This window comes from Patiria miniata, unplaced genomic scaffold, assembly GCF_015706575.1.
Source record: "Patiria miniata isolate m_02_andy unplaced genomic scaffold, ASM1570657v1 HiC_scaffold_21, whole genome shotgun sequence".
Lineage (NCBI taxonomy): Eukaryota > Metazoa > Echinodermata > Asteroidea > Valvatida > Asterinidae > Patiria > Patiria miniata.
The window spans coordinates 3,402,295-3,544,425 of record NW_024037060.1 but is presented as its reverse complement, the minus strand read 5'-3'; the positions used below and the strand labels follow the sequence as shown (position 1 = coordinate 3,544,425).

General features: G+C 40.0%; 10 protein-coding genes, 1 long non-coding RNA gene, 1 other non-coding gene and 1 pseudogene across 26 annotated transcripts; 8 read left to right on the top strand and 5 right to left on the bottom strand.

Annotated features, from left to right (window-relative positions):
* Positions 1 to 25,586: 25,586 nt before the first annotated feature.
* LOC119729779 lies at positions 25,587 to 35,847 on the bottom strand. Its single transcript, XR_005271269.1, has 3 exons — positions 35,696 to 35,847; positions 27,903 to 28,354; positions 25,587 to 26,152 (listed from the first exon to the last, which is right to left on the bottom strand). It is a non-coding gene; the product is annotated as an uncharacterized LOC119729779 (long non-coding RNA).
* A 2,964-nt stretch (positions 35,848 to 38,811) lies between these two features.
* LOC119729599 (phosphopantothenate--cysteine ligase-like) lies at positions 38,812 to 49,955 on the bottom strand. 4 transcript variants are annotated; one of them, XM_038202223.1, is made up of 7 exons: positions 49,853 to 49,955; positions 46,548 to 46,778; positions 45,807 to 45,895; positions 43,651 to 43,793; positions 41,012 to 41,226; positions 40,211 to 40,396; positions 38,812 to 39,513 (listed from the first exon to the last, which is right to left on the bottom strand). In XM_038202223.1, exons 2-7 carry the CDS (start codon positions 46,776 to 46,778, stop codon positions 39,340 to 39,342), a joined length of 1,038 nt encoding a protein of 345 aa, XP_038058151.1. In that variant the 5' UTR covers positions 49,853 to 49,955; the 3' UTR covers positions 38,812 to 39,339. The 4 variants fall into 4 exon arrangements, with proteins under 4 accessions (XP_038058151.1, XP_038058149.1, XP_038058150.1 ...); XM_038202221.1 differs by having other exon boundaries at positions 46,548 to 46,822; positions 49,853 to 49,949; XM_038202222.1 differs by having other exon boundaries at positions 46,548 to 46,789; positions 49,853 to 49,949.
* Trnav-gac lies at positions 41,329 to 41,402 on the bottom strand. Its single transcript has one exon. It is a non-coding gene; the product is annotated as a tRNA-Val (tRNA).
* Positions 49,956 to 50,393: 438 nt separating the features above from the next.
* Positions 50,394 to 57,195, top strand: LOC119729598 (carbohydrate sulfotransferase 15-like). Its single transcript, XM_038202220.1, has 8 exons — positions 50,394 to 50,628; positions 52,381 to 52,686; positions 53,924 to 54,140; positions 54,360 to 54,446; positions 54,814 to 54,964; positions 55,485 to 55,671; positions 56,273 to 56,417; positions 56,796 to 57,195. Exons 1-8 carry the CDS (start codon positions 50,614 to 50,616, stop codon positions 56,969 to 56,971), a joined length of 1,284 nt encoding a protein of 427 aa, XP_038058148.1. The 5' UTR covers positions 50,394 to 50,613; the 3' UTR covers positions 56,972 to 57,195.
* Positions 57,196 to 59,364: 2,169 nt separating this feature from the next.
* LOC119729510 (homeobox protein SEBOX-like) lies at positions 59,365 to 61,915 on the top strand. Its single transcript, XM_038202100.1, has 3 exons — positions 59,365 to 59,650; positions 60,060 to 60,274; positions 60,604 to 61,915. The coding sequence occupies exons 1-3, from the start codon at positions 59,575 to 59,577 to the stop codon at positions 61,048 to 61,050; spliced, it is 738 nt and encodes a 245-aa protein (XP_038058028.1). The 5' UTR covers positions 59,365 to 59,574; the 3' UTR covers positions 61,051 to 61,915.
* Positions 61,916 to 62,209: 294 nt separating this feature from the next.
* Positions 62,210 to 79,170, top strand: LOC119729676 (alkyldihydroxyacetonephosphate synthase, peroxisomal-like). Its single transcript, XM_038202349.1, has 22 exons — positions 62,210 to 62,741; positions 63,909 to 63,991; positions 64,832 to 64,921; positions 65,457 to 65,544; positions 69,538 to 69,658; positions 69,844 to 69,918; positions 70,602 to 70,673; positions 70,825 to 70,904; positions 71,511 to 71,591; positions 72,271 to 72,396; positions 72,628 to 72,681; positions 72,859 to 73,041; positions 73,349 to 73,400; positions 73,719 to 73,795; positions 74,048 to 74,110; positions 74,437 to 74,486; positions 75,053 to 75,122; positions 75,449 to 75,510; positions 75,655 to 75,744; positions 76,091 to 76,190; positions 76,801 to 76,858; positions 77,451 to 79,170. Exons 1-22 carry the CDS (start codon positions 62,583 to 62,585, stop codon positions 77,570 to 77,572), a joined length of 1,956 nt encoding a protein of 651 aa, XP_038058277.1. The 5' UTR covers positions 62,210 to 62,582; the 3' UTR covers positions 77,573 to 79,170.
* Positions 79,171 to 81,053: 1,883 nt separating this feature from the next.
* On the top strand, positions 81,054 to 88,889 carry LOC119729600 (solute carrier family 46 member 3-like). 3 transcript variants are annotated; one of them, XM_038202228.1, is made up of 7 exons: positions 81,054 to 81,099; positions 82,622 to 83,807; positions 84,219 to 84,350; positions 84,840 to 84,923; positions 85,847 to 86,003; positions 86,492 to 86,559; positions 87,515 to 87,588. In XM_038202228.1, the coding sequence occupies exons 2-7, from the start codon at positions 82,826 to 82,828 to the stop codon at positions 87,586 to 87,588; spliced, it is 1,497 nt and encodes a 498-aa protein (XP_038058156.1). In that variant the 5' UTR covers positions 81,054 to 81,099; positions 82,622 to 82,825. The 3 variants fall into 3 exon arrangements, with proteins under 3 accessions (XP_038058156.1, XP_038058155.1, XP_038058154.1); XM_038202227.1 differs by lacking the exon at positions 81,054 to 81,099 and adding an exon at positions 81,245 to 81,618; XM_038202226.1 differs by lacking the exon at positions 81,054 to 81,099 and having other exon boundaries at positions 82,826 to 83,807; positions 87,515 to 88,889.
* Positions 88,890 to 90,760: 1,871 nt separating this feature from the next.
* On the bottom strand, positions 90,761 to 94,791 carry LOC119729601 (phosphatidylcholine transfer protein-like). Of its 2 annotated transcripts, XM_038202229.1 has the most exons (6): positions 94,567 to 94,791; positions 93,658 to 93,775; positions 93,397 to 93,476; positions 92,548 to 92,719; positions 91,671 to 91,738; positions 90,761 to 91,230 (listed from the first exon to the last, which is right to left on the bottom strand). In XM_038202229.1, exons 1-6 carry the CDS (start codon positions 94,684 to 94,686, stop codon positions 91,120 to 91,122), a joined length of 669 nt encoding a protein of 222 aa, XP_038058157.1. In that variant the 5' UTR covers positions 94,687 to 94,791; the 3' UTR covers positions 90,761 to 91,119. The 2 variants fall into 2 exon arrangements, with proteins under 2 accessions (XP_038058157.1, XP_038058158.1); XM_038202230.1 differs by lacking the exon at positions 91,671 to 91,738 and having other exon boundaries at positions 91,099 to 91,230.
* A 10,180-nt stretch (positions 94,792 to 104,971) lies between these two features.
* LOC119729692 (RNA guanine-N7 methyltransferase activating subunit-like) lies at positions 104,972 to 113,725 on the top strand. Of its 4 annotated transcripts, none has more exons than XM_038202373.1 (3): positions 104,972 to 105,044; positions 111,389 to 111,672; positions 112,072 to 113,725. In XM_038202373.1, exons 2-3 carry the CDS (start codon positions 111,440 to 111,442, stop codon positions 112,403 to 112,405), a joined length of 567 nt encoding a protein of 188 aa, XP_038058301.1. In that variant the 5' UTR covers positions 104,972 to 105,044; positions 111,389 to 111,439; the 3' UTR covers positions 112,406 to 113,725. The 4 variants fall into 4 exon arrangements, with proteins under 4 accessions (XP_038058301.1, XP_038058302.1, XP_038058299.1 ...); XM_038202374.1 differs by lacking the exon at positions 104,972 to 105,044 and adding an exon at positions 108,808 to 108,826; XM_038202371.1 differs by lacking the exon at positions 104,972 to 105,044 and adding an exon at positions 108,827 to 108,960.
* A 1,298-nt stretch (positions 113,726 to 115,023) lies between these two features.
* On the top strand, positions 115,024 to 120,876 carry LOC119729557 (monoacylglycerol lipase ABHD2-like). 2 transcript variants are annotated; one of them, XM_038202163.1, is made up of 8 exons: positions 115,024 to 115,133; positions 116,015 to 116,216; positions 116,567 to 116,742; positions 117,064 to 117,231; positions 117,863 to 118,046; positions 118,377 to 118,595; positions 119,086 to 119,155; positions 119,639 to 120,876. In XM_038202163.1, the coding sequence occupies exons 2-8, from the start codon at positions 116,059 to 116,061 to the stop codon at positions 119,891 to 119,893; spliced, it is 1,230 nt and encodes a 409-aa protein (XP_038058091.1). In that variant the 5' UTR covers positions 115,024 to 115,133; positions 116,015 to 116,058; the 3' UTR covers positions 119,894 to 120,876. The 2 variants fall into 2 exon arrangements, with proteins under 2 accessions (XP_038058091.1, XP_038058092.1); XM_038202164.1 differs by lacking the exon at positions 115,024 to 115,133 and adding an exon at positions 115,694 to 115,733.
* A 3,282-nt stretch (positions 120,877 to 124,158) lies between these two features.
* Positions 124,159 to 132,104, bottom strand: LOC119729559 (protein lifeguard 1-like). Of its 4 annotated transcripts, none has more exons than XM_038202167.1 (10): positions 132,026 to 132,104; positions 129,464 to 129,547; positions 128,648 to 128,726; positions 128,117 to 128,170; positions 127,506 to 127,596; positions 126,812 to 126,895; positions 126,205 to 126,246; positions 125,563 to 125,652; positions 125,166 to 125,213; positions 124,159 to 124,731 (listed from the first exon to the last, which is right to left on the bottom strand). In XM_038202167.1, exons 1-10 carry the CDS (start codon positions 132,042 to 132,044, stop codon positions 124,582 to 124,584), a joined length of 741 nt encoding a protein of 246 aa, XP_038058095.1. In that variant the 5' UTR covers positions 132,045 to 132,104; the 3' UTR covers positions 124,159 to 124,581. The 4 variants fall into 4 exon arrangements, with proteins under 4 accessions (XP_038058095.1, XP_038058098.1, XP_038058097.1 ...); XM_038202170.1 differs by lacking the exon at positions 132,026 to 132,104 and adding an exon at positions 130,895 to 131,012 and having other exon boundaries at positions 124,160 to 124,731; XM_038202169.1 differs by lacking the exon at positions 132,026 to 132,104 and adding an exon at positions 130,671 to 130,791 and having other exon boundaries at positions 124,160 to 124,731.
* On the top strand, positions 131,518 to 136,323 carry LOC119729558 (dnaJ homolog subfamily C member 9-like). 2 transcript variants are annotated; one of them, XM_038202166.1, is made up of 5 exons: positions 131,518 to 131,566; positions 133,525 to 133,677; positions 134,142 to 134,258; positions 134,826 to 135,037; positions 135,394 to 136,323. In XM_038202166.1, exons 1-5 carry the CDS (start codon positions 131,533 to 131,535, stop codon positions 135,601 to 135,603), a joined length of 726 nt encoding a protein of 241 aa, XP_038058094.1. In that variant the 5' UTR covers positions 131,518 to 131,532; the 3' UTR covers positions 135,604 to 136,323. The 2 variants fall into 2 exon arrangements, with proteins under 2 accessions (XP_038058094.1, XP_038058093.1); XM_038202165.1 differs by lacking the exon at positions 131,518 to 131,566 and adding an exon at positions 132,059 to 132,269.
* A 1,180-nt stretch (positions 136,324 to 137,503) lies between these two features.
* The window catches only part of LOC119729556, a 7,662-nt pseudogene continuing 3,034 nt past the window's right edge, over positions 137,504 to 142,131 (top strand).

Sequence of the window (142,131 nt, the reverse complement as noted above, 5' to 3'; positions counted from 1 at the left end):
TCCATTCTACCTTTAACTCAGTGGATGGCCCTTATAAGCTGTAGAGTAACCAGGTGTTTAGATATTTATCAGAGCTGAAGATGGACAAATATAGGACATACATTTTTTACCACATAAATGTACCTGTGTCTGTGATTTTTAAAATGTGGATGTATGTTTTATTATAGAGTAAACACAGCAAAGTGAGTTTGATTTTACCTTTTGGATCCAAAAAGGAAAGTTTTTCAACCAAATTTACAAATCCATGCATGTAAGATGGTAAGAAAATGACGGCCAAACATATTTTTGATAGAAGGCCATCTCTTAGTTGGTCAAAATTCAGCACTACACATTCTCTGACTTTTTTTTGTAAAAATTAAAGTTCTTTTCACTGTGCTTTTCAAACAGTTTGATTTTTTTTTTCTTAAAATACATTTCAACTTTATTTTAACTTTTTAACTTTATTTTAACTAATTTTTCAACTTTATATTTTATCATCAAAAAAAAATTCCTTGGGGGGGGGGGGACCTGCAAACCTCTGAAAATAAAGTGGGCACAAAAAAACAGAGCCAATAACTAAATGTTGGCCAATTTTTTTTCAGTCGATGTCTTATTCAAAAGTGAATAACTTACTAGAAAAACAGAAATTTTGCAAATAAATTTATTATTCGGAAGGAAACTTCAAAAATTGCACAGGAATGCCACTTTCAACAAAATTGGTGCATGAAATAGTGTCAAGGCCGTCAATCTGACGTCAAATCTTGGTGGGAATTGTACTGATATACGTTAATTTTAAAAACTATTTTCTTGGGGGAGGACTTGAAGGAGTTGAGTAAGAATACAAAAAACAGGGATGTTACATCCTGCAGTTTGCCACGCCCCGAACTGAAACACCCCCCCCCCCCATGACGCTAAAAACCTGACACGGACATATGTAATGATTGATGGTAATGAATTCAGCAATTTGATTGAATTGGCTGGTGGCTAGGATTACGCGTCCGGCGTGTCCACTCTCCGACGACGGGGAAAAAAAAAAAAAAGCATCAGGGGAGGGGGATTTGAGGCAAAGTCACAAGCAGGTGAGATTACCACCTGCGTGCGCTACGCTTGGACGTCACGTCCGGAAAACATAACAACCACATCATTACAAATTTTCGGCTCAGAAACAAAAACGTCAACCTCAATCACGCTGAGCTAGTTTTGTCAGACTCCGGTAACAATTTTTAACTTTTCTTTTTATATTTACAAATCCTTTTTTTCTCTCTTTTTTTTTCTTAAAGCTTCCCCCCCCCCCTTTCTTAAAAATGGCACTGAGTGATTGTAGACAAACAAACAGATTGTAATATTGCAAGGACTCTAGTGACTCTAAAGTCACAAATTCTTTACAAATCAATCAAATGAAGAAGATATTTTTGGTAACTCTGAAGGAGTTACATATTTTTGTTAACTGACTATGTATTGCACATGTACAAGTATGTGTGGCAGTTGAAGTGAGGAAACAAAAGAATATTAACCCAAAAAATGTGTTGGTACCTCTAACTAAAATTAAAAACGCAAACTATGTTCAACATACCATAACTGAATTCAAAATACAAGCTGTGAAATCATTTTTTAATGGCGTCACTCGAAAAGGTAGAAAGATGTCAATGATTGATCCAATTCAGCAGTCAATATCCTCCTTGTCACTTCAAGCCTGATTATTCTAGTACATGTAAAACAAATGAGTGAGCAAGGCACCATTTATATTGCCTCAACACGTCTGAGTTGACAGAGGCCATGCAGTTTGCACACACACCTGCGAAAGGTGAGCGTTTTGCGGGGGCAAGACAATAACGCAACGCTTTCAAATATGTGTTAAGTTGGACGTGTAAAGTTTGCTTTGTCGGATGGGAGTGAGCAACCACATGTATGTTTAACGTAGGAAGCGTAAATGTAGATGTACAACACGTACCATTAGTGTACACACGTCTGAATATTTTGCAATTAAGAAAACTCGTATACACATGTACGCATTTCCATTAAAAGTATATTGAAGTTCTTTAATATATGAATTTAAAAATCTACTATTGGTATGTACCGTACCTTTACCCTTATGCTTCATGTGACTTCTGAAAGTCACTGTACTGAAATGTAAAACGTAATGGATTAAATTGTGACCTCAATTTGATTGCATGCACCAAAAAAAATTGATGCATTGTAACGTTAATGCATGATTTCCCCTCGTTGAATGTATTTCAATTACTTTCAGACGATGTCAAAATTTATTCCAATGTAGCCCGTGTACAACATCCACGTACTTGTACATGTTCATCTCCGGGGTGCTTGTAGCCCTTAATTATGTCTTCTGGCCCCAGAGGAGAAGAGGACTTTTAGAAAATAAGGCTTTAATTACAAGTCGGAATTGAAGCGGAGAATGGATTTCAGATGCGCTCGGCTACTCGTAATTTACTGTGCGTATGGCTGGCAATCAACGTTACGGTAAAGTCAGCTTGCAAAAGAGATGGAAATCTGATCAAACAGACCGCAATACAATCAGAACGGATAACAATAAAGTGGAAGTCAAGTCAACAAGCCGCAAGATCTTTCATTTCTTATTTAGAAGTTATATTTAGCCTTCAATCCAGATCTTCGTCCCTATTCTCTTCATGAGCATTCTCTGAGAACAAATTTGAAACTCGCTGACATTTAAACAAACAAGGTTGTCGGGATGGATATGTATTGAAGCGCAAGAATCTGGAGAATTGCGATTACAGTAAAGTCAATGTGCATCAGACTAGTCGCAATACGGTAAAGTATATCGCATCCTCTTTCTTAGTCACATTCAATCCAGTGTGAAGAAATAACCACCTCTTAATAAAAAAAAGCAGGCCTTGGCTTCCACAAACAAGGAGCATTTGTACAGATCCACTTTGCGGACCCCAATTTGCCAATTCCGACATCTGCGGAAAGTCTTTCCCCGGCCACTGCGCCACACATCATTAGTCAATGACTACAAATTTACGCGGCGGACTCGGTAACATTTCTCACAGCTGTAGAGACACAATGTGACAATATCGCCGTCGGTCTGCGCGACTGCGTCAAGCACCGCCGTGCTTCAGTGTGTGCTGGCATGCTGTGAGATCTGTGACAGTGCGACACCACTCCCCCCCCCCCCTTCTTTCCATGCTTGCTGCACCGCCCGACCCACTCAGATGTGCAATATTAACAGCTCAGTCATAATATCAGCCGGGGGGTGGGGGGGGGGGTGGTGGTTTCTCACTGAGCTGACTTCTCAGAAGTTAATCATGTGGATGTCCAGGCGTAATCATGAAATCATCGAAGCTTGTTGAGAACTAGTCATGGATCATGTGCTTGCCCTTCATAAATGTGTTTACCATCTTCATAACGGTGATTACCCGCCATAAATATCCTACCGGTAGCTATGAGCGACGACCAAAATATCAATCTCAACTGAGAAATCCCCACAGCTTCGTTAAGACACGATACACACGCGTATCATCACAATGGATACTCCGGTGTGGGAATATTGTTCGGCGTTTTGAACATATGACATTTCACCCCTCGGCTACATGTAGTTGTAATCGCAGCATCAGTTTAATCACGGTACGGGGACGTGGTTTGTGAAACTGCTGTACACGAATGTAGTCTGTGCCTCTAAACATATGGGTACCGGTATACGTAAACAAGCAAGTGAGAGGCTGTGGCATCATGTTCCTGCATGTAAATGCAACTTTGGTCAAGAAATAACACAAGAAACGGTTTAAAATATTTCCCAACATATCATGGCAGACGAGTAAATTTTTGTGCCAAAAGCAAAAACTTGCTATTAATTTAAAAGTAACATTGTCCCAAGTGAAAGATTTTATTTATAAAGATAGATTTGACATTAAAGTAATCCAATCAGAAAGCTTTTTGTCTTAACACAGGATTAGACGCCAAATTTAAACCCTGCACTAAATATAAAAAAAAAAATCCTGATGGAAATACAGCCATCAACAGGCCTCTCAGTTCAGCAACATCACCCAGGAGATTGTTAACGGGACGGAACAGCGAGGTCACTCTTGGCTTCATCCACGCCAAAGAAGAAAAAATAAAGAGAACGAGGGGGGAAAAAAACAGATGAGGTACACAACCTCCGATAAGATGTAAAGACCGAGGCAAAGTATCTCAAGGGACGCAGCCAACGAAAGAAAAAAACAGCCATGTTAGTTAGGAGAATTGGATACATATCTTCATCAGCGCTGGAAAAGACGCAAGGAAAAAATGGGGAAGGAGGCTTGGGAGAATAGGGGGGGAAAGAGTAAAAAAAAAAAAAAAGGCATGTCAGATGCGAAAGCCATCAGCAAATTACTAGGGCAGGCGAGCTGGGGTCAGAATGGAGGCTGTGTGTACGTGAACGCAGATGACTGCAGACATGGCACGCAATGCGAATTACGCTCGACCGCCCCTAAGCAGGCTCCCAGGAAAGCAGTTTGTACGCATGCACGCAACAAATTCCATATTTCTGGATTTCCACTTCTACTTCGTCTTTCTTTCCTTTTGATCCGTTTGCCAACTGGTTTTAGGAGTTTAGTGACGAATGCCAATGCAATGATGATTATCACTACTGAACATTTTGAACTTTCGACATTTCAAAAATGAACGTATAAAATGGAAACAGTTTGTGGTGCATAAAATATACATGAAATTGTGTGTTTTTAATCAATTTTTTGTTTGTTTTTGTTTGTTTGCGGGGATTCAAGGACGGATGTCAATGTAATGATGATTGTGATTGCAGTCTCACTGTGAACTTGTGACATTTAATTAAAAAGTAATATAAAAATGTATAAATACATAAAACGTGAGAAGGGAACAGATAGCTCTTGATGCTATTGATAATGTTGATGTCATATGTATGTTTGTGAAGTCTGATGCTGCCAAATTTATTTCCAAAAAATACTGATTTTTTTCTAAACTTGATCTACTGGTTTACATCTGCATGCTCATTGTGTTACGAAAAAGCAATCAGTGGTGCACCCAGGATTTGGTTTGGGGGAGGGGCTCACAAATTTTTTTTCACATTTTTTAGAAGTTAGGCTCAAATTTGGCCCCTGAACCACCCCCGCCCCTATGGTGCACCACTGTAAGCTATAATTTTCAAGAAGAAAATAAATGCTGGGTAGTTCCAAGGTAACTTACATTTAGAGGGTCTTCTGTCAACTCGGTCAAAGCATTGAGAGTGTATAAATTCTCACAGAAAATCCCTTGAAATTAATTGATTAAACTACAAACAAAAAAAGGACCAACATACGTGAGTTACCGATAAAAAAGTTATTGCCCAATAAGTTTTGGGCAATACGTTTTTATCGATCATCAAATTACACAAAAGGATGTATGGAAAAAATTAAATGCCTTGTACATGTATATGAATGTTTTCCTCAAACTGTGAAATGACGGTAAAATCTTGTTTGTGTCTACACGTCATTAGGGTATATCATATATTCTACCGTTAGTCCGTTACAATTATTACAAAATAATCAATCATAAAATCTCTCGAGGGATTTATCTCGGTAACTCACGTATAGTTAACTCACATTACAGTTTGTCCGCTCATCTTTGGTTCAAGTTGAAACATTTAAGAAAATAATAATCAAACAAAAAACCTCTTTTGGCAAAGAATATGAAACTCTTTTTTCTGTTCCCTAAAAACAAAAACTTACAATTACACTTGCATTTTGCATGTAAAAACAAGGTTTAATTAATGACTACCTAAAATCCAAAACTTTATGCAAAACCCAGGGTTTTTTTTAACAAAAAAAATTCACTTAAACCTTATATTCATCTCACTGGCACAACATTCAAATGAAAGGTATTGTTTCCCCTTTAATTTGATACCACATTGAGGTTGTGATGCTTGCAATTTTTAAGATTTCACAGACTAAATTTTCCATTTTTCAGCAATATCCACATTCTCAAGGAATTGCCCTGCTGCTTTATTGCCATGTCTAATTACCGATGCAAACTAGGAGCTACATCAAAACTGCTTCCGAAATTAGAAACATAATTCTTCTATTTTAATGGCAGCTTTGAAACATAAAATGCTGTTGAACAAAGAAGAACAAAATTTTGTTTGCGTTCACAAGCTGTTTTTTTTTTTTTTTGTCCAGCATGAATATTTACCCAATGGAGGCCAACTTTCTGGCACCTGTTGCCTTCTGGAAACAAGTTTTTCTACCCCTATGGCCTAATTGACGCCTATTGGGTTTTGACTATTCAGGACTGTACTCGCTATCCAAATAGGCAGTCCCACAACTTGGCACGTTTTTTTTTTTTTTCCAGCCGAAAGAGACAACGGCACAATTTTGGGCCAGACAGACATACGAAAACGCATGATGAAATGCGAGTGACTTTACGAATCTTAGCACGGCGGAATGAACACATCCTCAGGCTAGCCAAATAAAAAAAAGGAAAATTCATTTCATCTGCTGTATGATATTTTCATAGGCAGTCGCGCTGTAACAGCAATACAGCCCTGAGTGACGTGGCAATGTACATGTATGCACAGGGTACATGCACATGTACATGTATGAAGGAATTTTCCTGTCTGTAGGCCTACTGTACTACCGGAAACTTCAAAACCTTTCCACAAATTATCTTTATTTCTGCAAGGGTGCTTAAGAATTTTATTGTCTAATGTCATTTTCTGTGAAAATTTCTTGTATTTTGCAAAAATTTATATTTTGCAAAAAAATTCCAAGAAGTTCCCTAAATTACGGAACGCCATTATTAAAAAAAATAATATAAACACAAATGGCTGACATTATGCTCATTTTGCTCCAATACATCAATTTCCCCCCTTTTTTGTTATATCGTTTTTCTTGATTTTCAATTTACTGACACACTTCATTGATTAACTCAGCGGTCCCTGTTTCCGGAAAAAGTCAAATTCAGGTTAAGGTTTCCTCTTTTTTGGAACTGTCGGCCGTTGGCGCGGGGCGCCCGGGCACCCTGGATAAAAGAGGTCTAGCTGATGACAAGACACTTGATCTGACATGCAAGGACGTGACCAAACTAAAGATGGGACAATTTGCCGCCCATTGCTCACGCTTTACCAGAAGGTGATGTGCTCTTTGAAGCGCTAATTTGCACCTTTTTTTTCGAAGGAAACTTCAAGCATGCTGTAAATGGGTACGTGTGAGCACACCTGAATTCACAAATTCAGGTGACGCTCTCCGATGTTTCACGTCTGGTGTGATTAGCGTGACCGTGGTAATGTCTAATGCCAAAAATACCATGGCGACGATGAGGAAGCAGATGGGTAAATTGTAAGATCACCTTGTTTCTGGGTCAAAACACAAGAAAAAATCCATTATCACAGCAGTTTAGTACCTTTACCTAAAAATCAAAAAATTATAAAAATATTACTTTCGTAGGGACATGTAAACTTCCGTCCATAACCTTGGATACAAGTTTCTGTTTATACCCCCATATTGCGCTTATTTAAGGATAAGGCCAATTGATTCGGTATATCCTTGATAAACTGGTACTGGACTCTTTGCAGGGGCAGGACACTGTGTGATCACTCATGGGTACCAGTGTGCTTGCGTGCACAGTGGCTCGCTCAAGTATGTTGTCAAGTAGGAATGACCCTCCCCCCCCCCAAAAAAAAAATAAAGGGAAGAAAAAGAAGGGAAGAAAGGGGGAAAGGAGGGGGAAGAAAGGAGGGGTATCTAAGCCATGCATCTAGTCAATGCGCTGAATACGCACTGCACATGGCCCGCTTACGCGTGGCACACTATGTGGACGTGGTTAAAACCATCAACACAGCCACCTGGCCACAGGATTTCTCGCTACGCTACAGGGTACTTATGTACATTTCATCTGAACTTGCACAAACATAGAATGCGACAAGTGAAACCTGGCCTTAGGGGCAGGCACCCCCCCCCCCCCCCACCCACCCACCCACCCACCCACCATCCGCCATTGTACATGTATCTGGTTGTGGGCACAATACAGAAATGGCATAAAGTGTCTGTCACTTTTTAATTTTTAAAATTTTTTTACTTCTTATAAATTTATTAATGCTTAATTTCCACAACTTACATGTATGTCCAAAAAACGTAACAACTGAGGGAAATGTTAATTCCATATCATTAACAATACTCAGGATTTCTTTTACTCCAAGTATTTCGTGTGCTAATGTTTCCTCTCAAGAACATGTAGTGCACATACATGTATGTACAATACAAGATATGTACATGTACATAGCACATGAATGATAATGGTTCCCAGCAAACGTCCATGCCTGACTCCTTTTGACACACCACCAATGGTAACCGATCATCTCATTTGAATTTCCAGGAAACACATGTCCAGGGGTTTGGGATTTGATTTCCCGTCCGTATTGGCAAATCCGTGCTTTGCCGGACCCTGGATATAGAACGGTGGTCAAACAACACGAAACCTGATCGGCGCGGTACACGTGACGATTTTGTACCGCAAGTACAGTGACGTCTCAACTTTGCCGCACTGTCACGTCTTCGCTGTGCATATTGGAGTGTGCAATCTGGTTAAGGAGGAAAGAGGATCTCCCACAACCTTTTACCCAGGGAAAGGTTGTATTAAGTGCGTGTACCCCGGGAAAGGGCTAACCAAAAGCTCAATTCATACTTTGTGTAAATTTGAAAGCCAAGAGAATTTGTTGAGGTGATCATGAATATCACAACAATTAACAAGAAAGGATGAAATAACATCTTGGCATACTGTGTGTATTCTGTCTTTAGAGTCAAGAAGCTTTTACTTTTCATTATTCATCGTTTTTGGTATTTCTATCATGTTTTTGTTGTTTCAAAAGTTGCGTGGACATGATTATTAAATGTCTGTACCTGCACATGTAGCGTACATATTTAATTATTTTGTCAGCTTTTGTAAAGCGCTCCGATCTTTGTGGGGCGCTATAAAAATGCATATATGAATGTATGTATGTATGTATACAACATATATTTAATCTCGAACAACCATACGGTATGTGAAAGTAGGCCAGACTAGCTGATTAAAAACTATTTTTCACTTTTACAACTTCCTGGTTTGTGAGTGCTTGTTAAACCGGACATCATCAGGTTGTTCAAACTTGCCTTAATTTAAAATACCGGTAATTTGACTGGTAGGCTCAACTAACTGTCGCATATGATAAGCAGAAACTCCATAAACATGTACACGGTACAAATTATTGTAATGGCCTTGTGAATGTTAATGCTCAGTTTTTCCAATACCAAAGAAGAAAAAAATTCACACCAGTTTTTAACCAGTTTTTAACCAGTTCGCGCCGGAGACTGTGACGCACTGGCTGATTTTTTGCACAGGCACTGCTGACGGCTTAAGACGTCATGATTGCCTCGACTCGCCTCCGGGTGACGTCTAACCACGCTAATCCCTCATGCCTTTTGTAAACACACACAAAGACCATGTAGTCTGTGGCAGCAGACCGTGTGTTGACTGTTGGGCCCTTGTGCACACAACTATTATTATGCAATTTTCGCTCCAGTGCACACCTCAGAGTATTGAAACATGAGGTTTCGGCAAGAAACATTGTACAAATACGGTACTGTTGACTTCACACTTGCAAATCACTATTTTTGGCGTTTGGCTATATCATTTGAAAATTTCGAAATATTTTCGGCAAAAATACAACCAGCAAGTGGTTACACTAAAGGCAGAACTATTATTTTATGTAAAATTTTCACCATTCCGGTGCAAAATTCAGCAGAGGAGTATTTTCTTTTTGTGTTTCATACATCTGCAGTTCCACGTTACATTCAGCTGAAATTATCACACGATCACCTTGCTCAGAATGACTTTATTTTCGAAGAAAGGAAAAAAAAAAAAAAATATCATTGCAGAATCTTGTCTTCTGGACTCTTTTCCTCCACCCTGATGACGTGCGTTGGTTCTCAATTGATCTGTTTCTCAGGCCTAGTTTCCTGTGTCTCCTATGCAAACAGTGCACCTCCACATTATATACACACAACGCCTGGGCCAAGGTCTGATTGCAGTCAGTTCTGGAGACCGGACTATTCTATTTTTAGGGATGTGTCTGAGCCCGTTTTGGTAGATGGGGTGTTGGCTTGGGATGATCGCCCCCGCATGAATTTTCTTTTTTTCCTCCACATGGCAGGCTAATTCTGTCATTCGAAACCACTTCCTTTCATACCGTATTTGACCTGGGGAAAAACTATGACGCACTAAACGGGCGGGTTTGTTTCGTTGCCAATTTCAATGAGGCAACTTGAATGTAATAAAACAAATCCACATAAGGTTTTCTTTTTTGGGGGTGGCTTTTTTTTGGAGGGGGGTCTGGTCTTTTCCTTTGTGCATAAAAATGGCCCAAAAAACCCTAGCACTCGACTAAAAACAAAGTTTGGACATCATTTTTCTTTTTTGGGGGGAGGGGGGGGGGGGTGTAAATTTCATTTTAACCAAAGTGCAAAGTAAAGGTTTTCCACTGTTCAAAAGAGTTATGACTACTGCAAATTCTGTCACAAGTTAAGGCAGAGGTAGCCTACATGTGCAAATAACAGAGCCTAGTGTTAGTGTACATAAGACTTGATTGAAGTTATTCTCCTAATATTGTCAGTCCCCGACAGGCGTGTAGACGTTGCTGTCAACAAGATGAACCAAATTACTCCGGCAGCACCACCCAAGAAATTCTGATCATACCTCGCACGCGTAGATTGCATGTAGCTGGAATACAGCGTGCGTGAGTTATGCTCGGGAGTTCCTGGGTAGAGCTGTCAAAGTTCCAAAGACTAGACTCGTTTCATCTCGTCGATAGTGACCTCTATGGCACTTGTCAAAGACTGGCTGCATTATACAGGGAAATAAAATCTAAATGCAGTCTTGGACAGAGACTAAACAGAACTGCACAAGCTACATGCAAAGTGTACACATGTACCATATAAACTGTCATATTTGTTACTTTCCTCAGAAAATTAGAAACCATGATTACATACATTGCTACATTGTTAATATATTGTGCTGGGATACTGTAATTTTATTGGTCGAGAACGGCCACATGCCCAGTCTGTAAAAACGCATGTATACACAATGGTGAAACCTCATATACATGCACTGCGCACGCGCGTGTAGAACCTGCATGCGAGCTTCGGACTGAGAACTGCATGCAATTCGCAACCGCTCAGCTTCATGTCCAGCAGGAAAGCCTGCAGTTATCAAGGGTTACATCGCACTGACTCAATTTATACCCTACGGTATCTTGCATAGTTGCAATGCTTCGCCTCCCGTGCTATGTTCCCCTCAGGTGCTATGCGCCCTTCAGACTGTGTTAAAAACAGTATATATCCCACATCAAAGCAGTCAACAATTGTATAGTTCCTGTAAAGATGTATAATGTGCCAAAAAAAAACATCCTCCTCTCTTCCTGATCAGAAAAAAAATCTAATCCACTTAGCAGACAAAAGGCACCTGCCACTGGCCAGCCAGACTGTTGGGCCTCTAATAAGTCTAAATACACATGGTAAGTCCCTGAAGCTAATTGGGACAATTATTGAACAGGATTACCACTGACTACAATTGGATGGGGGAAGGATTACTGCACTTTGAATAACAGTCAACAGTGAGGACAATTAACAGACTATGCTTTGGTGTTCACACATGTGCTTCTAACAGGGAAGTGAGTCAAATTTGAAGTTTGGTTTGGAATTGTTTGGGTTTTACTCCTTCCTGCTTCAGTTGGGCGTTTCTTGAATTGTCTCGTTTCAATGGCTGTCTATCTTCCTGCCTTAAAGTTTCACAAATTATAACAATCACTGTTGTCAATTTGTCAATTGAACATCAATGCTGGACTGGGAATTCAATTAAATTTGCACACAAAGCATCCATTTGAAGGTCATCAGTACTACATGTACACGTCCTATTAAAACTTAATTTGCATATAAATTACTGCCTTCTTGACAAATATGTATAAGAGTCTGATGCACTATGAAGAGCTGGCCCATCAACAGCCACTATAGGCCATAAACAAACGTTGCAATGTTACGAGTACGTGTTCACAAAATGGAAGTGTTTTGAAGAAAAAAATTTAAATGCTCAATTTTGAGAAATATATAAGAGTCTGATGCACTATGAAGAGCTGGCCAATCAACAGCCACGATAGACCATAAACAAACGTTGCAATGTTACGAGTAGGTGTTCACAAAATGGAAGTGTTTTGAAGAAAAAAATTTAAATGCTCAATTTTGAGAAATTTTAAAGTTTTTTTTGTTAAAAAAAAAAAATGAACACAATCATGTACATGATGTACACGTACATGTACTTTGTAACAAGAGTGGGCAGTATAATACGTACAAATGTTATACAAAATTGTAAACCTGTATATTGTAGGTAAACTTGAATCATTGGACAGATAAATTAAAGTCTGAACTTTGAATTATCGGCGCATCCGGAGCTTCTCGGCACATTCAGACGAACCCAACTCACGTACGCACTCTTCATTGTAAATTCTCGGCGCATGTTATTTTTTCCGCCCAAGTGGCCTATTTCGCACATCCACGCTACCCTTACACAGCGTAATTGTTGCAAAATGCCCATACGGAGAAACACGAGATGTGATTACTGCAAGACCAAAATCAATGAATTATTTCCCCCCTTGTTTCGCCACTCCTCCGTGTTACTTGTTGGAGAGAGGGGAAAACAGGCCCGGGAAATGGAGGAGAATAACGTGCAGAGTTTTAAACAACGGCCTAAAAAAAAAATTGCTAACGGAACTTGCAAATCATTTTTTTAGCAAAAACATAATGTTGTACAAATAGTCTGCAGCTTTCATTGTCACTCCAGAAAAGCATCATACAGTTTGTATTCTAGTTTTATCCAAATAATCTTCAATTTGATTAATTTTTCGGGGGAATAAGCAATTAAAAACAACGAGCCATATATTTAAGATGAGGTTAAACATGCATACAACATATTTCAAAATTGCACATGTTCACACAGTATACATGTATGTATGTAAGTACCCCATTTATGTGTACAAATTAAAAAATGAAAATAACAAGGTTAATAGCAGTTTTGCATTTTAACCAATATTTTGATCTTGGCAAATTGTAACATGTTGACTGTATGCTGACTGTCGGTGGTTGCCAGTTTTTCCAGGCAAAATTTTCTTTTTCTAAAGCATGACTTTTGCATACAACAACATGTAAAATCCAAATATGGGTCACAGCATTCCTTTAATCAGTCTCAAAACACGTAGGCATAATCCCATGTGAAAGCTGGCCATCTAGATACGAACGGGCCCCTTGAGCTATTTGCATAATTCACCAAAGGAAAAATATCAGCCGATGCGGCGTAATTGATACTGTTTTGGAATTGCCAGGCGGGTTCTCTGTGCGGATTCCCTCGGCCCAAGTCCTCACGAAGAGAGAGCGCATTGTTAAGCCGTGTAGATTTTAAAAACCTCTCGCTATCACAACAACAACGCTCAGGCTTCAAAGATTCAAGACCTTCGCTCAAATTCACAACATAAGAGTGACATTTCCATCAAGCCCACTAGACTCAGGGCCACTGATATCTCATTTCGTTGATTCCTGGATCTCGGATTCTTCCCCCATCCCCCCCCCAGATTTTGTTTGTTCCCTCTTTGCGTTACGAGCGATCTGATTTCGGTTCTTGACCTCTGACCCTTATGCAAATGCCCTCCTTGAATACGGTGACATTTCTCACGCATCTGTGGCAGGTGGCCGCTGCGAGGTTATGGAACCTCGGCCTAATGAATTCTTTCCGGCGCGAGTTGGGGCACCGCACTGCCGCTGTCGTCGTGGCCACACAAAAAACCCAACATATCCCGAGACATGTCACTGTCCGAGGCATTCTATAGTGGCCGGGTGTTGGATGTACATTATACGTGTACGTACACACCAGGGGGCCCACGGGCAAGCAGTAACCTTTTGTAGAGAACCACTTGGTCTCAACGGAGTCTTAATGTGTGTCGGGTTCATCGGGCAGACCTGCAGTTGTGACATTGTTTCATAAATGTGTCCAATCAGTTTCCTATACCCTTATAATGTACTGTAAGATCTGTTATAAATTCACTTTTAGCCAGCCAACTCAAGATTCAGACACAAAAAATATACTTGTAGAAAAATACAAAAAACACCATTAAAAAAAGTTGTCTTACACGTAAAATCACTATCAAATGGCGTGTTAATTAATAATAAATGGTACTTGTCATGTATAAATTTTTACCAACTCATTTCAGTTAATGTGAAGTTTTCAGCAATATGTACATTTGTACAGTGATCATAATCATGTACATTTACGGCTAGACTTAATATTTTTCACCATCGAAAAATTTGACGCTCAGATAATTGCAGCAACTTTGAAACCTATGAAAGACACACAAAAACACTGTTGCTTCAGTATAAAATACAAATTTTATAACCTTTTTCTGCACAAACCTTTTCCAAGAATAGCTCAATTGTGCAGTCGAACCCTGACATTTAGTAATTTGCTTTGGATCAATTGCGAAAAACACTTTTACGATTTTATACATTTTTTTCTCATATTTTTTATATATTTTTGGTTTAAAGGGCCATCTGGGGCAGGTGCATGTTTGTGTTCAGCCATCTTGCCTCCAGTGATGGACTCTTCCATGTCCAAATGTCACAGGGGCAGTGGGGAATTTGAGGGGCAAGATTGGTACTCTTATTAAGTGAAATACACGGAGTGATGCATTTCATTTCTTAAACTCTCTTCTTCTTTGTTTGACTTCACCTACAATGATGGCTACATCCATGGATTTTCCATGACTTTCTATGACACATTAGCTTTAAATAAAATTCCACGATTTTCCAGGATTTGTCCATGAATGTAGGAACCATGAAAGTTTGTGCAAGTTTTCTGCAAACTGGAGGATTTTGGAAGATTCCAAACAAAACAAAATTGTCAATGCCAGAGGGTTGTTGTTAATTCTTAAAATGTCAAATCGTTCATTTAATCATATTCAAATTTCAACAAATTTTCCAGAATTTTGAGAATGGTAAATCTGTCTCTCAACGATATGTACAGTCACGGAATCAACATTGCAAAGCAACATCACTGAATATGCAAGAATTAAAGGCAACCATCCGTAACCAACTCAATACACATTAATTATGAATAGGTAATTGATGTATTACGATCTAGCAAATTGAGTTATGAACGACGCAGGAAAGAAAGACAGACAACGCTTGTAGCATGTTGTGACATTTTGTTAATTGACAAAATAAAATGCTGGCTACTTGGGGCCACACAAAAGGGGACCTTCATCATGAAAGTAAAGGCTAACATTGGCTAAAGGCAACCGTACAAATGTTCACGTTATCAGTGGCTTTCCTGCATAGGAATCAAAATACTAACACACGCATGAAAACTGTACGCATGACGCCTCTTTTGGTAACAAAAAATTGTAAGGAAAATCAATTGTGTGCTTGTATACATGTGTACATGTACTCGTATAATATACTGTATTTTAATAGTAGGCCTACATTACGCATCTGCACGATGTAGTACATGTACCGGTACACGTAGACACGTAAGAAAACATTTACTGCTGTACTTCATTCATGTTTAAAGGTACATTGTACATGTGGATCATTTCCTTTTTGTGCTTTTTTTCCCTCCATTTGATGCAACAAAATTGAAGAGGGTGCTTATCAACTGTACTGTTTCGTTAAAGTTTCAGCTCAGTAGATACCTAATTTAGTAATATGCATTTTGAGAAAACATGTACCGGTATCATGCACAATTTCTGGGGTCTCGCAACTGGACTCAGTTGCTGAGGCACGTAAATAAAAAAGTTTGCCCACAGGCACACCTTCTCAAACCACCACCAATGCAGGGGCGGATCCAGGAATTTTTGCAGTGCAGGGGGGGGGGGGGGATGTCAGGCTCCTAAAAAAAATTACGTCCGATTGTTGCGGATAGGCGGACATACGGTACATAGGTAATTTTTATTACTATAAATATTATAATTTTTCGGTGTCAGAGCTGGGGGGGGGGGGGGGGAGGGACATTTCCGACCCCCAAAACACCCCCTCTGGATCCGCGCCTGATTGTTTTGTTCCGAATGACACCATTTCAGACAGTTCTGTTTCAGACAGAATAATTTCCCAGGGTATTCAGTACCAATCCTATCCTAAGGACTTTCGGTAGATACCTGTATGTTTCTTGGTACATGAACTGGAACATGTAATTGCACATGTTCCTACTTCCAGTAAGTCTTAAAATATCCCAACGTGAATGTATTTTGGTACATGTGCAATCATGAGACACTCATGTCAAGCGCAGCAATGGGGAACAAGTACCAGGATATGTACATGTTTTTTATGTAATACATGACTGAATGTATCCTATCCTGCCACGTCTGTCAAACGAAAAAAACATTGCTGCTGGCAATCTACCTTGTACTGGTAATTGCGCTCCAACATATTGGGCAGCAGTGGTGCAGAAACACTTCCATGTGGGACCCCCGACCATCCGGAGCTGGAACCCATGGCCCAACATTCAACTCTAAGATTGTTCCACAAATTGGATAATTGGAATGAGTCACAGTCTTGTTCTTGCCCTTTCATTACCATTTTTTTTTTCTTTTGGCCCCGAGCTCAGGGTTAGGCATTCCAGGTAAAGGCACAATGCCATACATCCATCAGATCTTGATCGGATTTCAAGAAAAGAAAACGGGGTTAATTGGGTCCCGCCGCATGCGGCAAATTTCAAATTAAGGGGCAATAATCCGGTCCGTCTGTCTAGAGGTTTGACATTAATGTGCTGAAGGTTCTAGGAATTGGACGTGGTCGATACAATGTGAAATATTTTTGTATTTTGTGAAATGTACGGTACATGTACACTATGCATGTGAACTTGTGTGCGAATGCTGACATTATGTACATAATTTACCATCTTCATGTACAATGTAGTTCCTGTAATCGTGTACAAAATAATTAATTTTGTGTGCACCAAAAACATTTTGTTCAAGATTCAGCCTTGGATATTTATTGGGCTAAAGTAGCTCTTCCTTGGTTACAGATTGTTAGAAGGCGCGCTTGGCAACGTTTTGACACCCGCGCCTAGCAACCTTCCCCTAGCAATAAAAACGCAGGAAATGTTGTCACTGACAGATAATATTAAATCAACGAGATTTAGGCCTTGTTGACCTTAAAGATCATTGGGGAACTGATGAGCACTCCGGGGGTTTTTTATCAGATGATAAAAGGAGCAAATCTACAATTCAGTTCATAAATGAAGTGAAAAAGTGTCAGCACCACTTATTGCAAAAAACAGATTAATTTGGTTCAATTTTAAAAACTATTTTTCATTTCATTTTGGAAAGAAAATATAGGCCTAATCATTTACTTTCATTTTTGTGAATTGTAGGCCCACATGTAGGTGAGCACTGATCATCTGAGTGCTAAATTCTCTTAATAAAAATCCAAACAAATGTCATAAAATTACATTTAATTTGGAGTATTAAATAAAATCCCCAAAATTTGTGTATTGACTCTAGTTTTCGGTTCCTTGTCATATGAAACTTTTAAACTCACTGTGTAAATGGGTCATAGGGCCAGTACCACACAATAAACACATATATACCGGTGTCCTCTATTTTTGTTCAAGGGAGGAAATTTTTGTGTACAGCTTCTGGCAATGTTTGCATAATATGGATCAAATCTATCTAAACATTGGATAAAATATCAACAGCAGGGAGACCAAAGGACGCCAGTCTACAGAATATTGCAGTGGACATGAGGCAGAGTCAATACCATCAAAACACTCAATTTACATGTATGCCCATTACTCTTTCAAAAAAATATTAACACCAGCTTAGGCCAAACAAAAAATATTTGGTCTCTGGTCAGACCAAAGTTCCGGAATTGACGCGGGGACGCGGCTTTTTTTTTCGGCTTTTTTTTTTTTTCTTCAAGCTTGGATTGTACAGACAAGGTGGGGTACTATTTTGCTTTTTTGGTGTCCTCATGAACATTGGTGTCCTCCATAATTTGCCTTGGTGCTCTCGATCATTTGCCTTGGTGCAATTTCCCATTCCTTGGTGCTCTTTGGTAAAAAAAAATTGAGGAGGTGCGGCAATAGAGGGCGCTGTTAGAGCTACCGCGGAACATTTTGGGAAAAAAAAGATTGACACGCATGATTAAAATCAACGCGCGCGCTGACCAGAGACCGACTTTTTTTTTTTTTGCCTTATCTTGAAAAATTAAAATTATTTCAGTTCCAGATGGCGAAGACTCAAACACTGTTACAAAAAGTTTGAAGGTTCCTACCCTATATGATCATTTCCTTTTCATGTATTTTGTTCATTTCCAATAATAACACCACTCAAAATTCAAAGACTAATGTTCAAAGCCCAACCTGTTGAAGTTTCAGCTCAGTGGATATTACACTTTTTGAGAAGAAAAAGTGAAAAACAATGCACAACCTTTCGACCACGAAACACGTCAATAGAGCATTAAAAAAATCAGTCACTTGGAAATCCCCTACATTTCTTGATTTCTTCCAAATGACAGCAAGCCAGATGGATTTCACGGGTAGTTACATGTAGTACGAGTATGATCTTTCATCCGAGTAAGCTGTTTTTATATTAATTTGGTAGGTTACTTTTGGGATAAATGATCATACATGCCTTTAAAAGGGGCTTGGCAATTCCACAGTGACTGACATTACATTTTTACAACCTGTAGTCAATTAATTCTGATTCAGACACAAAAGCAGTCTTCTGGCGTAAAATATGAACTCTTTTCTCTTCCTTACAAACAAAAACCAAACTCACAATTAAAGTTAAAACTTGCATTTTGTGTGTAAAAACTAGGTACCAAAATGACTACCTAAAATCCTAAAATCCATAATTTGAGCCAAAATACTGGTTTCTATCCAAAAAAAACCCACTTAACTTTCACGAGCCAATTTAAAGTAGGGCGGCCATTTAGCAGACTGATCTACCACAAATTCCCAATAAGGGATTCCTATAAATTTTGATTTTCTATGTGGTTTTGACAAATAAAAAGTGGGGCAGCCCTGACTGCACTGACCACTATTGATTTCCAAATGTTACTAAAGTCCGACTGTAAAATCTCTCTACATCTGGGGCAATTCTCAAAATTTAGGGTGTGAGGTGTCGCACAGGGGTGGATGTTTTCCAAAATGATTTACAAGTAAATTTACATGTCAAAGCTTCAATTACATTCACAATCTAATATTTTGGCTATTACCATGCATGATAGTTTGGGTTGAAAGCCAAGGCTAAAGTATAACATTTCCATTACAAATTTAAAGGTAAAATACAACAGATTTGCTTTTGCTGTAATTTTCAGAAATGAACAGATTTGGGGGTTAGTTTTTTTTAGCAAATATTGTAACACTGACCTGTTCAAAGTTTTCTGTTCATAGATGCTGGAAAAACCAAGATAACAAAATCAAAATGCTGTTCTTGTAGTCTGGTCCCTTGACCCTACTTCAGATGAAACAGAGCAGTTTAAAGACGTCAGGGAATTGTCAGGTCAGTGAACCAGACTAGCTGCTTTGCACCCACTCACGGATATATATGTAACCGATTGCAAACAAATGTAGACTAACTGAATTTGGTAAATTGGGGACACTGTATGAAAAAAAGTCAGGTTTTTTTTCAAACTATGGTCGGCCGACCACCGTTGGAAATTGATTCAAAAATTCCATATTTCTTGAAAATGACAGCATACCAGATGCCATAATTTCACAGGATGCTTAAGACTATTATTTACTGAGAGTCAAGTAAGGTATTTCATAATAATCTGGTAGTTTTGTTTTTTGATGTTTGCAAATTTATGTTGCATTACCTTTAAGCACATGTTTTACCCTACCCCACCCAAAATATGAAGAGCTACATATACACATACATGTAAACTCACACACATGTAAATGCACAACATGTTCCCCTTCAGTGTCTCAGAACACAGAATTTGATTTATGAAACATGAAAATGCCCTCGTGTTTGATCAGGAATCATGTGTGTGCACAAGACAATTACCAAATAAAACGCACGGCAAATAGTCGAAGTATTGACATCACGCACAGCATTTTAGCACACGTGCCCGGGCAAGCATATTACACGCACCGTCGCCCTACGCCTCTCACCTAATAGCGGTGAATTAACTGCTAGCAAAAGATCCAGGCGACACATTAGCCCAAACCGTAATGGCCGTTTCACAACTTAAGATTTTTTCCTTCTATCAAAAGGAGGGGGGAAAAAAAGCTAGACGTCTAATTGGACATCCACATAGGCATTTAAGGTTTTAATCACCATCACGTTTACCATGGTAACGGCATCATCTCTTTGAGGAGCGGAAGAGTCCCCATTGTTTACTGAAAGGAGACGAGACTTCAGTTAAACCAACAAATAAAGGCCGTTTTCGTTACTCATTGATGGGTAAAATACACACACACGGGCTATGGTGATGACTTGCGGAACACATGTGACACTCCGACGTCAAATGAGAAAAAAAAATAATGGCCGCTCGCATTACGAGCATCGATTCAGTGCTTGACCAAAATTAAATATCAGATTGACCAAAGAAATTGATGAGCGAGATTTGACCCTTTGGAATACTGGCCGGCACCCAATTACAAAACTGAGTTATCGTTGCTTGCGAACTCCGATTTCGTCTAAAGGGGCCCTGCTCAAAACGCCAACATTTAGAAATGTCTGTCTGGAAAAACAACTACATGGTAGATGTGTACACATGGTGCACGTACAATGTACACAGTAAATTCTTGGCTATCCAGCCATATTGTTGGCAGTCTCCCAATCAGTCAATGTCTTTGCTCGAGGGGTGCTAGTAGTCACAAGCCATAAATTGAGAAACTGTCTGCCGAGAAACAGACGAAACCACTCTCTACACTGTGCATGACAAACTACCCCTCTTCGTTTATCGGTTACGAGGCAAGAAGTGAGAAGACGCTCAATCGAGTGCGTTGCCTTTTCTTGTTCCCGTAATTGCGAATAGATGCGAGTTCTGGCACCATATGTGAGCAGCATGGCCAAGCTTGAGACAGCAGCTTATCATTAATGTATTAACTGAAGAGTTAGTGCTGAGCCTGTCTGTCATCGGATGTCTTAAATTGCCAACGAGGTTACACTTTATCCTGTATCCTCCGACCCCCCCCCCCCCCCCCCCCACTCCCTGCAACAAAATAATACATTAGGAAGTGCCCTAGTGCAGGATCAACATCATGAAATATTTGGGTGCCTACAAAATTTAAAAGGACTGAAATTTTGTTTGAAAATGTCAAGGGTTGGCCGACTAACTTCCAAACAGGGGAGTAGTTCTACACGTATGTTAGGCTTTTATGTTGTAGTCAATGTTACTGTGAGTCCTGTGGGCAATGTCATGAGCAGGATGATGAATGACTGGGCCTTAGTGCCTCGGGGCCAGGTGGGGAAACCAAAACTTGTACGACACACTTGAACATAATTATAAACAGGTCTGGACTGTAATCGCAAGGGTGAACCAACATAAAAAAAACCAACCAGGAAACATGCAAAATTGTACCTCGATCTACCGGTACATCGTACATAGGCCTATTACCTTTCATGCTGAACAGCCTTAGAATTTGACAGTGCTAGAGGCCCATTCATACTCTGCGCAAATGCCAATTCGAACCCACATTTATGACGTCATGGCAAGTATCGGCATGGCAAATTCATAAAAGCTGAAACCATTTTAACTCCTGCAAATTTCGCAGCGAATGCTTTGGGAAGTCAAAGTATGTGAGCCGACCTTTTATCAAAGAACTGTATAATAATTTTTTTACAAGCAATAGCAATGTATAAAGTGTACATAAAATCCTACGATCTCATTTTGACTGATCCAATGAAAACGAATATCCAATATTGTGTAATTTGGCTGTGCAAGCTTGGAGGAAGGCTCAGGAAGTAACTACATGTACTGCATCTGTACAGTGCAAGGCAGAGGAAACTTTGTACTTTGGATTGGCAAGATCCTAGGGGGAAATTGATGATTCATTTTCTTGGCACACATCTTGGGATAGGCCTATATCTTAGGATTTTATGAGGACCGAAAGGAGAGAGTCCCTGAATGTCCTATATAAGAAACGCCAACGAGATGAGGTGGTGGATCAGAAGAAAATTGAAAAGAGCACTCCCTTTCCCTAAATATTTACATAGTATCTTCAAATTACTGGTCGCCAACTACTCTTGCAATATTCTACAGTTCAATTTCAAATACAAACTAGGCCTAAGTGTCAAAATTGGTACATTTTTTGCATTCTTTCACTCTTAACGGCCCCTTATAAGACAAAACGGTCCAGTTAAATTCCGAAATCCATCACAGTGTAGGAAATCAACTGTTCATGTTAATCCTGACGTAAACAATACTAGAGGTAAGTCTATTAAAGCAAGTCTTAGATCAATTTGGTCGAAGGGTTCAAGGGAGTCAACTGAGTCAAATTTGTTTAAACAAATCAGTTAGTCAGTCAGCCAGCGAGTTAGTCAACGCGACAGGCGCAAGAAGACAAATCAGCTGGCCCACTTGAACTGGAGTAAAATAGCAACATTGGCTGCGTTCTATTCCTCAATCTTGCAACAACAAAAATACTTCAATATATCCAATATGCAGCACATGTACTGGAAAGATAGTCCCTAAGCTCACTCTATACGCTACACGTAAATCACGGTCCATCATTTCATTTTCCATTTATAAATTGACATGAATAGGTGTAGATTTAACTTCTCAAGGTTGTAAAGCATCCACAGCCCTCACAAAAAAAAAAACACGGACCTATGCATCATGACTAAATCTGCCCCTTCAAATAATTTTCTTTTTATCCATACACTGTTACAAAAAAAAAGCGTGACCTTAATTAATAAAACCCACGTCCTCCCCCATATTCCCACAGAGGGAGCATGTGGTTTGGATATGAGATGACCTTTATTCATTATTTAACGCAGACTATCTATATTATCTTGGGGAATGCGACTGTCACTGTGGGCGTGCATACCTGATGAAGTTTGGAACGCTTCACACCCAAAATGTGACAAAGTGGAAGCACTTGCAATTTTAACAAGTGCTGCCAAACAGCATCCGATTGGAACTGGGCAGAAAATTGTAATCGGCTATTTCCGAGAGAAATGGGGATTAATATTTGAACGAACGTCTGTACATGTGTTGCATACTGATGCACTATGCATGTTATTTTATGTGTGCATTTGAAGAAAACAGAAGTCAGATACTGTATGTAGAGTTTTTCGTACATTTGTTGCTCATACACGTAACTTCCGGTATATCATGTACTTAACATCCTATTATTTTCCGTGTAATTATTTTCCAATTATTTGACATTGTAATTATGCACTAAATTTTTCAAAAAAAAATGCACATGAAATCCATACATGTACGTAAATAGAGGGGGAACTCAGCGTGAATAAAATAGTTGACTAAAGCTTGAAAATAACTTGCACAACTAACTTGAGTCGCTTCAAAATGTTCATGTTCAAACTTCAATGCAAACTTACTACTTGTACATGTACACGTATGCACATGTACATGTATGAGTGCCACTTTATAATTGACCTTTTCTAAAATGCAATAAAATGCTGGAAATTGGCACTGGGCGAATGGTCTCGTTAAAACTCGTTATACAATGCACATAATGTACACACACGTACATATGTGTATTCATATTCAAAAACTCTTACTGTTGTATCTCTGATGTGTAAAACTAAAAGCCTACATGTACGTAGTATTTTCGGCAAAATTCTGTAGGCATCTGTACCACTCCGAAAAAAAAAGTCAAACATTCATATCACAAGTTTATAAGGTAAACCAAACCAGACAGATCGAGAGATGTCCAACACTGTCCACTAGAATAAGCAGGGCTATATCCCACAATTTCCCCCTTTACTAGCGGCTCGCTTGGGCACCCTGTCTGTACTGACACGTATAGTCAATCAGTCCTTGGAACTGCAACTTTTAATTTGACTGCCACCGGTATCCCGTGCATTTTAATCGGTTCCCTGAGCGTTCATCAATACCCAGGTGTGTCAAACGAGACAAATTTTAAAGGGGGGGGGGGCCTCAATCCCTTTCGCTGTAAATTGCTTAATAGACAAACTGACGACGTTTATCTCTTCTTTTTTTGTTAGAGGATACTCTTTACAAAGCCAATTTGTGACCTTTGAAATTACTAATGACTTTCGCTGTGGAGGAGACAAACGGCATTTCTCTGTGAACACATAGCACAGCTGTTGCAGAGTCTCTACAAAAACAGGTGTATTTTATTGTTAAATTACATAGGATGTCTTGTGTTTAAATTATTGTATGTCTGTACATGTACATGTGTGTCATGTGTGTTATGAATTATTATAATCTTCGTAAAATTATATTTTGCAAAATTCAAAACTCTTAATGTGTATGATACGCATACAGTCCACATCGCAATGTGTGCGTGCAAATTGTTTATATATTCAGTATTTCCCTTGAAAAATTCGGACCAGATTATCTTAACCAATATTTTGCAGGTTTTTTCCCCTAGACAATAGCAAGCTTTTGGCGTCAAACATATCCAGGGCTTTTCAAATCATCATGAAAGGACTCAAGTTCATCCACACTATGCCATAATTTGATGAAAATTCAATAGAATGTTTCTCATGAATAGTTCATGGTTTGCTAGACAATAATGAAAAACATTTGGGTTGCCAGAGAAAAATCTGACTTTGTAAAGAAGACGGATGAATGTAATTTTGCATCTGTGTGCCGATTCTTTATTCTTTTCACTGCAGACAGCGAAAGATTGTGCGACATGATATGATTGATGTTGCATTCAATTTCAATCTCTGATCTTTTCAAATGAGGGAAGTGGCAGCATATTGAAAGCATGTAACTAAAGAGAAATCAACAACACCCTGTTTTAACTAACGTGTAAGAATGGGTTTAAACCACTGCGATTATTAAAAAGAAATTAAATACATGAATAAATTATAAGCACTAATCACACTGTACAGTACTTCAGCAATAAGTAATTACATTTGATGTACAGAAAACAAAGATGTATCTTAAATGTAACTTGGAATTGGATGACAGAGCATGGTACTGGAAAATGTGCCTTAATTTGAAAGTCTTTGATTCGGCTGAAGTTGGAGCAATTCTGTCTGATGTCATTCGGCAGGTCGTTGACAGGGCATGTATCCACGCCATCTAATAGCCATCACAATCTGCCTATTCAGTGTGAGAGGCATGTGCTTCCCACAATAACGACCTAATTACGATACGTAAAAGTGTCCACGAACCAGCTACTGTCTTTTGATGGAAATTCTCCCAAAATGGCGGAGAAAGCACTGACTATTTCAAAGAAATGTGCTAAGAACTGGTAGGTACAAATTTTGGGTCCAACTTTTCTTGTCTCTGTTACACTGTGTATGATTTTATAGATTCTGGATACATTCCTGAATGCATTCTACCCAACAAAATTTTTTAAAAAGTTTGAAGTCATTTTGATGATACTCGAATGGTAAATTATAGGTAAGATACATGTAATGGTAAGTTCGGAGGTACAGGGTTTTTTTGGTAACAGGGACAGGAAAAATGTCATTCTTTGAACCTTACATTTTTCAAGTCTGCCAAAGAGTTAAGATTGCTTTGACTTATAAGGAAAATGTCAAACACAAGTTTGTCTTCTGGTGGCATGCTTGGGTATTAGTGACAGACCATCTGTTAATAACTGAGCTCAATGTCAAGGTCAGGAAATAAAAAAAATAGAATCAGCAAGAAAGAATGTTTTACTTACAGGTGACGTAATCTAGCAACTGCTCAAACTGGCCCGGACTTAGCTTATCCCACTGCATGCTGCTTGCAAGAAAACTCCTCCTTGTTTTTTATCCCTCGGTGTCTTGGCAAAATAACAAAAACTGGAATGCTGCGAGGTGGCTTGACTGAGTGAGACACCCGTAGAATCCAAGTTGGAAAGACACAAGCCGGATGGGATCGACAACGGTAGGGTTTTTATCCACAGGTCGGAGGTCGTCGGTCGGTGGTGGGGGTTGGTTGAAGGGGTGAATGGTTTACTGGGGTGAATTGGCTGGATGTGCGCAATCACGACAGCTCGATTGTCAACGCCTGCAGCCAATACGAACTCAGACCTGCGGTGAAGAGTAAAGGCATTTTTTTTATTAAAAGCTACAAACTTAACAACAAAAATGAAAAATAAACCCTTAAATTTTTGGGGTGTGAATCGGAACCAGGCACCCGTGAACCCGACCACTGGAACGGATTCCAGACTATGGGATCAGGTTCCCGTAACCATATATGTCGTAAACAACTTTACAAATTACTTAGTAACTTCTCAGACACTGAAAAAGAAAGGTTTTGAATCCCACTTGTGGGGAATTTTTAAAATGAAAACCCGGCTACATGGAAAACCAAAACAAATTTCACGTTAATATGCGCATTTTAACGCGCGACAGATGACACTCGCGAAAGTTGCAGTTTACACCATAAAGTTATAAAGCACTTCACAGAAAATTCTGGGATTTGAATTTTGGGGATTGGTTTCTTCTGTTACGGGTACCAGGTACCCCTGTTTTACTACAATAGGGTACACAGTTTTCGTACTACCCGCAAATGCACACCAATATTCAATTCTCATTAACGACTGTTTTGAGTGTTGCTATTCTGAGGTATCGGTACGTACCGGTATCTTTGTTTCTGTGCAGAATTTTATGACAACAATTCGCTGTTTCTCCAGGTACATAATTTTTACACAAAATATGCGAAACGTCTACTACCAGTACCTACATTATGTACATGTAGAACAAGGTCTCTGGAAGGATAAGTGCTTGTGATCCCAAAACAAAACAAAAACTTTGTGACCACAGCGAACTAAGACAAGAGGGGCAAAACTTACTATAAAATCCCACTACAAAAAGTACAAGTACTCAGATTTTCTGCACATTTTTCCATGCAAATACAGTGACCACTCTTCTATTTTTACTGAAGCTCATAAGACTATAGAGGCTATAACAATGATGGCACTGCCTTTTAAACGAGATACTTGATTTACATAACTTCCATATCATTCTGCAGTGCTCAGTAAAGTTTATCTTATTTCTAGAAACATAATGAATGCTTTACCGTGCACTTACTACACTGTCAGCTTTTACCTGCAGAAATCATCCAAATTCAATTCACTGTTCTCAATGGGTTTGTCTAGGGATATCAATTTAACCTATTAGTGCAGTTGGCAAAATGAAAAGCAAAAGTTACATGTACTTGTACTTACCTACATGCACAGCCCAATGACAAAATACACACACCTTTTAGGATACACAGTCCACTTCCTGGTTTTGTGATTCGCCCCCACACTGTACCAGTGCAGCCCAAACAAGGCCAAGTCCTTGGCAATAATGGAGCTTTAACAATGCCTGGCCAGCTTCATAGACCAATCAAGATCGGTGTGGCCGATGTGAAGGGCTTTCAACAGCAAATCACACACCCAGGAAACTAACAATCCAACCAGATTGATGCTTTCAGCGGCTCTACTATTTCGGTGCCGGCAAACACTGTGCTAAGCCAGTGCCTACTCAACCACATCTAGCCTATGTACACACTGCGGTGGCCTGCCTGACAAGGCTTGTCAGCTCGGGGTGACCGTGAGTGTGTGTGCAGTGCATGGGTGCAGTACAAATTGTGTGACTGCCTGCCGTGAGTAGGCCAGATGTGCTGTTAATGCACGGTGTGGAATGGTACACATGCACGTATACATCAAGGCAGTCACTGCTCCAGCTATGCTAATGCCTGTCTTATAGTCAGTCAGTCAGGCTACACTAGTGCCTGTAGTACTACCAGCACAAAGTGCCTATGCTCATCATGATGCGAGGTAATAACGCTCACCTTATCACCCACCTCTCTCTCTCTCACACACACAGCTGGCCGATGGAGGGGCTCTGGAGGGGTTGAGGTCGGGCTTGGTATTGACGTAATCAGCCTCGCTGGTGGGCTCCACCCTGCAGCATCTTCATCAAACTGCCTTTTGGTTTTTTTTCCTTCTCTTTATTGGTTTCACTTTCTAGCCGCGGAGCATAGTCGAGCTATAACCGTCCGTGCATCCGTAACCGCCGCCAGCCCAGCCGTCCTGTTGTTGTGCTGGCTCGTGATGACTCGCAAAAACAACCCCGATTGATCAGGATGATAACGGGGGGACTGCCGCGGATGACCTGGCGTGTCACGCCGGCATTCCAGGACCGCGTCACTATCGTCGCTAATCCCTGCTGTCCACGACGCGGTTGTCGTCGTGGGGAGAGATGGCCGGGGTCAGTTGGCCGATTCACGGATCTGGAAGAAATCTGTGATATTCAGGTCAATAACTACACGGCTTTACGTGATTCCAATGCAAGCCAATAATCATCATGTACCTGTAACCCTGTCAGCGTATAACAAGACGCACAGTTTCTGTCTGTCGTATGACAAAAAACAAAATACAACAAAAATAACAAATTATTACTATATTTTCCCTGAAAAATTAAACATGTCTCAGTCATTTGCATGATTTGCAACTTTCAATCAAGAGACTAACACATGATCACTTCAGTCACTTCACAATATAAATAATACACATAATTATGAGATTTTTTAACAACTCTTGCGAAGAAAATGGGTAATTTACAACATCAGAGGAATCATCGGATAAAAGCGAGCAGAAATATTCAAATCCTTCATATCCTTCTTCAAAATCCACTTTTCAACGGTGAAAAATGTTTTGTTTTTTTTTTTTTGTGTGGCTTGAAAATGTTATTATTTGCTTTCTGTGGCTGTGCAGTAAACTGGCTCTTCCGCACCGTTTACAGTCCGTCACTCTTCTGAATGTGTCAATTTCATTGTGTTTTCTCAGAGGCAGCAAAACAAACACAACTGTTTACCCTGGACAGATATTTATTCATCTGATAAAGTCCTTATCCTCAAACTGGGCAAAGGAATGTTTACCCTCTTTTGACAAGGATAAGGCAATGACTCAATTAATGGTTGGTGATTAGGGCGTTAAATCCGCAGTGATGCACTCTGCTCCTAATTATCATCATTGGACTGGCAATAAAATGCCCTGCGGCAGCCTGGCAAGTACTACATTGCACATTCAAGAGTAAACAAAGACCATATGCATAAATTAACATGATTTGCATAAATAAATATCCACGAAAGCAGATTTAATCAACACAGTATGACGTCCTAAGTTCAGACCATTTCTCAAAATCAATTTCTGTTGTTACTGAAAACCCATTTTTTTTGTTCTACTCAAGATATTTTTTGTAGTACTATCATGGAGGTATAAATTCTACCTCCATGGTAAATGTTCTATACAGTAAGCAAGATTGTAACCAAAAAATTAAACGGTGAATTGGCAGACATGTTTCATTCAGTAAAGCAAACACACATTTTGTCTGGAAGCAATTTCTAAAATTTAAATAATTTAGCCCAAAAGGTTAAAATTGCCAAGCATTCTGCTATACACTGCCATGTATATGGCAAGTCTGTACTGGGATTAAAAAAAAAACAATTTATGCACTTATGTTTATGAAAATGTAAATTATATGTACATGTAATATTTGTACCGAGTTCAAGGACTGCATTTTTAATTCAAAAATCAGTTTATGCTGGTAGGCATAATGTACGTACACACACATTGCTAGTTTTATGCATCGCCTGGGGAAAAAAAAACCAAGTCTTTCATGTCTTTCTCAGAACAAATAATTGATATTTATTTTCTAAACTTGCAGTTTGGAAAGAATTTTCAATGAGATGTTGGTCTTAAAAAACGAAATTATATTTGAATATGAAAAAAAAGAGATAGTCTAAAACTATCATGACCAGTAAGAAAAAGTTACGTGAAAAATAAAGGTTAAATAAGAGACAGTACATGTATTTTATGTTTTGCCTTTTCCGAATACACAATGCATTTTAAATGTGTTTATAATTCACCGTTTCAAAATATACACTGAACTTTAAATGTACATGTACAATATGTGCATGTTCACTGGTCTGATTATCAAGCTCACACACCAACGATATTCTGATAGCTACAAACAATTTATAATTTAGAGTAACAAATTCCAGTGATGAGAGGATATTAAGTAATCAATGAGGCTTGTCCTTCCATCGGCGAGAGACGGCCTTTCTCACCACTCGACCCTTGTGAGAATAAATTGCTGTACATTAAAAGCCCACCTACTGCAAATATGTCCGACTATACGGCCATCAATACTCGCATACTCTACTTGTACATGTCATGAACTATACTGCACATGTAGGTACCGTGGTTTAAGACAAGACATATTTTTATCTCTTTCTGTTGATCTTTTCAGATAAATATTGATTTTGTTTTGTTTTGCTCCTCGCTCAAAATTCCTACGAAATGACTTGCACGCTACCCCCTGCGCTCAAAATTACTATGCCAGCTGTACCGTTACACACATATGCTGTAGACTGCATGCGGCAGTGGGATTCAGAAACTAGCCAATGCATGTACTTTATGTATGCATAGATGCGTGCTCTCCGTGCCACAAGCGAAATGAAAAAAAAAAAAAAAAAAAACCACCGAGCCAATTGAAATGCGTTCACAACACGAGACGTATTGTGTTTCCCGCTCGGAAGATCGAATGTAATTGGCTTTGTAACGGCACTCGGTCCCAGGGCCACGTTCTATGGTCAATGCAACAGGCGGCTGCTGATTGGTCGGGGCGGCCGGAACACTCGGCCAAAAACGAGGGTAGCTTACCCTTAGGTTGCCGTGACGATAGAGCGGGGGGAAAACAGAGAGACTTGTTTATCACCTACACGCAGGAGTTAATAGAGTTCAGATGCATTTTTATCAACTCAAATCTTCCTTCATCTCATGGTCGCATAAAGAGGTCAACGATGATTATAAACGAAAAATATTATTTTTTACTTTTAAAAGCGCCTTCCAATTCACATCTCAAACTGTAGCTGTACAAATATTACTTTGAAAATCAATTAAAATACAAAGGTTTTTTAAATTATTAAAGTGAAAAATACTCTATAACCATCACTAAAAAGAGGGGTCTCAAGACATATGCAAGGTCTTTTTCAACTGTTATCATTTCGTCACAAATTTTTACACTGAACTTGGATTGTGCTTGTGCGACCAACATGTTCCCTTAAAGAGGCCCCCCCCCAAAAAAAAAAAAACATTTCTGGGAAATGCAAGACTAAGAAGCTATCCTTCTCAAGAAGTGCTTCTAAGATTTCCAATTCCTCATGGGGTTCCTCTTTTCTCGAGGAGAAAAGCATTTCTCAGTCGTGGTGGTCTTCATGGTTGTTGCACCCAGAGTGGTATTACCGGTATTTTTTTTTTTAATTCCATGTAAGTAGAGAATTTGTCGGCTTGGATTTACGTCCCTTGTCACTTAGGACTCCAATTTCATCTGTTGGGTTCTCGGGTGTTACAGTTAGGAGTGAAAATTAAGATGTGCTATTCAAACATGGATGGAGCTTTTCCAGTTGAAGAAAATTAACCTAACAAGATTTGCACATATCTTTGAAAAACTGCAAATGTACCAACCAAAATTTCCTTAGCTTGCAACATTTGGTTTTGCTGTAATTTTAAGAAATTGATGGATTTGGGGGTTTGTATTTTATATCGAATATTGTTGCACTGACCTGTTTAAAGTTTTGTGTTCATAGATCTACGTGTATGCTGGAAAAACCTGGCTTTTCTTGTAGTCTGGTTCCCTGACCCTACTTCAGACAAAACGGAGCAGTTCATAGATTTCGGGGAATTGTCAGGTCAGGGAACCAGACTAGCTGGCTTCCACTCGTTCACGGAAGTGTTGCAAGCAAGATATAAAAAAACTAAATTTGGTAAATTGGGGTCAGTATTTGAAAAAAAAGTCATTTTTTCCAACGATGGTTGGCCAACCATTGTTGGAAATTGATACAAAAGGTCCACTTTTCTTGAAAATGACAGCACACCAGGTGCTATGATTTCACAGGATGCTTGAGACTATTATTCACTTAAAGTCAAGTAAGGTATTTCATAATAATTTGGTACTTTTGTTTTTTGATGGTTGCAAATGTTGTTATACTACCTTTAACAAATTTCTGTACTTTGCAGTCTGTCCATCAAACTGTCTGCTGATAACATGATTACCAGTAGACTGTGCACAAGACTAGGGAATGCAAGAACTGAACACTCATCACAGTGAGCACATTCATGTGGAAAGGCATTACATGGCCAGCTTCACAATGGAGTTACTAATGCTCCATCAATTTTCACTGGCGGTCCGTCCAGAGTTTTTTCCCGACTGAATTGTTCCATTCAGTCCTGGGTACTTGAACACTTAAATGGGAAAACTCCCACACATTAGTTGCTTAATGTGATGTTTAAAAGCCCTTGAATGTAATGATTTTCATTGGATAAAAGGCCACAAAAATGTAATGGGCGGGTGGAGGGGGAGGGGGGCATTCAGTGTATGAGCCATTGCAGGTATTTCCAAAGTATTGTAAGAAGCCAAAACAGTGATAATGTGTACGAATTTATGCAATTTATGACAAATGATACCAAAAACAGTTGCACGTATACAAAAGTGCAACTTTTTCGGTACCATTTGTCATAAATTGCATAATTTTGTACACATTATCACTAGTTTTGGCCAAACAAAGAGTATGGCTGGATTGCTAAGGAATTTCTGTACTGATCAGTCGTAATTTGAGCAAGATGTGCCCTGGAGTAGTTTTTGAGTTAGACAAAAAAGTATTAAGGGGGGACTTTCTTTTTTGGTTGAGTGTATATGCAATGACTTGGGTACTGTAGGGGGGCACGGACATCAAACTTTCAACGCACATAAATGGCATGGAAAAAAAGTTTTTTGTGCATTCAAAATAAAATTGATCAAGGCAACTGTTCAAATGTCCTGGCTGTAGTCACATTTCTTCACAAAATTCTTGTCTTTCAAAATCATATTCTTATTTGTAGAAAGAGAAATTTTTACTATTTCCTTGATGAATTAAGCATGAGAAAAATGTTCACTTGTTTAAAAAAAAAATTAAAAATACATAAAACCTACGAAAAAATTATTTGCCCAAGACTGATACAAATTATACCTTTCTACAACTAAGAAAACCAAAACTGGAATATATCTGTGCGTCAGAAGAAAGGGTTCAATGGACACGTCTCCATGTTAGTCGAAACTACATATTTCTTATGTGTTTGTATCCGTGATATAGCCTATATCTGTTGGTAACTAAACCCAAACAAGTACGCCACTTGCACAATGATGCATTGGGAGAGCTACAAACCATGAAACGAGTCGATGACCGAAACTACCACGAGTCCATGACCGACGCACCTGGTGCGAATGTAACAAATACATGTGTGAGGTTACAAATTACAATGCATCATGACAAAAAAAAGAAGAAAAAGAAAAAAACAAGGAAATCGTGTTTAATGACAATACCGGATGACAAATAAACAAAGTGGAAGTCAACGACCTGCATCTTTGTTTTGGATTGAAAAAATTCATGTTACTGCATGGAACTTTAATAGACAACAACAGCAATTGATGCATAAATTTGCAGCAGTCACAACAGGTGAATGTCTTGTATGTTGGGTGCGATCGGTAGACCTGCACCATCATTTGATCGCGCAGAAATGCACAATTTGTGCGATCGGTCGATCCTGTAGGAAATCTCAGACTGTACTTCCCTTTTTTAAACCATTCCCCCAGAGCTGTGAATTAGAAAGAAAAGCTAAACGACAGACGGTGGCGCGATCAGTGACCGATGGCGGCACGATCGACTGAAAGCGCAGCGCAATAGCACTCCGCACTAATGTTAAAAATAGAAGTAAGTACCCGGATCTCAGACGAGCATGTTGTACGAAACTTCTCGTGTGAAGATTACGCGCACGCTTGCAACACCTTTTCTATGCCAATGTATGCGGCAAGATGTGCGTGAATGTGCGCGCATGATTGTTCGAAAGTTTGTCTGATATACGCGGAGCAAAATTTACGTCATAAACTGTGCGGAGTGCGGACTGTTTCTGAGTTTGTTTTTGCATACATGTATTCAAATTTGATGTTCCCTACAATGAAGGTCTCAACAACTCTGGAACGGTCTGGTGTCTTTTGACCACTGTAATACAACACAATCACAGGTGTCACAGGTGGGGAAAGCGTTAAATGGCTTCAAAACGGAAAAAAATGTCTCTGCACAACAGGCAGGAAATTACAAACCGCGTGTGAATGTTTTTGTAATTAGGATGAATGTGGCAAACGTTGCCTACGTGCACAAATTTCCTTCCTGAGCTCAACAGCACATAACCGTCGAAAAGGAAGTGAGCACACAGCCAAATGAAGATTAATTCCCCGGTCTCATGACGCTATTCCTAGTGGAACAAATTGCCAAGATTAGCTAGCTGTTTGAGAGTCTTCTCAAACTGAACCCGTAAGTTACTAATTAGGTTTTTGTAATGTAAGCCTGTTTTTAAACTGATATGGGGTACAAGTCTACAGGGGACAGAATGCTATTTTTTAAAGTTGTGTCATTGGGCCTATCTCTTAATGGTAATCCTGACCTTTAGGACCCCGTTCCTATATAAGGTTAAAAGACTCACCAAAACAACTGACTAAATGACACTCAAAAGTGACATTCTGATATTTCTTGACACATTTGAACAGTTGGCAATGACACCTTCTTGTCGAATATCAGCAGGTTTAATTTTGTGGAAAGAGGGCAGGGCTTTGATTTATGAGGGGTAAACAACGACGATGACAAACAGAAAATATATTAAAAAATCAAGATGGCGAACTGCAAAAAAAAGGTAGGAAAGTCATATTTTCTTTGAAAGTGCTTTCAAAGAAACATGACATGAGTTAAACTGAAGAAAGCAGACTGTTTTACTAGTGAGTGATAACATTCGTAAGTCAAAATCTCAAAATCGTTTGAAAAATAATGAACTTTAAATATCAACCTCCACACTTGCATAAGTTATTGCTTAGTTTCTTGGGAAAGATTCCCATATCTGGCCATCAGTAATTTTTCCCGTAAATGACCTATCACCCATCAGAAAGTGATAATGAGTCAAAGTCGAAATTAGCCTAGCAAGGACCAATTTTGAATTTTTACTGAGAAAACACAGTCACTTAAAAATTTCGAAGTGGCTATCGTTACGGCACTCGTTGTTTAGCGCCCTCTACGATTTTTTTTGATACGCACGCGGGTATATAATTATTTGTTTCCCCACGTTTTATCGAGCAGTGCGCCAGCTCAGCCGATAGAGGGTAGGATTTTGCACCGCGAGGTTGCGGGTTCGAATCTCAGTTTTGCACTCGAATTTTTTTCCTTTTCTAACCTGAGGCTTTGGAGGATTTTTTTTAAAAGGGAAATAAAGTCCGAATTTCATAAAGTTCAAATTCACTTTTTTCCTTCTAATTTTATATTTTCTTGTCATGTTTTTTTATAAAAGTTGCCAGGTTGCAGTCTACCGTAACGATAGAAAATGGGAAATGCGTTACGGCTGCCGTAACAATAGCCACTGCGTAAAAATTTTCAGACCAGTCCCATAGGATTTGTGCACAGGGTGACAAGTGATGGCCAGATATGGGAATCTTTCCGTTTCTTGAGCAAATAAAGGGGAAATGCACAGCAGAATAAATAAACCAGACAATTTTACAAACCTTAGATTAGAACTGTTCCGAAGTTTAACAAGTTTAGGACACAACATCAAGTGTTCATCCATATACACGCACGTACGCACTACGCAGCATGCATCATGATCATATCACCAGCTGATCGGAAACAGCGCCCTCTCGTGTTTCAAGTCCCGTACGTCTGGTTTTCAAGTTCAAACCAAAGTTGATTAGATGGAGCTTTAGATTCTACCTCTATGATTAGTTTGACTGTTTCGGTGGTTTTTTAATAGTAGAATTGATTAAAGTATTTGGAAATGTCTGTTTTGTATAAATATACTTTTTTCCATTACTTTTTTTCATTTAACTTCTTCTTTCTTCCTTTTTTTAGCCTCCACAAAGGGAAACTGACAAGTGCATTAAAGAAATTGTTTGAAGCAGGGATTGAACCAGACAGGGCTCTGGAGTGCTCTGAAACGTGCAAAACTAAATCAGGCCCACTTTACTCACAGTTTAGCCAGCAAATTTCTCCAAAAATTCCACTGGGGCAAAGAAAATGTCCTCAGTATTTCACCAACCAAGTTTGCAGACCAAATTCAATTTTTAAAGGAGACATTTCTTCAATATTTTACACATGAGAGGGAAGTCGAGTGATTTCAAAATGGGGCTAAATACTAGACTGGTACATGTCCAACCATGGTCCAACTATTTGAAAAGACTGCCCTCTTCATTCAGTGTCAATAGTCTGGTGGCTTGACTATGGAGAAATGTGTAGTAAATGGAGACTAGTGCCCGCTTCATGCCACATGTTTCTTAAATTCTTTTGGCATGGTTGATTGATGCAGTACTGAAGTTGTGTTGGACTGGTTGTTTTAGGTGCCAGTCTATTTTCTTGTTTTGCATGTTTTCAATACCTTAAGTTTTGGGACTCTCATACACAGTATTGAGAGTCCCAAATTTTCGGACTAGGTTTGAACCTGCGACCACCAGATAACCCAGCTGGGATTACCGTTCATTTTTGTCAGAACGTAGAAGACTTCAAATTCTTAACTGGTTCTCGGGATCATCAACCTTAATCGTGAGGTTACACCATCTCACGATTAATGTCAATAAAGACGATCTCAGTGCACTACTTTGATAAACATACTATTTACTGGAACATTAACATTTTCCAAAAGAAAACCCAGTGCCTCAAAATTTAATTTAATTTAGAGAAAACACAGAAATAATCCATACCAATTCATAAATGAATATCATACGCACTTGCGCTTTATTTTAAGCTGTAAAAATAGAAATTCCAAATATGCATACCAACATGCATATAATACTGCATGTTCTCCAAAAACTAACAATATGTACATAGAGCTTCACCGGCAATGTTAAAAAAAAAAGCTCAAATTAATAAAAATTGTAAAATTCTTTAATTATAAGAAATTAGTAATGAAAGCGAACTACTCTAAAATTGTTTTTTTTAAGTATTTGAGTAACAATAAGGCAAGTCTAGTAAAGCTGGTCCCAGAGTGCACACAATTCTATTCAATTGATTCTGAAGTCTTTTCGTTGCTGTGTAATTCTAGACAATTTATCGTTACCATCTTACAAATGTACCATTTAACACATTTTTTTCAAATTTGTTATGTTTTTCTGTCAAATATCTATTTTTGCAAAAAAAATCATTCTGTCAAATTTTCTGTCAAACTCGTTATCTTAACAAAAAAATCTGTCAAAGTTAGCTGAAAATCGGCTAAAACGTTCACCCTGCATTGGCGTTACTTTTTGGCCAAGGTGAGACTTAAGCAAGTCTAATTAAGTGACACTCCTTGAGATTTTTTACCTAGATATTGGGATCAAATTAGGTTTTGCCCTTCACCGACCTATAAACACTGTATACTCAGTGTGTTACCTCCGTAGTGAAAGTTGGAAAAAAATCACTCAAAAGGGCAAAACCTAATTTGATTTACATCACCCTGACGCAAAATTCCATCTTATGAAGATATTGGGGAGTTAGGTTAGGCTTTTGGAACGTTTCACTGAGCCTTGGGATTTTGTGGCGTACTGTGAACGCACTATATGGATTGCACAGGCGCAAAATGTTAACTAAAGCATTTTACGAGCCCCATTCACATAAATGCAGGGCATGAGCTGCTATTTTGATACACAACCTGATATCTTGGGAAATCTTGGGAATTTTGCAGAAGTACATCTTGGGATATTCAAAATTTGATGTTTGGCCACGCTGGTCAGTGTGTCAGTGATGCAGGTACAAAGACGACTACAGGCCAACATCTCTTGGACCAGCACTAAATTAAGTTTAATAAGATATACACGTACACTGTTTCAGGTATGAAAGAACTCAAAGTGCAACAGAGCAACAGACGATGCTCCACAGAGAACCCCTGAATACTTGGCACGTTAAAAAAAGGCAGAGTGGACCGTTTGTAGGAAACAACAAAATTGCTCTAGATCTTAAGAAGGCACTAATTGTGAAGTTTTAGCTCTGTGAATACTGTATACTCCAAGAAAACAATATTCTAGGATCTCTATGTGATTCAAAAGTTGCAGTCATATTTTGAATTGCGCCCGGAAAAAAAGGCCAAAATCAACATCCGGGACACGTTCTCATTCAGCTGATTGCAGCTACGCGATGTCACGCACTGAACCAACGAATAATAGCAACCGCGGCGCTCGCTCACGTCATGTCAACGACTTGCGCGCACCCTTTCACAGTATCACAGATCATTCCAACTACAAACCAATTGCTAACGGAAATTTCCAAAGATGTCTCACTTGACACATCTTTGGAAATGACCTTTTGTGTTCTTAAAAATGACAGCATGTCACTTGGAATAACTTCACAGGGAGTTTAGTGTCACTACTATCTTTAAACCAAGTATGCTTTTTAACAGTATTTTGGTCGGTCACTTTTTTGACAGCTGCAAATGGTTCACTCCACCTTTAACTTCAGTTTTGCCAAAAACTTGGTATGAGATAGGGGGTGCCATTAATAAATTCAGAGATGTTTAAAACTACAGCAAGATACAAATGACATTAAAATGAATATAAATTCTGAAAAGTAGGTGCTGAATAAACAATATCTACCATCAAAACTTTGACCCAAACGATCAAAAGGAGTCACAAGAAACAGGGGAAAAACCTTCTTTTTTTGACCAGTTCTGGCAAAATGAGCCTTGTCACTTATTTGTTTTTAGCTGCAGGTAGCAGCTCAACAAATCATCACGTTTTCCCGTTAGTTCGTACGTTAGTTAGTCCATTTGTTAGTTAGTAACAAATTTTGACATTTTCTAATGCTCCTGTATATTTTGACCGACTTCAACCAAACGTTGTCAAAAGCATCAGTAGCCCAGCCCCAACATGACACGAGACCAAGCTGATTCTTTTTTGTTCAGTTGGGTCCAGTACCGTCGTTTCGAGTACGAGTACTTTGACATTCGAGTACAAGTATGAGTACGAGTACTCTAAAAAAAAAGTACTCGAGTAGTGCTCGAGTATGAGTACCGAGTACGAGTACTACAACACTGCTGAGTACTGTCGTAGTTGTCCAACACCAGAGAAGTACATGTAAATGTACTTCTAATATGAAACGCAACTCATAGCCTTTATGTATTTTGGCACTTCATATTTTAACCCGTTCCTGCATTACAATCGACGGGGAAACCTTCGGTGACATTTTGTCACTCACTGGAGTTGTTCACAATGAATACCGTGTGTTTCGTGACCAGATCCGATATGATTAATTCCTCGATGCACGACACATTTCTATCCGTGATGGAGAGTTTCTGGTATTCCTCTGGCGTTACCATGGTGACCCATTCATTCCGCTCCTCCAAAATGTTAGCTATAACCACCTGAGATTATAAAATAAAGGATGTAGAAAAACAAAGCGGAGTTTAAATAAAAACTGAGACCAATAAATAGGATTCCATGCAAAATCATTGAAATCATTTGCCCAAACTCTCCTGCAATTTACGGACTCTGCACACGAAACAAGAGAGGGCGTGCTCACCACTTTCAAGAGCCCCGAGAAGAGCACACCGCAAGTGCACACTGAATCCGATTCTGAATCTTTTCAGTTGCCTGCTGAATCTAATATAATTCAACAGGAATATATGCCAGGGGTTTATTGCTCAATTCAACAGGACCCAACAAATAAGTAAAATAGTTGGATCCTGTTGGATTGAGCAACGTTAACGATACATTAACAGGCCATTATGGGCTCTGTGCGCCAACGAAAGAGGGCGCCCTTTTACCTAGCAACGACGTCCCATGGGCAGGACATTTAGCTGGTTGACGCGCACCGTTCCTTGTGTGTGACGCACGTACACCAGGGGATTTGTACTATGTACACGCAGTGGTACGGCCGCGCGTTGCGGCAAAATTGAAGTCAGGCAAGATGGCCTCGGTTGGTCACCCCCAACTGTACTTTGTTTGCCGGTGAGGGGGTACTTGTGAACGGAGCGGATATAGTCACTTAAAATTAGGAACGAAGCCTTGCGCAACATAAGTGTAGCCAAATCTAGCCAATGATGATCACTCCATTCTTACCTGGTGGTTGTATTTTTCTAAGGCTTGCCTGGCCTTGTCCAAGAGCAACGACCGGTCTGTCTCCAGTTTGAAGGATACCACGAAGGCCTCGGGGGCCCAGTGCCGCACCAACGGGGTAAGCATCTTGGGCACGACATGAAGGATGATGTTGGGCGGGCCGTCGGCCGACTGGATTTTGTGCTCAATCTGTGGCCAGAGATGGGAAATATTTTCTAGATCAGAAAACGGATTCCACGCAGAAGTATAAAACACTGGACCTAGTTGAGGGGAAGTTGTGCAGGAAAATGGAGTGTTGGCTGATTTTATTTGTCCTCGTATACCTTGGTGTCCTCCATCATTTGCCTAGGTGCCCTCTATCACCTGCCTTGGTGCCCTTCCCCATTCCTTGGTGCCCCTCATTTGCCTAGATGCTCTCCCCATGCCTTGGTGTCCTCAACATCTGCTTGGTGCCCCTCATTTTGCCTACATGTAGGTTCCCTCCTTGTTTGCCTAGGTACCTTAAATGCTTTCCCTCACATTTTTCATACATCCGAGGCAACTTTTATGACTTGACCTTTCCCTCCAAAATGTTTTAAAAAACAAGCCGCTGAAAATTAAAAAAATTGACGCTTATGATCAAAATTGACGAGCGCATGACCAGAGACTGACTATTTTTTTTTGGGCCTTACAGCTTATCTAAATTCTACTTTGGGTCAGCTTGAGTCACACACTTGGAGCAACTCAATCTGAAACGGGGTAGCGAAGAGTACTACATGCACCAACCAGTGCAGAGCCCGAGTTTCTGTTCACAAAAGAACTCACCATTTCTTCGCTTGGAATGTAGAAGTCTGACACCGCGGCAGCTAGGTAGAACATGGCGTGGGTACCAGCGAAGGACAGAGCCTCAGCCGCAGCCTGGAGGAGATATAGATACTCCTGCAGCATCATGAACTCTATCAGGAGGAGACTGTTGGAAGCCTGGACCTCCTTGTAACCCTTCAAGATGGAGAGAAGCTTGGGGAATTTGTCTTGATTGGCTGGGAATGAGATGGGGAAAAAATGACATTGAAAGCCTAGTCAAGGCGGTCCTAAAGCACACAAAATTCTTTTCCTAATTTCTGATAGTTGAACAAAGAAATTGACTGGAGCGGGGTTTCGAACCTGCGACCTCCAGATTGTCGTTCCAGTGCTCTACCAACTGAGCTATCCAGCCCTATGTTGGCGGTTCCTCATTTTTCCCATGCCAGCCAGAGAGGTAGTCTATTCGCTGATTAATTAGGCAAGACAACCGCCTCTTGACCTCTAGATTTTGACCAATCAGCGGGCGCTTTCTATATCAGGTCTTTGGCCATTCACCCGTTGCTCATCAGACAATGGATAAAACAAGTCAGGTGTGTTTACAAACACAAATGCCCCGCAACGGTGACAGTTCCCATGACATAACACCACTCTTCTAACATCAACTTACATGTACCTTGGTCACATGGAACATTCATTGACAGCATTAGTGTCTTCTGTAGGTTTTATATGAATTAATCCCTAATCCCTATAATCTCAGAATAAATACATGATTTCTATTGTTTTAGCCACTGTGAACTTGACCCTTGACCTTTTGGCCCCAAATTCAATAGGCATCTTAGGATTACCAAGAACAATCCACAAACCAAATTTGAAGTTCATATGTTAAGTATTTCTCAAGTTATCGCGCTGACAAGATTTCTATTGTTTTAGCCACTGTGAACTTGACCCTTGACCTTTTGGCCCCAAATGCAATAGGCTTCTTAGGATTGCCAAGAACAATCCACAAACCAAATTTGAAGTTCACATGTAAAGTATTTCTCAAGTTATCGCGCTGACAAGATTTCTATTGTTTTAGCCACTGTGAACTTGACCTTAGGCCTTTTGGCCCCAAATGCAAAAGGCTTCTTAGGATTGCCAAAAACAATCCACAAACCAAATTTGAAGTTCACATGTAAAGTATTTCTCAAGTTATCGCGCTGACAAGATTTCTATTGTTTTAGCCACTGTGAACTTGACCTTTGGCCTTTTGGCCCCAAATTCAATAGGCATCTTAGGATTACCAAGAACAATCCACAAACCAAATTTGAAGTTCATATGTTAAGTATTTCTCAAGTTATCGCGCTGACAAGATTTCTATTGTTTTAGCCACTGTGAACTTGACCCTTGACCTTTTGGCCCCAAATGCTATAGGCTTCTTAGGATTGCCAAGAACAATCCACAAACCAAATTTGAAGTTCACATGTAAAGTATTTCTCAAGTTATCGCGCTGACAAGATTTCTATTGTTTTAGCCACTGTGAACTTGACCTTAGGCCTTTTGGCCCCAAATGCAAAAGGCTTCTTAGGATTGCCGAAAACAATCCACAAACCAAATTTGAAGTTCACATGTAAAGTATTTCTCAAGTTATCGCGCTGACAAGATTTCTATTGTTTTAGCCACTGTGAACTTGACCTTTGGCCTTTTGGCCCCAAATGCAAAAGGCTTCTTAGGATTACCAAGAACAATCCACAAACCAAATTTGAAGTTCATATGTTAAGTATTTCTCAAGTTATCGCGCTGACAAGATTTGTCCGGACACACACACACACCCACCCATACTTGTTTCACATGACTAGTGTGGACTTTCCATTGCTTTCGTGTAGTTAAGAAAAACCAGTGAAAAAACTCATTTTTCTCAAACTGTGAAAACTCTTTCAACCCAATTTTTTTTCTATGATTCCCTTTAGTGTTTCTCTTCATTCTGCTACAGATAAATCTAACCCAAAAATGCCTCTAAACCTGTTTTCCAGAAATGGGGAAACACTGTGTGGACGTGGGCAAGTCCACACAACGTCGGTGCTACCTACATTATGTGGACGTCTTTTGTTCGGAAGTCCACACTGCGTATGTAAGACAAGCTCACCCACCCACACACCCACCCACACACCCACCCACCCACACACCCACCCACGGAAGGACAAGGCGGAAACAGTATGCCCCTTCGGCTTCGCCGCGGGGCATAAAAAAACTGTGTCACACGCTCTGTATCATGTTACGCGATAATGCGCCCGGCTGTTGTATTACAAAACACTGCATTCAAATTGACCAATCAAACCATTTACATGAAGTCGTGATTTGGGAATGAAATGACGTCACGATTTAGTAAAGTCGACTCCGATTTTGCTGGCGCGCAGCTTGCATATATCTGCATGTCTAGACATTTCAGACGTTATACAGGAGATTTGTCTCCATGGATAACGGGTGATACTCAGACTACCAGAGAAGGAGGGTGTTAATTAAGTCAGAAGACACTGTCATGTAAATATGAACGCTATAACTTTTTTTTCCCTCCAATTTTTAAAACAAAAACGTGCAATGCTTGTCGCACGCCAAATTTGCACAGTTGACCTTAGTTCTTGCACCAAACTGTTTGGTGTTACCTAGAATCAACGTATTCTCACCGATTATTTGCTGCGTGCCGTCAGAATCGTTCCGTATATCCAACACATCCGTCAACCTTGTGTTGGCCAGGTGGCGTTCGTATGGTAAAAGCGTCTTGTGTCGGTGAAGGAAGATCACGGCGTAGCCTTCCGAAAGGAACTGTGTACTCACGGCATTAAGGAAATTTTCTCATTTGACATTGAATGATGAAGCTTTGAAATAATCACCAAAGTAAGACAAGATAGTCACACTTCAAGAACTGACAAAAACAGTGTACATGATTTGTGCGACCAACAATATACAGATAAATTAAATTACACTCTATTTACAATAATGTCATATCTACAGAAGAAACTGTAAAACATATTTTTTTCAAACTGCATGTAATGGTCACATGATGCCGATTTTCGCTTTGAAAATCGTTAGTTTTTATCTCCAAAATATGGTTGGTTCAAGATATGTGGGTTGCTGTGTTCTCGTTGGCAGCAGGCAGGACTGACCTCACCGTTGAAAAAGTATTTAAGTTTATTTTATCATTTTTAATATTATAATTGATTTTTTATTACAATTATGACTTTATTTTGATCTATGGCCCTAACACCTTTATAATAATTCTGCGTACAAAAACTTTAAGAAAAATAAATGTATTCCAAGTGCCCTGGCAAGTCTATTTTGATTACTTTATTACTCTCCTTTTATCCCACACTATATAGAAAATTATATTTTTGAAAGTGGACACTTTAATATATGAAGTTCATGTTCACATGAAATGATAAATTTTTTACATTTTTACAAGGAACTTTTCTGAAATTGTCAAAATTCAACACATTGCAAAGGCACCAATGGTGCAGTGCTTACGTGTAGTTGCATGCCCATAAAAGTGCTGAAACACTACTCTCATACTAACAGGGCGTGGACTAATGAAAAACATATGGGTTCAACATTGAGGGGGTTGAGCACTCATTCCACATGAACTAAATATTCTGCGTTCTGCAGTTGCACATCCTGGGGTTTCACATCCTGGGGTTTCCCATACATTGCTTTTATGTGAGAACAACGAGGAAATCAGATGGCTAAAAATAAAAAACATTGTGCAATTTACATTGTTGAGTGATCATACATTGTTCATACTGGTTTTGCTTCCAACAGGAAAATACTTGGAAATGACCTTGGTATTTCACAGGGAGCACACTGTTGATGGCTTCGTTTGGAAATTCCAAAAGTTTGTTGGACAGTGAATTCTGCAGGCTCACGGTTGAGCTGCCATGTTTTCAGCCTGGCCTGCAAGTGGGCCGGGTTCAGCTATAGATCTCTCTCATAGGACACCATCTTTTTAGGAAAAGTACAACTACATGTTCAACGCCATCAGGTGCGTTTGCGGGCAGTGTCCAAAATGTTCTAAACGCACATGTGTTGCTTGAAATGTTCACGTCACCCAAATGACACCCAAATGTCGATACACTCTGTAGAAAGTGACAACAGTTGAGAGAGACTTATAGGTTGAGGCTCATTGTTTTTATCACCCAATTTGAAAAAATATCAAAAGCAATAGTAAATTTAACTATGTTTTGAAAGTTGAATGCAGAAATTGACTATAAGTGAGGTTTGAACCTGCAACCTCCGGATTGCGATCTCCGTGCTCTACCAACTGAGCCATCCAGCCCAACATGTATGTTGGCAGCTCCCCATTTTTTCAATGTCTTTGTTTATGGCTTCTGACTAGCACCCCTTGAACAAAGACATGGACAAAATGGGTAACTGCCAACATAGGGCTGGATAGCTCAGTTGATCGAGCACCGAAACGGCAATTTTTTGTCCAATTAAAAAAAAAAAAAGTATCACTTAGTCATTTTTCAGGTTCATTATTTTAACCCTAACTCCTTGAGTGATTTACTAGGAACCTTCCTCACTCCTGTAAATTCCAACACCATTTGGTAAACTCTACACCCAAACTGTTGGACTCTGATAATACAAGTGATTATGGTGGTATGCCTGAACCAATGTAAATCATAATCAGTGTACCAGTGCAGTACTCACTCCAACAGATTCCAACAAACCCTGGTGTTGGACTTCAACTGGATAGGGATTGTTGGGCTAGATTTAAGTCTGAGGTTAACAGACAAGCCTTGGCATGAGAACATGGTGTGATTTTTTTTTCTGTAATAGTTAAGGATATTCAGCAGAGGCTGCGCCTCTTTTTCCAGAGCTGAAATTATCGATGAACCGCACCATCTTGTTCTCCAGGGGCACTGCTGTCCCACCTGACTGCAACAACATAAGAATGAGGCTATCAAAAATAGTCAAAATGCTTTCACTGAAACTATTCCACTGAAGATTGTTAAAAAAGAAACTTTTTTGCTTAAAAAACCTTCTGGATTTTGTATTTTGTATTCCTGGGCAGGGGGCTGAGTGCATTGATAATGCAAATTTTAGCTTTGAAAAATATCAGCAAATCACTTTTGTGCAGTAAAGAGCCAAAGTTGAACTTTTTTTTTTTTTTTTTTTTTGGACACATGTAGAATTCACTATTCAGAACAAAGTGCACATATCGTGGATCTGGAGTCAGAAAAATACTAAAAAAAAATGTTGCAACCTGACACCACTTCAGCGTTTGTGTACAAAGTCTATGGACAGTCAAGAAAACTTTTTAAGTTAAGTATTTCCTAAATATTGGAAATGTTTCTCAGTCCCAGATTCATGTCTTACCATCATTTTTGCAATGACTGACCTTCATTGAGATGATATATGAAGAAAAAAAGTGGCGTCAGGTTGCAACATTTTTTCCAAATACCCAAGTGAGGCCAAAGACAATTTTCTTATGAAATTGGAAATGTTTCTGAGACAATACCTATCATTACTGAGGTTTTTTATGATGAAAAAAAAGTATATTTAGTATACATTTGTATTGAAAACTTACTGTCACAAGCACGACCCGTGTACCGTTCTTCATGTGCCCCTCAGCAAACTCATGCATCTGCAGCTTCTTGCTGGCAAAGTCTGTCGGTGGCTCATGGGACTCGAAAAACAGCTCCCATTCATCCTTCTTCACGTTCTTGTCCTGCTTGTCGATGTCTGAGCCCTCAGAGTTGTATCCGTCCTCCATGGATTTACCAGCCTCTGCGTTCTGTTGCTGGTCGACCGTTGCCATCTTCACAAATCCTGCAAAAGACCACATGTATGAATGAGACTGGTCTGAAAATGGAAAGATGGCCATCACTTATCACTCTGTGCACAGTACGAGACTGGTCTGAAAATTTCTAAGTGTTTTCTCAGTAAATATAAATTGTATTGCAATATTTTCCCTGCTAAATTTGACTTTTTAGGCCATATCACTTTCTGATGGCCAATAGGTCACTGAAGGAAAACATTAGGGAAAGAATTCCATATACGTATGCCACTAGCTAGACCCGTCAACGTGGCTATATACATGTACATAGCCACGCTTCAATCTATAGTAAACACACTCTATTTTGATCCACGGTTACCATGGTTACTGTGATCGAGTGACCGTTCTAGCCGATTTGGAAATCTTTCCCGTACTACACACGGATATCCGGAAGTAGTAGTACGAACCGGAAACCTGCATTATGGAGGAATAAGAACACGTGTGCACGCATCATACACGCCAACACGGCATATTATTAAACTTGCAACAATGCAAGTCACAGTCATCGGTCATACTACAACTACTCCTAGAACTATGAGGCTCCGCGTGGAGCCTCATAGTACTAGGAGCTAGGAGTACTATGAGGCTCCGCGTGGAGCCTCATAGTACTAGGAGCTAGGAGTACGGTCATACATGTCAGACTACAACATGTGTTTAAACTTTATGTTGCGTACACTACAATGACATTGACATCAATTCACTTTCTTAGTACACAAAAATCTTTAACTAAAGAAAAAAAAGTAGCTTTGACTGATCCATATCACGGTAATCCTTACTTTTAGGACCCCGTTCCTATATAGGAAGGGAAAGACTCACCAAAACAGCTGACTAAATGACACTCAAAAGTGACATTCTGATATTTCTTGACACATTTGAACAGTTGGCAATGACACCTTCTTGAGTATCACCAGGTTTAAATTTGTGGAAAGAGGGCAGGGCTTTGATTTTAGAGGGAAATTGAGGGGTAAAAGACGACGATGACAACCAGAAAACAGACTCAAAAACCAAGCATGGCAAACGTGAAAGCTCAATGCAATGAAAGGGTGTCGGACGCTTCGCCCCATTTCCACGCCGCCCCATGTCACTTCGCCCCTAACCACTTCGCCCCATTCCCACTTCGCCCCATCCCCACATGATCGCCCCATCTCCGCTTCGCCCCATCCCCATTTCGCCCATCCCCGCTTCGCCCCATCCCCACTTCGCCCCATCCCCACTTCGCCCCATGTAGTATGAAAAAGGTGAAGGCTAGGGGTGCAGACCAAATAAACTGCCAAAGACCCCAGATAATAAATGCTCCCAAATCTAGAAACTCAGGAAAAATACAAACTCTCTGATGAGGTGCTTGAGCAAGGGCGGATCCAGAACACAATTTTGGGGGGGGGGGCCAAAAAAAAAATTGGTACCCCCAAAAAGTGGGTCAAAAAAATTATGGCGTGGGGTTCGGGGCCCGCTTAACCCTAAAGGGGCCGGGGGGGGGGGGGGGGGGGGGGGGGGGGGGGGGGGGGGGGGGGGGGGGGGGGAATCCGCCCCCCCCCCTCAACATTTTCCGCGATAGCCTCAAAAAAATTGTTTTCCGCGACCCGAGCTGTTATGACTTTTTAGCCTCGAGCTTTGCGCATCTTTTGATACCAAAAACATAAAAATCGGACCACGGGTTGGCACGTAGCGAAAATGCATGTGTTGAGTTTCAAAATTTTTCGTCACTCGATAGCCGAGATCTTAGGGGGGGGCGGAATCCGCCCCCCCCCCCCCCCCCCCCCCCCCCCCGGCTGAGAGATGGTCAAAATAACCCGGCCCCTTTAGGGTTAAGGGCCCCGAACAATTTTTGGATTCTAGATGCTCTGTGGTGCGATCTGAGGCAATTTCTGACCACTTTAACCAATGTTTTTTTGAGGAAAAGATGGTGGTGTACTCATTGCCTGCCTTTATTGCGATGTCACATAAAAAAAAAAAAAAAAATTGGTTTCGTTTTGGGGGGGGCCATGGCCCCCTTTGGCCCGGCCCCCTTTGGCCCCCCCCCCTGGATCCGCCCTTGTGCTCGAGACACAGATGAGAGAAATGATGGCTCTATCCCATTCAGAGACGCCTCTCCTATTGGCTTGTGAATAAAATCATCAGCCACTGGATTCAAAGAATCCCGTAGGTATGGGTCAGTGAGTTAAAAGGAACTCACTGCCTTGAGGAAAATGTTCCGTCAAAATTTGTCTGATATGTGACACTTACAACTTCATTTACATGAGATTGGTTCCTCCAAGAGTGAAATTAGGATGTCAAAGGTATTGTCATTCTCAGATAAGTGGGAGACGGGTTGGTATAGCCGGGTTGGGAACAAAGTTGGATCTTTTACTTCAAGCTTTTTTCTCGGTAGGGGAGAGCCTAGCTTGAGAGGTTGGTTATGAATTGTTCATTTGGTGATGGGCTAATTCTTTTCGTTGGTTAGCAATTAGTGAATCTATTGAAATTGTTTTTTTAAGCCAAAAAATAGATGAGATTTTTTTTCTTCATGTAACGGCTGGGGCGAAGTGGGGATGGGGCGAAGTGGGGATGGGGCGAAGTGGGAATGGGGCGAAGTGGGAATGGGGCGAAGTGGGGATGGGGCGATGTGGGAATGGGGCGAAGTGGGAATGGGGCGAAGTGGGAATGGGGCGAAGTGGTTAGGGGCGAAGTGACATGGGGGGACGTGGAAATGGGGCGAAGTGTCCGACATTCCAATGAAAGCTCGATGCTGATTGGCTGATAAAAAATAAACGTCTTAATTATTTTTTTAGCAGCCAATCAGCATCGGGCTTTCATTATGTAGGGCTTTCACGCGTGTGAGAACTACAACATGCACGTCTGACTGTGAAAAAAGGTAGGAAAGTCACATTTTCTTTAAAAGTGCTTTCAAAATTGCAACTAACATAGAAAAAGACTGCTTTAGCCTGCAAAAGTCACTTTGGTACTGGACAGTCATCTGCAAAAGTCAGTTTTGAACAGAACTCGTAAAAAATAGAGGTGTCCTAAAAGTAAGGATTACCCATAACACGTTAGCATTTTGTAAACAAAGCTTTAAGTACCTCAGAACATGCTCAGACCATGGAGGAAGAAAGGAACTCAAGCTCCAGTCAAAAGACGAACCAAGCCCGCGCCCGCAACTTGACCCACCGAGTATATACAGTGGTGCTTGCTCACTACTGCATGCAGCGCGCGCGAGTTAGTCTTGGCCCAAGACGCTACAACGTAATAATGGACGGTGCGTAGTGCGCCCTCTTATGGCAAATGTTTCGGTCATAATGCCACTCGAACTCATTTCTACAGTTCACAAAACCATGGTCTTCCAAGCTATCGTTATCATTCTCTTATCGAGGCCACCCTGTTTGGACCGTTGATTTCACCTGGAATTGGTCAAACTTTCTAATTTTCATCCGAGTTGTACTTTATCGTCATATATCGGAATTTACTGCATCACATGCAATATATAGAGTGACCCCTTTTCACGGTACTAGCATCACTAGCATGAACTGTATGGCGCTAGGCCGTAAACCGGTTGTAACATGCCGACTGATTCACGATACCTAGCATACAGCACAATAGTCTCCTATTCTTATTTAAAATGTTACGTAATCATGAAAAACGGCCGGGACACTAGGGGGAACAACCAACAAACGACAATGCTTGGAATTGGGAAGCCGGGTAAATGTTAAAACCGGGAGGGAAAAGTAAACACGAAAGGGTGAAGCTTAACAACAAGATAAACGGGGATGCTCCCGTCATCACTGTTTGTACGCTTCTCCATTAAGATTTGACTGATTCTGGTGTACGGTAAACCAAACGAAAAATGTATCGTAGAAAGGTAAGCTCAACTATGTTGTATATCATAGACGTTAAGTCAATTGAATGCAGTGCATTAATACATGAGCAATAAGATCTTCCAGCATTTTTGTAAATACAAAAAATAGAGGGCGGATCAAAAATCCAAAAAAAAATTAACTTGGTCAACTTTTTTCCTCACTATACACTGGGGTAAATAATACGTTGAGAAACCGTGTAATAGATTTTTTGCTCTGCGGCCATCTTAGAGGTACGGTGTGTGCAGTGTGTGGCTAGCCAGCGAGGGGAGGTATGTTTTTAACGAGTGCCCTTTTTTCACGAGTGCCCTACTGTTTCATTGCGCGAACGTTGACATGATATGAAAAGCGTCACCTATCATCGACGGTGCCATAGTGATCTTCCGCTTTGAAGAGCGCCACCTAGGAATTGACAGAAAACACAAAGTGAGTAATTGGACTCAATATCGTAAAAAATGAGTCATTTTGTCCGTGTGGTACTTTGAGCCAAAATGTGTCACTACACGGACAAAATGACTCATTTTTTTTACGATAATGAGTCAAATTTACTCACTTTGTGTTTTCTGTAATCCAGCCCCCGCCCAACCTCGTCCCCAGTGCTTACTTTATTTCCAACCTAGTTTCCAATAGGGATAGGAAAGTTCTTCCTGCATCCTGATTCGATACGGCAATTGGCTAGCAATGGATTTTTGTCGTGTACTTGGTGTTGTTATTCACAACGTGCACTACGTGTTTTCGCGATTATTCGTCCACGCCTTCTCGAAAATACGTATTTCCTTCCCAATTTGTTCATATTAAAATGAAATGTGATACTACATGCTGTCTCGGTAGGATCGTAACAATTTAATTAAAGGGAATATACAACATTTGCAAACATCGGAAAAAAAAACTACCAAGTTTTTGCGAAATACCTTAATAGGATGTTGGTAAATGACAGCCTGAAGCATCCTGTAAAATTATGGCACCTGGTATACTGTCATTTTCAAGAAAAGTGGTATTTTTGTATCAATTTCCAACGCTGATCGGCCGATCAGCGTTGGAAACAACTGGCTTTTTTTCAAATACTGGCCCCAATTGACCATTGCACTTGTTTGCAATCGATTACACACCTATGAACGGGTACGAGCCAGCTAGACTGGTTCCCTGACCTTACAATTCCCCAATGTATGTAAACTGCTCTGTTTCTTCTTATATGGAGTCAGGGAACCAGACTACAGGAAAATGATCGTTTTTCTTGGTTTTTATAGCATTTTCGAACCCAAAACCTCCAAAAAGTCAGTGCAACTATATTTGCTTTATATTTCCAACCCCCCAATTCCATCCATTTCTGAAAATTACAGCAAAAGCAAATGATGTATATTCCCTTTAAATAAATCGTGTTTTTCGTAACTTACGCCATGCTCGCGCTACGACGAATTGACTCTGCTTTTACCCCAGACACCGCATACAAAAACAAACGCAAATGTAACGCAAACGCAGGCACCAGACTGTTCCTCATTTGCATACGTGTTCAAAAATCTTGCACATGCAAATGATCCAATACCAGGGTGAGAGAGCAGGTAGTGATGGGCGCGTACTGCTCGAACACTGGGGTCGAGGTTAGCCCCCGCCCGCTTTGATTTTACGGAGGCCGGTGACCGGTACTTTCAATGAGACTTCAACGAGAAACTCACTTTTCTCTCTGATTGTTTCAGTAAATAATATCTATATATCTTTTGGTTCCTCAAATTATTTACAGTTTTTCTCTCTACCTACAGAGAATTTGCAAGCAGTTTTGCGTCTTCGCTTTCCCAACGTTGCTAGTGCTTGCCCTCGTACTCGGCTACAGCATCGACTGGTCGGTGGAGCAAGAGCGGAGCGGACCTCATGGCAGGACGGATGAGGATGATGGAGGCGAAGATCTTCTCGAAGACTTCGTCCGTGGAATGGGCAGTTTGTCCTCGTTCGACTACGACCAACCTGTGAACTTGACCAACAATCAGACTCGGACTAATGTGTCAGAACCATTTGCAAAAGCAACTTATGCCAATGTACCACGGGCATTGTACCGTTTTGCACCAGAGGTAAAAGATTAAAGATGTCTTTTTTTTATTAACACGTAACCCCCCCCCCATAGCCTGAGGACAAAGCGATATCGACCCCATCATGAAAACGAGACCACAATTGGGAGACCTAGAATTGAGAAATTTGTTTTTGTTTGGATGTCCAAGAAAAAGTCCCATTTTTTGTCACATACGTATAATTAACTCCATGTTTCCTTAATTACATATCCCATCGTAAAGACTAATGACATAACATTTCTTGTGAGTATTCTCCATGCAGATGCCCAACAGTAGAATAAAAAAATTACCTGAAATGTAGAATATCTTGGAGAGTTAAACTTTCGTTACCTATATGCGATATAGTATTACTCAGGGTTCGACTTTAGCGGTAGCCCGCTAGCCAAATGCTAGTCAAAATAGTCCGGCAGGCGAGTCAACAATTATTGGGATACAGCAAAGATGAAAGGACAGGAAGAAATCAATCATAAAATTCAGAAAGCAAACCTGAATTAATTTGTGTCTAAATTTATTATCTGTTTAGGGTTAAATTATTAGATCTGTTTTTTAAAAACGCTGACAAGATTGCCTCAGGATACACGTTCTACATGCACATTGTTGCATGTAATATGTAACTTCCCGGGCTAGTGAAAATGCCTGCGGGCTAGTCTGTTGTTAAGAGTCTGTTTCATAAACCCGGCTGGCTAGTTAAACAAGTTCAGGTCGAACCCTGTTAATGTGCGCCAATTCTAGGACTTGCCCGTTTGCAACTATAAACAATGAAACATTTGCAATGACTTTTTATTGCCACATTATAATGAGTTCGAGATATTTTCGCTGCTTTTGATTTTTTTTTAGACAAAGGTGTGTTTAAATATTATGTTTCATTCCAGACGATTTAGAGAGACTTTTAAATGAGAAATAATAGCTGCAAATTTATTTTCCTTATTTATAAAAGCACGCGCAGTTCAAAATGACCTAAACAAGATAATGAACTCAGGAATATGGATATTAAGCTGTGCGCAAGGTCCAAAATTGCTCTGAACATAGTTCTCAATATAACTCCTACGGTTGGAATCGTGACTGCTCAACTGTGTCCGATATTATTAGCCAAGCCGTATACGACTACGGCTGAATCACCCTATAGCACGACATGACCAGTGTAACTTAGCTGTTTCCCGGCGAGTCCGCACAAGTACCGCTAATTTCCACATTCTGACACCGCCCACTCAAACTAATTTCCACGGACACTCTTTTACAGGTATTTGATGCTTTCCCGAGCAAATTTCTCCCCAATATCAGAAGCCCTTGCTGGACAGACCCTCGAACCGAGGAATTGAACTGCTTACCATCCTTCTTTGTGGCTGGTTTCCCGAAGTGCGGTACCAGCGACGTCTATGCTAAACTTTACCGGCATCCGGGCATTGTCCGGACAAAGAAGAAGGAACCCCATTGGTGGACACGCAACCGATTTAATGGTACGTCATGCACTTACTGACCAATTGAAACTCGTATAGACCCATGAGGGCGGAGCTTGGGTTGGGAGGGCTTCGATCTGACCAATCACGAAATGGTGGGATGTCAGAGTGTTCTTGTCAACCAACACATGCCACTCAACGCGATCCGCTATAGTAAATAGAATAATGAATGATCACCGGTATATTAATGTTATTATGTGTGTCATTTCATTTCAACAGGATCGTTGCTGGAATATACCGGAAATTTCCAAACATTGGCGAAAAGGATTTCAGCCAATGCAAGTGCATCGAAAAATCTTATTTCGGGTAGGTGTCAGAAATTACCCTCTTTCCAGCGAAGAGAGTTTTGAAACATCCGATCAGATCTTGAATAACGATCTACACAGGAGCTATAGTTTATAATACATCTACGTTGAAGCCTCTTGAAATCTTTAGGGACTCTCCGATAAAGGGAGTTCATAAACTCAGTCATTTAAAAAAAAAAAATAGATTTGAATAGTCATAGTACATGTAAAATGTCATTAACTAAATTTCGGCAAGTTGTGCTTCCCAATCAACGTGTTTGTCATTTAGAGGTCATTTGTTTTCATCGTGCAAAAGAGATGCCCCCCGTTGTAATAGGAATCCAACCTTGTAATTGACTGAATAATTTGTGAAACTTTTTGGACGACAGGGGACGCGTCCGTGGCCACCGCTTGGAAAAACGACAACTGGCGCCTTTTTTTCCCCACTGCTAACGAACCGTTGTACGTCACAGCGGAATTAATACACCAGGTCCTGCCCAAGTCCAAGATAATCTTTCTTTTACGCGATCCGATAGAAAGGTGAGTAAACAAGTCCACCTAGATTGTCTGTACTCTCAGTCTCAACGTAGTTCAAAACTTTCACAATGGGTGTGTTGGTACTGGCTAGTGAGTTATCGCACAATGGTTAGCATTGTCGGTAACAAAAACTGACCCGATTGTTGTAGCTCGAAGTTGGTATCGGCAACCTCGTGTCATGGTGTTTGAACAGACACCATCACTGCACTCTACTAGTCTGACAACTAGTATGGAATGGACCTCGAGAACGTGGTTGTGGCGTTGGTAACTATATGCATTCACAATGACGTTCACACCTACCTCGTTCCCATGGACAAAGTCAGTCCGGTTTGACTGTGCATTATAGTTCTTGAACACCACACGAGGACCCACATCGGGTTCTCGCCCCAGTACTTTCGTAGCTGCCCCAAACGTGCAGTAATATCATTTACCCATGAGATGAGACTTATTCAAACATTTTACTTATACATGTAGTTCCTAAATTTACTTGCTTTTTTTCTCGTTCCACAATTTCATCTGTCAGAGCCTTCTCGGACTATTTATACATCAACTTCCTACGACGGCGCAAGAATGGATGGGAGGGACCAAAAGTCAACGTCATTACATTTCACCGAGATGTTCTAATGTCTATAGCAATATTGAAAGCTTGCATGGGCAAAGGGCGATTCTTGCGATCTTGCTCATACGACTACGCGGAGTCCTTACGTGCGGTAATTTTTGTTGTCGAATTTGTAAAAGTTGTGTATGAATTTATTGTCTCGCCCATGACCAACACCACTTTAGTATTGCATCAATCAACTGTTCAAAAAAAACAACAACATCGGGTGATGATTCATACACATTCTCCAATAGTCATGCAACCAGACTACTGAACCAGTCTATATAGTGACTGTCTTTTGCTTCACATTCAAATCTCTTGGTTTCACTCTCAGGTGCAGAATGTTGAAGAAAAAACTTCTTCAAAAGTTGAATTGAGACCTCATTTGGCTTGTCAAATACCGAGGGCCTTGTCTTTCTTTGCCTCGTGAAAAGTTTGGAGAATTGCGTTGGCCATAAAGTTGGCCTGATTTTGTTTTGCATGTTTTGCCGCCTCAAGGTGCCAGTCTGGGTTCGCCCCAGATTGAATTAAAAGAAATGTATTGATAGCTATGTTTTTCCCTTTTCTTTGCTTTAATTTACTTTGCGGGAAGAAAAAGTAATACCTATTCAAAATTAGAACACGGGTTCCAACTCCTTGTATTTTTTATTTTTTTTAATAGATTAGTTTAAATAGATTGACTTACATTACGAATTTGATTTCCAATAATACAGCGGATAACAGTCAGCCATTATGTTGTGTATCTCCGTGATTGGCTGCAAGCGTTCCCACGTGACCAGATTTTTGTGTTGCAATTGGAGGACTGGAAAGGCAACTGCGAAAAGTGGCTTCCAAAGTTGTACTCCTTTTTAGAACAAGGTACGCGATTGAAAAGTTCGTTCACGTTATTTTTTGTTTCCGTTGTGTTTTTTAACATATCATTGTTGAAGACACATTTCTTTTAAAATGCGTTTCGGTAAATATTGTATAAATTAGATACATTTTGGGGTACTTTTTGGATGTGATACCCCACAAAAAGTCTTGCATAACATAAAACTATGAATTTGAGATGGGACAACGATTGCAGGAGAAAAATCGGCTCAGTAAAATACAGAACACACAGAATTTAATTCTTTTTTAAATACTGTCAGTCAGCAGGGAGAGATACCTTAAAACGTCTTAGAAGAGAACGAATATCAGTACCATTCTGTAAAATGTGTAAACTTTCTTGTTTCCCTTTTCAATATGACAATTCAGAAAAACTCAGTGACGAAACCATCAGAGAAATATGCAAGAAGAAAATGAAAAACGGCCCCCGCTTCAATCGGAAGGTCGGAGGGGAGCTACTGAACATCACTCGGTCAGCCCTTGACCAGTGGTACGCTCCGTTCAACGAGGAACTCGCCAAGTTTTTACGGGATAACGATATGTAGTTTCTGTTGAGAGACTTCAGAAGAGTGACTTGAAGTTTTCATCGGGCCGGGAAGCGCAGATCACCATACCCACCCCGTCTCGATCTGTTTCCCCGGTTGTGGGGCCAATAAAAATGTGGAAAGAAAGTGCACTGCCGTGGACTCGAAGTCTGGAGCATAAACCTCTGTTTTTACGCCTGTACTGAGAGCGGAGAGATTGCGAACTATGGAAGTGTTAGATGGTGCTACATGCCTGCTCACGAAGGCCGATTGAGGACATTTTCGTCTTCGCACACTGGTTCATTTTCTTTATCAACGTAGGGGGCGTACTTTTGGGAGGGGAGGTATAAACAGTTGACTTCCGTTAAAAATAACTATAGGCTGGACCTAGCCAAACGTTTTCTATATCAGAATGTTGTATGTAAATTATTCAGAGGAGCTTTGGTCCTATTCATTGTGTACATAAAAAACACAGTCGAGACCAAGGTACATGTATATGTTACCAAAGTTATTATTAAACAGAATATAACGAGAGTCGACTGCATATTAACAATACAAAAACTTGATTTTTTTTTCGGGGACAATTTTCTTTATAAAGTAATATGATGAAGCAATTATTTTCATATAAAAATTGGACACGCCTTGTGTATATATGTCAGTTCCCGACGACGTCTTTTTTTCAAAAAAATATTCTTAGATGACCTTCATTTTATTTATTAGTATTAGTATTTTTTTTTTTTTACAAATCCGACGTCCGGGGGTGGGGGGGGGGGGGGGAGTCTGCGTTGCTGTCTTGTGACAGCGAGTATTTGTAATCGAATGAAACTCATTTATTATGTGCCCGTTTTAATATTTGTTTTTAAAGTGGTACCGCAATAAAGTAAGCTTCAGTTTGTACAAAGCTTTATGTCTCTTCAATTCTTATTCCAAAAATTATTTCAATGCATATACAGTTTGATAAAATCAGTCTCGATCTTGAACGATTGTGTCGTTGATTTTCCTAGTGTTGATGCTTTGCGGAGGGATAAACAAAAAAGTCATGTTGGCCTTTACCTTTTATGTCATTCTTTACAAAAAAACCCTTGCATTTATGTTGGGAAGAAACTTTCACCGAAAGCAATAAGCCTCTGTACTAATGACGTCACACTTTGTTTACATTGCAGTTCCTATGGAGCCTGTGGGGGTCCACGGTCCACTGAGCACCATAGGAAAGCGCACACGTAAACAAAGTGTGACGTCATTAGTACAGAGGCTTATTGAGTATTGACTGAATTAACATGAGATTGATTGCATGCAGAGGACCTTATCTATGGGCTCTGTGTGCGAGCAAGAGAGGGCGCTTGTACCACAGGCTTGAGACTTGTGGATCGACGGGACGCGATATTTTTTTCCCACACCACACATTGACGTAAATATATCGAAGCAAGTTGGGTTGCAAGTCAGGTTCTCGGACTTTATTTTCCGTCCACAAAAATCATCCAAACCAAAATATAACAAGGTAACGAAAAATGTTCCAAGTGACTAAAAATAGTAAAGAAAGAAACAATAAAAACACAGCCTGTGTGATTCGAAGTGAGGACCTTTAGATGTATAGTCCAATGTATAGCCACAGCATGGCCCCCGTTGCCCCCCCCCCCCGGCCCCTGGATCCACCCTTGGTCATTAGGTCCTTCTGTTTGTATAACCACGTGATATAAAAAAGTGGTATTATAAATAATGAAAGTACAGAAGATCAGAAGGGTACCATGAACGACACTCGTGTCAAAATTGCATTTGATTGTAACACTCGAGTTAAAAAATATCATCCGCCTTGTTGGAACTAACGCAGAAAACACGGGTTTTTTGGGTTAACTTTTTTTCCTGTTTAAAACCATTCTAGACTATAGTGAAGGTTTGCAGTAACACCATGTGCACATGTGGTAGAACGGTTCACAACCAACAGGTTCTTTTCAGAACCACACATCTCCCCAAAAGAGATTCGTCCACAATGGTGTTACCGCAAAACCTCACTAGTTTACACTACCACGTACCAGGCAAAGTGTCAAATCTCGTCAGACATTGTCTTTTATTTCCATGAGCGTTGTCGGCATTTTACCTCACTCTTATCCAGAGTCAAAAACTTGAAAGATCCGATGCTTTACCACATACATGCAGTATAGTTTCTGAACAGTTTGCCGCTTAAAAGCCGGTGGGGAAGTTGTACTTGAAACGGCCGACGCATTGATCCGTTTCGGCTTGGATTAGAGGGGATTAGCACTGTCATACCGCCAGAGCCACAGCCTCACCTAATCCCTCCATTGTCCCGCTCTGAAGCGGTAACTTTCTTAATCCTCTAACGTTCGGACTGGCCAATTACAGCACTGGAACATCGGAGAAGTTCAAAGCGTCCTGGCAACAACGACAAAATCAACCAATCAAAGCACTAGACGAGAACCACGGATAACATCAAACATGGCAGTGCTCATGAATGAGATCCAGGAGAGCTTGCGGATCTCAAAACGCGTCCCCCCGAATTCGCCCAAACAGTGTCACTTCCTTCTTGCGATCAGTTTTGAAACAGACGTGTTTTGAACATTCTCCAGCCGTTGCACGTATTCGCCTTGACCATACCCAACCTCTTCATCATGAATTCCACGTTTAATGAGTTCTTTGGGTTTCAAGATGATGACGCCATGGACCAAGTATTTAGGAACCAGGAGGGTGAGTTTGATTTTTTTTCTCAATACGTATAACCAAACCATCAACTTTTCTGTTCTTGTAATCCGTGGAGGAATGTTTCGATACATGTACAGAAAAAAATACCCAAAGGAATTCTGATGGGGCATTATTTTTTAAGATATTGAAACGGGGTATCCTTCTGCACGCAAAGGACTCAAGACTTTTCAAACAGTTTCACTCAAACAAAAAACAGGGGGATGATTTTTTACTTAACTTCTTGACTGACGTGAGTCAAGTGCCTAAACCATTTCAGTAACTATATTCCCATAAAATTTTTAAAAAGTTGACAAAACAACTGTGTACTTCAAAGTGAACAAAATTGACTCAGTTTAATCCAGCCGGTTACCCATCCAGCCAACCATCTAATATGCAATTTCTCCCCTTTCTTCAGTAATGGACTTCAATACCTCTGACCTGTCATCCGAGTCCGGCATCGACTCTCCCTCCCCGGTCCCCGGCGAGCTACCCCCGTGCAGGTCACCCTTCCCATTCACGCCGGAGCAGGAGACGGACTTGGAAGCCGTCTACGCAGCCAACCCGTTCCTGGGGTTCATAGGCAGGGACATTCTGGCCGATGCACTCAGCGTGACAGAGGAGGATATCGACGTAGGTTTTTCCCCACCCAATTCTTGAAATGTTGTCTCACCATGCTGGTTGGCTTTCTTTTCCTGCTGAGTACTCAGTCTTGAAGAAAAAAAATAGCACCGATGCATACATCATTCAAGTTGAATGAGGACTCATGATGATTTCCCCAAGGAACCAACTTGTGAATCCTTTAAAATCCACCAATATTTTGGCAACAGATAATAAGAGACATACTGGCTGGACTTTGTCTTACATAATTCTGCAAAATCATCCAATTTTATTTAGGGAGAGTAAGTTTAATCAAGCGTAATTTATAAGAACTTCTGCATCCATTCCCTCTATCTATACAGGTTTGGTTTATCCATCGACGCTTCAACGACTCCTACCTCCAACCAAGATATGCCTCATCACCACGCCCACTCTCTCCATCTCCAGAAATGGCTCCTCCCGGATTCCCCTCATCAATAACCACCACTCCCCCTGCCTCACCATCCGCCCCGGGCGCCGAAAGCTACCTCATGTGTCCAGCATCGGCCACCGTCACCACGACCTACACTTCTGCGCGCATCAACCATCACGGACCTAGAATTGGTTCAAGTCGGACTTACCAGCAGTTAGCATCATCCTGTGGCAACTCAGCTATGACGGCGACAACGACGACATGCCATCGAGCTCCGGTCATCACTTGTCGCGACACGGCTTCCCTGACCATGCGTTCCAGGAACAACTGCCGCCGACGTCCCGTCGCTTCGGGCTGTCTGACAGGCAACACGGGTGTCATGGCTGCACGTCGATGAGCGGCCACTCCTTGAACAGACTTACATAAACTTGTATCAAGTCAAATTCAAATAATTTGAAAGTTCCTCTCCAAATCTCGAATACCAACACTCCATAGTATATATACATACATACATGTAGATAATTCATTGTTTAAACTTCAATCTTTAAGTTATAGTATACTTAACTTGATGTGCATTATCAGGTTAAGACTATATTATTTTAACTGCATCAAATTTCGACATCCACAATTTCAGGTTCCGGGGAAGGGGGGGGGGGGATGGAGAATTATAACTCACACTTAGCCCTTCTGCCGCTGGTACCGGGTAAAGGCCTTCATCGACGGTACAGTTTTTGGGATTTGTTTTCTTCAAATCATAAATTTAGCTCACGCGTAGGCCTACACCACTTGTTAAAGTTATAATCGAACTAATTTGATTATTTTCTTGCAATATGTAGCTTAATTTAAGTGTTTACTTTATAAATATATAAATTCATGTAAATAAATCACTTTACCCTCATGACTGTTGTCCTGTTTTAACATAGTGTAATTTAAACTCTCTTTGAAGAGTGAAAAACCGCTCGAAAAGAATTTTAGAGCGTTTTTTTTCCCACTGTCGGTGCCACAGTAAAAACTAAATATGCAAATTTCACTCTGAGACAGAGCCATAATGCCCCGAGCTGTTTTAACTCAGTGAAAAGAGACGACAACAAAGGCTTTTTATTTTACAAGAACAGTCGAACCGTACCAGTCTCTTCTGTGTTTATAAAACAGTCGCCGAATAAAGTTCATCCCAACGAGAAAAATAAATAGGAGCATCAACTCGGAATTTTTGAGCTGGATTTCAGTTTTACTTTGAACGCATTCAAAGTTTTAAAGATTTATAGGCCTACACAAGTCATTCATAAGTGAAAGCATTCTAACTTTTACATGTGCAATGTATATTGCAAGGAATAATTATAGCAATTGGAAACAAAAATAAAAATCTATATGTGAGGTGAAACTCGAAAATAGCACGGGGAAATTATTACATTTTTCACACACACGATAACACTTTTTAAATAGTTACATAAGGTACACACAATGCACATCAATGCTACACGACCGATAGGGCGCCCTCCACGACCTTGTGCCATTATGTACGTTTTCGCCACATGTGCATTGGATAATGAAGTGAAATGGCGTGATGTCTCGATATTTAAACTTGTCACAATCTATGCAATGTTTGAATATAAATTACAAAATTGCCTTCCTAAAGTATTTACAGATAATATCAAATACTTTTAACACACTTAATCATCAAGCTTTGCTGAATTGGACATATCTGAAACTACATGTCCACATAACGACACATTTTTAAGGTTTTGAAATATATTGTCACGGTTAATTTTAACAAACAGTAGCAAAGGACTGAGTAAATTTAGTAAAAACTCGAACGCGGCGTCTGCTCGAAGTCCGAGGTCAATCAAGACTAGAGATCAGTTACAAGTGGGTCCGTATTTTCCTGTTTTTCAATATTTTATTCTCCTACAAATTGGACGTTTTAGTGCAATGGCTTCCACCGAACGCACTAAGGTAATTCTTGGACATCTCAAGCCAGCCATCGGCGGCGATGGTGTCTCTTCAACTGGTGACTTTGTGTGCCGCGAATTCTGTTCCACGAGCGGCGTTGGCGAGGGGATTGGTACCGTGAAATGTGGCGAGGAGACGGTAGGTAAAACGGGACTACACTGGTGCTTTTGCGGGGCAGTGAGTGTTGGTTTAGGTTTATAATATCCATACGGGGAAAGATTGCCATATCTGGCCAACACTAATTTTTCCCTTAAGTGACCTATCAGCCATCAGAAAGTGATAATATGCCCTAAAAAGTAAAATTATTGAAGTTTTTACTATAATTGCCTAGGCGCCTACCAGTACTACCATCTGACCATGGAGGAATAAGAAGTACTACTACTACTAGTACTAGAGACATTTTCAGACCAGTCCCATAGGGTTTGTGCACAGGGTGACAGGTGATGGCCAGATATGGGAATCTTTCTGTCTTTTCGATGCTACATGTACATTATTATTATAATATGCGGATAAGGCATAGAGGGTACGCACAGCCATTTTTCCACATTAACACTGATTAAACTTATGCGAGATTTGACCTCAGTGAGGTCATGTTGTGCCTTTCTCTATAGGGCTGATGGTATCATTTCATATGCATGCCATTAGCTTGAGTAACTCCAGCTGACATGCTCATCAGGAATTCACGTGTGACTTCCAGATGAGCATATCAGCTTGAGTTACTCAAGCTACATACGCACAATAAGGTCTATTGAAAAATACAAGGTCATTATACAAATATAATGCTCAGAAACGAGTTTTCAAAACTTAAAGAACATTTAGAAAGAATGTAGTGTCCAGATGCCACTTCTTTGGTTGTGTACAAAGACTTAGGTTGGAAATGTTTCTCAGTCCCAGATTCATGTCTTTTCAACATTTTTGCAAGGAATGACCTTTATTGAGATCTGCATCTGCATCAATACTGCTCAACACTCCTTGTTGCATTGCAGTTGGAGTAAACCGAGCAGATTTTGGGAACCCTATAATGTATGATGAAATATATGATATATAATAATATATGATGAAAAAAGTAGCGTCAGGATGCAACATTATTTCCGAGCATTTTTCATATCTCATCGGAGTCTCAACAGAGTTTTAACAAACCCAACAAAGTGGAGTCTATTCGAAAGTTACATCTGAATGAATGTGTTTTGTTTAAGAAGCATTTTATGACACTCTCCATTCCCAGCAGTCCCACTTTATTGACAGAAAAAAGTTAACATTTGTCATTTGTTTTGTTTACTTTTACTTCAATGTCCAATCTATTAGAACACAAAGAGCTCCATTTGCCTGCAAGAGTGTGCGGCTGTCTCGGCACAGACTGACAAAACACCCAGGGTTCCCAAAATCAGGTATGTGTACCATAATCTGCTCCATTCACAAGTACCCCCTCACCGGCAAAGAAAGTACAGTTGGGGGTGACCGACCGACGCCATCTTTGCTTGACTGCAATTTTGCCGCGACCCGCGGCCGTACGTACCACTGCGTGTTCATAGTACAAATCCCCTGGTGTACGTGCGTCACACACAAGGAACGGTGCGCGTCAACCAGCTAAATGTCCCACCCATGGGACATCGTTGCAAGGTAAAAGGGCGCCCTCTTTGTTGGTGCACGGAGCCCATAGAGGGTATGCACAGCAGTTTTCTCACAGTAAACATGCGAGATTTGACCTCGGTGAGTTCATGGTGTGCATCTCTGTATGGTGTGCATCATAAGCATAACCCATGAGCCAGGGGCAATTTCATGGCGCTGCTAAACACAAACATTTGCTTGGCATGAAAAGTCTTCCTTGGCAAAAACATGATTACATGTACCAACCAAATTTCCATGTATTATGATGGATAGTGCTTGTGATTGGTATTCAGCTAATATTGTTTGCTAAGCATGAAAATCACATGGAGTTTTGGCTGTAACCTGCTATTATAAGCCAGACTCTTTTTGTGCTAAGCGAATTGTTGTGCTTAGCAGCTCCACCTTCACAGATATCTCAAATCCATCAGTGGAGGAGAAATGAGGTAGCCTTGTTAAAGATTGAGAGAATGTGCCCTAAGTCTCAGACTGCAATGTTGGAGATTTCAAGGATTCATGAAGTTTCTAAAACAAAATGTCCTTTTAAAAGTTATTCAGGAAATAGCTACTACAACTTCTTGTGTATATTGAACTTTATTTATATGTGATGTTAAATTTGTCAGGCAGGAGGCATTGAAATGGAATGGTTGGGGCTACAAAGACTCCAGATTTGTCATAGGCGACAACAATGAATTCTCATTCAGTGGAAGTAGGTAAGTGATCTCTCAGTCCGCACTCTTTACCCTAATTTATAATTTGGTTAATGCTTTAAAATTCAACTTCGTTCCCCCGACTACCCCCCCCCCCCAAAAAAAAGCCCCACATATCTCACACCAAAAAAAGTTATTGTTTTTTTAGGAAATTGTAATTTCAAAAATGGAAATTATTCCGATTTGTTTGGCTGGACAAAGAAATATTCTGCTGTTGCTTTGTAAAAAAAGCCCATTGTATACTGGAATTCGCCAGAGAGGTGGCACCATGTCCGCGCGCATGCCACACCATTTTTTGGTGGAAGGTGGAAAGAGTCTGGAGTGGATGAAAGGATGCGTACTACTACCTGAACGTGACTTACTCGAGCCTGTTGCCAAAGCAGAAAATTGTTGTTGTTGGAATAATCTATAAACAAATTGAAATTTCTAGCCTTCAACAGCTATTTTCCCATTTTATATGCCTACCTTAAAAATATTCTCATGAGCTTTGTGACTGTCTCCTAAAACAACAATGCCTTTCTTACTTTCTTATTCTTAGGTACAACATCGCAGGGGAATTGCCTCACTTCAAGGCCTGGATTGACTCAATAGAAGGGTTCAGTCCGGACAACAGAAGTCAGTCACAGGTACTTGTACATTTTTCGTACACATAGCGTGCTGTTTGTTAATTGTGAGGTGGTCTGGCAAAATGAGACGAGCAAAGGCCCTACTGAGAAGAGAAAAATGAAAAAAAAAATTAAAATTGGGGTGATTTTTGTTTTTATTTTCAGATTTATTGATATTTGTAATTTTTACGACTACAAAACTTGAAAGTTTAAAGTTCTTTTTCTCAGTACATATTTTACTTTTCCGACATGTCAGTAAAAGCGAACTTGAAACAGCCATAACTTGTCAATGGAATGTCTGATTGAAGTGCAACAAACAGTATTGTAAGGAGAATTGTATTCTCTTTCCTAATACCTGCAAACCCTCATTTTGACCTCTGCCCAGTTCTGTCTTATTTTGCCAGAAAGCCTTACAATTTTCAAGAATCTGGTTAATAAGACAATGCAAGCCTAATAAAGCTGGTCCCCGAGTGCACACAATTATATTCAATTGATTCAGAATGGCAGTTTACTGGAAGTCTTCTGCTGTACACATAATGAGCTGGATTTATACGATAGCCGCACTGCTAGCTCTTTTCACCAGCCAATAACCAGGCTAAAGTCACTAGTGACGGTCAGTGGGTCACTGGGTCTGTCGGTCAGTCAGTCAGTCGGCAACTGACACTCTCTACTGGGACGGCCCCTCTAGGACCAGCACAAACAAACTCAATGCACGACTGCACCAACAGCACTGTGAATGCAAAATCTGCAAGTGGGCTGATGGCAGTGTTGTTTCTGTATTGACTCATTTATCGTTGGTTCTAAACTTGAACTTTTGCCTCACTTTAAAAAAAAAAAAACTAACACAAACAACTTTAATTTGTGAGCTTGTCCTTAGTCAGGCAATGCTTTTTGCTTTTTTTCCCCATTTTTTTCTCATGCTACTCCCATATTTTTTAAAATAAATTTAACAATCTGTAGTACTGAAAAATACCATGCTAGTAAGCCATTGGACCCAACAGTCCAATGAGCAAAGGTTGTACTTTTCATCACTCAACTCAAAGGTACTTTTGTTTATCAGATTATCATTAGCTTAGTAAACATAGCTGTCAGCAGTTATATGCAATGTGGACAATGGCTTTGGGCTTTGACAATACAAGGCTAGCCTACATGTATAAAGGTTTCTGAGGACACATAGTCCCTGATATTGTCCCTGGTATGGCAGATAAGAATCTTTCATTGAATAAGGTCTGTTGCTTCTATCTGGGGTTGATAAACTCTTTGGCAGTTACGAAAGAAAGGAAATAATTATTTTGTTCACCCAAGGTGGAAGTGTGTTAACTTGCTTCTCAGAAAAAGTATTAAAACTGTAATGTACATTGTAATTTGATAAATTATTCAGGTATTTTTTTCACAATCTCGTACGTGGCGTGTACAGTCGACTCTCGTTAGTACAAACTCTGTTAATACAAATTCTGGTTATAACAAACATAAAGCCTTGGTCCCGACTTTGCATTTATGTGCACAATGAATGGGACTGATGTTCCTCTTAATACAAAATTCTGATACAACAAACAATTTGTCCAGGTTCGGACGAGTCTGTGTTAACGAGACTCGACTGTACTGAGTAATGTCACATACATCGTCCATGTTCTCATGACTGACAAAACCCACTATATCTTACAAAAGTTCATCACGAGATAATTGCATTTGAAGTCGATCCTTTGAAACCTTTTTCTACTTTCCAACTACATATTTTCAAAGCCCAATCTTGGCACGCTATAATTTCTATTACAGAGGCCCCCCCACACTGGCATAAGCATTGTTCTCGCTGCTTTTTGTTCAGATAATCTGTCATAGGGCAGTGGCTTTGTACAATAGCATGCACAATGGTTTCTCCATTGAAGGGGCCTTGTGAGTATATGGTGATCACGTGCTGCGATTCATCTGTTACAGGAATCATTTGTTACTCCGTTATAACAGATCCTGATTTTACTGAAGACAGCAAAAATATTAGCCTGTAGACTTTAAAAATCACAACGTAATTTTGTAATTCAGAGTTACACAATCACACTTTTGTTTGTCTGCATATTGCACAATTACATATCTGAACACAGACAATGGTGTGACATACCAGATAGCACTAATCTAGCTTAATCTGGTTTTATTCAGTCTTATCCAGTTTGATCAATGTCAGGTCAATTTTTCTGTGTCACTTTGTCAGATTACCGGTACACATGTTAGTTTCATAACGTTTCATAGAGATGTGGTCTTGCTGTGTTGAAAACCCCAAACTTTTCATCAAATTGTAAATTGCACTTACGATAATTAACAATTGTTGACTGCTGTGATGTGTGGGATATGACGTTTTTAACACCTGAGGGGCGCATTCGCCTTGGGTGCTATGCGCACCTAGGGGCTTACAAACGGCATATCCCACATTACAGCAGACAACAATTTTTTTGTTATATCGTGCGAATAACTCAAAAATATACATTTTGTTGTAACTTACTGTGTCATTTATAAAAAATTACATCACTGTATCTAAGCACACGCTATAACAATGCAGATTATTGTTCAAGAAATAATTTTTTTATGGGACAAAGGAACATTTTCAAATCACTTAAAAGTCACCAAGCAAATGGCTGAGAAATTTTTTTTCTTCTAATAAAGCCGACTGCTACAAAAGAAATTATTTTGTCAAGCACAGTCTTTCAGAAGGACAAATCCTTAAAGGGAATATACATCATTTGCTTTTGCTGTAATTTTCAGAAATGGATAGAATTGGGGGGTTGGATATATAAAGCAAATATAGTTACACTGACTTTTTGGAGGTTTTGGGTTCGAAAATGCTATAAAAATCAAGAAAAACGATCATTTTCCTGTAGTCTGGTTCCCCGACTCCATACTGAGAAGAAACAGAGCAGTTTACATACATTGGGGAATTGTAAGGTCAGGGAACCAGTCTAGCTGGCTCGTACCCGTTCATAAGTTTGTAATCGATTGCAAACAAGTGCAATGGCCAATTGGGGCCAGTATTTGAAAAAAAAGCCAGTTGTTTCCAACGCTGATCGGCCGATCAGCGTTGGAAATTGATACAAAAATACCACTTATCTTGAAAATGACAGTATACCAGGTGCCATAATTTTACAGGATGCTTTAGACTGTCATTTACCAACATCCTATTAAGGTATTTCGCAAAAACTTGGTAGTTTTATTTTTCGATGTTTGCAAATGTTGTATATTCCCTTTAAAATCCTACAGGTTTATTGAATAGAAATTATGCATAGGTTTGATTGCTAAACGTGAAACGTAAAATGCGAATTACCCTAAACTCAATTTTAATGATATGTGTATTCTATTAGAGAATGATTAGGAATTAGGGTAAAATAATGAAATGGCTCTTTCTATTCTGCTTTGGGCTCTGTCTTTATGCATAATAAACTAGTGGTGTGCATTTTCCGTTTGTACGGGACCAGGGTACCCTATTGAAGTAAAACGCAGGTACACTTAAAAGAAACCCAACCCCAAAATTTAAATCCTAGAAGTTGTCTCAAGGGCTTTATAGCTTTACGGTGTAAACTGCAACTTTCGCGAGCGTCGTCTGTTGCACGTTAAAATGCACATAAACGTGAAATCTGTTACGATTTTCAATGTAGCCTGGTTTTCATTAAAAAAATTCCCACAAATGGCACTCAAAGCTTCCTTTTTCATTGTCTGAAAAAGTAACTAAGTAATTTGTAAAGTTGGTTATGGATACTCGATCCTACATTTATAATCTGGAACCAGTTCCTGACATCAACGGTTGGGTACTCTGGTACCCGGTTCCGATGCACACCCCTGTAATAAACTTTTTTTCACGTATGTATTGGACAGCACAGGTTACCAGCATATGCAGGTTACCAGGCAAAATGTTGTTACCTTTGACTGGTTCTAAAGTTTGTAACATTGGGCGCTCCATTAAATATGGTCAGGGCCTCAAGTTGTTTCTCAATCTTTGGTAAGTATGACATTTTTCCCATGTTTAATTTACAGGATGAGATTAGGTCAGAGAAGTTGCCAAGTGTCACACGCAACGAGGGCTTCTTGGAGGATGTCCAGAAAGAGGGAATCTCATTCTCTTTTGACCCCCAAGACAGACTGTTCCGTGCTCATGGTAATTACTTCCGAAATCTCACCAATCAAGTTTTTCCTGTCAAGTTCAACTGTTGTCATTCCTTTTTTTTTGGCGCAAGTCTCCTTTATATGGCCAACATGTTTTTGAAAGTTCACATTGAGGTTTCTTTCTTTCTGTGCTGATTAGGTTACCGTCTTAACCATCTTTAGCGAATTTCTTTCCAGGTCATACGTTAGACGAAATGTTCACGCTTCGTGAGGGCACCTTTGAACGCATTCCTGATATTGTTTTGTGGCCGAGTAAGTTCATACAAGCTTGTTTCTTTCATTTTGTGTTAGCACACAGACTTTTAAAAGTGTTCTCTTTAAACTAGCCATACTCAAGGTGATCACTGGGGCATATGGAGATTAGTCCAAAGAATGTTCTGTCTTCAGATCGAGAGAGGATGGTTTTATTGTATCATAAGTGAAAGCAATTTCCCCCAAAGATCAATTACAAATAAACTTGAGACAGAATTGGTGGAAATTCTCATCACCACTCAAGCAAATGAGTACAGTATCACCGGAGTTGTAGACAGCACAATAAATCTAACTTATTATTGCTTCATGCAAATATTTTTAACAATGCATACATTTGTACATTCAGAATTCAAGTCGTGCCAGGTAGGATAATTTGAAGAAAAAAAAATACACAGTTTTTAAAACATTTTAAACTTTCAGCTTTTAGTAAGTTTTACAATTTAAATTGTGTACCTTGTTTTGATGTTAAGCCGTTTAGTCTTGTCAAAAGCAATCCTCCAGAGCTATGGATAGTTCCCATGTTGTTGAAATGGAATAAGACGTAGATAGGCCTAATAGCTCAAGACAAGAGATTAATACGTGGCCTGTTTTGGCCATGTCTTTGATGGAGCATTGACAATATTCCACTGTTTCGTATGTTTATGTTTGACAGATTTTTCCTTTTTTCCCCATTTTGTTTGCAGCATCTCATGACGTGGTTTGTAAGATCATAGAGTTGGCCTGCAAACATGACGTGTGTATCATCCCATTTGGAGGTGAGTTTAGGGTTCCTGAGAGAGACGACTGAATCTGGAAAGCTTTCGCTGGCATTGATTTCACTCATTCTCTTCACTTTCTTACTTTATTGTTGTTTTGAAGGATTTTTACAAAAGACGTGTTTCTAAGAACCTCCTTATTTTTATAAAGGTGGAACCAGTGTGACCAAATCATTACAGTGCCCGGTTGAGGAGAAGCGAATGATCATTTCACTGGATATGTCACAAATGGTGAGCGAAATGTTTTAGTAGCAACCTTGTTAAGCTTTGATTTGAATGTTGCCTTCCAATTGTGTCACATTTCTCATGTTCACAGAGGTTGCCGATATGTTTACTTGAGAGTCTTGTTCTAAATAAGTAAAATTTACACCTCGATTTCACTTGTGAACATGATTTGTCAGACACGTCCAGTGAAGTGCGTGTGTGCACTGAGGTGAAACCCAGGGCGTAATTTCATGGAGAAAAGATTTTATTGTAGGTTTACTTGCTAGGCGGGTCACCACGTGACATTTTTGCTGGTTAACTGCCTAGCAACTGTGCTATATGGAATTGGATCCAGACATGAACATCTGAAACAAGATATGGTCGGAATGCAGCATAATGGCAAAGCGGTCAAGACAATGCCTTTTTAAAGCAGGTGGTCAAGGGTTCGAATCCTGTCAGTGCAACTGCACAGTCTTTTCTCACAGGCTTCTGGAAAGCACTGAGCATTCAGCATTGTTCTACAGCAGTAGGGAATGAATATTACTTTCTGAAAATTGCTGTGTACATTCTTGCAAGACAATCTTCCATCATCTTTAAATTTATCCCTTGCCATACTTGTCTTTTAAATTTCAGAATCGTATCTTGTGGGTGGATGAAAAGAACCTGACGGCTCACATAGAGGCTGGAATTATGGGACTGGATCTGGAAAGAGAGGTAGGTAATGTAGACTGACAGTGGCCTGACAAGAGTCCTTTGTGGAAGGGGGCAGCTATAGGGTCTTCATTTTCCGGAAAGGGGGAGGGAAAATGTTAGCGTGGTTAGAGGACGTGTGCTCCCAACTCACAACAGCTTATCCTTTGGGACACCCGCTGCACCTTTTGTTGTTTATTTACGTTGTTAAGCTTATTGTTGACTATTTATTTTCTAAATTAGTTTTTAAAAATAAACCACAATGAGAAACTGACTAGGTCGATTAAAATAATTTTTAAAAGTTGAGCATGAAAATAAATTGACTGGAGTGGTATTTGAGCCTGCAACCTCCGGATTGCTCTTCAGGTGCTTTACCAACTGAGCTATCCAGCCCTATGTTGACGGTTCCCCAGTTTATCAACGTCTTTGTTCAAGGGGCGCTAGTTAGAAGCCATACACCCGGATATGCCATGTAGCCAAAGTCATGGTGCTAGCAACATTGGCAATGCTGCAAACCTAACTAACAGGGACCACTCAGAGAGTGAGAGATTTATGAAATTAATTATTGAAATAATTGATTCATTGATTATTAATAACTTGGTTTAATAGTTTATTGAATGGATGGTTGATATACTAACTTGCTGTTTTCTTGAACTGAAGAAGTTCATTTAATCTCATGGACATTTTCTTCACATTTGAACAGCTTGGCAATTATGGCCTGTGCACAGGCCACGAGCCAGACTCGATGGAGTTTAGCTCTCTGGGTGGCTGGGTAGCGACGCGAGCTTCTGGCATGAAGAAAAACGTGTACGGCAACATTGAGGATCTGGTGAGGCCAAAGCTTAAAAGATTATAGGATCATTCGCATTTATATAATAAAAGCGACATACCGAATTATTATCAAAAAGCTTACTTGGATGAAAGATCGTGACATTATTCAGTGTGGCTTGCTGTCATTTACAAGAAATCAAGAAATGTTGGCGATTTCCAATGCTCAGTCAATTGGCTGATCTTTGTTTAGATTTGCTGATACTAATAATTTTGATTTTTTTTTACCCAGCTGGTGCATGTTAAAATGGTCACACCAAGAGGCGTGCTTGAAAAGAATTGTCAGGTAAGAATTCCCTTCTTATTATTTTGTTTTAGTACAGAATTTTGTATCTAATGTCACGATCTGTCCGTATGGGACTGTCACATTTTCAAAAGATGGCCGACACAGGAACTGTTTTGACGTTTATCTCTTAACAAATTCTTCGCTGACTTAGCTGCACTTATATACATGCACATGTAGGTTCCGAGGATGTCCACTGGCCCGGACATCCACCACGTCATCCTGGGGTCAGAGGGCACGCTCGGGGTCGTGACAGAGGTCACGCTGAGGGTGCGTCCCCTCCCGCCGGTGCGACGATACGGTTCAGTTGTTTTCCCGGCATTCCATCAAGGTGTTGACTTTATGAGAGAAGTCGCTAAACAGGTACACAAGTCTGGACAAATTATTTGTAGAATTGTTTTTGTGAAGAATTAACACTCTTCGGAAATTGATGGGGAAAATGGGATTGATTAAAGTAGTGAGCTTGCATTCCTTGTAAAGTAGTGCAATTCTGCTGAGGGTCAGCCTTCCTTTGTCTGCCTGAATATACATTTTAAAATTCTGAATTTTAACATCTGAATGAGTAACTCCTGTGTCTTAATATTTTTCCAAGTGATTGATTGTTTTCTACAATATCATGCCTAATTTGCATCACCTTTCTCACCTTGTTTATTTTTTCGGTGATCCACAGCGTTGTGCCCCAGCTTCCATAAGGCTCATGGACAATGAACAGTTCAAGTTTGGTGAGTCCATGTTTCTTAATTCCCATCTCTCTTTCAAACATTTCACAACTAAGATCTTTGCATTTGACTTTTTCCCGAGAAAGCTTCTTGCTGGGTGACCAAACAATTGGAGATATCCTCCATCAACGTACATGTATCTGTTATCTTTTACTTTCTAAATACGAGAGGCCTTTTGATGTATCCCATGTAAATTTTGCATACATTGGGATATGTCCACAAAATTGAGATAGCAATGTTCATTGTAGAATTTTATAGCGAGGGCACAAATGCAATTATTTTTTATTAAAACGACCGTTTTTGGATCAATAAAAAACTTAGGACAAGCTCTGAAGGGACCTGCATCATCAATGTGGACGTCACTGATGGACAGCTTGAAGAAAGTCTATGTTACCAAGGTAATCAGTAGTGAGTTAACGGTGACTAGAATATTCATAATGAAAAGGATTTTCAAAAGTTTATTTGGAAAGTTTTAACAATGAAGGTTTTGCTTTAATTGTTTCTTAGTGTGTTTAATAGTGGATTGCATTTGTACATGGAGGTAGTTGGAATCATATTTTTTTGTTGAGGTAAACATTTCTTTCAAATATCAAAATTATTAAAGAAACCTTGTTTTACAAGCTGAATTTTTTTCCATTTGTGTCCCACAGCTGAAAAGGTTTGATCCCAATCTGATGGTGGTAGCCACACTTCTCTTTGAAGGCAATAAAGAGGTATGGTAATAAAAGGAAAAGAACTGTCTAAATAGAAAAATGATACCCGTGACATTTATGGAATCTATCCTCAATCGAAGTAGTTTCAAAACTTAGGAAATCCATGCAGCTGATATTAATCTACTCTAGAGTCAATCTTCATTATTCCTAATCTTCATTTGCCAATTTGAGACAGTTTGTTGGTTTCCTTTGTCAAAAGAAAAATGCTTTTTGGTCTGGTTTTACTTTTCAGGAAAACTCACTTAAAGAAAAAGAGAGAGAACGGTAATCTTTGGAATGATTTATGTTATTGTTTGGTTGTCATCGTCATTTTTTTTCTATTTCAGGATGTAGCAGCCCAGGAGAAGAAGGTCTATACAATTGCCTCAGACTTTGGGTAAGTGAGATTCTCATAGCCAAACATGAACTAATTTTCTACAAATATGATTTGTTTATTTTGTGTAATTTTTTTGGTATCAATACAGGAAATAATTCATTTACCATTTCGATTCATTTTTATTTCTTCTTAATCATGTTGATATTTGTTGGTCATTGAGTGAACGTTTTTCCATTGGCAAGGGGAGGGCATGGGGAAACACATATCACCTCTCTCAGGGTTTGGGGAAGGCAAAAATGACGTTTTAATCATTCAAAACCCTTGAGGTTTTGATCAATCAGTGTCCCTCCAGAAAATAAGGTCCCTTAAAAAAGTGTCCCCCTGCAAGTTGTGCCCCAGTTCAGCCACTGACCTTTTCCACCCATTTTTATGAACTCTTTTTTGAGCATATGGTGTTCCAGTGCACAAACTTCAAATCCCACACCAGGGATATCTCTTGCAGTGTAGACATGTACCATTTAAGTATTTGTTGTACGAAAGAAACTGTGGATTAATCAATCAATTTATAATCAATTAATTATCACTTATTGATCAATTGTTGATTGATTATTGATTGGTAATAACAGGGGTCTGGCGGGAGGCGAAGACAATGGCCAGAGAGGGTACAATCTGACGTTTGCCATCGCTTATCTCAGAGTGAGTAATAAAAAAAACAGACAAGGCTTACCTAATCCAGCTAGACTCAAAAGGCTCAGTTAAAGATATATGTTATACACTTTCAGTTATATACATGTATGTTGATTACGGTGGATTCAGCAGGGTACCTTGTAAAAACTGTGACCATTTCTCAAAACATGGCTTTGACTCTATCTTCAGCTTCATGCCTGTAGTTTGGCAATAGAGCTGGAGCCAGAGTCAGAATAATGCCAGGATTTTGGGAACAGCCCAAGGGTTCTAGCACTCTTCTGACAAGTTTTCCCCATCAATTTTATTAAATTTTTTTACATTGATTTCTCTTGCAGGATCTGGGCTTGGATTGTTACATCATCGCAGAGTCCTTTGAAACAACTGTGCCTTGGGATCGGTGAGTTTTGAGTCTGTCCATAAATTGTACAATAGTCTGCAATAATTTGAATGCATAATTCAGTGTAGTAAATAAAGTTGTGTTTTTCCATTATGCAAATAGAGTCAAAGACTCTAGTTTATAATCATTTTCTTTTAATTACAGTGTTATTGATCTGTGCCGCAATGTGAAAGAAAGGCTGTACAGTGAATGCAAGCGACATGGCATACAGTACCGCCCCTTGGCAACATGCAGGTATGTGTCGTTGTGCAAGTACCCCCTCTATGGTTTACAAAGAGAGAATTTGGGGAGACCCAGAGGGACTCATGAACGCATTACCGGTTGTGCCGAGTGCAGTGGGTCATTCTATAAATTGGGGTCCACTTTTTTCTGTCCCAACCAGTTACATCTGATAACATCTGTGATGCAATCCTTAATGCAGAAACCTCCTAGAGTAATAATGAAAATGAAAAGCAAACCATCTACCCAACAACTACATGTACCCAAAAGCTGTTTATTTTTTTTTCATGAAAGTACGCACAACACTGAAAACGTCTTTAAATACCCATTAATTTGCATTGTGGTATTTTTTGTTTTGCAGAGTCACCCAGACGTATGATTCAGGTGCCTGTGTGTATTTCTACTTCGCTTACATGTACCGTGGCCTTACGAACCCCATTGAGGTCTATGAAGATATTGAGGTCAGTTTCATTCCGATAAGCTTTTTGAACTTAAACTGGAACTCAAAACCTTTTTATTGATTCTTTTCAGAGTTTTCTTCATAAAACTATCAAGAGTTTTGCCCTTCAAACAATCATATTCACTCAAATAACAACTTTTATATTAGATGAAAACTCCCTAAAGGAATTTTGACAGATGCTGGATTGTTTAGAATCAAAGCTAAATGGCATGCCTTTGGCATGGGTATAAAAATAAAACCATAAAACTTTGGAAAACATACTTAAAACAGAGGCAAACAACAAATATAGATCAAAAGCTAAACAGATTTGACATCATAGAAGTAGACTTTGGAAAGACAAAAACAATGTGTTGCGGATCTGCAGACTACAGAAGGATATTATTTATACCAGGTGAATAATGATATAACCATGCATCATAAAAATACTTGCAATGGAGCAGAAATAACAACAACAAAAAGGAAGTTTGAAATAAAAGAGGAGACGAAAATTTTAAATACTGGGAGATGAAAAGTTTCTTTGAAATGATTTTACTTGGGATTTGGATTGAAGTTTTGTTCTAGTACCTTATATGGAGCATCTGATGATTGATGTAAACTTTCCTCCGTTTTAGGCTGCAGCAAGAGATGAGATCTTGGGTATTGGAGGCAGTCTGTCCCACCACCATGGAGGTAAGACAGACTGACTTCTTATTTTCAATTCCAAAGTGACTGAATTTCCAAACTTTTTTAAATTAAATTTCCTGCTGTCTGGTTACAAACCAAGGGTTTGTTAAAAGTGTGGTGCTTAATCTCTGAAGAGCATTTAAAAAAAAGTCAAATCCAAAAATTGTAAGCGGTCTCAAGAACATGATGAAAAGCGTCTACGATGTTATTTTAATCGTACAAGTTGTGTGGTTTTACTGTTTGTCAAATGCCACACTTTTGTTAAAATCCACTTTCGCGCACGATTTGAGAGTTTCTCTGAGGAAAATTAGCTCAAATTTCTTTTCTTTTAAATTCGGTTGGTTATATTTTCAAGCTCTTTGTCAATTTTTGACAAGCACTGGCACACGCATATCCTGATCGTTGGCTAGTTAAGGCTGGTGTATGCTTAACTTGATCAATGCATTTCAAAATGGGATATTCGAATATTTGATCGAGTTGAAGTTGGAATAATCGAATACTAAGTTATAGATAAATGCACAGGCCTAGTACAACTGTCCAACCTGACAGCCAACTTGATTCACACTTTTATGATTCCTGAATTTTCGTTTCCTTTCAGTCGGAAAGTTGCGCAAACAGTGGATGACAAAGGCCATATCGGCGCCCGGAGTGGAAACATTACGTGCCATCAAGAAACATCTCGACCCCCAGAATATCTTTGGAAACAACTGCTTGATCTGAGGCACAGATTAATTTTTTTTTTTTTAATTTACGTCGCAACTGATCTAACCGCAGCTGAACACAACTGCATTGACAGTTCTCAATGACGAATATTAGGTTCTGAGGGGCAAAGAAAACAACTTTTATGCAATTATAATCTGGAAAGTAAATTCAAGGGGCTGTCATTACATTTTTCGATTGATGATATGTGCATCTTCTTCTACACATGTACAACAGCATGCATCACAATTTTTTGAAAATCTGCTGTGTTGATGCCAACTTGAATTTTATAAACTTCATTGCTAGTCTTTGGGTATGTGTGTCAACTTGTAATGTTTAGCAAAAAACACCAATCTCCAAAACTCAGTTCTTAGGATTTACAAATGTACATGTAAATGTGTGTAGTGTTAATGCTCATTACTTTGGCCGTGTTTTGTTACATGTAAATTTGGAATCTGTGCACAATTAGTCCCAAAAATAAAGATCACACACGGTGACAATAATATGCTCAGTGCAAAGACGCTGTGCACCAGTGGTAATGTTGTCAGAGGCATAAGCCTAGAAATTGCAACTTCATTAAAAAAGAGATAGTAACTTTTTTTGACAGCACTTTGTCCAATTCTTATGAGTAATGTTTTACTGTCCTAAGATCTGCTGATGTTTTGTTTTTAGAAAGTTTTAAATATCCTCATGTCATTAGAAGCTGTACACTCAACAAGCTTGTCAGTTGAAAATTTGAGATAATATTTTTCTTGATTTAAAAATCAAGACTTGAGTTTTAGTTAAATAATGTCATTCCAAAGGAATTATGTATTTACTGCTTGGATATATAAAACACAATCTATTAATAAAATAGTGTGTATTTTTACTTGGTTCTCATGAAAAATATGAGAACAGCTGACACCATTATTGCTAGTGATTAATATCAGGAAAAAAATAATTTTAGAATGCTTCCCACCTATTATTTTTTATACTGCAGCAAGTTGTCTTAACATCCCCATGCTGTTCAAGTAATTTAAAATTTTGAAAGCAGTGACTTTTTTGGTGCTTTATATGTCTTATGTCTTGCATCTCGGTAATGGAGAAATGTAGTGTTTAAGTTTAGAATGATGGTGAATTAATGATTCATGTGACCACCATAAGATTTTACTGTCCATTGAGGCAACCATCAAACAAGATGCGTGTATTTCTTAAAATGATAAAATCTGAGGAACGGCAAAAAAACAGGAACTTATTTGAGCCTTCTTACCCCAACAAATAACTCACAATTTATGTTTCATAAATTATAAATTATAAATAAATCTATGTTTACATTATAAAATATAATTACTTTTTGTTCATCTGTGTCTGGAGCGTTATGATGATATATCACAGATGTACACTAGTATTAGTTTTAAAAAAATTCGATTTTCCCCCCTAACTTTTGGTGCAGAAGTTTTTGAAGGCTCATATTTTGTGCCTGAAAACCCAGAGTCTAATATAATAATTAAAGTAAAAATTGGCATTATTTTGTAATTGTGGGAGACATATTGTTGCAGTGTAAATGATTTCTCAAAAGCAACTGAAACCGTGTTTATGTGCAGTTTTATAAAACTAATAAAACATTCCCTCCAAATATCCTTTTTGCCTTTATACAATTCCAGCTTGACACCGCCAGAACAGAACATTATTCCTCCATCCTGAGACTATTTTGTTTTTACATTTTCTTCAAGCGTTTTAGGATAATTTTGGAAAAATTAGGTTGTCAGACTTACCTTAATACGGGAATTCAGAAAACTTTATACTTCGGTTCCTCCATGACTGTACTGCTCACTAGTACTGCTCTAATTTGTACGCCAAATGTGCACACTAAACAAGCATGTGGGATTAAGTTCAACGCCATCACAACAATTTGAGTTGGCGGGCGGAGAAGCTAACCTTTACGAAATTCACAAGTTGAACTTTGACTTCAAATGATAAGATTTAAAGGAAAATGTCCAAGCCCGAGGTTTGTTGTTCCTTGTTAAAAACGCCTTGTGCACGGTCGTCTGACAAAACTTATGGCGTCTTCCTCTCATTGGTTTAATTTTTCTACATCATATTTGCATAAGCCATCAGCCAATCCGCGATGAGAACGCGGTTCACAGAATAACTTCAACGACCAATCAGTTTTTACTATCCAGTATATGATATCCACGCCTGAAAATGTCTTATTGGCAAATGTCTTACAGTCCGCTCATCATCATAAATGCCCTTTGTTCGCTCATCATCATAAAGGCCTTTTATACTGGGATTATTACTGTAAGGCGGGTCAAGGTCATTTTGGTGGTGCCTACCGCGATATAGTAGGCTACTGGCGTGCCGAATGTCGGACACTTCGCCCCATTTCCACGTCGCCCCATGTCACGTCGCCCCTAACCACTTCGCCCCATCCCCACTTCGCCCCATTCCCACATCGCCCCATCCCCACTTCGCCCCATCCCCACTTCGCCCCATTCCCACTTCGCCCCATCCCCACTTCGCCCCATCCCCACTTCGCCCCATCCCCACTTCGCCCCAGCCGTTACATGCAAAAAAAAAATCTCATTTTTTTTTTGGCTTAAAAAACAATTTCAACAGATTCACTAATTGCTAACCAACGGAAAGAAAGAATTAGCCCATCACCAAATGAACAATTCATAACCAACCTCTCAAGCTATAGGCTCTCCCCTACCGAGAAAAAAGCTTTAAGTAAAAGATCAAACTTTGTTCCCAACCCGGCTATACCAACCCGTCTCCCACTTATCTGGGGTGCGTTTTGGCGGTCATAACCAAGAATTGGTTCGGTGGTTTCTTGTCAGTGAATTTCTTCGGCAATTTTAATTGGGTTAGAATTACGCATGATCATGTAGTACTCAAATCCCCAAAACAATTAACCAAAGAGAAACCACCGAACCAATTCTTGGTTATGACCGCCAAAACGCACCCCTGAGAACGACAATACCTTTGACATCCTAATTTCACTGTTGGAGGAACCAATCTCATCTAAATGATGATATCAGACAAATTTTGACGGAACATTTTCCTCAAGGCAGTGAGTTCCTTTTAACTCACTGACCCATACCTACGGATTCTTTTGAATCCAGCGGCTGATGATTTTATTCACAAGCCAATAGGAGAGGCGTCTCTGAATGGGATAGAGCCATCATTTCTCTCATCTGTGTCTCGAGCACCTCATCAAAGAATTTGTTTTTTTCCTAAGTTTCTAGAATTGGGAGCATTTATTATCTGGGGTCTTTGGCAGTTTATTTGGTCTGCACCCCTAGCCTTTACCTTTTTCATACTACATGGGGCGAAGTGGGGATGGGGCGAAGTGGGGATGGGGCGAAGTGGGGATGGGGCGAAGCGGGGATGGGGCGAAGTGGGGATGGGGCGAAGCGGAGATGGGGCGATGTGGGGATGGGGCGAAGTGGGGATGGGGCGAAGTGGTTAGGGGCGAAGTGACATGGGGCGACGTGGAAATGGGGCGAAGCGTCCGACACCCGGCGTGCCTATGACGTGGATTAAAAAAGCTACTGCGGTTTGGCTGGGTAATTATTGATGACTTTTCAAACGTTTTACAGTTTACACCCGCGTGCACCCCGTTAATGCTACTTTGTGGTAAAATCAAAAGCATGATTTCATAGCTACCTCCATTATATGATGAAATCACAGCGGTATCATAATGAACACCTGCTGCCCCAGCTGAAAAGACATTCATGTACCCAGCGAAAGAGATTATCACACATTTGCACGTTTATTGACAAATTGTGTTAAGACATTGATCGAATTATCAGTCATTATTGCTGGTGGGGAGCTGTAGTGTATTTGCAATGTTAATGTTACGTTTAATCACGAAGCTCTTTTAATCAGCAATGAAACTGATACTGAGGAAAGTTACGAATAAAATTAAAAGACATTGATTGTCGCGCAATTTCACGTAGAGGGCGTAGTTTCCAAGATGGCAGCGCCCTATGCCTAGGATCAGGACGTCTACAATACATCTCTGATTTCCAGTTCGGTATTCCGATTCACATGGCTTAAACTGTTCTGTAAAATGCCTATAAGAAGTAAGAGAATATGCAAGATATATACTGTTCAAAATTACCAAAAAATTGTGTCAATAGAATTAAGGAGTGAAATCAGCATAAGGTTTCTGAAGTTATTTTGGAATGATTATTATTAAGAAAAGGCAGTGTATATTTTGCCGGAGACGGCAAACCTTTAGTAAACGTTAGTTTGCCGGATATGCACTGAAAATGCGCAGTTACTGTTTTTTTGGTGCGGTCGGAATCGAACGCGAGTCATCCCGCTTACTAGAGCCTTTGCTTAACCATTACACCAAACGTGCTACACAACTTTTGGTGGGAATTTAATACATCTTATAATTCAGCCCTATTTTAAAGAGTACAGCGCCCTCTGTTGATATGGATTGCCGCCGGCAAACCTTTAGTAATCGTTAGTTTGCCGTCATTACCTCCGGCAAAATATCCACTACCTAAGCGAAATATCCACTACCTTAAGAAAAAGCACTCTTGACGGACCTGTAATCAGGTAATGGTAACTAAACAATTGCCCATTTGGATTTGTCCCCAAGTCCCCATCATTTATTCCACTCTAAACTTGTAAATATTTGAATATGTTAAACTCATAAATTTGTAGCCCCATAAAAAAAATGTGGCCAATTTACTGGACTACCATGACTACCTCCGTAAATAAAGGCCACACTTGGAACATGTACAAAAACATGTAGAACGTTGTCAAATTTTAATTTTCACATTTACTTAGTTTGTAGTTTATTTTTGCTTTAGAAGCATACTCACCCTCTTTATAGGCTAATCAGAAAGTACTGCCTTTTTCAGATGTCTGTTTTTTGTGAAATTTCCAGATTCCTTTACACACGTTTGCGTATCAAAATTTCAACATGAAATTTCACGAAAAATAGACATCTGAAAATATGAACATTATTAAAGCTGGGGTTTTCCAGGCTAGTTCAGAGCTTACCATAATATTACTTAGTGATATGTGCTAGTGATGATTGAATTTACATCAGGCCTATTGTTTTTTTCACAGGATCAATATCGTCATCATCATCATCACTGCACAGCAAACGGACATCTACTCTTCAGTACAGGTAGTGAGACCTCAGCAGTTGTTCAAATGATCTGGTGCCTTCATTTCATCAAGAAAGACCCGTCATTTTCTCTCAGGCTTTGGCTTCTACTTTTTTCCCAGCACTCATTATCTTCTGACGAGCTATTCATATTGTAAGACACAATGGCTATCGGCAGAGGTATTTACAAATACTTAGCTGCTGAACATGTCTTGTTTGTTTACATGATGGCTTCTGGTCTGAGCATACCCACCAAGACTCAGTACATTGAGAGGCGCATCGCCAAGGAACTGGGAGTCGGATCCTACAGCGAGGCAACGTGCCTCACCAACAAATCCAGCCCAGATTATGAAATACAGCTGGACATTCAACGCCAGAGTACCATGTGGATGTTGTATATCACTGTCTGTATTCAGTTCCCGGCATTGATCATGAGCAACGTATGCGGCGGCATCAGCGATCGTTACGGTCGGCACGTCCCTTGCGCGGTGCCCTGCATTGGTCTCATGCTGTCCTACGTCATCAGTGCCTGCGTTGTGTACTTTGAACTTCCCCTGGCCGTGTTTCTGGCGGGGAGTTTGATTGTTGGCGTGTCGGGTGATCTCACCTCCGTTGTTACCGGATGTGCAGGGTACATTTCGGATGTTACCCAGCCTGAAAGTAAAGAGAGGACAGCCCGCTTTGCTCTGATCGACGTAGCTTTCACCTCGTCAAACAGCTTGATACAGTTCGCCATCGGTTATGTCATCACTCTTTACGGTTTTGCCGCGCCTTTCTACATTGGCATGGTCTTGATCGGCGTTTGTGCCTGTTGTATCATATTCTGTCTTCCGGACAGACGCAGTTATGTCCACAGCCCGTCAACTGACACTGCAATACAGGCCAACCGCCCCGAGGAGGAGATAGCCCAGAAGAACCCTATCAACATCTTCAGAAATGTTTACAGCCTCTTCCGGCAGGCTCCGGGTAAGCCCAGCGGTCGCGGTTGGCGGCTGTGCGCCTACAACTTCATCACTTGTGCCAGCATCATGTTGATTGTTGCCAACTCGGTCATCAGTGTGCTGTACACGACAGGTCAGCCGTTCTGCTTGACTCCGGTACAAGAGGGATATTATGGTGCCTCAATGTTTGCTGTCTTCACTGGAGGTAAGCACATGTAAACAACTGAAAAAAAGTTGAGTGGCAGTAAAATTCCCAAGATTTCCATTAACGCATCTGGGTTGCTGTCTTTTAGAATAAATAAATCAAGAAAAGAAGGTGATTTCCAACAATCAGTCAAATGACTTATTTTTGGAAATAAAGAGAGCTATGGGCGACATCATGTTTCGTGACAAAACAAGTGTGTATAATTTTTCAGTGTTTTCTCAAAAAGTGTGATATCCATTGAGCTGAAAGTTCAACAGGTTAGGTTGTGAACATTCTTCTTTGGATTTTGAGTGGTGTTGTTTTTATTGCAAATGAAGAAATTGCATGACAAGCAAATGATGGTATATGCCTTAAATAAGATGTCTATTGAGCCCACATTGATTTGAAGAGCATTCAATGTGTGATCAACAGGTACCTTGCTGGCGGTGACTGTACTGCAGCGGTTCCTTTCACCGTTTTGGATCATGCATCTGACGTCTGTGTCCATCATTGCGTCTGTGGTTCTTGTGGCCCTAGCAAAGACCAAGCTCCTCCTTTACATATGTGAGTCTCGATTGAAGCAAAAAGTAAAGTCTGTCCTGGGCAAATGTGGCTTGATAGGCCGGTGTTTATCACTGGATACCTTGGCATGAAATGACGGGGAATATTTTTGGATGGGAATATTTTTGGATGGGATGCCAGTCCATCATAGGTTACTCCTTAGATATTGCCCTTAATAACCATTTATACTCCTGGGTTGAGAAAGGCAAGTTAGGGTAAACTGGCTTGCCCAAGGACACAACATGCAGAGTCCCAATTGCAATACCACCCACATTGAAAAGCAACCATCACCGGGCTAGGCATGGTTAGGTCGTTTGTTCATTAATAATTATTTCTATAATTTAATGACTACCATGCACAAGGTCTGTTGATGCAAAAGCGAATAGGCATTAGTCTTTTCAAAGATTTATAAATAAACATTGGTGATTTTGTCATTGAGCATAGATAACATGCATCGAAAATGAATAAATGAATCTTCTTTTGATTACGCAGCACTCATTGTTGGAATGTTCACCTATATGGCAATCCCGCTGTCAAGAAGCAAAATGGCGGATCTGTATGAACCGGATGAACAAGGTCAGTTGAAAGGAACTTCATTGTTGTACTCTGTCTAATACTTCAGAACAGGCAGGAATTGGACGCCAGCATTATTATGTTAGGAGTGATCCACTGGTCACATAGTACATACTGTATATGGGTTCATTCAATTCAATTCAATTCAATTCAATTCATTTATTTCCATAGCAGGTGAGAAATATAAGCAGAGAATTCATGAATATCTAAATGAACAAGTAGATTATTTTATATGGAAATGTCGAAAAGGTGTAAGAGGCACAAATATAGGTATGGAGGCATCCTCTAGAAGCCTTGTGGTGAGATGCCTTGGACGGACTAAACAGAAACAAGAACAAGTACAAGTACACACATGGCATTCGCTGTTTTTGCTATCTTGCTGTGCACAGCCAAAAGTACTATATCTGTAGCAATCAAAGTGCTATAAGCGCATTGGGACCTTGCGTAAAATGTGCTTTATAAGCACCGTTTATTATTAGTATTAACATAGCAACCAAATACAATACGCATAGTGACCAGTAATGTGTACAAATGCATACGGTCATGTGTGTTGCGCATTACGCACATTGTTTCCAAGCGCTTGCGCTACAGAGCTAGGATTTCGTGAAGGGGTATTTCGGAAAAAAAGCTTGCCAATTTTCAACTAATTTTAATGGTATTTAGATAATAATTAATCAGTAATCGTTTATAATCAAGCAGCGTCTGTGGGAGAGGTGTTATAAAACAAATATTAACTGCTTTGTCTCGTGGTGTAGTAAAACTATAGCCTCCCTCGGTGATCCATGGAGCATTCTATTTGCGGGAAAAATAGAATGCTCATTAGATCATTTCAGGAGGCTGTGTTTTACTACACCACTCGAAGCAGTCAATATTTGTATACTATCCCATAGTAACTTATATCTAATTCAGTATATCTCTGCTCCCAGGTGTCATGTTTGCATTCAGTGGTTGCCTTACCAGCCTGGCCGCCTTCGTGACTCCGCTGATCTTTAACGCCATCTATTCCAGCACGTTGCATTTCATGCCGGGGTTTGTCTACTTCGTCATGGCTCTGGTCGCGGTGTTAGCCTGGCTCGTAATCCTGTGAGTACACAGACCGATGATCTCCATAACAATGAGCTCCGTTTGCAAGTTTACCCCCTCAGTGTTTACAAAGGGAGAGTGTGGGGGACCACTGGGAAGGCATTGCTGATGACGCCTGATGCTCACGTGAAGACGCTATTACTTTCTGCACATTCAGAAAAAAAATAAGTTGTGCGTAGTTCGCGCCACATGCGGGCAAACCAGGGGAAGGTATTGCTTAAATAAATAGCAGTTGTGAAGTGCTGGTCCTTCCATTTCCCAAGAATAGCCCTCCCCTTTTTTGGGGGGGGGGGGGTGAGTGGGGGGGGGGCTGAATGTAACAGTAGGGGGCACCCAGTTTCCGTTAAACCTGTTAAACATGGTCACTTAGGACAAACAAATTTCCGGAGATCTGGCATTAGCTCTAACTTCCCAGCCTCTTTGTTAAAAGCCTTCTTGAATGCCCCAAACCAAAACCATCAAGATTGGATTTGCTATTTTGATTGCAGGATTCTGCATGTGAAGGAGCCCAAAGTAAGCCACCAGTATCGACCACTCAAAATAGACGATCCTGACGGTATGTATCCTTACATTTTGATTCAACCATATTCAATTTTTTTTTCAAATACTGCCCCTGATTTACCAAATTTAGTTGGTGCACAGTCTGTTGGCAGTTGGTTACACATCCGTTAACGGGTGCAAGCCAGCTAGTCTGGATCCCTGACCTGACAATTCTTCAACGTCCATTAATTAGTCAATTTCATCTGAAGTAGTGTCAGGGAACCAGACAAGAAGAACAACATTTTTATTTTCGGTTTTTCCAGCATCTATGAACAAAACTTTAAACAGGTCAGTGGGTAACAATATGTGCTGTAAAATACTTAACCCTGTATTCTGTCCATTTCTGAAAATGACAGCAAAAAGAAATGTTGTATATTATCTTTAAGTGTGTATGCATGACAGAAATGGTGTTAAAAGTGGCCATTCTGGTGTTGCGGGCATAGTTATGCCCCAAATTCAGAGACAAACTTTTCTCGCATTCTGGAGAAACTTTTCACAGCAGCTTTCTGGCTTTAGCTGATCTAATTACTAGACCTCTTGCACAGTGCGCCCTCACTGGTGGCAGTTTTTTGTTTATTTAAATTTGAGGACAATGAAGGTACAGTGTGGCTACTCGGAGGGACAAATTAGACCCGTCTTCCAAACTGACGTCATATGCAAAGGCTCTATTGCTGCATTACAGAACGCTTCACAGCTACAGTCGAGTCTTGTTATAACAAACTTGTTCGGACCTAGCCAAATTGTTTGTTATATCAGAATTTTGTATTAAGAGGAAAATCAGTCCCATTCGTTGTGCACATCAATGCACAGTCGGGACCAAGGCTTTATGTTTGTTATAACCAGAATTTTGTATTAACAGAGTTTGTACTAACGAGAGTCGACTGTACTGCCTGTAGTTATTCTTTTGGCAAAGAGTGAACTGTATTTTAAAATAACATACATCGGGGGATTCTATTTTCATTTTGTCATAGGACTTCCAACGCATTGCCCAGACACTTATGATGATTCCACAGGACATGAAGAGGTTGGATTCAAGGGTGACTAGCTGGGCTTGACTATTACTGTTAACACTTGAGTATTCTTATTAATTTCAAATGACCACTTGTGTGACTAGATTAAGTATTCATCTCAGCACACTGTATTCAAGCATGTATATTTTTTTCAAGATTGAAGAGGTTTATTTTTGGTATTTGTTTATGTGGTATGGGACTTTGGGCAAAGTGGACGTTTAGTTTGGTTTTGTGCATGGCACAGGGATCGTGCAAGAAAACATAGTTTTCTGTACTATAGGCATGATTGATGTAAAAACGTTTACTTTGTATTCCTCAACTTTGTAGCGTTAAGTTGTAAATAGTCTTTACAGAAGTGCTACAGGCATAGTTTTGTCATTTGAATAAAATTAAGCTTTAATTTTGGTTTGAGCATGGCTCAGGGTTTATGAAAGAAAACAAATGTTTTGTTTAAAGGTGTCATTGATGTAAAAAAAAAGTACTTTACATGTCTATTTTTAAGATAAAGTTGTAAATATTCTGTATGGATTTGGTGGTTTTTTTAATGAAATATACGTTTGTGATTGGCATATCCATTTCTATTTGCCTGGGAGACATTGCACTTGTCAATATGTGTTCTCTTGCCCATACCCACTCTCAAATGCACAATTGCCTTAATATACTTGGTTCGGTATCAATCGATTGCAGGTTATATTCATCAGACAGGGACGGACGTAAGTGGGCTCAGACATTTTTGCCTGAAATTTCATTCAGGGAAAGTGTGGTGTCAATGTATGGTGCCAATATGTTCTTTACAATAAAACTGAAATCAGGCCATCTCGGGAGGATTTTCCATGTGACACTTCAAACAAAAAACGAGACACTGGCAAAAGTCCAAAGTCAGATGAAATTGTGTAATAATGGCTCTGCATGTATTTTATTGACATAAAGTGGCCGTAACATTGCAATATCAGACTGTACCACCAGACCTCTACTCCACCACACCAGTAAAATCTGATCTACATCATGTCAAGTTACATTAACTTGCATAAAGATAAGAAACTTCATAAATGTGCAAGAAACTTGTACAAAAAACAGTGACTTAATCACTTCTGCATAATTATATCTAGTATAATCTATTCAAGACTTAATGACAAATTCCAGACATTAATTTTATCCACATGATATTTTATTTTACTGAAGTTATCCATCAGCAGGGAAAACCTTTCAGTTTTCTAAAAGTATTTTTAACTCATTGAATATAAATACATTGAAATACCACCACACAATGTCACTTATATTGCCACCAGTTATAAAATGACTATTTCTGTATGAAATAAATTAATTCATCCTTAGATCTATTGGAGTATTTGTCCATCTTCTTGACGTTAATTCCATTGGAAAATTAATGAACGGTGTTGCAAAACTAAATTAAAAAAAACACTTATCTTGCAATATATATATGCTTGTGACCTATTCCACATAACGGTCAAGTCCAAGTTAAGTAGAACAGTATTGCATGTTGCAAAGTACACGTATCATGAAATATATTTACTTGTGGCCTAATCTGTAAGTGGAAAAATCATCAACTGCAGAATTGCTTTATTTTGCATAGAAAACTAATTAAATTAAACTCTCAAAATCACAACTACCTTCACATTACCATACCATACCAAATTCCCCAACAGAATTCACAACAGATCAATATTTACATTTTCCATATTTTACACTCATCGAGCGCTGAGACGCTGACTACAAAGTACAAACATAAAATGCGACAACTTTACACCTCTGCATATTGTAAAAGTCATTTTATAATTAAGTATTACGAGATAAAAAATACTTTATAGGCATAGTCAACTGCAAGTTTTTGGTCTTAGTAAGGCCTTTTCTCAGACTTAAGTCGGCACTGGGAAGAAAACTGTGAGAATCTGGCTTGCTCAAACTTTTTTTGGCAATCCCTGAAAAAGATGGCAGCTACCAAGAAGTTATACATGTATTACATTATTAATGTTATGCCTAAAATGCAGTCATACTTATAATGTTATTTGGCAAGTATTACACTGATCCATTAAAGGGCGTGCAACTGGGAATTAAAAAAAAAATAAGGAAATTCCAAACTCAACAAGACTTTATGCAGTATTTTTCAATTTGTAATGGCATTCATGAGAAGTAAAACACAAAGATATCAGCAGATCCGAGGAAACGTTGCATGCTTGCATTAAGCCCCACCCCTTGACCAATCACATACAGTCTTGATTGTGCACCCCTTGATGTTTTGGCCAATGCCGCACAATTTTGATTGTGCACCCTCGGGTTTTGTTCCCCCACCTTGCACCGCGATATGGACAGGTACCCACACCATGCCGTCCCACGGTACGTGTATGTTGCATGCAGTATGGCACTTCAGGGCGGGGACGGTGTGTGCATCCTCGACCCAACATGCCTGTACATCGACCCATCATATGATAATAAGGCACAATTGCATAATACCCTGCCACTCATTTATCCCATTTGTAGCCGGCTATGCGGACACGAAGTCACGCTCGACTGCTGCTCACCCACAACACACCGCCATGCACTTCCCACTCTGTATCCCCGTATCCACTCCACGGGAGCTATCTTTGGACTCGAGCCCTTTTTCCGATCCTCCCCGTGCTGATTCATCCCCTTGGAGGATTTAAAAAAAAAGGGAAAATAGCGTCCTCTGTTGCCCCTCCCCGACTCAATCCCACTCCGTATCTGCGTAGCCACTGTGGGGGACCTACTTTGGACTTGGACTTTTGCTAGCTCCTTCGACTGCATAGCCATTGAATTTAAGGGGGTGATCTTCGAGTGGCGGGGTATTCTGCAATTACTGCGATAATAAACACCATAAACAGCGCTGTACTATAGTAGCAGACCTTGGGGGCGCCAACTGACAAAACGCGACTGTCTAGTAGTGACTTGTCCTCAAGCCTACTAATGGGTCATTGGATCGGTCTAATGAAATTGGACGCATGTACTAAATGCTCCTCTTTTCCACTCCCTCTGAAAAGTTAACAGAGATTATTGCTTAATGAATTCCCTTATTCTAGAATTGCACTTGTATATTTCATTAAATGCAATAACCTTAGATGCAGCTTTCTGAGGTAATGATGGCAGTGTCTCAACAACAAATACCATGCCCACATTTTGTGGCAATTTATGTGATATTTCCAATTTTCCCACTGTTGATGTCCCGCATAACTTGGTGCTTTGCAGGCATCATGACAGAGGGCATTTTTTTGTTATATTAATTTTATTAACATTGAAAGCACAAAAGGTTTATTCATGCCTATACATGTACATACAAGTAACATTGCCCCCTAACTCAGCCTGAATGCAAAGACTCTATGTTCATAATTCAAAACATTTTACAAAATGGAAATATTGGAAATTATGGTTGAAATTATAGAATTTGTGTAACATGACTCCCTAAAATAGAAAACTTAAGTATTTACCTTATTTCCTGAGGTTTTGTGTAAATTTAAGCTATGATTTAAGTCACTTAAAAACAAAACAAATCCCAGGCCTTGCAGCAGTGATCCCTTGCCGCAGCATCTGGGCTAGCTAGTCTCTTTACCAGCCGCTCCTTTACCCTTAGTCTTCTTCTCCAGGTAAGCTGGGTAACCATTGCATGCAACTTTCATAGTCTTGATGAAACCAGGAACTCCCGTCTTTGGGGGAAAAAAAAAAAAAAAAAATAGGGGAAAAGAAATACTTTTTTTATCTTATATTATAACAAAAGGGTTATCTCTCTCTTCCAATTTCTGACAAAAACCCACAAAATTTGTTTTTAATTGCTTAATTAAGCTTCTGGTTGGTGAGTGATTTGCTTCTGATCCTGTGTACCTATTAGGCCCCGACAATCAAGTTGGGAATGAATTCTAGTCGTGTAGTTGAGCCTCACAGGTCCTCACAGGTGCTCACATGACCATCACAAGTTATCTAGTCCTAAGCCAAGTCACGAGCTACACGTATTCAAATAAACCACGACTTAGGCATTCCTCTGGTGTTGCTCATAAGCCTGGAATCAACACTGTGCCAAGCCCCATCAACTGTGGCCAATGTGGCGTCGCCAGAGGTTGAAGGGTTAAAATAATTTAAAGATTCTTACTTTGGCCGCCCAGTTGATTACCCACGTTGGAATCATCCCTTTGGGGTCATCATAGTAATGCATGAATGCTGAGGAGAAAATGAAACCAATAGCCATAAACAAGGATAGCCAAAATGTGCTTTGATACCTCAATGCAAATGTTCTTTGTTGAACTGACAACACCCACAGACTCTCAGTCAACTAAAAAAAATGATTGCCATGAGTAGCACAAAACCATTCGACATCTGTCCTCTTGCACATTTAAAGGGAATATACAACATTTGCAAACATCGAAAAATAAAACTACCAAGTTTTTACGAAATACCTTACTTGGATGTTGGTAAATGACAGTCTAAAGCATCCTGTAAAATTATGGCACCTGGTGTCAAGTCATTTTCAAGAAAATTGTAGTTTTGTATACATTTCCAACGGTGGTCGGCCGACCACCGTTAGAAAAACCTAACTATTTTTCAACTACTGCTCCAAATTTACAACTTTTTTTCAGTCCAAATTTTGTTTGTTATTGGTTACATGTCCATGAACGGTTGCAGGCCAGCTAGACTGGTTCCCTTACCTTACAATTTTCCGACATCTATAAATTGATCCATTTTATCTTTAGTGGAGTCAGGGAACCAGACTACTGAAACATTTTTGTTTTTCTTGTTTTTTCAAGCATTTACGAACACAAAACTTCAAACATGTCAGTTAAACAATATTTGATCTATTATACTAACCCCTCAAATAGTTCATTTCTGAAAATTACAGCAAAAGCCAATGATGTACATTCCCTTTAATCTTCCTGAATTTTTTGAAACATTTTGGAAAGGATTAGAAAATTTTGTCGAAATACTAGGGACAATGCGGTGATTTCTTTTTCAATAAATGTAACTTTTTTTACCTTTTGAGCCACTTTCCCCATTTGCTGTGATGACCATGCTCTGCTCAAAGTCGTCCACACGGATAACACCGGACTTAGGGGGCCTTGAATCAAACGGTGCACTGCGGCCCAAAATCACCCATATATGCTGGCCTCCGATATCAAACTCCCTAGTTTCTCGAATATAGACATACTGAGTGACGCAAGTCAAGGAATTCAACATTAACAGAATAAATCTAAAGAAATATTCAACAAGATCCTACATAACGAGTCTTGAGGGCATTTAGTCACTCATTAGTTAATGCAGTAATCAGATCCTACTCTGATCTTCATTTTGACATATCACTCAGTTTGACATCGTATGGGGGGGGGGGGGAAGTGTAGCCTAGTGGTTAGGGTTCATGATTCATGATAAAAGGGTCAGGGGTTTGAATCCAGCTGCTGGCCATAAGTTTTGTCCTTGGGCAAGCCGCTTTACTCCCACTTGCCTCTCTCCACCCAGGAGCATACATGGGTACCAGCATTAGCTGCGGAGTAACCTGTGATGGACTGGCATCCCGTCCAGGGGAGTAGAAATATCTCAGTCATTTCATGCCAAGGCAACCGGAGATAATTAAGCACCAGCCTGATGAGCCATATTGGCTCGTGACAGACTTTACTCACTAATGTCAGGATAAATGTTGACTGTTCAAAATCATTTCAACTGTGCAACAACTGCAGTATTTGTAAAAATCGTATCATTCAAGATTTTTAGCTGTGGTCATTTTTGTCGCTCTTTTTGTTGGGTTGCACCATAGAGCAAGGTGGTTGCACACATGCTTGTAAAAAATGTTAAATTCGATTTTCCTACAATTTTTAGAAAGAGGATACATCTCTGGATGACATTGGGAATGGGAAGTTGACTCGCCAATAGATACCCTGTCTGCCGCCCTCTGTGAACTGTTCCAATTCTGCACAGAGACAATAGAATAGAGATGAAGGTTACATTGCAAGTCTAAAAAATTTAATATGGAATTTTTAAACAAAGTTTAATGGGCTATAGTGACACACGCTCCAATCAACCCTACTCACCCACAACTCCATGTTACAATCAACTCTCAATCTAGTATAAGTGAACATGTTGAGACTTACTGTTGACGTATCCGTCCCATTTCTTACGGTACTCCAGATCACAGTAAACCTGGGAACACACTGCAGGTCCAACACCATCCAAAGTCCCAAAAGTTTTATATTCATAAAGACCGGAATTCTGGGGGGGAAAGATACATGCATACAGCAAAAATTTCAGTTTCAATTTGCTCCTGTTTGTATTATTCTCAAATTTATTTACATCTTGAGGGTTTGAGCAATATCAATTTGTTAACTAGGTGAATATTTTTTTGGAACATAATGTGAAATACATTCTTTTATTTTTGTGAACATCCCCGTTATTTTTCCAGCAGACCCCGTCTGGAGGAAAATTGAGAATTTTTTTTAAAGTGGATATTTTGCTGGCACCAGCTGCACTGAATATTATTTCTATGGAGGCCTTCTCTGATCTATCCAGTTCATTCGTGTGACATCAGTTCAGTTTAAACCATGCCCACCGCACACTAAGTAGCATCGAACCATTGGAACCAGACGCTAACACACCTTGAGTGTTTATCCAATGGGCGCTAGTGGTGCGGGTGGGGGTATGACTTTTTTACTAACGAACCAGATAGACCTACATGGGAATATAATTAAACCATCTTTATTTACCCCTAGAACTGGGGTAATCTTTATATTCATGTTGCGTATCTTTTAAATATCATCGTTTCACAAACAAAAATCCCTAAAAAACTAAAACCCTGCCCTCTATCCATGACACTCATGCTGGTTTGAAATGTCGCAAACAACTTTGGTACGTCCAATAAAAAGTGGATTTTTGTTCTATTAATTATTATAGTTACAGGACCCGTAACTTCACACAATCACTTATCCAACTCCAACTTCCAAGGCAAGGACCAAGGACCGCTACCCTAACAAATGACGGCAAAGTGCCATAAAATTTGTACACACCTCCCGATATTTTCTATAGATCTGTACACCCGCAGATTCCACGAAAAACTCATATTCGCTAATGGCAGGATTCTCTAACTCACGGCAGGCCTCCTCGAATTCCTCGTCCGTAAAATTCATTGTTTTTCTTCCGGAAAATCCCTTACATTTAAGTTACTATTCTCATTCCAATATCAACCCGAGCGCCGCTACAGTACTGTTGCCAAACGCAAAATGTTGATGCTTGGGTATTTAAGTCTGGTGACTCTCGTTTGTCAAACGAAGAAAAACTATTACATGAACAGGATACCAGACAAAAAAAGTTTTTTGTTAGACTGGTTTCATGTCCTGTCAAATGCTGCACATTTTAGTTTTCAGGGCGTGGCCGCGGCTCGACCACATACATGTGGGCTCGACAATGTATAATACTGGGACTGATTCTATAGTTGGGGCGTAACAATGCCAAGGATGGGCGGGTGGCGTGCGTAATTTTTTTGATAGGCATGATTTTTTTTTAAAATTCACACACATATTTTTTTAGTAGTCGGGGATATCATCCATTGTTCAACGGAGCCCTCTCCTTAGTAACCGACGCATGATGCAAATTTTATGTGACCCCCACACGCCAGCTACCGAATCGGACTAGACTTCAGAGATTGTTGACGTCATTTCGATCAGAAATGTGGACTAAGCTGTTGATTGGTCAATTTGGCTGCGGAGTACTACTTTTTCTGTAGCCAAGACTAGTCGATGACCATAAGATGCAAAATTGCGCATGCGTCAGTTGTAAAGGAATGGTTCTCGGATTTTTAACCAGTTCGCGCCGGGATTATATTGACATTGACCTGACCCGGTACCCAAGGCCACCAGGGGATTGTTTTCACGAACTTCGATGTCAGTTGTCATCTGGTAGCACAGCCTGCAACCGACCGCCGTGGAATACATGTATAGGCTATAACAACTTAATATTCACACTCAGGTGACATATTCATCCATTCACGTGATATATGTTTGACGTACGACGCTTGCGTATTACGAAATATGGCTTTACCGGAATGGGGAAAAAATTGCTCCCCCCCCCTTGATCCTAAACGCCAAAAACTCTGTGTTTGGAAAAAGAACAAAAAAAAGGAGATGTGCTTAAATGGCATTATGAGAACAAAGTGGTGCGATTAAGATTTATGGCAGAGACAGAATTGCGGCAGATTTCATATTTTAATTTGGAAAAAAGTGTCAGCATATTATTTCAATATTAAAAACACCCTCTTTACACAACCTAGTCACGCCCACGATCCACGAGTATGCGCTTGTGCGGTCGTGCGTGATGTGGCCTATTGGTGGCGCTGTTGAAGTTGTACGGTCAATCAGCTATATTACTGTTTTGGGGCGTGGGTATTTTGCGGAACTTGCAGACGTGCAGAACTCTGCGGAACTCTGCAGAACTAGGAATATAACACTAAATAAAGATTAAATACTGGCTTTAAAGTACAGCAAGGGCTGTAATGTTTTAATTTAATGTGGATAAGTGTATTATATCCTCAACAACTCCTGTGATTTTTTTCTGTGAAAAATTCACACGGGAAGACCTTCAATAATAAGAGTTCCGCGTTTTACCAACTCAGGTTTTTGTGCAAATAGGCCTATACACGGTATGTACAGTATACGTGTAATGGGTCCGATGCTATGAGGGGCGTGTTTATCGCTACAGAACCAACATTAAAAATGATCACAATGTTTTAATTTTAATGTGGATAAGTGTATTATATCCTCAACAACTCGAAACCCTTACGGCGTGGGGTCCGGGGCCCGCTTTTTTTTAAACCTTCAAGTTCATGGCCCAGAAAATTCTCTTATATAGCAAAGTATTTCAGGGTACACAAATTGTGATTTGTAGGAACTTTTCGAACTATATTTTATACCGGTCTGCACCCATAAGCTGAAGCCGTAGTTGGCATCATATTTTGCCCCCCCCCCCAAAAAAAGCCACAAAACACCCCATTACATAAAGAAAAGGCATGTTTAGGAAGTACTTTGTTATTTTGTGCAGTGTTGGAACTTCCAGTTTGGAAACCGTCCACGCGTCATGTTGTAACATTAGGCCTAAAGAATTACCTTACTTCTAATAATGATACAAAAAGTTAAGCATTGATCGAATGTAGGCCTACTTGTATTTAGTATAAATAATATCACGGCAAAATTGTATGCGAGCGGGTTTTGTATCGATCTTTTGTAAATCTATCATGACCCTGTTTGAGCGTGCCGTCCTATTCTTTAAACAAAAGATTCGTAATGATTCGTAAGTATCGTAGAGTACCCCAAATTTGCGCTTACAAATATTCGCGCAACCAACTTTCTTGGCTCGTATCTTGTTTCAACGCAACACCGTCGTCAATATGTTATTCCCATATTCTGGTACATTAGTTTCAACTTCAAGTTTACCATCATTGTTTTTGAAAAATCTATGTTGGGGATTCACATCCTTACTCGACATGTTATGACTTTATAAGCGACGACTTATTAATCTGGCAGCTAGGTGGAGTTTCAATACCAATTTGAGCACAAATGGTTTTGTGGTATGTCGGGGAGTATAGTTCTGAAATGGCCATTCTTTAGGTCGGATCAAGTGGGTCAGTGGACTTCGGTAAAAAGTCAAACATTAAGAGTTTAATTAACATGTCGCGCACAGGTGCGCTTTTTGGATTAAAGTGTTGATACTCACCCCATGAGACCAAAAACGCAGCTCAAGAATGGAAGGAGTCGGATAATTTTTTTTTTTAAATTAGGGTCGTCGTCCACAGACCGCTGGGTCCGGGTTTCGAAACGGACGTCGTTGCATATTTTTTGGTTTCCTATACACGCGCTCATTCAATTAGGGTTAATAAGAAATGAGAATAAAAGAAATGGAGAGGTTCCTATTTTTTTAATCCTAATATGAAACACACGCAATTAAAAAGAGCTGTTTCGGGGAACTTCGTTACCAAAACAGCAAATTCTGAGCGGACTACTTTTCGTAAGTTGCACTCCCAAAACAAACTGCGCGTAGGCTTGACCGTTAAACTTGAATAGCGCCCTCAATCAACTAAAAGTAATCACGCAACCCGATCGTCATTGCACACTCACACTGTACAATTATTATGTAATCATTTACCATTCTTTCTAATCACAACAGCAAAGAACCCCTTTATCTATCTTAATCCAAATATGAACACACGTAACTAGCAGGAGCTGTTTCGGCGAGCTACGTCGCCGAAACAGCTAATTTTGCTCGAACTACTTTTCGTACTTTTACCCTAAACCAAACCTGCGTAGGCTTGACCGTTAAACTTGCATAGTGCCCTCAATTGTATTGACTGAGAGTATCACCACAAGAAATCGTCACTCAACAATGTACTCGGTAATAGAGTTCTTTCCAATTGCTACAGTATACCAAGGAATTCGAACACAGGTGTGCACACCTTACTTTCTCTTCCAATATCGGGCGTTACACTATTGACAGCGCACTCTGTTCCTAATTTTTTTTTTTTGCGCGTTCATTGTTACGCCGAATTGCCTATTCAACTTCACTCTCGATGTAGGAACCACCCCTCTCTCAAATTATTATTCTTTTGTTTCTTTTCTCGCAATTAACCATTCGTTTCACGTAGCGCGACCGTTCAGTACCGGTACTGGTCTCGCACACATTGTATAAGGCGAAATCCACAACACAGCGGTTGTTTTTTTTAGGGTGGGCCAAACATTATTTTGTTCCCCGAAAAAGTGGGTCCAAAATGTTCCGCCCCAAATTCGATATGAAAAGCAAGGGGGCACTAGGACTCTTCATGGCATCATTGCATGGTGGCTGAAATTTAATGCTGTACGTAACATGCATGGCTGCCTTTTTTGCGACGTCACACTGAAAAAAATTTGGTAAAAACCTTGGCTCTGTCATTGAAGATGCCACAGTGAAAAGGGACATACACACGCAACGGCGGATCCGGGCGGGGGCCAACGGGGGAAATGCCCCCCCCCCTCTCAAAAAAAAAAGAAATTACCAATTACCCATTTCTTTTCTTTCTTTTTTACTCAGTGAGTAAAATTCCAGCAAGTTCAATATGCATGTTCTCCAAGTAAAACTTGAGTTTGTCAACTCGCTATTACACAAAGCTGCGAAAAACGGGGGAAATTTTGTTTCAAGAAATAAAAAGGTCATCATATCCACGTTTAGGTATATAAAAAGTCAGCGATCGTAATGCGGAAGAAATAAACCTATGAAGATATGAAAACTATAGTAAGATATATCAAGTTAAACATTCAGCAAAATAGACTTGTAAAAATATAGAAAATTCTTCAGGGATCAGTGGAGAGTACTATCACTCGGTTCCCTCGTATTTTTGAAGCAAAAGAAGCAGTAAATGACGGATGGAGATGAATAGCTTGCCTAGTAGAGTGATGTACATCGAAATTCCGAGAAACAAAATTAATGGATTGAAGAGTACAAGGTATTGGAATAGTCCGATACTTTGCGGGGGGGAAATACGGCGAATGTACCGCATATACGAATACATAATTTCAGCCAAAGTGCATGTTCATGAAACAGGTTCGGTTTTTTTTACAAGACATTTAAATCATTTGTTTATGACGGGAGTTTCGAAGTTTAGAGGGTTCTTTTTTACATGCATGTATGAAGGCAAAGCGCAGACTGGAGCTGACAATCCTCTAAGTGTTTCCAACTATATATTAAGACTCTGAGTATGAAGACTGTATGTACAACAGCCTAGTGGTACGAGTCATCGTCCACAGACCGCGGGGTCCGGGGTTCGAAACGGACCGCGGTGCATTTTTTGGTTTTCAATACACGCGCTCAATCATTTACTTAAGAGTCTTAATTTCCCGCCGTCAAATACCAACCGACCTTAGCTCAATCAGTTAAGTCACCGGCTGGGACTGTCTGCGAAGTCCAGGTTATGCATCTACTCATAGGTACGGGGCTCTTTTGCTGTCTCGGCAGCAAGGCATAGGGTGTCGCCTCGTTTCCTCCCTTAACGGTGCTTGGCCCTCCGGGTTACATGGATGGATAGGGAAGGAGGTGTGGTGGGCCGGGGAATCCGAGACCCAGGAAGAGTCCTATATGGGAGTTGGTAACCAATCGCGACCCCTGAATGCTTGGTCAACACCACATAACTTTTTGTTTTTCTTTATCCCATTATTATTTTTACCAATGTCGCGGCTTTATAAGGTACAGTAAAAACGAAATGGTTTTTTTTAAAATAAATTCGCCCTTATTATTTTTTCCAGCCGGGTTACTAAAACAGACCCTTTAATTTTTACAAGCCTGCGTGTTTTTTTTTATAGAGTGTGGGACGGTTACTAAAGAGTGTCTTATAAACAAGAATGTGCATACATATAGCCTAAAACATGTATCATGAGGCACTCTTGTCAGTGTTTTAATAATTTGACCATAAACAAATATTAAAATTAGACACAAAGTGATACAGGTTTGCTTGTGAATTGAATGATTTATTTCTTCCAGTCCTTTCATCTTTGCCGTAGCCTAATAATTTTTCACTCGCCAACCGGGCTACTTAGGCTAGCGGGCCACCGCTGAAGTCGAACCCTGAACTTATGTAACAGCTGTAGGCCTACATGTACTAACATTTCAAACACAACTAGAGGTCAAGGCGTTTGTGAGTTACAAACGCAGAGTGGACACCGTTGAGGGCTTTGAACTTGATGTTAAAACAAAATGGGTGAAAGCCGTACACAGGAGTGTGAGCTCGTGTTTCTGTGATATTTGCATGAAATTGGGCCCAAAAATTGCTCTGTTTTGCAATGGAGCGCCTATGCATTTTGCAAAATGGTGATGGGCCACAGGACTACTTTTTCGGAATGACATCATTTGATGGAATTTTCTCCCAAACGTTATAGGATAAATGCACAAAAATAAAACAGAAAATATAAGATTATGAAATAAGCTTTGATTTGGCGCATGGGTGTCTCAAACGCACGGTTCTGCACCTTGGAGAGTTGTAGGTAACATAGACTGATTACAGAATCTAATGTATATATATATATTTTTCATTTGTTACATTACCAAGAATATGGATCTAGAGGTTCTAGGTTTTTCCCTTGGTTGGGAGCCTATAATTAGAGTCGGTTACAAATGAGAATAAAAGAAATGCCTCGGTTGCTTTTTTGAATCCTAACACGAAATACACGCAACTAGAACTATTTTGGCGAAAAATGACGTTACCAAAACAGCCAATTATACGCGAACTACTTTTCGTACGTTCAACTCCCAAAACAAACTGCGCGTATAGGCTTGACCGTTAAACTTGAATAGCGCCCTCAGTCAGCTAAAGGTAATCGCACAACTGATCGCCACTGCACACTGTACACTTGTTATGTAATCACAAACAATTCTTTCTAATCACAACAGCAAATAATCCCTTTATCTATCTTTAATATCAGTATGAACGCACGTAATTAAAAGGAGCTGTATCGGCAAACTACGTCGCCGAAACAGCTAATTATCTGCGAACTACTTTTCGTACGTTTAACCCCCAACCAAACCTGCGTAGGCTTGACCGTTAAACTGAAATAGTGCCCTCAATTGACTGAGAGTATCACCACAAATATTCATCATTGAACAATGTACTCGAATTCCTTCCAATCACTACAGTACCAAGGAATTCGATAAACGCACCTTACTTTCTTATCCAATATCGGGCGTTTACACTATTGACAGCGCACTCTGTTACGTAATGTTTTTAGCGCGTTCATTGTGACGCCGAATTGCCTATTCGACTGCACTCTCGATGGAGGAACCACCCCTCACTCAAACTATTCTTCCTTTGTTTCACTTCTTGCAACCAACAATTGTTCATTGCAATCGCGCGATCGTTCAGTCCGGTACTGGTCTCGCACTCACGAATGTATCAGGACACAGTGGGGTTTTTTTTAGGGCGGGCCAAAACGTTTTTTTTTGTTCCCCGAAAAAATGTTTTTTTTTTTTAACATTGTACGCTGGTGGCTGCCTTTTTGCGACGTCATCTTCAAAAGATATGGTTTTAGTGATTTTTTTTTTGGGGGGGGGGGGTATGGCCCCTGTTTCCACCCCCCCATCCGCCATTGTGTATGTATGTCCCTATTCATCTGTGGCATCTTGACAGAGCCGATTGGTTGTAACCGACTTTTTTCTCATTGAGTAAAATTCCATTGAGTTTTCAACTCGTTATCAATAATGCGATCGAAGTCATCGATTCGTGTTTTACAAAATTTTTGATTCAGGAAATTTAAAGGTCATCATATTTTGGTATAAAAACATAATTCATCAGCTCTTGCGGAAGTTATTAACATATCACATCCCTGTCCAGTTTATGAACTGTAGGTTGTTCGATATAAGGAGGGGCTTGGAAAGAGTAATTTCTGGGGCGTTTCTGTTTAGTTTCAATACCGTATCTCGCTTCCAATGCAACAGACCCGAATACCGTGTAAATGCAGGTTGATCGGGTAAAGTGGTGTGTGCCCTATTCGCTCTTTGTATCGCGATGTTGGAACAAAAGCGGAGAAACCTGAATTGGCGACTTCGCGTTCACAAAACAATTACGTAACGGGGGAGAAGTCCGTTGCACCCAAAAGTAAATGAAAGCATGAAGTAACGTTTCTATGGTGAACCATTGTGCATGCATTATGTGGTTTGATCCTTCGGAAACAACGCTTCGAGTCGCTCGCGCGAGACCAAAACCTCTCTGTGCAGTCTTACAACAAACCAGGTATTGTGACGACGCGCCGTACGGTGAACCGGCCTGCCACCCGCCGCCCGCCGGTGGGTGCAGCTTTCGAAATTTCTTTGGACAGACACTTACAAGACCTTTTCGTATTCCGCAGGCAACCCCCGCGGGTGTGCACGGTTTATGGGGTAAACGACATTAAAGATGACACCCGTGCTGTTTACATGCCTTTTCATCAAGGCTAACTAGTTATCGATGTGTTTCTTTTATTTTAACGAGAAAATTTTCTTTTATTCCAATTTTGGGCGTCTTCAACCCTCTGAAAAAGGAGTTTTCATTTTGCACACAAATGAACCCGACCTGCGTGAGCTGAATTAATATATGACAGCCAATAATTCGAAGAAATAAGTCCGTTTCTAATCGTCAATTTTCGAGGTGAAACGCAGCGAGGGGACGCATCTTTAACAATTGAACCTGTGAAATTTTCGGCTTGTACTCGCTCCCCAACAACAAAACATTTCATTGTGAAATCGCAAATTTTTTAGCATTATAAATGTTCTTCACTTTTGCATATATAAGACATGATATAGGTTGGTACCCAACACCCTGTTCGAGAATGGATTGGAAACCAGTTCAGTTGCTCGACAGGTCTGTTTGTTATGTGCGCAAACGCAACCTGAAATAAAACGCTACTTATTTGGACGCCCCCCTCCAATTAAAATAATAATATTAATAAACATACTTTGGGGAATAAACATACTTTGAGCAGTACTGCAAAGAAAAACAGCGATAAAGAAAGAACTAGAAGATAGGCCTAATTGGGTACATTTAAAGAAAAAAGGAGAAAAACATTGTCCAAAGAATATCAAAATAATAGCATTTACAGGGAGCGTAAATAACACATTCTTATTGCTTTAATTTTGAGCTGCAGTATTAATTTCACCAGATTTATATCCAACTTCCGATTCAACTTTGGCTCTCGTAGCAAAGCGCACATGTAAACAAAGCGTGACGTCATTATGTCTTAGGTCTTTTGGGCGACATGCAGACACTTCCGGGTTTCAATACCGTATCATTCTTAACATGCAACAGGCCTACACCGCCCAAACACAGGTAAATAGACGGTATATGCCCCATTCGCTCTTGTATCACGAGAAGTTGAACATGCGAAGGCTTCCATTTACATTTCAATAAGTTTACGTTTTGAACAAAAAAGTTACGTAACGGAGGACTCGTACGAAGAGTGCGCTGCACCCGTCGTGAAACAAAGACCATATCTTGATCTATGAAAGCAACTCTTCCTCGGTGAAACCAATGAATTGATCTCTGCAAAGAAGCTGGTGAACAATAGTATTCGGAAACAAAGCTCAGGAGTCGCTTGCGCGAGACCGAAACCTCTCCCTCGGTCTTTGAACAAACTATTCTATAGGATTAGACGACACATCGTGACCAACATAACCTGCTCCACACATGCTCACACTACTCCCGTCCCTCGACTATGAGCCGGGCCCGCCGCTTTCACAATGCCTTCCGAACAAGATACTTTTGCGATACGTGATAAAAAAAACACCGACACAAGGTCAAAGTAAAAGGACTTACCTGCATGTTCAAATGTTTCGTTATAGAAGTCAGTTCAGTTCATTTTATTGCCAGCGTTCACAAATCAGTGTAGGCCTATGGGTGCACAAATATTGCACGAAAGTCCGTTTCGAACCCCGGACCCCGCGGTCTGTGGACAAGTACCCTAACCACTAGGCTATTGTATATACAGTCTTTAAACCACCGAGTCTTTATATTTAGTTGGAAACACTTGGAGGATTGTTAGCTCAATCTGCGCTTTGTATTCATATGTGCATGTAAGAAAAAAACCTCTAAACTCCCGTTATAAACAAACGATTTAAATGACTTGTAAACGAACCTGAATCATTAAGGCACTTTTTTCTGATTTTGTTTTTATTCGTATACGGTACATTCGCCGTTTACAAATTTATTCTGCTGAATTTTACTTTTATATGAGGTACTATAGTTATTTATTCCTGACATTCTTTTGTAGGCTTATAAAATTATTGATATGTACCCTTGTTTTTATTTGCATGTAAACATTTTGCTTGATTGTCACTTAGAGTCTGATCATTAGGCCTACTGTGTTATAAGGCCCATGCCTATATAAGCTGTATTTTCTTATGGATTCCTCTACAATTTTTACTTGGACATGTACATGTATACCCTTACATACTGATTTGTGAACACTGGAAATAAATGAACAGAACTGACTTCTATAACGAAACATTTGAACATGTAAGTCCATGTTGCAGTATCCACTGACTACTCGATGTCCTTTCCTTTTTCCTTTCACTTTAACCTTGTGTCTGCTTTTAATTTATTTTGTTGTAGAATTTTAAGCTAACATTTGTAAGACAGGTTCGATTTTCACCGTCGGTTTTTTTTTTATCACGTATAAAAAGTAAAAGTAAGTTAAGGCACTTTGAAAGCGGCGGGCCCGGCTCACCGTACGAGTGCCCATATTATTATTACATCGTCTAGGGACGGTAGCTGACTATGAGCATGACTTGTGTGGAGCATGTTATGTTGGTATGGTCACGATGTGTCGTCTATTCCTAGTATAGTTTATTTTTAAGACTGCGGGGCGAGTTTTGGTCTCGCGCGAGTGACTCTTGAGCTTTGTTTTCGAATACGATTGTTCACCAGTTTCTTTGCAGAGGATCAAATCATTGGTTTCACCGTGGAGGAGTTGCCAACAGTATGCGCTGCACCCGTCGTGAAACATAGGTACTGTTCGCAGAGTCCTCCGTTACGTAACTTTTTTGTTCAAAAGGCATTGTTATTGCAATGTAATGGAAGCCTTTTCCCGTTCAACTTCTGCGCTTTTGTTCCAATATCGTGATACAAGAGCGAATTGGGCATATACCGGCTTTTCTTAACCTGCGCTTGGGAGGTGTATGCCTGTTAACTCAGTGTCTGCATGTCGACCAAAAGACCTATAAGACATAATGACGTCACGCTTTGTTTACATGTGCACTTTGCTATGAGAGCCAAAGTTGAATCGGATATTGTAGGATATGAATCTGATGAAATTAATACTACAGCAACAAAATTAATTAGAATGTGTTATTAAAGCTCCCTATCAATGCTGTTATTTAAGGGTGTCTTAAAAACACATATTGCGAGTTCCGTCGAAGGGAGAAGCTAAAAAAAACGTCATTCACGAGACATCTTTGGACGTGTTTGGCCAATGTGTTTCTCCCTTTTTATCCCCCTGGCTGTAAGCCGGAGGGGGATATTGCGATAGGGATGTGTTGCACGGTACCCTCTGGATACATGTGAACAACAGGGAACAAAAGATTGTACACGTCTCTAAAGAGCAATTTCTATAGGTGAATATGTCTGCACAAGGTTATCACGAATTAGTTACATGTATATGGATTTTACTCAAAAACTAGGAATTTCCAATTGAGGTGTGTTGATCTGTTGCAAATTGAAGTATTTTGTGTAGGCCTAAGGGATATTAAGTCAAAATTTCTGCTCAGGAAATTAATTCTGGTTAGAATAGGAGCAGTTTGAAACCACACTTTTAAACTCGAAAACTTCAGTACACGACAACAAAGAAATGACTCCACACGGAAACAAATTCAAGTATGTATTCCTTCTGTGTGTATTTCTTTAGGTATGTATGTCTGTATATAATTATGCTTGCGTTTGTTTATGGTGTAAATCGAGGACACACACGTGCAACATCATCGGTGAATCGAGGATAGGAACCAAATCAAGGACCCCTCCGTTGGAAAACGTGTACAAAACCAATGAGCGCTGTTGCGAAAAAGTTAGTATACAAACAAAGGTACAGGGAAGAGGAACAAAAGGAAATCATCGATTTCCACCATAAACAAACGTGGGTGTCTGCAGTTGTGTTATGTTTTGGTTAGATTAGCTCTTGTCAGCACGATAACTTGAGAAATGCTTTACTTAGGAACTTGAAATTTGGTTTGTGAGTTTTTCTCGGTAGTCTTAAGAAGCCTTTTGATTTTGGGGCCGACAGGTCAAAGGTCAAGGTCACTATTGCTAAAACAATATAAATGTCCCATTTTGGTTAGGGACACTGACTTTATAAAAAAAAAAGCTGCCAGCATGCCAGGGGGATTGCGCAAGTCTCACTTGCAGTATTTTTTCTTTAAATACACCCAATTATCTTCTAGTTCTTTCTTTATCACTGTTTTTTTTGTGGAATACTGCTCAATCCCCCGAAAACAAAAACCTTTTTACTATTTTTTTTGGGGGGGGGGGTGTGGGGGCGTCCAAATAAGTAGCTTTTTATTTCAGGTTGCGTTTGCGCACAAACAGATCCGCCGAGCAACTGAACTGGTTTTTAATCCATTAATATCGTACATGATAGGGTGTTGGGTACCAACCTAAATCATGTCTTATTTTATATGCAAAAATGAAGAACTTTTATACTGTAAGAAAATTATCGATTTCACAATGCAATGTTTTGTTGTTGGGGAGAGGAGCTAATGTAATAGCCGAAATCACAGGTTCAATTGTTAAGGATGCGTCCCCTCACTGCGTTGCACCTCGAAAAGTGACTGTCTAATTGCTATTTTCCTAGAATCCAACGACGTTTAGAAACCTCACTGCGTTTCACCTCGAAAACTGATTGCTATTTTCCTAGAATCCAACGACGTTTAGAAACCGACTTATTTCTTCGAATGATTGGCTGCCAGATATTAATTCAGCTCACCCAGGGTGGGTTCATTTGTGTGCAAAATTAAACTCCTTTTCAGAGGAGTGCAGACGCCCAAAATTGGAATAAAAGTAAATTTTCTCTTTAAACAAATTAAAGATGCACATCGAAAACTAGTTAGCTTAGAAGAAAAAGGTATGTAAACAGCACGGGATGTCGTCTTTAATGCCCCCCCCCCCCCAGAAACCGTGCACACCCGAGGAAGTTGCCTGCAGAATACGAAAAGGTCTTCAAAGTGTCTGTCTTAAACCAAAGAAATTTCGAAAGCCGCACCGGCGGGCGGCGGGCGGCGGGCGGCGAGCGAAGGATCAAACCACAAATGCATGCACACACGCGCATAATAGAAGTGGGGGACTTCCTTTGTTCTCGTGTACTAAATTTTTTTCAAACCCACCTTGGAATTTTTTTCCAACCCACCTTGGAAATTCCTAGTTTTTGAGTAAAATCCATATATCTATTTCGTGAAAAACTTGTGGGGTACCAAAACAGTACCCCGCTAGTCGGTGGGCATTCCTTATGGGGTACCTCCCATTGTTCCGGTACCCCATAAGGCAGTGTTTATACGTTCACAATGGTTCACTGTGAAAACGTTACTTAATACTTTCTTTTACTTTTAGGTGCAACGCACTTCTCCTGCCGTTACGTAACTTTTTTGGACGCGAAGTCGCCAGTTCAGCTTCTCCGCTTTTGTTCCAACATCGCGATACAAACTAGAGCGAATGGGGCACACACCACTTTACCCGATCAACCTGTATTTAGATGGTATTCGGGTATGTTGCATTGGAAGCGAGATACAGTATTAAAACTAAAACAGAAACGCCCCGGCATGTACACTCTTTCCAAGCCCCTTCTAAATTACCCAACAACCTACTGTTCATAAACTGGGCAGGGATGTGATAGGTTCATAGCTTCCGCAAGAGCTTATATAAAAAAAATTGTACCAAAATATGATGAACTTTTTATGTCCTGAAACAAAAATTCCCCAGTTAATCGCAGCTGTGTGTAGGCCCTAAAGCACGAATCAATTACTTCCATCGCATAATTATAGGCATGGCCCCTCCCCCCCCCAAAGGAAATCACCAAATCCATTTCTTTCTTTACCTGCGTACAGAATTAAAATTGCGCCACCATGCACCGATGACTTGAATACTGCCCCTTGCTTTTTTATATCAAATTTGGGGCGGAACATTTTTGGATCCACTTTTTTTCGGGGGAAAAGGGCTGGCCCACTCTACTATATAGTCACTGTGTCCTGGGTTTGGCCTTACGTGGGCGCGAGACCAGTACCATGCCGGACTGAACGGTCGCGCGACAGGCAACGAATTGTTGATTGCAAGAAGTGAACCAAAAGAAGAATAGTGTGAGAAAGGGGCGGTTCCTCCATCCAGAGAGAAGTTGAATAGGCGATTCGGCGTAACAATGAACGCGCTAAAAACATTACGTAACAGAGTGCGCTGTCAATAGTGTAACGCCTGATATTGGAAGGGAAAGTTAGGAATGGGGAAAAAAGTGCTCCCCCCCCCCTTGATCCCAACGTAAAAAATAAGGGCTCACCCCACTCTGAATTTGGAAAAGAACAAAAACAAGAGATGTGCTATGACATTATGAGAACAAAGTGTTGCGATAAAGATTTATGGCAGAGACAGAATTGTGGCAGATTTCATATTTTAATTTGGAAAAAAGTGTCAGCTTTATTATTTCAAAATTAAAACACCCTCTTTATACAATATTCATGCCCACGATCCACGAATAATATGCGTGTTGGCCGGTCGTGCGTGATGTGGCCTATTGGTGGCGCTGTTGAAGTTGTACGGTCAGTCATTGTCAGTCATTCAATGTCATCGTCAGTTGTCACGGTTGTTTTGCTGTTTTCTTTTTCTGGCTTGATTCTTTGTGCTGGATCTTCCGTGTTTCTTCCGTTTTGCTCATGTGTTGAGCACAACAAATGTTAGTATTCTGTGAGTAGCTAGTCCGAGTAACTTTGGACCTACATGGAAGGTTATAGGGAAAGAATGTTGCATCCTGACGCCACTTTTATTCTTCATAATTATAATAGGCCTATAATAGAATTTGATAGAATTTTTAATCGAAGTGGCTATCGTTACAGCAGCCGTTGTTTAGCGCCCTCTACGATACTTTTTTGATACGCAGGCAGGTATATAATTATTGTTTCCCCACGTTTTAGCGAGCAGTGCGACAGCTCAGTCGATAGAGGGTAGGATTTTGCACCGCGAGGTTGCGGGTTCGCATCTAACTAGTTTTGCACTCGAATTTTTTTCCTTTTCTAACCTGAGGCTTTGGAGGATTTTTTTTAAAAGGGAAATAAAGTCCGAATTTCATAACGTTCAAGTTCACTTTTTTCCTTCTAATTTTATATTTTCTTCTCATGTTTTTATAAAAGTTGCAGTCTACCGTAACGATAGAAAATGGGAAATGCGTTACAGCTGCCGTAACGATAGCCACTGCGATTTTTAATAGGTCGACAGACATTGCAAAACTTGGCTTGAGTAACTCCAGTCTCCAGCTTAACAAGCTCATCAGGAATTCACATGTGAATTCCTGATGAGCTTGTTAAGCTGGAGTTACTCAAGCTAGCAAAAATGTTGAAAAGACATGAATCTTATCTGGGACTGATCTGAGAAACATTTCTAATTCTGAATTTTTTCTGGACGCTTCTTAGACCATGGACCAAAGATCCTACGGCGCTATAGGATCTTTGGTTAGACTTTGTACACAACTGCTGGTAAAGAATGTGGCAACCTGACGCCATTTCAGCGTTAAATTTTGTACATGGAGAGTCAAGAAAATTTTCTACGTATTTCTAACAAAATTGGAAATGTTTCTTAGTCCAAGATTCATGTCTTATACTAGTCCGAAAATTTGGGACTCTCAATACTGTGTATGACTCTGAGAGTGAGAGTCCCAAAACTTAAGTTAAGGTATTGAAAACATGCAAAACAAGAAAATAGACTGGCACCTAAAACAACCAGTCCAACAACCCTTCAGTACTGCATCAATCAACCATGCCAAAAGAACATGTGGCATGAAGCGGGAACTAGTCTCAATTTACTACACATTTCTCCATAGTAAAGCCACCAGACTATTGACACTGAATGAAGAGGTCAGTCTTTCCAAATAGTTGGACCATGGTGGGACATGTACCAGTCTAGTCTTTAGCCCCATTTTGGAATCTTGACTTCCCACTCATGTGTAAACTATTGAAGAAAAGTCTCCTTTAAAAAATTGAATTGAGTCTGCAAACTTGGTTGGTGAAATACTGAGGACATTTTCTTTGCCCCTGTGGAATTTTTGGAGAAATTTGCTGGCTAAACTGTGAGTAAAGCAGGCCTGATTTAGTTTTGCACGTTTCAGAGCACTCCAGAGCCCTGTCTGGTCTTATACATGTATTATACAACACCTGAATAAATCCCCGTCATCTGATTGGTGAATTGTAGATCACGTGACATATTATTATTCGGTATAATGCACGGTGCGACCATGCGTTATACCCATGCGTTATACCGTTTCACCTTGCGCTTGTTCCATGATGCGGTATTTGCGTGCAAAATGCATGCTGGTGTGCGCGTTCAGCGTAGCGCGTATTGTTCCAAAGAGCCAGCGCTACAGCGTTGGGTTCAAAAGAGGAGTTCTAGCGCCCCAGTTAGTGGGTCTAGAGTAACTCTGATTCTGAAATCAGAAGGCCGTAGAAGGCTGCTCCGTCAGTCTTCTGAGAGGCTTCATTTTGGGGGGTCGGCACGCTATGTATTTTGGACATGCACCGTGATAGACGAAATTCTTTTGTCTGTAATTTCAATTTCTGCACACAAGTCCAACCAAAAGTTTGCCCACATGATCCATAACTCTGAAATGAATTTAGGGCCATTGATGGAGCAGCCTTCTGATTTCAGCCTAGCAGTCTTCTGATTTCAGAAGTAGAGTAACTCCAGCTGACATGCTCATTAGGAATTCGACATTTATAACTGGAGACAAACTTCGTTGTAAAGTAAATTAGTCTGATCGAAAATGGGGGAGGCCGTGAAATTTGGCCTCAACACAGCCGCCGAAATCATAGTTTTTACCCCGTATTTTAGTCAGTTTTGTTTTGTTTCAAGGCGACCCTTTGCTTCGTGACTGATTCACGAAGCAAAGGAAATTTGATAGTTTTCCCCTACACATTGGAAATATCACTGGACTGATTTTGCATAATTACTACAGAGCACTGTGGGAAGCAAAAGGGATAATTTGTGCCTTTTCTCTTCCCACAATACTTGTGATACATTGTGCAATTTCACTCAAGCACTATCAATAAGGCTCATTTTCCAAAGATTTGTGTTTGACCAAATAAACATGTTACTAATGCTGTTCTTCTTGCCAGAACTAGTGCGAAAAGTCAGCAGTTCGTCTTGAACAGTCCCACACTGCCTAAATGCACCCAACAATGGATCAAACGGAGGAGGAAAAGAAGACGTTGGCCACCGACAACCCCGCCGAATCTGCTCCAGACGCTGATGACATCATCGCTAAGTATGAGGAGATGTTTGCCACAAGATACACCGAAGAGGATCCTGCGTACCTCCCCTACATCAACAAAGGAATGGACCTGCCCCCCATCGTTGAAAATTACTCCATGAGACGTCAGAGGCCCAACTGGAATGACAAGTATGTTTTACAAATGTTTTTAATAATTGCCAACCCCCTCCAATAAGTCAAGAAAAATAATTTTTGTCCTCCCAAACAGATAAAAATCAGAAGAGTTTGCCCCATAATTACCTCTCAAATACTTTGATCAAAGTCTTGAAATGGTATGTTCCCAGAACTTAAAGTAAAGACTGTTTTATCGTGAAACCAAAATTGTTGATTATGTGGTTTTCACGAAGTAACACCCACTAGCGCGTGAGTGTTAGTTCGTGAAAACGTTGACGATATGTGTACACACTTCAAGGGAAAGAATTATTTAAGGTGGTTTGATTTTATGTTTCACATAAGGACTGGTGAAGTTTAAATGTTGGTCAGATTTTAACATTTTAAACCATAAGGACCATTTTTTTCTTCCCACAGCCGTTCGGACTCAAGGCAATACCAAGACAGAGGCCGCAAGCGTAACTTTGACGACGCCAGTCACCATGAGGACTGGAAGAGACGCAGGGGACATCACGACAATCGGAGCTACCACCATGACCAAGGCGGGGGGTGGGGTCACCAACAGCACAGAGGTCACGGGGGTGAGAACCGGTGGGGTCACCAGCCCAGACAAGACCAGAGAGCAAGGGACGACCGGGGCTACCAACGGGATCAGTCGGGGCGATGGTATGATAACGAGCGAGGGCGTTCTTCTGGTCCCTATGAGGCCAGACAGAGATCACATCAGCCACAAGACCATGAATGGACATAGTGCTGCTCTCCATTTAGACTACTTGGACACTAAGGCCAAGTAAAAAAATAAAACAGTTTCTCGTCTGGGCTTTTGGAAAAAATGAAGGAGGCAACCCTCTTTTGGTTGTTCATTTCTTTTCCAAAGATAAGGATTTTACAAGATGTCGGATTTTCTAAGATAACGATGTATTTTTCCATTTTCTCAACTTTTTTGCTGATACAAAATCATGTCCAAAGGAGTCTTCATCCTTTCTACATGTAATATCTTCAAGGTTGTTGGAAACAAAAATAAAAAGGCAATATATTGACAATACATTTGCAAAATATATTGCAACTGTAAAAAAAACCAACCTTTTGTTAAAACAAGCCGGGCAGGAAGTGGGTAGAGATGAGAAACTGTTTTTGTTATCTACTTGGCCTTATGCTACAGTTATCTTCTGAGGTGCCTCATACAGTGAATCAGATTTGGAGGGGGGTGGGAGAGACACCTGAAATACGAACGCTGAAGTGCACTAATCCAAAGCGTCTTCACGTGAGCGTCAGATACCGTCGGCATGCGTTGAATGTTTCTCCCAGTGGTCTCCCCCAACTCTGCCTTTTCAGTCGTTGAGAGAGGCACCTGTGCACAGGCGGAGTCCTAAGCCTAGGATTCCATCTGTACACAAGTACCCCCTCAATGGTTAAAAACTGCCTCTGTTGGTGACTTACTTATAATCGGGTTCTAATTCTTTAAAAAAGGGTAACAGATCATGAACACAATTTCATCATCTGTCAGAGGTAGAGTTTATCTGCCTTTAAGGCTCTAGTGGTTGCAATGACTGCACTGGTGAGCTGGAGGTCACAGGTTCATGTCCTGCCCATAAAGTTTATCAAGCTATCTCCCACCGGTAATTTTGTATGGCTGGTTATATGAACTGCACCCCCTGAAGAATGACCGGTGATGTGTACTGACAGTTGCTTACGTTCTTCTTTTGTGTTATGCTATGGAGTTTCTGCACGTCAGAGTTGAATTTTAATGAGTTTTTTGTGTGCCTGAATCAGTCCACCTAAATATGTTTCTTTTAATAACTCTTTTGAGTGCTAGATACTGTCTCACAACTCAAGAAACTTGGATAAGAAACTTTGGAAGTTCCACTTGGAATAGACCAATCCGGGCATGCTGACAATTCTATCACGGTGGCCCCCTTCAATGGCCAAAGCATTGTGCTAGATATTGTTCAGATAATCCGTCACAGAGCAGGGACTTGCTTTGTACAATAGCGTGCCCAATATTATTTTTTTTCATTGAAGTTGGGCTTCATGATTGTAGAGGAATCGTGTTAGCCTGGATTTCGTCTATGTTGCCTCTTCCAATTCTTGATACTTGCTGTTGTAAATTGGAATGGATTTCCAGCATATAAAGTGGACTACTTTCAATTAAAATTTCTCCAATTTTGACTCTAATCTTGTGAATATATTTCTAATCCTGTTAAATTATCCTGATGTCCAGATCTATTTCTTGTTATCAAAAGAAAATTGTCTCACAGGAATATTTTTTGGGGGGTGTGGGGGAAGAGAAACGGTGCAGATTGTTCAAATACATGTATTGAAGATGAGTGCTCCTTCAGATCAAGTTAAGACAGGATATATGAAGAGGGAAACAGCGGAAACAGTGTAATAATGTGTCTAAATTTACAGGCTTGATTATTGGAAACAACCTCTGGTAACAAGATTACATTTTTGATTGGAAATAAAATGTTTAATAGTGTCTTGATTGGAAAAAACAAGAGTGGACTTTTTCTTTCAGTGATCTGAGTGATGGTGTCAGTGGGGTATGTTGGGTTAATGAGGGGTGGATTTTTGTGCTCATTTTATATTTTTGAGACATTGCTTTGGATAGATTGATTTATCATTTTTTTTAAAGGGAATGTACATCATTGGCTTTTGCTGTAATTTTCAGATATGAACTATTTGAGGGGTAAGTATAATAGATCAAATATTGTTACACCGACAAGTTTGAAGTTTTTTGTTCAAAAATAATGGAAAAACCAAGAAAAACAAAAGCGTTCAAGTAGTCTGGTTCCCTGACTCCACTAAAGATGAAATGGATCAATTTATAGATGCCAGAAAAATGTAAGGTAAGGAACCAGTCTAGCTGGCCTGCACCCGTTCATGAACATGTAACCAATAGCAAACAAAATTTGGACGAAAAAATGGTAAATTTGGAGCAGTAGTTGAAAATAGTTAGGTTTTTCCAACAGTGGTCGGCCGACCACCGTTGGAAACTTATACAAAAATACCACTTTTCTTAAAAATGACTTCACACTTGGTGCCATAATTTTACAGGATGCTTTAGACTGTCATTTACCAACATCCTATTAATATATTTTGTAAAAACTTGGTAGTTTTGTTTTTCGATGTTTGCAAATGATGTATATTCCCTTTAAGTTGCACATCTCAACTTGACATACTTTTCTCCTCGCTCCTTTTAAAAAAGATTCATCAGCATATCTCCATTTTAAAAAGAAACGAGGATTCGTGCCAATTCAATATTCTGGGAAATCATGGAGAAATAAAACAGGAAATAAAGTACAAGTGCAGTCTATATTATTAGTAGGCCGCAGAGGTTGGTTGACCGTATGATGACGACTGAGGTCGCTCTTCATAAATTACGGTGCCGACACTGCCATGGACACTGCCGAGGCGACCGGCAAAAAATTCCGCCGGTGCGGTGCTCTTCTTTTTGGGTAAAGCCTCAGCCCTTAAAGGTAGGTTTTTAATTAGGAAAGAATGTTGTATCCAGACGCCACTTCTTTGGTTGTGCACAAAGTCTATGGAGAGTCCAGTGCATTTTCAAAGTATTTTCTATAGCCCTATCATGAAAAAAGTGGCGTCAGGATGCAACATTCTTTCCTTTAACGCAGTGGCTATTGTTACGGCAGCCGTAACGCATCTCCCATTTTCTATCGTTACGGTAGACTGCAACTTTTATAAAAACATGACAAGAAAATATAAAAATTAGAAGGAAAAAAGTGAATTTGAACGTTATGAAATTCGGACTTTATTTCCCTTTTAAAAAAAATCCTCCAAAGCCTCAGGTTAGAAAAGGAAAAAAATTCGAGTGCAAAACTGAGATTCGAACCCGCAACCTCGCGGTGCAAAATCCTACCCTCTATCGACTGAGCTGTCGCACTGCTCGCTAGAACGTGTGAAAACAAATAATTATATACCTGCGTGCGTATCAAAAAAGTATCGTAGAGGGCGCTAAACAACGACTGCCGTAACGATAGCCACTTCGTTCCTTTAAATGATTCCATTTTTATTCCAGACAAACTCGACCCTTGCCAAGCATTTACAGTGTCATGAATGTAAGCAGATGTAATCCTTTTTTGTAGTTTAATCTAAGCATCTGTGCCTGTCATGCCTGTGGGACCGGGATTCAATTACGCGATCATGTGCTAATGCCCCATCCCATATTTATTCTTGAGTCACCATAATTGACGCAGATAACGCTTGCAACGTGCGCGTTGTCCAACGCAAATTGAATGCGAGTGCGTCAAAACATATCCTCGTCGTTTTAGGTGGACTGACGATATACATTGTGTATTTGCTTTCAACACTTCACCATTTTCTTACTTTTCTGTGAAAGGCCGATATCCCACCAATTAATTCTTGCCGTCATCCCGACTCAGCATGGAGCCCTTGGTCATTGTGTCAGTAGCAGCTCTGGTCTACATTATCGCCGTAAAGTTTCTCGGCTTGACGGACAAGACGGAACCGCCTAGCCTCCTTCATGCAAATTCTAAATTTGTGCACCGTCTTCTTCAAGTGTGTCCCATACTAACAGAGACGTAAGTGCAATCATTGACCAAAATTCCAAATTGAAAAAGTTATTTTGTATTTTCGATTCAGTTCCATTCAATTAGGTAAAACATAATTATCTAAGGATTGCAGAGAAGCGTAAACATAAGAAAAACAAATCCAAGAAATAAAACAAGGGATAAAAAAAACATGATTCTTTGCTAGTCATAAAAACCTGGGCTTGTTATTGACAAATTACTGAGATTTATCAATTAATGACTAACCCCGAAATCCATCCATTTCTGAAAATTACAGCAACAGTAAATGTTGTATTGTACCTTTATGTTAAGGATCTGACAAAAGTGATAATTACATTCTGTTTTGCATCTGATTCCCACAGGTACGTGCCTACATTCCTATGGGGTCGGTCAGGCCACCTACAGACGACGATCTATGCAAAGGTGGGCAGGTTCAGTGCCCCTTGGCCCCAGGGCGAACGCTTTACCTACGTCATGCCTGACGGGGCCACCTGCACGTTTGATATATTTGAGCCGACGGCTAGACACCCAACTGGAGGTAATTGGAGAGCCTTGATTCTTGTTCGGTACTGAAATCATTTTTCAAGGACTTGGGTTGGCTAATGTTCAGAAGAAAACCAATTTCGTGATTAGCAAGTTTTGGAGGAAGAAAAACATGGAAATTCAAACTATTTAGAATTGTCCCTTTTGTGATGGATTCACAAGTCAGTCATTCGTCATCCGGGAAGTGTGTTGATGAATAAAGTATTTTTTTTTCCGGAAATTAAGCTATTGCTGTGATCCACTAAACATTGTGAATATTATTTTGGAAAATGCATATTTTTTTTTGTGTCAGCAATTTATACATTTTTACTTGCAGGTGATTATACATTGTGCGTAGTCCCAGGGATAGCCAACAACAGTGAGAAGGCCTACGTCCGGACGTTCATCGCCTTTGCCCAATCACAAGGCTTCCGTTTAGCGGTCCTCAACCATCTCGGCTCCTTGCCAAATGTACCTCTGACATCACCAAGGATTTTCACTTACGGTAAGAACAAACCTGTGACAGGCAGTGCCGGTCCCAGAGGGCCATCCTTTTGTCCTCTTTCTTACTTACTGCAATGACTAACTAACTGACTATCGCCTGTGTAATAGACATGGTTATAGGCTGGTGGAGAAAGCCGGGCAGTGCCATCGTATAGGATTACCCCGTATTATTATTATTAATAATTTCAGGTAATGAAACCAAGGATTCCTCAAAAGTGCCCTAGGCACTGTAGCTCGCAAGCCTGAAGAAACCTGTGGAGAGAAGACAATGAGAAGAAGTTACAGTTTTAGAGTGGTGGGAGGAAAACCCCAGAAGAATGTTCTGGTGAAAACCCACGGAATCAGGTAGGGACTGAAAACCCAATCCACATATTGGCCCAGGTGGGATTCGAACCCTGGTCACACCTGTGGAAGGCGAGGAAAATGCCGCTACGCCAACCTGACTCCCCCAATTGGTAATGCCAATGAATGGGCTAAATCCAGCCCATTATAAAGCGTAGACCAGAGGCATGAAAAGGCTTCCATTGAATAGCCCTTGAGAATCAATAGAATAGAATTTTTGGCACTCAGACTCCGAGAGGTCTGAGACCAGCTTTACGAGGCTTGTTTGGTCTTGTTCTTTCTGCGATCAGGTGACACTGATGAGTACAGTGCGCTCGTGGATCACGTCAGGGAGAGGTTTCCCGAAAGCCTGCTGATAAGCGTCGGTTTCAGCATGGGAGCCAACATCGTCGTCAAGTATCTCGGGGAACGGCCGGAGCGACAGGACTGGTTCCTGTGCGGCTTGTCCATCTGCCAGGGTTACGACATCACCAAGTGGGTTTAAAAATACAAATCAATTTCTCAAATCAAAATCATCCCCAGTGGTTAAAGTTAACCCTCCCTGTGGAAGGTCAATATTGGGACTAATATGTAAAATTCTGTAAAACCCTGCCTGTCAATTCAGGTGAAGGGATATGAAATGTGAAAGTAACGGTGTCACACAGAGAGTCACTGCACAAAATAAACAGCACTGTGGAAAGCAATGATAGGTGACCGATTCTGCAGAAAAAAAAACTAAGTCATTTTCATGTTAGTACAATTCTCAAGGATTTCAATACCTTTCCCCCTGTTGACAAAGAAACATTTGAAACTTTTGTAAAACAGGGCTACCTTCGTACTGCACGAGTGGGAAAACTGCCGGCGCTTGTACAACTTCATGATGGCACTTAACATGTTGTCGCAGATCCGACGCAACAGCAGCATGCTGTTCGGTGAGCAGGCTCAGGCTTACTGGCAAGACAGGAACCACGAGCCCATCGCCTACGACGTCGACCAGATTATGAACTCTACAAGTCTGGTCCACCTGGACGAACACATGACGTAGTAAGTTACGGCTATTGTTTATGTCTTCGAGTCTGTAAGTCTCACCAGTCAATGTTCACTTTTTATAAGAACGTCTTGGTGCCAACCATTGACTAGTCTAGTTACAGAATCCCCTGTTTGAATTTTATCCATTGATTGAATGGAAGTTGAGTTCACCAATTTTCAAACCTACTCAGTGGTAGGGGGCGCTTTGGGAAAATTCACCAGTGTATGTTGTAGTCGAGTCTATGGCTACGGCTTGAAATTACACACAAGACTATGGAGAGTGGCTGCAGCGGCTACCATAGACACGTGTGTAATACCAATCCATAGCCATGTTATTCAGGCGTGACCTCAAGACCACAAGTCATCCAATCTCAACTCAAGTCACATGTGGGGTACTTGTTCATGGAGTTTAAAACAGCAGGGTCTCAAATTTTTTTTCTTCACTCGTTTGGAAAAAATCAACATACTTATTAAGGATTCCTTAATTTTATTATTTTTTTTGCAGCAAAATGATACACAGCAATAGCTGTGAGGATTTCTACAAAGAATGCAGTAGTTCAGCTCATATAGACAAGGTTGGTTTATTCCTTCAAAGTCAAATTAAATAAATCATAAAATTGAACAAAGAAATTGACTGGAGCGGGGTTTGAACCTGCGACCTCTGGAATACCGTTCTAACCCAGCTCAAGTCAAGTTCCTTTTTCGACTTTAAAATTATTATAATACACCTAGTCAGTTTCCCTCGGTTGAAAATTTAAATAAATGTGTCAGTTGCAAGAGGATGCAGCTTCTTTGTTCCTTCTTGGCAAAATGTGTTGATGGAGATAGAGTTGCTTAGAGTAACCCTTATATACAGATACTTTAAAATCCACTAGGTTTTGAAGGATTTTTGAAGAATTAGGAAGTTGATGCCTGTGAAAGTTGAAGTACAAAGAACCTGCCACTGGTTTCGGGCACAGTGGAGGATTTTAGAGGATTGATGAAGGTTTCCTAGCAACAATGCCATTGGAGTTATGATTGACAAAGTACATTTTATCATTTTTTTTGTCCTTCCCAAGATTCATATTCCATTGTTGCTCCTCAACGCGGCTGACGATCACATCATCCCCGTCCGACACAATGACACGCCGGTGCGCTACGCGCAGCACGCCCCCAACGCCCTCTACTGCCTGACCAAACACGGCGGCCATCTTGGGTTCTTCGAGGGGGGTCTCCTGGTACCCAACACTGTGTCGTGGATGGACAAGGCTATCGTCGGCTATGCAAACGCCGTCATTGAAATTCGGGAACAGGGTGGCGTGGAAACGTCATGATGTATCGGGTATCGTCCTGATGTTTTACATCAAGGCCTAAAATTGTAAAAACAATTGTCAGTTTTTAAATTCTTAGAGGGACAAAAATTATCCAATTGATGTGTGTGGTTTTTCCAAATTTTTATCAGTCTTCAAGTCTTTCATGCAACTTTTCATTTTTTTTTCCATGAAAACTTGCCTTTTGAATTACTTGGTTGTCATTGTTATTAACATAAATTTAATCGAATTACATGTATATGTATGTTAGTAATTCACTGACAGATGCTTGGAGCAATCGGGTCAAGAAAGGCCAAGGGAAAACATTGCAAACAAATTTTGTTAAACAAACCCTATCCATTAAAAGGGTCCATGAATTAAATATTTACTCCTCATAAATGTATGAAAATATCCAAAATTCTGGCAACTATTGGTGCTGCAATAGCTGTAACATTGAGGCTTCTGCCTGAAATGACTACACTTTTGCTCATAGTCATGAGTATGGAAAATGGCATAAGTATAAACACCAAAAAAGTACCAAAATACCCTTGAAATGGCAAAGCAAAAAAATAATGAAGAAGTTTGAATGGGACACAAAGGTGCATTTTTCAAAGGATTGCATTTAAAAAATGTTATACTGAAAAGCCCTTTAATCCGAACCCCATACCGGTGTAAGAAATCATTTTTAAAAAGTATCCTTTGTACATAGTTTTGTGTACACTGCATGTACATGTATGTACATGTACACCTAGTCCAATTGTGCAAAAAAATTAATTAAAAAAAAATAGCTCTGTATTTTTTTTAACTTGAATTTGCTTTTTGAATGAAAAGAAAAATAAATCAACTCTTTTTTCAAGGTGTAGTACATGTACAAGTTTACCGTGTTAGAGACAGGGTTCATAGACATCAGTGTAAAAGTCGGTTGGAGAATTGGATCTTTGGCTTACTGTATGTAACTCCTTTATACCATACTCGCATTAAATTTATCAGTTGCAACGTATTTTAAAGACGAATAAGCGTACTCGATTTGTTTGGTAGAGTTATACCTTTCAAGTATTTATATTCTGTTTTATATTTTATAGGATTATGTATTTTATGTGCGCTGTTTTGGTTTTGGGGTGTGGCAAATGTGTGTTAGATACATCCAGACAATAATAGGTGTGGTATTTATTTGTGAACTAGCCCAGATCAACATGTATACTCTAATGCCTAATTGACCTATCGCCGTTTGCGAATTAGCCACGCCCCTTAGATAACCCTATGGAATTTTTGTACACTAAGCTTTGTTTGTCTCAGATTTTGCGCGTTCCGCGTCCATTTGTATATCATGTAATTGGACAATATTTCACAAGCTGTGTTGACGCGATTCTACCGCGATTCTACCGCGATTCTACCGCGATAGGTCAATTAGCCTGTCCTCATTGCAATATTATAATATTCTCCATATAAATGTACTAGTCTTGTCTCAAGCCCGAGTTCCTGATGGTAAATGGTCATCTGTAAAATATTTATTTACATGGAGCTTTTGTAAAAGACTGTAATAGTTATAGGTATGTAACTAAATGTTCAAATTAGGTTTTGCCCTTCACCGACGTTTAAACACTGTATACTCAGTGTGTTACCTCCCGAGTGAAAGTTGGAAAAAGATCACTTGGGTGGGACTCGAACCCACGATCTCCGGTTTTTAGTGCAGACGTTTCTAGAGCAGCAGTTCTGTGGGTTCGAGTCCCACCCGAGTGATTTTTTCCAACTTTCACTCGGGAGGTAACACTGAGTATACAGCGTTTAAACGTCGGTGAAGGGCAAAACCTAATATTGATTTATATCACCCCGACGCAAAATTCCATCTTATAATAACTAAATGTTGTAGCTACTGCCGATAAAATTCAGACTTGAATTGAGACTAGCCAGGGATCAAAGATCGTTGTCAGGTATTAACCACTGGACAGTACATATAAGACTATTGAATAATGATTTACTAAAATGCACTGTTAGTGTTAGTATTGTAATAAATTACATCAAATGAGAATATTTTTGTATAAATGTGGGTGATGTTTGATTGAGATGTTAATTACGATGGGTGCAATTGATCATTTTAATCAATTATCTGCATCATTCTCAGTGAAGTAATAAACATTATGAATATGAACAGTTTTGTCCATGTCTGTAAACTGGCTTGATATCTATAGATTTGTTAGAGGTTTTTCCAGCATACACGAGCCCAAAATGTGAAACAAGTCAGTTTAACAATGTTTTCTATAATAAACAAGTCTTCCAAATCCATTTATTTCTGAAAATTGCAGCAAAAGCAAATGTTGTACATTCCCTTTAAATCTTATCTAGAAAAAATATTAATGTGGTGAAAACACGGCACAGCCGACATATCATGTTCTCAAATTTAGCTAATGGCGTATTAACAATATTTTCTATAATAAACAAGTCTTCCAAATCCATTATTTCTGAAAATTGCAGCAAAAGCAAATGTACATTCCCTTTAAATCTCATCTAGAAACAATATTAATGTGGTGAAAACACGGCACAGCTGACGTATCATGTTCTCAAATTTAGCTAATGGTGTATTAACTCAGTGTATACACAATTTATCGCCCAACTCCGTCCTTATGGCATAAGTGAAATTGGCTGCTGCAGGTCTCCTAATTGTCTGTCTTAACTGAAAAAAATCAGGCCACTGATGATGCATTTCTGACAAAAATTTTCTTCAAACTGACAAAATAAGTTGTTTTTTTCCCCGTCCCCAACAAACAAGGTTGCTTATAAAACCAGAGGATGGACCGAGTATCATCAACTGACTTCAAAGAAAAAGAAAAGTTGCAAAATGAGGCAAATCTGACAAACTTCAGTGTACACATCATGGATATTTATATATCAATGCTTTAATTCAGTTGATGTTGCGTACAAATGAAAACAAATTCTCCAGAAAGCGCAAATTTCAACATCAGAGCAAAGATATTTGTTTCTTTTTAAGTTCTGAGAATATTTCTTTGGTAATATGGTAGCTAACATCAGAATTATTTTAAGGTCGAGAATTCCTCAACTGATTTGATATACACAAAAAACAAAAACACCTCACAATAAAAGCCCAAAACCACCTCCTGTAAATTGGACTGCTAAACAATCTCTCTTAATATTAAACCATGTGTAAACCGATAATTAATAATAGCCAATAATTAAACATTGCAACCTTCTAAAGCGTATAAAAATCCAACATTAATATGTCTGCCTAATATACCTTTGAAAAAAAAAATCATAATCAATAAATAGCTGAATCATCAATCAATAATATGAGTTGTCTGCAGAAAACATTAATGAAAAATCACAATCTCACAAATAATTCATAATGATTTTCAACAAAGCACATTTCCAATAAAGCACATTTTGGTGCTATAAATTTTCCACACATACATATAATTATTACAAATATACCTTTTTAATTTCAATTTCATTTCAGGTTTATATATTAAACTTCTCATCCTCAACCTGTACATGTCGAGCTGAGCTTAAATACTTTTTTTCATCGAAACAAAAATAGTTGTTTTCAAGGCGACTGCAAAATGAATTGAATTTCAAATGTAATTTTGAGCAAAAGCCTAAATGTTCTCTTTTTTTCAAGTTTGTATGTTGTGGGACGGATATTCACAAGTCAAGTCGTCAATATGAAGTGCAAACTTTAGTTGCCATGGATACAATTAAGCTTGGCATGCTATTTATATAATACGGTACCAAGAACCAAAGCTATTTAAAAGGCATATTACGCACAAGCATGTACACTAAAAAATGATATAAAGCCAAAAAAAGTCTTCAAGCCCGTCCTATTCCGTTACAGCCCCCCCCTAATGGCTCCTTCCCTTTTACAGTCCCTTTTACTGCAACTTATAGGCCCGCCCCTTTATGGCTCCTCCCCCTTATAGCCACTCCCTTTATAGTCCCTCCCCTCATCACCCCTCCCCATAATGTCTTCTCTATCGGGATGCAACTTATAGGCCCACCCCTTTATGGCTCCTCCCCCTAGTAGCCACTCCCTTTATAGTCCCTCCCCTTGTCACTCCTCCCCTAAATGTCTTCTCTATTGGGCTGCAACTTATAGGCCCTCCTCCTTATGGCTCCCCCCCCCCCTTATAGCAACTCCCTTTATAGCCCCTCCCCTTATCACCCCTCCCCTTAATGTCTTGCCTATCGGGCTGCAACTTATAGGCCCTCCTCCTTATGGCTCCTCCCCCTTGTAGCCACTCCCTTTATAGTCCCTCCCCTCATCACCCCTCCCCATAATGTCTTCTCTATCGGGATGCAACTTATAGGCCCACCCCTTTATGGCTCCTCCCCCTAGTAGCCACTCCCTTTATAGTCCCTCCCCTTGTCACTCCTCCCCTAAATGTCTTCTCTATTGGGCTGCAACTTATAGGCCCTCCTCCTTATGGCTCCCCCCCCCTTATAGCAACTCCCTTTATAGCCCCTCCCCTTATCACCCCTCCCCTTAATGTCTTGCCTATCGGGCTGCAACTTATAGGCCCTCCTCCTTATGGCTCCTCCCCCTTGTAGCCACTCCCTTTATAGTCCCTCCCCTTATCACCCCTCCCCTTAATGTCTTCTCTATTGGGCTGCAACTTATAGGCCCTCCCCGTTATGGCTCCTCCCCCATATAGCAACTCCCTTTATAGTCCCTCCCCTTATCACCCCTCCCCTTAATGTCTTGTCTATCGGGCTCGACCGACAAGCATCAGCATCATCATGAACATCTGGACGATATCGACGTAAAGGTTGAGGGCAGCAAAGATGTATTCCTCCTGCGAGATGCTGTACTTGTGCTTGCCTCCCAGAATCAATTGGGTGTCAAAGACGATGTACTGAGAAGAGAAATAAAAACATCTAGAAATAAAGTTTCGAAAAATATTTCAAATATTTTTCATAATCTGTTCTCATATATACAAAGAGTGCTGTGTACACTTTTGCTTACTTTGTGTTTTGCATATTATTACACGTTTACAAAACATAGAACAGTCTAGCCTGAGGATCCCTTTATCAGTGCTCTAGTGAAGAACAGAATCCTAAACGATACAAACCAATTTTTAAACAAATTTCTTTTACCACAAAATCTTATAAATGACATTCCACAAGAATGCAAAGGCTTCAATTTCAGAATCCGCGAAAACCATCACACTTGGTAAAATGAATGGTAAAAATGTGAGGATTAGAAGACAAACGTCATTCTTAGGGGGAGGGGTCTGTCTCAAAAGCTTGAATGTTTTTACTCTATTTTTCGTCAAGAAAACTGTCTTACCAGACCAAAGATTATAGCTCCAATTGAAGCGTAGACAATATCCAGTACCTATAAAAACAAGAATACAGAATATCATGACTTAGTAAATTAATCTCAAACTATCTGAATTTTTGACCAATTTAAGAAAAATTGTCACTGATGCATATATATGCATCTAATGAAATTTGTAGATTCGGTACAAATTTGATACAAAAAATGAAAACTTCAAGAATTAAAAAGAGTTGTACAATTGAATAAAGCTTGTTTAAGTGCACTTTTAAATACATTTCAGCAAAACACAATCAGCTTAAACATGAACAGTCTGAGAAGTGCCATGCCAGGCTTTTGAAATTTGCAAGGGTTCTTATTGAACACATTCAATTTTGTGAAAACAAGCAACTTCTTATGTTTTACTCACTCTGCTGTGGAAAATGGCGGCAAATATTCCAAAGAGCAGAAGTCCAATCAAGGCCACAAAGAGCAATCCAGACATCATGGTGAAATCAATCTGTGATAAACATGGCGATTACAAAAATCTAATTAACAAAAATGTTTAATCACTGTATCATAACTCTTTAAGGCCAAAAAAAAAAAAATAGTCGGTCTCTGGTCAGCGCGCGCGTCGATTTTAATCATGCGCGTCAACCTTTTTTTGTTCTTCAAATTAACACGGAAGCTCCAACAGCGCCCTCTATTGCTGCGTCTCCTCAAATTTTTGTACCAAGGAGCACCAAGGAATGGGGAAATTGCGCCAAGGCAAATGATAAAGGGCACCAAAGCAAATTATGGAGGACACCAATGTATAATGAGGACACAAAAAAGCAAAATAGTACGCACCTTGTCTGTACAATACAAGCTTCAAAAAAAAAAAAAGCCACCCAAAAAAAAACCGCGTCGCCGCAACAACTCCGGAACTTCGGTCTGACCAGAGACCGACTATTTTTTTTTCTTGGCCTAATAGGGCTGTCAATTTTTTCATAATTTTGTATTGGACTACTCGAAACTGCACTTGACCAAATATTCATTTACTTTTCATTATAGATATAAAAAAAAATCTTACCCTTGTTTGAAATGCAAAGATTGTCAATGCCAGCACTAAAACCTGTGAAAAAGCAACAAAAACACACAAAAAGTAGATTATATACTTGGCAATTTGACGAACATTTTGGTCAGTGAAATCTCGATAAGTAAAACTTTGATAACTAAAAACAACTGTTATTATAAAGTCAAACAAAGAATCCATTCACTTCAGTAGTATAACAATGATATACAACCCTGCTTAACTCAAAAATCTGCTTCAGTCAAATTTTGAACCTGTTCCCTTGAGGTTTGACTTATCAAGATTTCACTGTATTTATATCTGGGAATTCCTACATACCACACACCTTCCGATACCACACCCATGCTACTCTGGCCTGTGTTGACAAATCACTGTGCTTTGTTCCCCATTGAATTAACCCTCCTGCTATTTTAACAGTCGCAGACAGTCAAACAATCAATCCTCTTCCCCTGCCATAATCATGGCTGTGATTGGTCACAAACCATGGGGCAGGCCTATCGGATCATTCTGTTTGGGGGGGGGGGGGGGGAGGGGGAGGAGGTTATATTAGGGGAACTCCTGTCACTCATTTGACCTTCATGAGTCTATGTGTTTGTCAATAACTTACTCCAGTGATGCCCGCCGCAATGAGCACAGTGTTGGTATCATATGAGCTGCAGACCAGACCAAGAAGAACACCCTCAAAAATGGTCTGTCAAATACGACACAACAAACAAAATTAATGTAGAACATGGACGATGCATGTTACATCTCTTCAACATGGCTGCCCTCCAACTACACCTGCATAACTGGGGGCACTTCTAAAGCGTTTTAGCCATGTTAAAAATGTAGCTTGCTCAAAACTTTTTTTTAAACTGAACAACATTTTTTCACATTACTTCGAAACATTTCACTACTCCCAAATCTGTCAAAAACTCTAGTCCTTAAAAAGGGAAAGAATTCTTCATTTATAAGCTGCCAGATAAATAGGTCTAGGACTGCATTTGCATTAAAAAAATCCTACACCCTATTTCACTTTTTTTTCAGAATAAAGTAATTACAAGATCAGAATTTGAATCTTGACCATTGGATTACATTTCAAATCTCGAGTTAGTTTTGCCTGAACAGTTGAGAGTTGGGGCATGGGTAAAACTGTCAAGTGGAGTCAAGCCCATGTTCCAACAGACTCAATATTTCTTTTCGACCCTAAAAACACTACATTCAGGTTGCCAGTTTCCCTTATGGGTGATTTGAAGACACTCAAACTTTCCATGCACATGTAGTTCTAAAAAAGCTTATTTGTATAAGGACTACTGACTTACAAACAAGAAGAGGGCGATAAAGTTGATCGGGAAAGACCTGCGTAGGTTGGAGAAGCACGACAACGCGATGATCAGAACCAAAGTCATGACGCTATGGGTGAAAACCACAAAGAATTATTAAAATGCTGCTCTCATCTGAAATCAATAAGTTTTTTGTTTAATGCTGTGTTCAGGCACTAAAGTAAACCTCACAGTTCTGATGTAGCTGTACATATTGACTGAATTTCTATCCGTGAATTTACAACTCATTACGATAATCTCAGAATTGATTTTGTCATTCACTTGTTCCCCTGCAAACATTATAAGTTGGTTTGAGATCGATATCGCACTTCCTATACCACTGATATTGAAATCAAACCCATTGTTAAGACCACGATTATCACAAAGATTCATCAAGTTGCACACTTTTAATGGTAACCCACATTTTTACTCCATTTTTTTTTCTCCAAGTCCAAGAACTTTTTTGTTTGTAACTTATACTGCCACAGAATGATTGGCATCTACCCTTCTAAAACCTGCCAAATCTCCTCAAAACCTCTGTGTGGGTTTAGAATTGAAGGATCTGGCTAGGGCTATATTGTATCATGGTTCATCTCTCAATGTGCACTTACAATGCAGTCCAGAAGGGCCATGAGTTCACTCGCGTGTAATCTTTCACAGAGTCACTGACAAAAAGATGGAGACAAAATACAGATAAGTATGCATTTAAAAAAGCTGACAATAAGTAGTTGAAAGGAACACAACTGTTCTTTGCCCATTCTCTTGGGAACAGATATTTAGGTCTTGTAGATACTTCGCTTGTAAAGCAACTGCACTTAAGTCAGAACAATCTATTCAGATACAGGACCAATGTGGAAAATAAGAAAACAACTGAGTTGACGTTTTGCAAAAACCAGAGTAAAATTTATGTAGTAATCTGTTAAGTACATGGTCTCAAACAGAGCTCCGTGCTATTTTGAAGCGTTCAGATTCAATTGATTTACTACTCCCCAAAGATAGATTGTAATCTAAATGCAGAAACAGTTATCTCGATCTGCTTAAAGAGCAAATTAATTTTAACTGTAGAACGTCAGCGTGCAATGTTTTTGGCTGATGAAAAAGGTAATTGAATATAAGCAAAGAGTACCAAATGCAAAACTTACACATAGACGAACGGGATTATAATCCCTATGGTAACCACCAACTGTGCCGTGAGAATTCCGTACACCTTGCGGATAAATCCTATGGCAAGAAAAATAGAAATGTGTTGAATATGGTAGACAGTCTTTTTTCTGTTCAGAAAATAAGTGGCTAGGAAACATACACTGGTAAAAACAATATAAATTAAAGCTATAGTCCATCATTTGCAGCTATCCGAAAAGTAACTGGCGTAATTATTGTTGAAAAACATACTTTGTTGAAAGATAGTACGGGGACTAAACTCCCTGTGAAATTATTCTTTCTGGCAAGCTGTCATTTTGAGGTAATCAACGAAAGAAGGCCTTTCCAACGGTGCTTCTTAAGACGCACCATAGGAAATTTAAATTAGTAGTTGGTTTTGTTATTCGGCAAAGCGCGCGCAAGCATTGGCGCGACGCACACGCAGTTGCTATAATTCGTCGGATCAGTGCGCGACATCGCATAGCTGCAATCGGCTCAGTGAGAACGTGTCTCGGACGCTGAATTCAGGCCCAATTCAAAACATGATTCAGCAACTTTTGATTTGAAATTGAGATCCTAAAATGCTGTTTTTCTCGGAATATACAGCTGAAGCTAAGCTGAAACTTCATCAGGTTAGTTGTTCAGTACCATTCTTTAGATTTTGAGCACTTTTGTTGCTTCAAACGAGCAAAATGCACAAATTACAAATGATGGACTATATCTTTAAGCAAAAAATCCACCACTCAATTAAAATCTTTGAGATAGTTTGTTCGACCCGGGCCCTGAAGACACGCCAGTCTGAACCATGTATAACTGACCATGTCTGATGTCCTTGTCCGCAAACTCAAAGTCATTCCCTCCAAACTCTGCGTCCCCCTCTGACATACTGTTGTAACTCATATCTGAAGAAACAAAAAGTACAAGACATAAAACATAATTATCTTGATCGACTGCTGTGATGTGGAACTTGGAATTTATTTTTTTAAACACTCTTTAGCATTGGGTACAAAACACTTCACCACATTATAGCAGTCATTTGTATGGCTGTGTATACATGTAAATGCGTTGTTGTTTGTAGTTTGATCCATAGTTTGGCCATAGGCGATTTCATGCATAGGTTTGTGCAGTATTAGATTTTACCGTCGCAAAAATATCGCAGTTTTCAGTATTATCGGGTAGGCGCCTACATTTCTGGTCAGACTATCATCAAAATACAATATGACATGCAGTTTTTGGAAATGCAAACACATAGGCAGCATGGTCAGAACTTCAAAGGCCCTGCTCGGTAACTACGGTAACTGAGTAAGTGAACTTCTCACCTGGTTACTGTGACCACAAGTACTTTAAACAAATTTATATAGTTCAGTTCTTTTTCTGTGCAAGTTATTTCTGAAATTCTGTCACGTTTTTTTTTTTGGGGGGGGGGGGGCTTTTGTACACAATTGGCCTCATTTAAGAGGTGATGAAATTCCAATGCAAGGTTCAATGTTGGTACTTTGACAATATCATTCGGTTTTGTTCGGTATCACCCAAAAAAAATTGTCACTGTAGTCCAACCCTATTCCTGGACTCATAATATTCCACTATCTTTGTGTTCACAATGCAATTTCAGGGGGCACTCCATTGAAATTACGGCCCATCATGCACAGGATACAAACGCACGATGGGATGTATTTTAATCAAATGCCCCCTGATATTACAACCTGACCACAGAGATGGGGGTATCCAGGACAGTCAATGTAGCAATGTTGACTTTCGTTGCCTTGATGCCCTCCACAGAGAAATTGAAAGGTCATAATTTCTTATTGTCTTAAAAATGCTTCCAAATGCCATTAATCTAGCATAAAGCATCCATCCTTTGTACAATATGGACCCCTCGTGATATAATATAATGCAAACAGAACCCTGACAATGACTAGTGACAATGCAACTCCTCCATAGTAATTAAATTCACAAAACTCAATAGTCATCTCCCAAATCATAATATCTACATGTAATGAAACAAGTACAAAAGAAAAAACTTACAATAATAACCCTGGACAGTGCGCAAAAATTAATTAATCCCCGGTCCAAATCTTGTACAACGGATTTTCAGAGCATCACAAACGCATCATCATCTGACACACCCAGCCAAGCATGTATGTGTGCAGATCACAGCAAGTTAATATTTAACATAATTCATGCGCTCAAATTTAAGGATCATTTATCTTGATCAATTTACATGATGGATTATAAGATTAAAATTGAACCTGTATGCTTCACAACTGAGCTTGGGTCCCGCAAATTGATGTAGGTAATTCTCAGTGTATGCTCCGTACTTTTCTTTACGTATCATCGCAACTCCGCTATTTTGCCCAGAAAAAAAAGACACCTAAAAAAAATATTATAAGATTTAAAATAAATAAATATCATTTTTGATAATCAGGCAGTCTCATGGGAAAGAATGTAGTAGGATGCCACCTAAGTGATGACGAAAAGGTCTATACGTGGAGTCGTAAAAATGCTCAAAGTAATACTAATAGATCACACATTTTTCAGCTACAAATTCCTGTTTTTGTTTTTGTAATCTTATCTGCAACTTCTGACCATGTGAAAAAGTAGTGTCAGATCATACAACAATGTAATTATTGCTTTATTTGAAGTATCACCTTTTTAACATTTTTTTGTCCAAATGTCAAAGAGCCTGAGGCAATACATTTGTCCAAATGTTAAAAAAGGCGATAAGTAGGGCCCAAGTTACTCCGTCTACCACCTACTTCTAGTTCTATAAGTAATTAACACAACCCCTAGGATTCAGGGCCCGAGCCCCCCCCCCCCTGCCACTCCCCCCCCCCCCCATCTTAAATGCTTAGCTCCACCTTCTTCATCATGGTCACATGATAAAAACATGATTCTACCTCCATGCTGTAAACGTGATAAAGGTACTGTTTACTGTGGTATTAACATTAACCATGGAGGAATAAGAACCCTTTGGTGTCTTACCGGGATACTTGTGTGGTCTGTGTTCTTGTTTCAAATATCATCAATAATTAAGAATTATCAGACCAGCGCATTTTGTGATTTCCACGTAATACACGCACAAATCAAGAAGTCAGGAGCCCTGCTCTTCACGTATTCATAATAACACGATCTCCCGTGCGTGACCATACTAAAAAAATAAAAGTTTAAAGGTAAAACGAAAGAGCGTCCATTATTTTATAGGGCTATTTGAAAGTACTTTTAACGTTTACACTTAAAAGTTATCTTTAAAAAAACCCATAAATAACAAGCATTCATTCAAAATAAGTTATGTATGCAATTTTCGTCCATATTTATGAGAATACGATTTCGTCAAGAAAACATGCGATTCCATTCTAGTTTGATCGGTTTGAAATAATCACCACAGGTATAATGGAACATTCCGTTAAGCGCGCCACTCGATTTTGGTGGCGCGCCACACGAAGCTGTGTGATTTTCTGTCACTTGTCTGCTTGTCGATGTCACCGTGTTTTTATTTTGAAGATTAGAAGTTGTTCGTCCAAACTTCGAAAATGCCCGCCTTACTCGAGAGTTGTGTAGAGTTGTTCGGAACACAAGATCTTTATGAAATTTTAGGTATCATAAAGGAAGCTTCTGCAAATGAAGGTACGTCAGACCCCCTAAAGCTACGCGGTTCTATTTCTACGCACTTACGTTGCGCGCGCGTTGCAAGCGTTACCTGCGCAGATTATGGAGGGTCGAGCCTCGAGTCGAGGATAATTAAAGTAGGTCTATCAATTAGCCCAGGTGGACTCCCTTACCTCCCGACGTTACGTAGTCTATCAATCATTTTGTTCACCAGCGCAGCAGTGTTCATAATCACGTTGCATGACAAACAAGCATTAAGCATTGCAGTTTGTGCAAAGCTTCGTCACTTTAGGACCCCGTTCAATGCGGAAGGTACCGGGTTTAAAACTAAAATTGAAAGGGAAATAAAAAATCCGAGAACCAGTACCGGCAGTAGGTTAAAAGTCTGGTTCCTGCTGCCAAAAATCCTGAATATTGAATCTTATTCTTAATATTACGTTAAGGAACCAGACATTTCCGTAACGAGCAGTTGAAAATCACGTTACGGCTGCCGTAACGGAAAAAAATGTTGCATACTGACGCCACTTTTTTCTTCATTTATCATCTCAATGAAGGTCAGTCATTGCTAAAATGATGATAAGACATGAATCTGGGACTGAGAAACATTTCCAATTTTGTTTACGAAATACTTTCTTGACTCTCCATAGACTTTGTAAACAACCACTGAAATGGCGTCAGGTTGCAACATTTTTTTCCGCCATAACTAGTATTATGTAATATAATTCTGAAAAGAAAGCCAGCTAAATCTAGCCGGCTAAATATACACTTCCTACTTTCTATCGCGGAGCTATACTTGACTATAACACTGCTGGCATGGCTCCTTCTACTTCTCACTATCATTTTTTGGATGGTGGTCTGACTGTGGAATTGGCATTGGAGCTTTGATAGACGAATTACTTGCATTTAGAATTCCACTTTCTTAACCAAAAATCACCCCAAAAGGTTGCCCAGGCTGATCCATAACTCTTTCAAATTTGGGAACAATGGTTTTTGGACCATCGGACCGAAATTTTTTTGAGAAATGAGAGTTTTTACTCGCCACCGTCAGTTTTTCGTTGCACACACTTGATGCGAACCGCGAGTAATTCGCCTATATGGCTCCAATGCCGATCCCATAGGGTTACGACCACCAAAAAAAATGATAGTGCTAGAAGGCACACGGGTGCCTTCTAATTCTAGAAGTAGACTCCTTTTACTTAACACTTTCACAAGAAGACATCTAAGGTTACTTCATTTTGACAGATCTTTTGGTGAAATATGTTTTTTCCCCCAGTAAAGCGAGGATACTACAAACTGTCTCTGAAAGTCCATCCAGATCGAGTCAGCAGCGATGCCAAGGAAGAAGCAACCCAAAAGTTCCAGGCTCTTGGCAGAATCTACCGCGTACTGAGTGATACAAATCTCAGAGCGCTATATGATGAAACGGGTAAGAAATCAAACTCTGTCTTTATACTGCAAGGTCCATCTCAAGTCGAACGTCTCAGCGGATCAGTTATCTCTGGTTTCCATGGCATGAAGCAAATGAAATTGTTTCTGTTCTCCCTCGTTGGGACATCAGTCCATCACAGGTTACTCCTAGTTGTTACCAGTATCCATTTATACTTGTCCGTGGAGTGACGCAAGTACATGTAAAGTGGCTTGCCCAAGGACGCAATGTTGAGCCAGTAGCTGGATTTGAAAATGGGACACTTTAGATCATGTGTCTCAAATCAACCAATGACCCACACTCCTTTCATATGATGAAACTGTCAGGAACCAGACATTTCTGACAGGCTATTGCTTCATGAGACTGAAACCATGAGTTAAAAAAAATACCAAGTAATTGTAAATCATTCCAACTTCATAGACTATATATTAAATTTACAGATAATTTCATATGTATAATAACAGGGGAAGTGGACGATGAAATTGATACTGAACAGTGCAAGGACTGGGCTGACTACTGGCGGATTCTTTTTAAGAAGGTTTCTGTCAATGACATCCGAGAGTTTGAAACAAAGTATCAAGGTAAGTTGAAAGAAAAATTACACGCAGTAATGGACTAATTATCTATACCCTCTCAGACATAATGTAAATTAGTACGTTTGATGGATGTTTGATTGTTGGATGGACATGCTATCTTTAAAATTCATAATTTAAAAAATTCAGGAGCACCCACCATCATAAAGTAACATCTGAACAAAAATTATGCACTTTGAAACGTACTTATTTCAGTAAATCAAGGTCAAAGTTCATTTTGTTACGCATTAACTGCACTTCATGCTACCATTTTGTTTCCAAGCCACATACATGTCCGTATGTGTATCGTTTCTAATGGTCCATATTGTTTACGCCCAGGACCACAAAATAAAAATGCATTCAAATGTCTCATTAATGAAAACCATCATTTTCTGAATAAAAAACAAAACGACTTCAATCATGCTCCTTCAACAAGCCTTCCGTCTAGTGTGAATTGGCATTGCCTTCAAACTCATAAAGGCATTTCCCATGACCCATAAAGGCATTTCCCATTTTTTGTCCACCGGTAACGGCAATTTTTTTTGTCTTGGATTGCTCGTTGTCTGTTCATGGTAGGTTCCAGTGAAGAGCTGGAGGATCTGAAGGCATCGTATTTGGAGTACGAAGGAGACATGGAGCAAATCCTAGAGAACGTCCTGTGCTGCACCCACGAAGACGAGTCCCGGTTTGCCGAAATCCTCACCGATCTGATCAACAAAGGAGAACTGCCGGAGTACGAGGCCTTCACAAAGGAGAGCAAGAAACAGAAATCAGGCCGAAGGAAAAAGGTCAGTTGTTACTCCTTCAGTCAGTGCAGTAAGTACTTGTTCAGACCATGGCACACTTTTTTTACGAAATACTTTTGCCATCAAAAATGTGACTTGGTATTTAATTCATGCTGTGGTCACTGGACCTATGCCTGTCACTGGGAGACAGTATCTCAATTTTTTTGATGACCTTGTTTTATGTAAATTTGTCAGTGGTCTAAATGTCTCATTCATATGACTTGGTTACCACATAATTTCAACAGTTGCTGTTAGACACCACTTCTGGGCAACAGCAGAAAAAAATATCTGGAGTTTGTCCTCCAGCTCAAGATGATGAATGACTTCCTAAATGCATTCCCCTCGTTGTGAACCCACAGGCAAAACAGGAGGCAGAAGAGGCAGAACACCTCTCCAAGGAACTCGGTCTCGGAAAGGAAAACGGCGACGACGCCTTAATGGCCATGATCAAACAACGGCAGCAGTCTCGAGGACAACAGATGGACAATTTCATGGCTGGATTGGAGGCTAAGTACTGCAAGCCACAGCCAAAGAAGGGCAAGAAGGGCAAAGCAACCAAGAAAAAATGATGAGCGACTTGAAAGAAAGACTAGTGAATTCCAATCAGTGATTGATAGATAAGACGTCTAGTTCCTAGTATCTTTTTTCATGATATAAGGTACAGTAGCTCACTGGTTGCCCGTCTTTCCGGGTCAGTGTGCTTATTTGTGTACTAGTTAACCTGTGATGGACATTGACATGCAGGATAACTTAGTAGTAAACGTTTGAAACTAGGATGCACTTTTACCAACCTTTGATTTCAATGGTAATTAGATCACACAAAAAGGTATTGCCACTGATTATGTGCCACACAAGAGACTTAAGATTTAAGAAAAACTAGAGATAAAATCTCATTTGAAACTCCGCATCTAATGCAATTTAGCATTTTTGTCCTGTTAATATGAACATTTGATAAACATTATTTCAGTTGTGAGACGCAGTGTACAAAGGGTTTTTGTTCACTTTTTATCTATCTCACTTGTCTCTGCACATTTTGGCTTTTGTGAGGAAAACGTTTCAGCATTACTTTCTGCTTGGTGTGCAAACAGTGTTGGTTTTTTTCTGAAAAGGTAAAAATGTAAGAGCCATAATTACCATGAATTGTATAACTAGGACACCCACTCACACCTCACACATGTATGCCATAGGGGTGTACAGTGGAACCGGGAAAATTTAAACAGACTGGTGAAGGTGACCAGTCCATGCAAAGTTGAATAAAGTACAAAAGGTATTTAACTGAAAAAAAGTGACTATAGGGTCTGTTTGTCATATTATTATCTGGTCATTCTTTTATGACAAGTGATAAATGTTTTCCTTACTCTATGTCGGGGAGATATTCATATAATACTTCATAGTCAGAGCAGCCAGCATGTATACTTGTGTGGCAACACTGCGGGCAGCATAGCTATGGGGTAGGATCAGAATTATGCGGATCTTACAAGGAAAGTGTTTTGCTCCTAGAATGGGTCAAATAGGTTTGTTTATCCGCTTCCCTCCAAACCATATTAGATATGAAAATCTCTTTAAAGTTTCCACTGTGTATTTGGATATGACATCCAAATATTTAATTTGCAAGAATTATAGTTTTAGTTGTCCCCAAATTAAGGGAAATATGCCTCGCAGCATTCGGTTTCTTTCTACTTCCGCTAAAAAAGGGGATTCAGATTTCCGACCCCTTCTACGTCCCTTTTACTCATTCTTAAATTGCGAAGAGAATTTGGGCCTATTATTATGTGTAACTATGAGAAACCACTCATATCAGCTCCTCATTTTGAGAAGGCGCACGACGCTGTTTATCCGTGTTAGCGCCATCATGCGGTGGTACAGTGCCGAGCCGTGGATTGGGAAATTCGACGGCTGTTACGAAGGCTAGCAAAACTGTTGACCAATCACAACACGGGATGGCGCGAACAAAAGTCGTCTCTATTTAGGTTGCTTGATTTCTCCTCACCTACTCCCTCTGATAAAGAGATCGATCAAGACAAAAACAAATAATCGTGGTTTTTTTGGCAAATACTTCAGGACTTATGTACTTTAACATCATTGGAGAATAGTATTTTGAAATCAGCTCGTATATTTCGACACAATTTTGATCGTCGTAACGCCTCATTTTGGCGTTAATTGTTATGCCAATTGTAGTGGAGAGTAACCGTTAACGGCAAAGCTTGTCTTTGTTTTTGTCACTTCAAACATTCACACCTACTCCCCAGGAATGCTAAACTTTTAGAGATTTTGTTTTACATTTAAGTACAGAGCATCAGCTACGACAAAATAGAACTAAACTGTATTTTTCAAATGTTGTAATTTTACAAAGTTCTTTTTACTTAAATACGTAATCTGACATAAACTGTTACATTTTATCTCTCGTCACACACTATATGAAAAACCAAATTGAACAGCTTGCGCGTGCGCATTTGGCCGAAATGGGCGTAGCGCGTCAAGATTCGCAGCTGACAATTATTTTAGTGGGCCTTTTTTGTTCCCTAATTTTATGTTTTTGAAGCCATTGGAACGCCATTCAAACAATTAAAGTAATGGTAAGTGATTCGATAGAGTTATAATCTACACGTAGTGAAACTTGAGAAAGTTTGTATTGTTGTTTTTATGAAGTAGAGACTACCAAAGTCCCAGAAATTGAAAGGTTTGAGACTCGCACTGAGCAGCTGAGACTGAGTGACATGAGTGAGACGAGTCAGTCTCAGTGGGTGCGAGCTAGAAACACGTAGGCCTAACGTAATGCTGCCCTTACTGCTTACGTTCGTGGTGGTTTTAGGGAACTAAATTATCATGCTTAGGCCCTATTAAATATTAACGTGATTAAGTAAGTTTGTGCCCATGAAATGTTTCCACACCTCTCCCCGGCCCCGCGCTGCCCAAGTGAAGGTCCGATGCCGGGGTTTTTGCAATGTTTGGTCACGTTTTTCAATGCCTCGGCAGGCTAGCCTAGGTTGGACTCCGTCGTAATGCAATGTGGGTATTGCAATGAAGACGTCGTCCAACCTGGGCTAGGCTCTAGCCTCAGGCATGTCAGGGCATGCAGGGACAGGCGAGTGAGGATTCTGGTCACTCAAAAACATTGACATTTTCTTTTGTCATTTTTTGTCAATGACTTTTGTCATTGTTCATGTTGTTAGCCAACACTAGTGCGGCCCACATGGGTAGGCCTAGGCCTATGTCAGAGATTGTCACTTAATTTCTTAAATTTTGCCCAAGGCCAAGGGGTGGGGATTTTGTCACTTCAAAAAAGACAATCCCCACGTCTTGGGGGGGGGGGGGGCAGTGGAGGGGGAACAATCGATTATTAACTATTGGCCTAACCTACCTTTGCTTCGGATTGGCCTGACTTGTCTTGACTTTGGTTAGAACTTTTAGTTTTGCTAGGGGCTGATGAGCCTGTTCACCGTCTTACAAATTTAGTTTGCATTAATATTAAAGAAAAGACATTGCAAATGAAGGCCTAGGACTATAATTTATAAAATGTAAAATAGGCCTAGGCCTATTAACTTAAAAAAAATATATATTGGGCTACCAGAAAAGAGTAGGCCTAATTCTAGGCCCTATGAGTATGACTGTAGGCTAGTAAATTGGATGGAAATACAGAGGTGGAAATAGGCCTAAGGTAAAATAAATTCAGATATAACGTTGGGCCCTTAGCCCCCAGAATCCGGGGCCTAGGCCTAACCACTTCCCTTCCCCAACCACATCCCCGACCCTGTAGGCTGGGCCTAAACTTAATTTTGAATAGGGCTTCGGCCCTATTCAGTTTGCGATCAAGTGTTTAACTTTCGTTCCTTTGCTTTTGTCATTTTGTTTTAGTTTCACACGTACACCATGTTAATGTTAGCCCAGTTACGCTGAATATCTCTTTAGGTCATTTTCGTGCCAAAGGCCCAGTTTTGTGATGAATCTACTTTCCATCACCCATGCATCATTTGTATTTCTAGGAACAGGGCCAGGAGAGTCAGGGCCATTATTGGATCCAGCAGCAGCAAGCACATGGCATCCACCAAGGCAACGGCCGAGTGCAGACTGATTACCATGGGGACCTCGGGGAGCCTCCCATGGACAGTTTGCTCGACAGATCAGGTTTGTTTGATGAGCTGGTGTGTCAGATCTTGGATGAGAGCCAGCCCAATAAAGAGGCAGAAGGGGCCGCTCTTAACGGGCAGGAGAACCAACAGCCCAAAGATGAGGCCATCCAGGACAAGTGAGTTACATATTTACCAATTTGGTTTCAAGATGACAGGGTTAATATGCGTTATTGACCTGAAACTGTGAATGTAGCTTCCTCTATAAATGTTTTAACACTGTAATTGTATAAACGGCAGAAAATGTTAATTTTGACAAAAAATATCAAATAACAGACGCAATGCTTACCATCTCCCACTAAAACCTAAATTAATAAAAGTAAGTGCATTTTTGTTTTCTTTGGCTGACAGTTTCAATTTAATTGTGAATTGTGATTGTAAAAAACACAATCCAAAGTTTGAATTGTGATTGTAAAATCACAATCAACAGATGACATTTCAATTTTTTTTTTTACATTAAATTGTGAACTAATATATTCCTTCATCGTTTGCAATTAGTTTTCAAGGCCTGCAGATGTCCTCTCCAGCTGATAGTGCTCCTGTCTGGGTTAAAAGCAATGAGATGACGCATGAAAACACAAGGCTTTCAAAGTTTCCTCCTGGTGAGTCATTTTGTATCAAAACTAACAAGAAAAAAAGAAGGAAAACCAAAGGTTGGGGTCTCCATTCTAAGTATAAAGATAATTTATTTTAAGATTGAACTTAGAAATTGATGGAGCGGGGTTTGAACCTGAGACCTCTGGATTGTCATTCCGGTGCTCAACCAACTGAGCTATCCAGCCCTTTGTTGGTGGTCCCCATTTTTTTCAGTTTCTTTGTTCAAGGGCTGCCAGTCAGAAGCCATAAACCCATAGATGCAATGTAGCTAGAGATCATGCCCAATGTCACGATGCTAGTAACATTAGCAATTGTGTTGCAAACCTGGAAAATAGCAAACAGCTAGGGATCATCAATCGGAGAGGATACAGCTTTTCATTACATCAGTTTCAAAGAAACCACATAGGGAACCTGACTAGGTGCAATAGAATTATTTTAAGGTTGAACAAAGAAATTGACTGGAGCAGGGTTTGAACCTGCGACCTCTGGCATGCCGTTGCTTCATTGCAAAAACCGTTTGTAAAAAAATTCAGGCAGTGCCATTTTTTTTCAGTGGTAGAGTCTTGTCATTGATTCTGTAAAAAGGTTGAACTCCTACACTTCGATGTTGTGTTTACATTATATTATTATTATAATAATTACTGGTTTACAGTCTTCAATATTTGTTTTACTTCAGGAATCACAAAAAGGCCCACGCATCCGGCCTCTTTTGAGATGATGTTTCATGGCAACCCTGAAAGCGATGTCCAGGGTCTGGGAGAGCAGTCTGTGGGTACTGGTAAGCCGAGTTCCAATGGCACAAAGGGCTTGCCGGAATATCTCCATCCCAGTCATCTCATGAGAGGAGACCACCTTGAGGCTCCATATTTCACTGGCAATTTCCCCGGCAGGCCCATGCCGGGGAACTTGCCAAGTTCAGGAGGGGACTGTGGAGGGATGCCACCCTCAGGGAGTCAGGTTGGCTCACAAGCCCCGGGGAACTTGAACCAGAGAAACCATGCCTTGTCTTCCAGGGCCGCAGGGGTTCACCAGTCCCAGAGGATCCCCATCAGTACTTCAGGCAGAGAGCTAGTGCTGCCGCCACGGCACAACAGGCACAGTCCAGGGAGCAGTTTCCAAGGCAGACTAGGCCGGCATCAGCATTTCCAAACAGCGAGCAACAGCAGGCAGTCAATACCCCATTCGCACCCAGTGTGAATCTCAAGACCCAAACGATGCAGATGAACAACTGGGCAGACATCAACAAGTTTGTGGCAGCCAAGGGAAACTTGAATCTGCGAACTGGCAACATGGCATTCAACCAAAATCAATTCCCAGGCAATTTAAAAGCTGGAAATGCAGCCTATGGTCAAAATAGACTGCCCAACTACCAGTTTCCCCACCGAAACATGCCACAGCCACGGGCAATTCAAGTAGCCAATCAGAATCAAGGAACATTTCAGTCAACCAATCACAATCTTGGATTTAATAGTCAATTTCAGCACCAGTATTTTCCTGTGATGAGGCCAGAGGTTTACAACCAAAATGTGGCTGCCTGGCCACAGCCACAACAGGGACCACAAAATGACAATCAGACCTACTTGAGTCAGTTACATGTTCAGCTGGAATCCTGCTACTATCAGTTCTATAGCATGGAGAAAGAAAGAAAGAAGGTAAGTTTAGTGATTCACTTATTTGAAGGAAACAAATTAATATTTTGGAGATAAAAATGTGAACCTTTAGTCTTCCTTTCCAAGGTTATAACCTTCGGGCAAAATGTGAGTCCATTTTATGTATTTACCTTAGTTTATGAAATTTGTCTTATTATTTTCATTAAATTGCTACCTTATACCACCTGCTCCAAGGGAATTCAAGACATTCAAATCTCTTGGGTCCTTGAGACAATTTTAATTCCACTTACCTACTCTTTCCACTCAGGAGTAGAAATGAATACATTCACTAGCATAAGCTGGGGATTATAGACTTGTATCCCATCCAGGGGGAATAGAAATATCCTCAGTAATTTCAAGCCACAAAACCATAGAAAACACATGCCCAAAGAAATGTCTTCTTTGCACAGACTAGACTTTATTTTACTTTCTCTACCTCTTCTACCCTGTACTAGAAAGCAGGGCATTTTTTTCTAAACTTGTCTATGAAAAGGAGTATCAATTTAGTTTTATCTTTTTGAGTGTGGTTTATTAATTTTTTTTTATTTTCCTGACTTTTTCCGCCCAGACTGAAATTGAGTTGTCAAGGCTCAATCCAGGCAGACGAATATCCAGTGCCAACACCATTCAAACTCCCCAGCTCCCAGAAAACCCCACCAGCCTGGATAGGATGATTGTGGATTTCTACAAAGAGCACAGTAGAGTAAGCAACTCACTCGTGTTC

Coding starts and splice junctions, on each gene's coding strand:
- LOC119729599 (XM_038202221.1), bottom strand. CDS start 46,805: ATGTGGTCTTTTGCAGGATTTGTGAAGATGGCAACGGTCGACCAGCAA. Junction 40,397..41,011: donor ACATTCCAAGCGAAGAAATG/GTGAGTTCTTTT, acceptor CTCTGGCCACAG/ATTGAGCACAAAATCCAGTC. Junction 39,514..40,210: donor TAGAAAAATACAACCACCAG/GTAAGAATGGAG, acceptor TTATAATCTCAG/GTGGTTATAGCTAACATTTT.
- LOC119729598 (XM_038202220.1), top strand. Junction 54,141..54,359: donor GACACGCAACCGATTTAATG/GTACGTCATGCA, acceptor TCATTTCAACAG/GATCGTTGCTGGAATATACC. Junction 56,418..56,795: donor GTACTCCTTTTTAGAACAAG/GTACGCGATTGA, acceptor ATGACAATTCAG/AAAAACTCAGTGACGAAACC.
- LOC119729510 (XM_038202100.1), top strand. CDS start 59,575: ATGAATTCCACGTTTAATGAGTTCTTTGGGTTTCAAGATGATGACGCC. Junction 59,651..60,059: donor AGTATTTAGGAACCAGGAGG/GTGAGTTTGATT, acceptor CCCTTTCTTCAG/TAATGGACTTCAATACCTCT. Junction 60,275..60,603: donor TGACAGAGGAGGATATCGAC/GTAGGTTTTTCC, acceptor CTATCTATACAG/GTTTGGTTTATCCATCGACG.
- LOC119729676 (XM_038202349.1), top strand. CDS start 62,583: ATGGCTTCCACCGAACGCACTAAGGTAATTCTTGGACATCTCAAGCCA. Junction 63,992..64,831: donor CCCAGGGTTCCCAAAATCAG/GTATGTGTACCA, acceptor TAAATTTGTCAG/GCAGGAGGCATTGAAATGGA. Junction 69,919..70,601: donor TGATATTGTTTTGTGGCCGA/GTAAGTTCATAC, acceptor TTTTGTTTGCAG/CATCTCATGACGTGGTTTGT.
- LOC119729600 (XM_038202226.1), top strand. CDS start 82,826: ATGGCTATCGGCAGAGGTATTTACAAATACTTAGCTGCTGAACATGTC. Junction 83,808..84,218: donor GTTTGCTGTCTTCACTGGAG/GTAAGCACATGT, acceptor TGTGATCAACAG/GTACCTTGCTGGCGGTGACT. Junction 84,351..84,839: donor CAAGCTCCTCCTTTACATAT/GTGAGTCTCGAT, acceptor TTGATTACGCAG/CACTCATTGTTGGAATGTTC.
- LOC119729601 (XM_038202229.1), bottom strand. CDS start 94,686: ATGAATTTTACGGACGAGGAATTCGAGGAGGCCTGCCGTGAGTTAGAG. Junction 93,776..94,566: donor TCTATAGAAAATATCGGGAG/GTGTGTACAAAT, acceptor TTTCCCCCCCAG/AATTCCGGTCTTTATGAATA. Junction 91,739..92,547: donor TGGGGAAAGTGGCTCAAAAG/GTAAAAAAAGTT, acceptor TTTTCTCCTCAG/CATTCATGCATTACTATGAT.
- LOC119729692 (XM_038202373.1), top strand. CDS start 111,440: ATGCACCCAACAATGGATCAAACGGAGGAGGAAAAGAAGACGTTGGCC. Junction 111,673..112,071: donor AGGCCCAACTGGAATGACAA/GTATGTTTTACA, acceptor TTCTTCCCACAG/CCGTTCGGACTCAAGGCAAT.
- LOC119729557 (XM_038202163.1), top strand. CDS start 116,059: ATGGAGCCCTTGGTCATTGTGTCAGTAGCAGCTCTGGTCTACATTATC. Junction 118,047..118,376: donor CAGGGTTACGACATCACCAA/GTGGGTTTAAAA, acceptor TTTGTAAAACAG/GGCTACCTTCGTACTGCACG. Junction 118,596..119,085: donor CTGGACGAACACATGACGTA/GTAAGTTACGGC, acceptor TTTTTTTTGCAG/CAAAATGATACACAGCAATA.
- LOC119729559 (XM_038202167.1), bottom strand. Junction 127,597..128,116: donor TGGCCCTTCTGGACTGCATT/GTAAGTGCACAT, acceptor TTTCACCCATAG/CGTCATGACTTTGGTTCTGA. Junction 125,653..126,204: donor TCTTTGCATTTCAAACAAGG/GTAAGATTTTTT, acceptor TGTTTATCACAG/ATTGATTTCACCATGATGTC.
- LOC119729558 (XM_038202165.1), top strand. CDS start 132,176: ATGCCCGCCTTACTCGAGAGTTGTGTAGAGTTGTTCGGAACACAAGAT. Junction 133,678..134,141: donor AGCGCTATATGATGAAACGG/GTAAGAAATCAA, acceptor GTATAATAACAG/GGGAAGTGGACGATGAAATT. Junction 135,038..135,393: donor AATCAGGCCGAAGGAAAAAG/GTCAGTTGTTAC, acceptor GTGAACCCACAG/GCAAAACAGGAGGCAGAAGA.